We start from the raw sequence: 144,179 nt of genomic DNA on the forward strand, positions 1-144,179 counted from the left end.
TGGAAGTATAGTTAGGAGAGAGAAGAAGTTAAGATATGAGATACTGGAAAGTGGAGAACAGCAATTTATACTGGTAACTGATAGAATCAAGAGAAGATCGAAGCGAACGCAGGGTTCGGTTCGACTTATTGAAGGATACAGGTAGTGAAGCAGATTTTGATTTACTTTAGGAATAAGCACAAGAGAGAGAGAGAGAGAGAGACAGCAGAATCTGAATCCAAATCTCATCTGACATTTACATAACCTGCAGACATTTCAGTGTCTTTTTACAAAATATTTACAGCACTGTCCTAAATTGCACTCTTTCCTCTTAAGACCACACACACACACACACACACACACACACACACACACACACACACACACACACACACACACGTCTGTTAGTTTTGAAGGGTTTCTATTTTGAGATGTTCCTCAAGCTTAAATGTTTAATCCAGTTAAATTTGTAATTTGTGCTTTTCAGATGATCAAATCCACAGTGAGGAATGTCAGCTGAGTGTGTAAGGTCAGAAAAATGTACAAAGGTGATTATTCAGTGGCAGAGTCGCAGGATCTCTCTGACTTTGGCCTCAAGGAAAAGAAGCTGCCTAATGTATCCAGTTTCTTTTACTGTTCCTGTTTGAACCTGCTTTTAACAACAGTACAACAAGACTGTGCTACTTGTGTTACACATGTGGCCTGAGGCTGTAATGGGCAGCGCACTCAGGAAAACTACATTTAATTGATAAATGGAGAAAAAACTTTGCTATCCTGGGATCCAACTGGTGAAACATAAAAAAAGTGACCTTGGAAAACAGCCCTATGTTAACACAGCTCTGGTGGATGCATTGTTTAAGTTTTAATGACAGGAAATATGATCCGGAAAGTCTGGTTGGAGGAGCAGATAAGTGTTTATACCGTTCAACAAATTGTTTTACTCACAGATCGGATTTTACATCTTAGTTATCACGGTAGCGGCTATTTGATCTTTCATCACTCTGATTGTTAGGTCAAGTTATGTTCTTAATGTTACAGAGTAATATACCAGGAACATGCACTTGCATGTACTTGATTGGATGAGGCAGCGCCTTCCATAGCCGGATGATATTGTGTTGCATCAAAAGTTGAGCCTGGTTAAACTTTGTGTACTTAGACTTAGCCATGCTTTGAGTGTAATGCTAACGTGCTAACATCCTGGCATTGGAACATTAACTGCATCTAGTGTTTAGCGTGTTCAGTCCATCTGATGTTGACAGGAATTCTGAAACATTCAGGGCTCATCAAAGTCACTGGGATTCATTTATTGGGGAACACAAGTTGTCTAAACCAAATTTCATGCCCTGTAGGACTGAGTGTAGGACTCACAGATCACAATGATGGAACAACACATGATGCCATTATCATGCCATCCCATTACAAACATTGTCTTGTTTTTGAATTGGATGAATGACACATGCTGATTATTGTAAAATTATTCCTCATATCATCTTCCAGGAGTCAGGTATGTGTTCATGCAAACATTAAAGGCAATCATCACAAGGCGCATGCACGTCCATGAATTTGTGTTGCAGGTGCTGAGTAACTATGATTTGAATGAAATAAGAGCAATACACTGCTGTCTCATTACCAGGTTGTATTATTCTACACGGGCATGACAATGTTTCAACAACAAATGGTAAACGTAAGGGTGTGAGCACATATACATATATATATATATAATTAACTGTGTGGCGAGGTCCAGGGCATTTAATCCACACCTCTGAATATCTACTTGTAATTGCCTTTTTTTGTGATACTTTTTCCCTATAAATTTGAACAAGAAAGTGAGTCAGTGCACAGTTTATGATATTACATTAATTTAAATAAATTCAAATATTTAGATAATTTTAAATCATTTTAATGCAACCAAAACTATGGATAATCTAGTAGTGTTAAAGGGGCTATTTGTAAGTTTTCTCTGCCGCCAAACATGGTTTCTTGATGGGAGTGGGTGGTGGTGATTGTCGTTTGACAGGAGCTTCAGCTATCATTGCGTTTACGAGACAAGAGGTGATAATAGGCCCTCTGAGCAGTGCTATGTCTTGAGAGCAGGAAGGAAGCTACAGTGAGTCGAAAAGTGACAAGACAGACCGTAGCTAGCTGGTTAGCATGCTAACTTAAGTAGAAGATTAAATGTGATAGAAACAAGACTTAACATTGGTGTTGCTTTCCACCACTGCAGACAGCTCTTTGGGAATAAAGGAATGAAGTTTGATACTGAACGTTTCTTCTAGACTTGTTAGGTAAACAGCTGTTAATACTAATGCTTACTAAAAGCCCCTTTAAACTATTTTCAGCCATGTCCCCCGCTGCGGGCTTGTAGGTATGGCAGTGTTGGTTCAGACTGAGAGGTATTACTGGATGGAGTGCTACGAAACTTGGTCCAGACATTGATGGTCTCCAGAGGACGAATCCTAATGACCGTGGTGATCCCTTGATTTTACTCTCTACGACCACCATGAGGCTAACATTTGCAGTTTTGACTTTAATCTCAGCAGCTACTTAGCCTATTTGTCTTCTATTTGTCTTGCCCTCAAACTCTTTGTTCTGTGCACATTCATCAAATACATTTATTTTTTCCTTAACATCCCATTCTGACTTTCTAGTGTAATTAACTGCACTTCTCCGACCTAAAAGATAATATTGTATTTTGTCAGAGATCAGGAAAATTTACACAAAGCCAGTCTTTTCATCACTCAGAAATACTAAATTTGTCATAATGACGCATAAAAATTAGAACAAAGGAGAGTCTTTTCCTTCCATAGTGTCCTGGTCATGTGCTCAGACTCAGCACAGTTTGTTTTTCTTTTTTCCTATAATCATGGAAATCACATGGCATCAGCATCATGTTGAATGAATGGTTACTGGGTTGTGCAGAATCGAGGGTGGGGGAAAAAAGAAAATTCACAACAGATTCTGATGTGAAAACAACATGAAATAAGAAATAGTGACACGAGTCACATTTTGTCCAAATGAGAGACTTCCAATCAACGCATCACTTACTTAGAGTAAGAAATATACAGCAGCTACAGCTAAGAAAAGAAAGAGGAGACATGCTCTTTGTGCAGAGAGAACTGGGGGATGATGAAGCCTCACTGAAGAACTGAAAGCTGTAGGAAAAAGAATTCCTCAGAGGCTAAGTTTGTGGCAGTTTCCACCTGTTAAGGAACGTAAAGGCCATATTATTTATGCTGATTGGTCACATTTGTTGTATTTACTAATTACTATATTGTATTTACTAAATACAATTTTCTTTTGTAGTTCTACCTTTAAATATCTTCAAATATCTATTTTATCAAGGATAAATTATCTATCTTGGGCCTCAATAATTAATACATTCCAGAATTCAATTGTACAAGGAATTAATGACATTTGTCTCTTAAAAACTGTAAAACTTTTGCTACTGCATCTTTTCTACCATCTGTGATCAGTTTTGGCTCAGAGTACTGTATGAAAGAAGTTAGTGGATGTTTATTATTACAGGGTTATTGTACAGGGATTGTTTCTCATATTACATGACTGATAAAGTGTTCATTCAGAGTGATGGCATATGGGAAGGAACTGTTCCTGTGTCACATCTTGTGCTGTTTTAGTATACATCTTAGTTGAAGCAGGTTGGGTCCAAGGTGCGGGGGGTATGCAGGTATATTTCCTGCCCGCTGCCTGATGCTGGAGGTGTGCTGGTCCTGGATGGTTGGCAGGTCGGTCAGTTTATTTATTTGGAACATAATGCTAGTCACTCTGTTCTCTTTTTTTTCTCCTGTCTGCTCTGGTGGCTGGTTGGCTGCAAGCAGCCTCCTGACTGGTGCAACGACGTGTGTGGATCGATGATGTGTGATGCAGCCACCAAAACTCAGAGAGGCTGCTCCTTGCATAAGAATGCCTTATTTCACCATTTTCAAACTAAATACGTTTTGGTCACACACCTGTCTGAGCTACTGCGCTGAATGTGATTTTATCCGGACTCACCTGCTGCTTGCAGTCTGTCAACAAGTTGATGGTCCACTGACAGGTGGAGGCGGGCACAGTGAGCTGGGTGTCTCAGCTGTTTGTCTCTCTCAAACCACAGACATCAGGGCGACAGGCCTGTAGTCGCTGAGTCCTGTGATGGAGGGTTTCTTGGGGACTAGAATTAATGAGGGTCCAGTGTTTGAAACAGGAGGGGATGTCACACAGCTCCAGAGAGATGTTGAAAATGTCAGGAACAGGAGTATCATACGTTACTACTACTCTTACCGATGCTGCTTATTGATCCAGTATTTCAACGGTACTCTTATCAGTATTTTGTTATTTTTTAAGAGAAAAAAAGAAGCAAATTAAGAAATTAAAAACAGAATTAGGATTACTGTATTTTCTCATATGTACTGCAACAGCATTTAAACAATCACTGCGCAAATGTAAAATGAACAAACAATTTTTTACAGCAAAAGAACAAATCAGTATTAAAGACTGATTAAGGCTACATCCACACTGCTACATTTTCATTTTAAAGCACATCTCTAAATGATTATGAAAATGTAAAACAAATCATGAACAATTATTTACTGCAAAAGAAAATACAGTGGTATAGAGCAACATAGGTGGGGCACACATGTAGGCTGCAAAAGGCCTAGTATTTAATAGCCATTCCTCTGGAGAAAGACCTCTCCTGGCTTTTGGGTTCCCTGCAGTTGAAAATACCCTCTCCTACTCCTTCAGACTCCACCTCCTCCTGTTGATTCTGCTCTGCGTTTGTCTGGTCCGGCTCCTCCGACAGCCGTGGTGTTGCTCCTGTAACACTGGTCTCCACAGTTGTCTTCCTCAGCCTGTCACAGGTGGCGTCACTCACTGGTCTCACTTTAAATCTGGGGTCCATTGCTGTCACCTTCCATTCAGGAACGCTTGAATGCCCTTATCCTGATAGCGGTCGGAGAGGTCCCTCCACACCTTCACTTTGATGGTTGTGACCTACGTTGTATCTTCAGGCTTCACAGTGAAGTGCTCTTCTAACTTTTTGAGGATGGGTATGATCTGTCCACGGGTGGCATTCTTTTCAGATGACAAACACACAGTGTGGATACACAGAGGATTGTCATGAACAAGACAAACTCTTCAGCCTTATTTGAGTGGTCATCGTTCGAGTGTTCAGGTTGACCTTGGTCATTGCATTTCCCAGTGGTGTATCTAAGGCTGCTCCCTAGATAGCTGGATACTGCTCCGCTAATCTCTCTATAATAGGTTCAGTTCCATCTCGTCTTAATCCTGAAGGAGTGACTGTTGCAGAGGGCCTGAAACAATGACAAAAAACAACATTCATTGATTTATTACACACTTGATTATTTAATGAAATTATTAAATTTGGGAATTTAAAAAATAATACTTTTATGGGTTGAACTGGCCTCTTACCAAGGAGTTCATGCTTTTTCCTTCAAGACTTTTTTCGGTCTTCGACGACCTGTTGAACCACACGACCACTGCTCTAATTCAGGCTGCCCATTGTCAGATTTAAGGTACTCAGGACCCTCATGCAGACTCTCGGACAGGGTTGGTTCGGTTGAATGAACAAAGGAAATAAAAAACACAGTCTTACATGAAGGGATGAGGTAGGTCCAGTAAGGGGAAGCAAAAAATCTCAAAATACAAAAAAACCAAGCAAAAACACAGGAACACTACAAAACTTGACGGGAGCAAAGCAGGAGCAAAAAACAGAGAAATTGACGAAGACAACAGGACAAACTCACACAAAGAGAGCACATAACAAGACACAGTTGTAACACATTAGGGCGAGGCAGACAATCACAATGGACACACAAGGAAAACTATTTCAAAACAATGCAGGAAAGCAACTAAACAAAGTCCCTTCGGGGCAGACCACTGTAACGGTGAGATAGTGGTCTTGACTAAGGCTGATCCACCTGTCTGATGTGATAGCCGGCTTTGGCACATCCTTAAGCTCAGTGATCACACTGGCTTTTTCTGTCACCATGGTAACTCCTGGAGGGAGGGGTGTATTTGGGGTTGAGTGCCTTAGTCTTCCCCCTAGTAGTAAAGATTAAATCATGCTTCAGGTGTCGCATTACCTTTATTGAATTATTATAATTATGATTGTTGTTACGTATTGTATTATGGAGCGATGGGACTAACATATGACACTTTTATGCTAGTATATAATAAAAATTAATTCAACTCAGTATATACTTAAAGCCCTTGGTCATCTGTTGCAAAGATTTGTAGGCGTTTCACTGTTACCTTGGTTACGTCTCCTCTGTCATTCTCCCACTGGCTGCCTTCGTGAAGGGGTTTTGGGCTTGTTTTGAGCTTGGACCAGTGGTTGTAGAGGTGGGAATGGGTATGTTCATTGTAGCTGCAACTTTAACAAAAAAAAAAAAATCTTGAAGTGCAGACTTCATTAACTAAATCTGACCATTTGCTTTCAGATCAGAGAAGTCAGAGGTTCATAGATTTTATATTACAAATAAAATATGATACTTCAACTTTCCAACATTTTATAGAAATTGAAAGCCCTAACTTGAACATATGCTAAGTGTAAATGTCAGTACACTGTACATTGAGCTTGTGAAACATTTAATGCAGGACTTTTTCTTTGAGAGTATTTTTGCTGTGCAGTAGTTCTTCTGCAGCTCCCAAATCAATAAAATCCACCCCTGCTCTGAACAACAGATCACATGATGCTCTGACCATTTCAGATTGAATTTTTATGAATGCCTCCATAACAATCTGCTGGCTAATGGTTACTTTTAATCATTGTCAGCATCACCTTTCCAGTGAGATGTAGCCACATTTCTGAATGTTTAGATCTCCCCGCCATTGTCACAACTTTCTCGGTCTCTGTGTATGTGTGTGTGCTGCGCAGTGTGAGACAGGTTGCCCCGTGCCTCGCACTCAGGCTGACAGAGAAATCTCTCTTCTGGATTGGGAATAGCAAAAATGCATCATATAAACAAATGTCTTAATCAGAAACGAATTGGTGAGATAATTTCTCCAGTGCCGAAAGCAGAATCGGTAACGTCAGTGTTTAAAAATTTGATACAGGGGTTCTGCACACATCCCTAGACAGGAGGGTGGCACACCTTCTGGCCCAAGCGCCTTCCTGATCTTCTGTCTCTGAAAAAGCCGACACACATCCTCTTCGCAGATTCTCAGTGCACACGGGGAGGGGTGAGATGATTGCAGGAGGTGTTGTTGGATGTGTGATGTCAGCAGGTGAGGGGTGTGAACTAACAGAAAAACACATTGAGGTAGTCAGCCAGTTGGTGGTTCTCCACAGTGTTGGGGAATGGTTTCCTGTAGGTGGTAATGTCCTGCAGGACTCTCCACACTGACACAGGGTCGTTCGCTGAGAACCTTTTTTTTTTTAGCTTTTCTGTGTAACATCCTTTTGCTTCTCAGGTTTCCATGGTCAGTATGTTTCTGGCCTGGTTGTGCAGCACCCTGTCCCCTCTTCTGTTGGCCTCCTACATGGCCTGATTTAGCTGCCAGGGTTTAGTTGTAAACCAGGGCTTTTTGTTGTTGAAAGTGGAGGAAGTCTTAGTGGACACATATATATACTCACAAAAACTGATGCACAGTTTCACAGTATCAGTGAGTTCAACCAGGTCTGTAGTTGCACCCTCCATCTCCTCACAGTCTTGACCACAGGCGTTGCAGATTTTGGTATTTCGGCTTGTAAGTCAGGAGCAGATGAAACAGACAGTGATCAGAGAGTCCCCAAGCTGCACAAGGAACCAAGTGAAAGGTGCCCTTTAGTATTATATAGCAGTGGTCCAGTGTGCTTTTATCTCTGGAGGGACGTGTATGTACCATGCTGGTTATCTGGTCAGCCAGGTGTTATAATGCCTTACTAACACAGGCCTAGGGCGGGATGTAAATACCGACCAGAATAAAAGAGGTAAACAAGAATACAAGGATAGAAAGGTTCACAGTTTATGATGAGTTTCTAAGTTTGGACTGCACATTTTCTTAACACCGTGACATCTGTACACCAACCTTAGTTTATGTAAAAGCAGATTCCACCTGCCCTCGCTTTCCCTGAATGCTCTGTTACGCAGTCTGCTCAGTGCAGATGAAAACCAGACGGCTGTAATGAGCTGTGCGGGATGGACTCACCGAGTCAAGTTTCGGTTAAGCACAAGGCAGCCGAGCGTGACAAGTCAAAGTTTGTCCTGTTGATGATCTGCACTTCATCCATTTTGTAGGCAAGAGAACTGAGATTCGCCGGGTGGATGGACGTGATTGGTTTTCGAAAAAGCCGTGCTGTCTTTCACAGGTGCGCTTTCACCACCTTCACCCCAAGCTGATTCTCCTCTAAGCAAAATCTCAACAAAGCTCGGGTGACAGACTGTGGGGAGTGGACTGTCGGATTATCAGCAGTTCTTCTCTAGTGAAAGTAATCGTGTTGGAGCCGTAAAAGGTGAAATAGAAGAAAAACAGTGAAAGCACAAGAGCTAAAAAATTGAGGCGCCAGTTTCGTATACAGCTCTGTAACCTCTGTTACTTCACTCTGTGGTTAGCATGCTTTAGTTTAACCCCCTCTCAGAAACCTGATCTTAAAATCAATAGTGATCTTCTTTTAAGGGTTTTCTTGGACAACAATTCAGCCTTTGACACTTTTCCCGGTACAATTCTACTTCACTGCCTTAAGCACTGGCCTGTTATCACAGCTGTAGCTCTAGATTGGTTGGCTTATCTGTACTTCACTATTGCTTTCCGAAATTTGAAGGACGATGCTGGTGGTTTTGCATATTTTAGCCCACAGACTTGACATTACTACGGGCAATTTTCCAAAGAATTCCATAGTTCATGGTAATTCATCCATCACATCAATTATTCATCATTTAGTAGTCGTCGTTTTATCTTTGATGAAGCAAGTGAAAAGTGTGGACTGATTTGAGTGTGGGAAAACATCTCATATACATCACATTGTTTTACTTCAATGCATAATGTATCTCACTGTGTCTTAGGCATAAGAAAGAATCCATGAAAACACTCGAGGCTAAGATTGAGCACACATAATGATGAGATCAGTGTATTTTGAATTAGGGTTAATAAATCCATGCATTCTAAAGGCATTCACAGTGTATTGGAAAACTCAGAGTGAAAGTCTTTTAGATCTAAAACTCTGCAAATGGATTACAATTCTGTTTTATCTTTATTCTGGTTTTATCCATATGCTGTTTCCTTCCAGTATGTAAAAAAAATAACAGAGAGTATGGAGAGTCCACTACAGCTTAAGTCTGAATTTGATGAAAAGAATATTCTTATGGTGCAAAAGGGCCTTTTGGTCTGGTTACATATTAGCGTCAGCAAGGCTAGAGATTTTCTTTTAAGAGGAGCTGATTATTCTGACAGGTGTGATAAGAGGAGATCTTCTGGTCTTGGATGATGTTCAGAGGACTGAATGAGGAACATGAAATGGTAAAATTATATTCTCTGTGGTTTCAGGAATAAATCTTCAGTATGATTTAGGTCCCTGTTTAAATATTAAAGGCCAATGTTATATAGTTTTTTTTCCATTTTGTTAATTTTTTGCAGCTTCAACAGTGGCAGACTTTTACTAGGACATGCACGCTGTATATCTGGAAAAAAGCGTTGTGTTGTGATATTGTTTATTATTTGAATTCTGTCTAATCTAATCCAACACTCTGCCAGGCTGACAATCAAATTAGACTAATATCTTGTGTTATGTTATCCTGTGGATGGCTCTTTCATGAGGGAGGAGATTGGATCTTAATGCTCAAAAATGAAATTATGTATACTGGCAATGTAGCGCAATTTGGTTCAGTAAACCATACAGTCTAATAGAGCGAAGACAAGGACAGCTGCTGCATATGAATTGTTTGTTTTCAAGGAGTCTGCCCACCGGCAACAAATGCTTGACTTTGGTCTCGACAGATACACTTTCAAATTATGAGAAGTGGAAGTAGCATCAGAAAAAAAAGAGACAGATAAAATATAAAACCCAGCGTAAGACAAACATGAAGAAAAATCCATGAAACTGGGAGAAATGCTACAAGCAGTGACATGTCAGTGAATTTGGGAAATAAAATGTCTATTAAAATAAGTGATATCTCTACTACTGAAACCTTAGTAACTTTACTTCCTTGCTTTATTCATGGAAATCCAAAACATCCTGTGAATAATTTTTTTCAGCATTTCAACTGACTGTGTACACAAGGAAATTGGTATTTATCAAATGTACATATGCACAGCTGTGTTAACACGGCAAGGTCAGACATTATCTGCATCATCGGCGTATATCTTCCCTGTGAACATAAAAAAGCCAATCAAATATACTGACAATGCAAGCACTGGACGGTAGGATTAGTGTCCTTCTCCAGCTGTTGTAGTGCTGGCATTAATGAGCTCTGCTTATCAATGCCATCATGCTGAAATGACTGATGCATTTCTTTCCCTTGTAAATATATTCTAAAATGGCCCAAAATAACATGTTTACTTTCAAGTGTCAAAGGCCCAGTGCCGGAAGGAATTGTGACTGTTAAGCAAAGTAGAGTGACTTTGTCATTGAAGTCTGCATAGGGAGGGGCTTGTGGTGGATAGATGGATCAACAAAATCTCTTCCCCTTTCCAACTACAGTCTGTCTTATGGATAAAGATAGATAGATAGATAGATAGATAGATAGATAGATAGATAGATAGATAGATAGATAGATAGATAGATAGATAGATAGATAGATAGATAGATAGATCAACATTTCAGAGTGCACAGCAGAACGAAATTGTGTTGCACCTGGTTCACGAATATAAAAGTATTGCAATTATAAGAAGTTAATTTATAAATATTAATTTTGTTGTTTAGTTTGAGCTGTGTTTTACAGGGGCTATCCCTCAGCCTAGCTCTGATCCCACCATGAGTGCCGTGCTTCTGTTTTCTCTTGCACCGCTTACGTCTCTTCCACTGCTAGGTAGGCCGAGACCTCGTACAGTAACCAGGGTCAACTGTTGCTAAACTACTAGATGTACGTAGTGCTAGTGATGTTTGGCGATCATAGTCCAGTTTTGCTACGTTTGGTCAATAACGGGAGCCACCACAGCCACTGCCATATTGTTTTGCAGAATTAGTCCGAATCTGTTAATGGCACTAGACCATTGATCATCAGAATAAATATTGTATTCGCACAAGTTGTGAATGGCCACTCATGTTGTTATAAACACTAAAAAGCAGCACGTTCTTAACAGCCACCTTGAGCATCATATCTGTAACACGACCTGATGATCCTGGAGCTGTGTGCAGGAACTGATTTATTCGTTGCCAATATATGTAAATAACACTTGATGTCTGTCAGACTGCTGTAGACGAAAGTGTTTAATTTTCCTCGAGCTCTGACAGTCCGTCACTGTCAGAGCTGGTCTGGTCTGATATTTGATTTAATGGAGTCAGACAAGTAGCAGATATTAACTTCAGGTGTACAGTCGGAGCATTTACTTGTTGTCAAGACAAATAAAGTCAGTAAATTGTTAAATATAATGATATTATTTAATTAATTTATCACGTTCACATATTCTGTATATGTATCAACTGATAAATCAGATTACGTGCTTTAGAAATACGCGTTAACATCGTTTTCTGCAAAAACTGCCATCACACTCAGTTGATAAATGCAGCCCCTTTCATGTCAGTTGAAACACCAGTAAATCTTGTATGACAGTCACACAAATTCATGATTGACTTACACTTACACTTGGCTGCTGCAGTCCAGCTCACATTCACGCATAACTCCCCATCCTGAAATCCTGCTCGAATGCGGACCTGGCAGAGTGTGGGTGTGTTGGCAGATGGTTGTTCAGCAGGGGCATCTTGTTAAGGTGCAGCAGCCGGATCATGTCCATCTGTTTGCATACGCTGCCACTGCTCTCGCCTACGCTTGAATCTGCAGGGTTAATGCAATAGGCCAGGTGTGCAACAGGACAATGAAGCAGCAGCAGCAGCAGGTAGTGCTTTTCAATATGTGTTCATCGCATGAAGTGGGAGAACATCTTCTCTCTCCTAATTTTCTCGAGGTCAGAAATGTTGCTGAAATGACGTTTAAAGATTAAAACTGAGACTGTATTGCACCATAGCCTATTATGTAATGCTAATGTTTCATCTTCTTATGAGAGGTTAATGATTCCACTTCCACTCCTTTTTAATTTGTTATTTTCTTCCACACAATATGCTCACATATACATGAACATAAGGAGACAGAAGCAGCTGTGTCGAGTATAGTGTGGTTAGTAAGACTTGGCTTTCTCCATCAACAAGAAATACTCATGAATCTCGATCAATAGTCCTGTTTTGGAGATGCAGAACACTGTGACAAAACCAATTAGAGCTAAAAATCCATGTCAGCCTGCTAAGAGATTTCCCACAAAGACACTCTGTGTGTGTGTGTGTGTGTGTGTGTGTGTGTGTGTGTGTGTGTGTGTGTGTGTGTGTGTGTGTGTGTGTGTGTGTGTGTGTGTGTGTGTGTGTGTGTGTGTGTGCACACATCCAGAAAAACATGGCTAGCAACAGGGGGGGACAAGCAAACAGCAGCCACAACAGCTTACTATAGCTGACCTCCTTCTCAATGCATTCCTCTCTTTAGGCCTTCACATCTCCTCAAACTAACCATTGACACCCAAACATGCTGTTGAAAGAAATGTGTTGACTTTGTATATCAAGACAATCTTAAAGACACCCTCTGATGAAAAATCGAGAACATGTGGCTGAGTCTCTGCTAATCATATTGATTACCACTGCTGTTTCATGTGTCAGCTTAGCACAACGCCTGATCCAGATTTTTCAATGAGGAAATAAGCGTAGACGTGCTTACAGCCCTATTTTTTGATTTTATTTGACTTTTTATGTGGGGAAATCATGTTAAACAAAATATTAATCACAGCAGAGTATTTTTTACGTAGTTTAAAACATGTCTGGAGAGGAACCTTCATTACATTTAGCTTCAGCTTAGACTGCATTGTTAGAACAAATCCTTTGAGGCATTTGGCTTCAAGACTCAGCTGTGGTGTTTGCCACTTTGTTCAGTCTTGCTGATTATGGACAGAAAAAATGTTTTAGCATATATCAGATGGCAGTACTGGCCAGTCGGTCACTTCTCACCACATCTCAACGTTCACATGGATTAACATGAAATTCTCAACATTCATGGCCCCGAGAGGATGAAAAATACAAACGCTGCTGCTCCTCTGGCTTTTCCTCCTGTGCTTCTATGACTTTGACATGATGCTAGATTTATAGTTTTGTGTGTTATGGTTAGATGTTGCAGCATGGGAATGGCGGCTACTTGTGTAACGTTTGAAGCTATACTCTATCTTGTGCTTCCTCAACTATGTGGATACACATTGGGTCTATGGCGAAAACTTGCGTTGTCTATAATCCATCTTAACTTTGGTGAAGTGGTTTGTCCAATTCTTTGGTTTATGTAACAGTTAGTATTTCTTTACAATGAGCATTCCAGTCTCACAGAGCAGCCGGCATGGCTGTAAACTCTAGCTGAACTAGTGCATACTGTATCTTCATACTATAAGCTGTAACTATTAAAAACAATTGAAGAATGGAAACATAAAAGTAGTGACATTCTCATTCATGGAATCCTGAATTATATTTATTTATCTTACCATTTTATCCCAGAACACATGATATGCCCTTGGATAGATGCATTTTACACTTTTCATACAATCCTCAATATTTTTTCAACAAAAGATGTAAACATTTTTCACAGTGCATCTGAAACTTCACTGACAACAATGATAATAAATTCAATAATTATAATGTAATAATATTTTAAAAGCTTTATAGATAGATATACAAACATACATATATGTACAACACATTACATTCAGCCTTGTTTGTGTCTTAGAAACTGGGGGAGAGGGTCTGCAAAACTTCTGACGTGTGTGTGTATTTTTATTTACATATGCCAGAGTAAAACTGTGCAGTCTAAATTTGCAAATCTCCTGAGGACAGAATGTTTGCTTTTCTGAAGACAAAAGGAAAATAGGGATTCACACAAAGACTCTGCATTCCAGCTGCAGTCAGAAGATTCAGATTCTAGTTGCATCCTTCTGATCGCATTTAACTTTATTTACAGCGGATTATCACAGACATATAGAGAGCAGTGTGTATAGGATTTATCACATCATTCAGACCCAGTGTATGCTTAGAGAGTTCAGTGAGTGCATTATAAAGCATTATAAATACTGCATAAGGAATTTCTGCTGATTCAGAGTCTAATGCCTCAATTGGGATTAACAAAGTCTTTGTCTTGTTTCCCAGGCTGCATCTTGAAAGGTCAGATTCAGACAGTAAAGAGAGTTAAGATTAGCACGTTTAACAAAAGTGTTGATATGATGCCTTACACTGTACTGGTGACAACAGAGGATGTATTGATGCAAGGACGAATGATAATTGCATCCAGCTCCAGCTGTTTCATGCACACTTCCGAGATATCAGCTCTTTAATTTTTCCATAATTAAAATTGCTTGCAGTAAAGTGCTCATCCGAGCGGCTGTAATCACATCAAACACTTCTGCTACTTGGATTCCTTAACATTAATAGCTGTATATCTCCAATTCAAATTCAGCCACAAGAGCCACAGATACATTCCATGATTAATTGGGAGGTAGAAACAGTCACCTTCATAGAAGCTGCATATACAATAACCTCATAACAGATTAAATTTCCCACTTGGATTATTGTGTCTCTGTGGAGCCCAGCATCACCATAGTGGGAAATGGAGCTTAAACAATAATAGTGAAAAGTAATGGCTATTATATTATGGCTGTGTAATAGTACTGATCTTGCTATCAGGATGTAAGTTCAGCTAAGTCTCCCCTCTCCCACAGCTATTAACAGGGATAAAGGAAAATAGATTCCAGCTGCAGCGAGGGAAGCCACAAACCTGGAAGCTGTTTTCCACTAAAACCTTTTATAATAAGAAAAACATGGAAACACTTTCCTACACCACCAGTCAGAAGCTGAAATAACAACAAGAAAATCCATCACCCCCATTTCAAGACACTGCAAGGGACTTCTCCATCCCCTGTTTATACACTCAGGCTGATATTCATGATAATATATGAATTAAATTTGGCTTCTGTACATACACATAATACATGCAAACCAATGTCTACATGAAATCCCTGACATCTGAAATATATATATATATATGTGTGTGTGTGTGTGTGTGTGTGTGTGTGTATATGTATATACACACATTGTATGTACATTGTTTGAATGAGTAAAGCCAGTGGAGATGACCCAGGTGGGAATGGCTAGTGGTACAGATTATACACCCAGGTTCTTGCAGTATTTGTTCCTTGAGTTGAACTGAATAGAAAAAAGAGACATCAGAATCAGATTTTCACAGTTGTGTTTCCTGGTTTGTACGTCCATCTTTGCCCAAGAACAAAGGCTGCCCAGCACAAGACTGGAAGCCAAGTCGTTGATATGTATGTTCTTTTCATGGTAACCTGCATATTGGTAGAAAAATATGAGCATCCAAAACAACATTTTGACTTTGACAATGAATATAAAGGTGGCTTTAACTTTTGGTTCCAGCATGAAAATCCTCTTGCATTCCACTAATCCTTCAACTTTTACACCCTTTTTCTCCTAAATCTTGTAGCCAACATGAAACCAGCATCAGTCTTGACATAGCAGAGTAGTAAGTACAATTGTGCAGCTTTTTTCCAGTGAAACAACCGTACCATATGCAGTTAATAGGCTACTTATCACCTCTTGGTTCATCCTGGAGAATATAAAGCAAGAAACAGTAATGAGGTGCTACCCTGTACATCCATGAAATTGTATACAATAGTTGTTAGTTACGGAGATGAAAGAAAGATGAGGATATCATCCTGATGAAAATGATTGACTGTCTATGGCAGTAGAGAGGCTTGTTTTGTCTTTGCAATCAGTGGTTCTTTTCACAGCAGTAAAGCTTCTAACATGTTCGAATCTTGATTCGCTAAATAATTGGATCTGTTTTTGGAGTAACAGCAAAGAGTCAGGATTAACTATGCTTTGGTTTTGGGTTTAACAAATGGAGTTAAAGATTCAGTGGGGAAATCCTGGATTCGGAGTGTGAAACAGCTGCGCATTCAGACCAAAAACAGCACTGCAATACGAAAATAAATCCTTTAATACTAGTGTGTATTGATGGTGGTGTGTTGCTTCAGGCACTGGTGAGATGAAGAAATATCAAGCCAGTATCATAGTGGACGAATGTACACCTCATGATTTATGTCCAGTGCTGATGCAGGTGGTAGTGTGCAGGTCATGTAGTGAGGCGCAAAGTAACGATGTGGAGATGAGAACCTTAACTGAGGGTCTAGATTGCCTCACCCTAACCATAACTTAACAAGTTTATTTGCCATAACCACAATCTATTCCTAATCTTGACCTTTATCCTCCATCTCAATGTTGGGAAATGAACAGAATAAACGACCCAGCCTTGTTACCAGGGATGTTCATTTGTGCATATTTGACTGGCCAGTACAGTGTGAGCCCTCTGCTCCAATGTAGTGACCTTATTGAAATGAAGGAGCGGGCTATGTTTTTTTTTTTTTTCATGCAGTGCTAATATTGGTCTGAACACGGCCCAAGCCCATAGCTAACGCTTCAGTAAGCCCTGAACTAACAAGGGTCTTAGCCCAGGGCTACTTGTTTTGCGAAAACCCCAAGTGGGGTATTAGTTCAGGTGGCAGTGGTGGTTTGGTATCATTTTCTTCAACACGCAGACGTAACTACCAATGTTGGAGGAGTAATTTGAGGATTGCAGCCAAGCAGCAGAAAACATACCACGTGCTAACTTGGTTGTTTTGCATGACTTAAAGCAAATTATTTTATGATGAGGCGAGAGAACGAAATGGGAACTGCTTTTACAGTCAGGTATTGTGTTAAAACTGCAAGGAACTGCAATCCTTCCTCTCACCGTGGTAAAGAAAGGAATCATGACATAGCATGAAAGACACACCAGTCAACCACAACATGTGCTTGAGCAGAGCTAATTAATTTTGTCCATGGCAGGTTTTTTTGTACTTCCATTTGATGACCTATGCTGCCTGGGGAAAAACGCTAAAACTGCTTGATGGACAAACACTGCGGTTAAGCTCAACTATGCTCGCTGGGCATATTTTTATTGGTATAATTTTAGCAGGTGCTGAGGCACAGCCTTGTGTCTTTCATGTCTTTTTATTGAACAACTGCCCCTCTGTTTTCAGAGTCAAGAGCAGCACTAAATCCACGCATAGAGATAAAGTTAATTTCTCCTCTTTTGTTTTAATGGATTGAGGAACATGTTTAATATGCCCATTTCAGCGTTCTCTTTTTTGTTGTTGTTGTTTTTATTTTTTGTGCGTCAGACCCAAAATAATTTGCTGATACACTGTTAGTTTCTCTGAGGAACTGCACACTTGTACTTCTGCCCATGACAGCACATGCTCACAGAGGCACATTAGAAAAATACGCACACATACAGTATAAATAAATCACACAATATTTCTTTCTCTCGCTTTCATGCACACACACAAACAAGCTTCACTAAAGGTTATCTGAGCAATTTCAAAAAGATAATTCCAGTTTATTACAATTTGGCTTCTTTTAATAGGTTTGGCCCTCACTGCTGTTGGTAAAATTCAATCTACTATTGTGGCAATTGAGCTTGGAAGTAATCTGATGAAAGCTGGAATAAGGTTCGACCTCCTACAGGTTTTGAACAGAGCCCCAGAACAGTCAAACTTGTTTTAAAAGAGGAAATAAAGGCAACATTTATTTCCCCAAATGTCCTTTGTAAACATCCATCACAGTTTACTGACAGACCTTGAGGCACCTTTGACCAACTGAATTTACCTAAACCGCATGCACTCACAGTTTTCCTCTGCAATTAAGCATTGTTATCTGCTTTACACATGCACTTTGTCTTAAAAATAAAGCAGTTTAGACACAACAGTAATCTGGGTAAAATATTGGTGTGTTTACAACCTGTTAATCGTCCAAATATTCATTTCATGCCTTGTCAGACTTTGTTGTAGCCATGTTGCTGTTTACAAATCTCAGCAATTAGATTAGTGAGCACATTTTCATTGTAACCAATGAAATGCTTACTAAATAACTAGAAATATGAGATTAAGATCCAAGCTGTAAAAAAAAAAAAAAAAAAAATTCCTTCTGTTTCAGACTGCTGCAGTGGTCTTTTTTTTTTTTTCTTTTTTAAGATGACATAACTTCCTGATTGTACCTGATCAGCCTCCTTGAAAATATCAGATGTCACTATTTGAAAAGCTCTCTCCCCTTCTGATCTTCCTTGTCCAGCATGTTAATAAAAGCCACCTCTGCTTTACAAACACAGATTTTATATCATGGCCTAAAACAACCGCACAACTACAACCCTGCTGTTGTAGATAAAGATTTTGTTTCTGTTAGATAAAAATGAACAAGACATTTAATTAACATCTGATTATTACTGTTGTATTACTTTCTCGCAAAAAAAAAAAAAAAAAAAGTTGACATTTATATACTGTCTCTCCCAATGCTACAAATGTTTTGTTCAATTAGAAATGTGTGGCTTATTTCACACTGGTCTTCAGAAACTTTACATTTTGATTAGATGCTCAAACTGTTCTTCTGTTGCCATCTTCAACATTTTTGCCTTGAGGTATCCAAATAAAGTATATTGGGAGAGAAAAAGACCTTATTGAGTGTTACAAATTTGGATATACAAAGTCTTCTGCTTCTATAATTAAGTCATGCCCTTTATCCTGGACAATTAGGCAAAATTGGCATTGGCAACTCCTCTTTGCAGAGGATCAATACATCAGCCCTGCGGTAATATGTCCACATTCATTTTTACACATGCAACAAAGAGCTCACTAAGCCTCAGTGCTTTGTTCTTAACCTCACAACAGGTCTGGTTCATGAAGAGGAATGTGGAGGCTGACACACTGTAATTGGGGCTTAGTTTAAACCTTTTGTCATTTATCTTCAGGAATGAAGAGCCATTACTAATTTACTATTAAATAACAACTGCAACCCTGTGGTCCTTCAGTTTGAGACATGCATGAATAAATACGTATAACATCAAATACATCATCAAATACAGTACTTGTAATAAATACATAAAAGGTAGTTTAAGGAGTACAACATTTCAATATCAGCTCCTCCCCGTAAATCCAGCCTGAATTGATTTGCATTGATTCTCAGTCCTGTTTGCTTTATGTTGAGCAGGTAGTTATTGATGCAAGTTAACTTGACCTGATGAAATATTGATGTACACATCTGTGGTTGCATGTTGGCTGATTGGCTCACTTATCCCTCAGTTTTGGCTTCTACCTTTGTAGTCATATGTTTTTTTTGGCAGTATCACATATTTGAGGCATGAAACAAGTTCTTAGTTTTGACCTTCAGAGTTATAACATTTTTCCTTCAATCCATTCTTGATCTTTTCGTTTTTAATTACAGTTTCAGTTTTCCCTAACTTGCAATTAGTGTCTTTCAACTTTCATTTTTACCATTTAAAAAAAAATGTCCCCTCTAATTTTTTACACCTTCTCAGTCTCTTGCTGTGTTGGCTTCTCTAGAGGAAATCGCTCTGCATCTCATTGGAGAGCTGACTGACAGCCACCTCACTGTGCAGTGATCCTTTAAGTATCCTGGCAGTCTGCTGGGGGCTGTAGTCTGTAAGGTTTTCTCTGGCACCGGTGACTGTTTCAGGGCAAGGACAGTGCCTGCAGCTCCTGTGGTTATCTGGTAGCCCATTGGACAGCCTTGTAGAGTTGCATTCTTCTTTGCCATGAGACTGCCTGCAAGTTCCCTTCTGTGCAGAGCCGTGGTGAAACAGACATCCACAGAGTGTCGTTCTGCACTGGGCCACATCCCGACACAGGAACTTGCGGAAGTTGGGCTTGAAAACCAGATAGACAATAGGGTTGTAAAGGGTGGAGGACTTGGCAAAGATAGCTGCCAGAGCGAAAGCCATGGGTGGTACAGTTGCTGGGTTACCAAACGCTGCCCACATGGACACAATAGCATATGGACTCCATGCTGTCAGGAAACCGATGCAAACTGCCACGGAAAGCTGAAAAGAGGAACACCACACACGAAATATATTTTTCATGTAAACACATATTTACTATCTACTAATATATTATATAGTAATCTTGGAGAGTGAGCCTACAGTATGCATTTACCTTAATGATAAGTGCATGTGCATTGGTGATTTTGTTCTGTGGGGACATATGCTGCTGCACAGCCTGGCGGGAACCCCGGACGGTCAGCAGGATGTATGTGTAGGAAAGGAAGATGACAGTGCAGGGCACGATGTAGCAGAAGAAGAAGAGGCAGATGATGTAGCTCATAGCTGCAGGGTTTTGGCTGGGCGCATGCCAGTTGATGCAGCATGCTGTACCGTAAGGCTCTGCCCCGTACTCTCCCCAGCCCGACAGGGGACCTACAGCAAAGACTCCAGCGTAGCACCAGACGCCAGCGACCAGGAAGTAGGCGTGGCAGTATGAAAACTTGTTACCTGAGGAAGAGTGTAACCGGGCAGAGACAGAGGCAGAGGAGGGAGAGTTGGGGGAGTGATTACTGACAGATGAGGACATAGAGGAAGGATACAGAAACAGCAGCATAGCAACAATATGCTACTGAAGCATATTGAGTCTTTTTACCTGATGCTGATAACGAGCAATGAGTGAGGAGGAGAGAGAGGAAGACAGAAGGAGGAGGAATTGGAGAGATATTGTCTAATAAGAAATGAACAATTTGGTAGGAAATTTCCCTAGGATGAAGGATGAAGTAATCTTCATAAGGCCTGGGACCCAAACTAAAAACATTATTCCATGTGTAAGGAGAGTAGCTGCACGGCATGTTTATTTAGAGGCCAAAGTATGTGAGAAAAACCAACTGAGAAGGTACAAACCAGTCTGAGCACTGTGCTCACAATACCTCAAATAAGGAAACACGATATCCACAATCTGGATCTGGAACACAGGGAAAGTTTGTGTGGATCACAATGCTAGTTTTGCTATTGGTAATCATGGATGTGATCTGATCTTTTTTTTTTTTTTTTACGTGCAACTAATAACTTAGACGGTCACTTATGCAATGATAGTAGTTTTTCCAGCTTGCGTTATATTTGCATCAGGATTGCACTTGTGTATCTGGTCAAACGGGAAAAATATGTGTAACCCCCCTCTGCCACAACACTGTCTTCATGATTTACAAAACTAGCCTTTAGTGTACTATATAGTAGGTGTGGGAGACCAGCAATGTCTTGCAATGGGAGTGCATTGCTAGCTCATTGGTTACTGGGGTTTTACAGATATATATAGTTTAATTAAAAATAATTAGGTGCATCTAAATAGTGAAAAATCTATTATTCTGCACTTTCATAGTTTTACTTTCAAGAAACAAATAGACTGCAGTTTGTATAAACATAAAAAGCCACAAGAGTGTAGAAAGTAAGGTCGCTACTTCCTCTTATTTATAGTCACTGTGTTATCTCTCTTCACTCACCACTCTAGTGATGATGTGACATACGAATTTAAAGTCAACAGCAATAGTTTTCTTTGTACAAGAAGCAATTGCTGTGATAATAGTTGTACAGTTTAATCCTTGTATTCTGTTCATATTAGGACATATTAACTGTGAGTATTCTGCATTAATGATGCATTTCTGTTCATTATACTCAGAGCCTTATACTCATGTGCCAGAGTGTGAATAAGGGAATCCATGGGAAACAGTGAAACAGCCCTTAACAATCAACAGTAATTTATGTAGGCAAGAGCTTCTTCAGTGTGGAATCACAGAGGAGGAGAACACTGAGCCTTATCTATGATACCACACAGCTTCTTCAGCTGGATGTCATCCCCTATGACAGTTCAAGCTGAGGGTGGGATGGTGGTGGTGAAGAAGCCCTGTGGAAGTCACTGAACAGTGTGGTGCTCGGGAGGGGGGCTGGTTAGTTATTCCAGATAGCTTTTATCTGATGTGACGCATCCCTTCCCCAGCTATCTGAGTGGCACATGAAGGATTCAACCTGAGACCTTTTTACGCAGAGAGCTGAACTCAATTTCTAACAAAAGCCCTCAAACATGTGCTCTTACATTTTAAATAGGTATGCACCACAGTTTTTTTCTCCTGATGCTAATTCTGACACCTTAACTCATGGTATATGCCAAGATCGACTAACGACCTGATACCAGCTTTCTTTTTCTTCTGTCTGTGTACTGCTGCAGTGCAAGTGCTGTGACATGCAGAGTTCTCTAGCTGAAGGTTGAATTGTACACATTGTGGTTATGTACGCCTCCTCACCATTCAGCCACCAGGGTACCTCCAAATAATTTTCATGTGAGGTAACATGAGGGATTGCTGTGGCACTGAGTTGGATGCTTGTTGTGTGTTGCATTATTTTTTTTAAAATGACCTTGACAAAGCAACTAGTTTTTCCAGATCTCTCAAATCTTAGCTGATAACCAATCCGCTTAAATTATAAAGCTAAAGATTTTCATGAAATCAAATCCCAATTTTTGATACTATGTATAGTGTTTAGTAATTATGTAAATACCTTTCCATTTAGCAGTTCTCATTGTAACTTTCCACCTGCTTCACATTAAAAGTATTCGACATGTGATGGCTTTTAATGTTGATCCTTCATCCAAAGAGTGTCTAAGATAACAGCCATTTTTTTGCCAGCAGATAGCTTTTAACTTTTGCAAGGCTGTAATGGAACAAGAAGGAGCAGATAACAGAGACCTGTCAGATGAGGAGCTGCAGGCAATAAGATGCACATCTCCAACTTCTCGTGGTTGTAAAAACTACACGCTCTGTGCACAGCATGAAATCAGATTGCTTTTGGAATTACTTTTGACCAACTATTTTATTAAAACAATGTCAGCTTGTTTGGCTGCACTGTTAAATGACATAACAGCTGCTCTTCCATTATATTCCCATTATATCTGACACAGTAGCTGTCACCAAATGAATAATGACTGAAATCTTAAAGCAGCTATAATCAATATTTTTTATAATAACAAAGTATCAAATGACAGTAAAAACAATATTAAAGGATGAAATGTTTATAGTGATGAATCTGCAGAGAATTAAACCCCAGATCTGCAGCTCCCCTCGGCTTTACGGTGCTTTATAGCATCTTTCAGCTCCTTGTTTAGGTGTCCGGCCCACAGCTGAACTGTTCTGGTTCACTGTCATTGCGTTGTTGTTGGCCACAGCAGGCAGCTGTTTTCAGTGTAAAAACTAAAAACCCAATGCACACTATCTTCACAGCACCAGGCAGCAGACAGGCACAGTCAGTGACAGAAGTGGAGCATTTAGCGGCTGAAGAGCCAGATATTTCCCTCAGGAGTTGAGTGCACATGGTCTTTGCTGTATTGAGTGTCAAGGAATAAATTTGGTTCCTATTGTGCAGAGAGGAACCAGTCAGTCCATGAATCTGTACTGAATGTTCATGCTGACACCAGCTTTTACCCTGTAGTCCACCATGCGCACTGTATGTACCATTTCATACACTGCCAGATTATTATGAGTGATGTTGGCTTAGACTGTGATTGAGCTCTATTTAAGCTCAATGATGCCTGAGAGGCCTCCATTTTCACAGCCAATTCTACTCAGAATCAGGACAGATTGATTTTGTTGTCAGTTAACTGTAAGACAGTCCTCTTTAACTGTAAAGCAATTTCCCAGCTCCCCTTTACATTCTCTGCTATTCATGCCGCACCTCCCTCTTCTCATTACACCCACTTATTTAGTGAACCAAAGAGGGTGAGGATGAGTCCTTCTACCGAGAATTCATTCATCCTCACTCTTTTGTTTGATGGATTTCTATCCAGCGTTCACAAGTTCATCAGCGCTCATCCTCTCTAGATTAAACCAAACAAGAAGCACTAGATCCACGTGCTGCTGTTAGGTCACCAAATGCAGGGTAATTTGTCAGCAGGGGTCTATTAAGAATAGCAATATCCACGTGAGGTACTTCAGCTGTGACAAAAAACTAATAACAGAGAGGAAAGGAGAAGCACGCTCATGCTCACGCTCACCCATCTCCCCGACGCTCCATCTCTCCTGATACCGAGCTATGCGTTTCATCAGATGCACCTCGGAGCATGTCCTTTGCTGCTTTGCTCAAGGACATTTCAGCAAGAACATGACATACAGTTACAACCTGACATCCTCTATAAAATGGTTTAGGATAGCTTTACACAGGGGTTTATATGGATGGTTTTTTAAACCTGCATGTGATCAGTGTTCACCTGTGTGAGCTTTCAGACTGTCCCTGAACCATACACTAATACATAAGACTGCTCATCAGCAAGAAAATCAGGCCAGTAGATTTAAAGATTGAAAGATACTGCAGATCTTGTTTTTCTCTTTTTGTAGTTTTAATATTCAGACTCAGACAAATCCTTTGGAGTGTTTAAAAAGATGATGCAGTTTATTAACTTGGCATAGAAATCTTTGTAGAAAGAGTTTGCTATCACATCAGCTCTGTGAAGAAATGTGTGTAGACTCTCTGCACTAGATATTAATCCCAGTTAATAATCCCAGTCGGATATCTTTCAATACTTTTCCTCTTTTCACAGCAACATAGAAGCTATTTCATATTGAAAAATGTACTGATTTCACTGAGTCACAAAATTCACTCACACTTATCCAGCCCAATTAAACCAGATTTTATTGTCCCTTGACTACTGACACAGTAGCCCGTGTTCAATTCAATGTGATAATCTTTCCATAATTCCACATGTGGAATCTGAAACTGTGTCAGCAAACGATAAATATTAATACTTTTTACTCTATACCCCAAAACCCAATCCTCTGACATTATTCCATAAACCCAGTTTCTACACTGCTGGTTTCTATACTCATGTTTATACAAATCATTCCATGGAACTGGCTTGTAAATTCTTCATAAACCCACTCCACTTGTTCACATGTGGCAGACTCCTAATGGGGAAATTGCTTGGTCATTGCTAAGCTTCTTATTCATGAGATGATGAGCTCCACTTATAGAAAAAGTAGTAGCGGCAGAAGCAATTTGGCTTTCACGTGTGGGACATTTTAATGTTCCCCTCTACAGCCAAAGAAAGTAATAGCTGCTGCAGTTTTAACGCCTATGCCATCTGCAAACAGTGAGAGCTGCTACTTTTTTGGTTTTATTGTTGCTGTTTTCCTATTTTGTTGCTTGTGTGTGTTCAAGGTTTTACATTTCACAAATAAAATTCAGTTTGTGGCTAAAAACACCAATCTTTTTTTGGGGGGGCATAACATTCAGCTTTTTTCAAGTAAACTTAATGGTTAATTGTGTAAATAAATAGTTCTTTGTCTGTAGCTAACCACTTAAATCATAAAGACCATAAATAAGCTCAATGACAGTTTATAGCTTAGGTTTATAGCTCAGGCATTCACTGCAGAAGACAGATCGAGATCAGTCTGGGTTGGTGAGGGTTGATTACATATTGTGATTGGCCAGTGAGCCCAGTTCCGACACACAGCACGCAGCATGCTCTCATGTCAACCATGAATAACAGGCACACAAAGAGGGCCAGTAAGAGAGTTATAAACCGTAAGAACTTAATGGATTTTTTGATGGTCCAACGGCCTGTCGTCTCACAAAGTTAGTCATAGTTTGCAAGAGCATGAGAATAAACACAGTGAGGATGTAAAGGTGGACTGTTAACATTTTCTAGTTCGTTTGGGTTTTCTTACATGACTAAGAGTTCTGCTTAATTTGTCATGTTTTTGTTTGATTTCTGACAGCAGGACTTGAAGCTCCAGTGTGAAGTTTTACTCTTGTATGACATTTATGTGACTGAAACCTTGTCCCAATCAAAGCATTATATGCCAATTAAATGATCAAATCTCACAAACATGAACAGGTTGTATTCATCAACCTGAAATGAGTAATTTAGTTAGGAGGAGTTTGGTGAATCTGACTTGGAACACTCATACGAACAAGCGTCACTAAAAAACGTAGAAAGCAGCAGGTCAGTGGTGCAGCAGCTTCAGTTTTGACTTACACAGGGCATGTCTCCAGTCATAGTTCAATACACAGTCATGTAGTTAGGTGTGTAAAATGGCAGCAAATTTGAAGCCTAAAATTTTGCTTCAGGTCACAGTTACACTTGAAAAGTGAGTAGAAGAGAGGCGTTATGCGACCTGGGCAGAGAGCTGTATTGATTACAATAGACATTATCTGTTCTGTCAGAAGTGCATGCAGTGGACAACTGAAACAAGTGGCTGAGACGCCTCCTTTGTAGACAAGCCGTAACATAACACTGATGGTGATAATTTGAGTCTGAAAGTGCTGGTGCTGCAGGTCTTCAGTTATTTTCTGGGACAGATTCTGGGTCATTCTTTGTTTTTGAGCGAGTGCATCCGTGTGTTTGACTGGGGGAGCTGACTGTTATGTTATATAAACTAGTTTAGAAACAAGAGGACAGCATGGTTTAACAGTGTGTCTGTAAACTGTGTACATTTGTACAAGGTTCCTTGCAGGGAAGTCTCATAAAGGCATAATTATTTGTGCTTATTTGCATTTCAAACACTTTTATTTGTGAGGCTTGTAGTCTCTGGGGTTTTACACTTTGCATTATAGACTGTGTTCCCCTGGAAAACAGACAAGAAGAGCCTTTTAAAAACACAGCCTTGATTTCAGTTATAGTGTGCCTATTAGCAGCAATCGTTGAATGTACTGCTGTCTGGAATATACTTCTAATTCTAGTCAGAAGTTGCTAGCTGATGCACTAATTTTTCAAAACCTTGTGAAGTTGGATATAGACAAAGCCTGTATTAGTTCAGTTGTGACATGTACATGTGAGCGATGATCACTGTTCAGCTGTTTTTGATATATCATCCAGGCTGCCAATCAGTCTGCGACATGCTGCTGTTTTAAGTTGTGCTAATTTCTTCTACAACCAAATCTATCTCTGTCAATCTCTGTTTTCCTAATATGGTAATGATGCTTTGTCAGGGCATCTTTACTTTGTATATCGGGCATTATAAATCCAATTGATGCAGCATATGTCAGATTAGCTGTGTTCTGTGTACCCCTGCGGTGTGGATGGGCAAATTAGAGTGTGAGAAGCCTATAAATGGGAGCACCCCTGGATTCTGCACCCCTGGATCTTCACTCCAGGATACAGATTCCTGTTGTATGTGTACTGCTGAGTACAACTGTGCACCCATTCATACAATATGCAGTTGAAGAGAGTTGATGTGCTGAGAGTGTTTCTGAGTGAAATGAATTATATGCAGTTTCTCTCAACTGCAACCAGCTCATACATATTTGATGTCTCTAAATTAGTTTAAAAATTGATGATTTATGAATTATGGCTAAGTCGTGATGAGTCGCCATGACAAATGTTATAATTTTCACACAAAATAAATCTAATGATTGTTTAATGAGCAAATTACGAGAGACTGATGATTCTTGAAAAATACTCATATTCAATTAACTACCTGAAAAAACATAGCTAATGACAATGTCTGCATGAGAAGACTGGTTTAACATTTTTATTCTCATAATGTATTAAAAAAAAAAAAAAAAACAGTATGGACCCTAACTCAACTGTCTGTGCTGCTTTACAAGATTTGGCTTAGATTCAGACAATCATGTAAATAAATCCTCAATGGCTTCATTGGCTAAAAGATTAATTATGCAATTTGTATAGTTAGTAATTTGCTGCTTTAACAGCAGTTAATGCAGTGGAAGGTGCTCACATGCACAAACACTCAAACAGTTAAAGACTAGGGAGTGAATGTTGTGAAACTGCCTGATAACAGAGGTAACTGAAGTCACAGACTTCCAATACAGTTACCATGTGGTCATAAGCAAGTACAGTAATCAGTAAAAGAAATTTGTAGGAATAAGACATGTAGAGATAGAGAGAGAGCAATAGAGAGAGGGGGTGGGAGGGAGATAGAGAGAGCTAAATCCCAATATGAAAGAGAGCATTACATAAATTTAATCCAAAACAGAAAGCAATCCTAACTCAATAATTAGCTGACCCTATTAATGCCCTTGAACAGCATCAGAATTAATTTGCATGATAACTTGCATGATCTTGACTTGTCATGTCTGCTAATCACCAAGAAACCTACAAAAACAATAATGTGGAGGTATGGCTGTTTGTAGATGACATTTGAATGGCCTCATTGGAGCTTTCTTAGTTTTCTTGTAGTATTGATTGCCAGGCGTCTTTATTACTGCCAATTAGCAAACAAAACTGATTAACATTCCACCTGCATTGACCACACTTAGTTTTTAATTGTGACTAAAGAGGATTTCATTATTTCATTATTATCATTCCACCTAACTTGCAGATCTTTGGCATGTGGGAGAAATTCAGGGCAAGCTCACACAAACAGAAGGACATGGAAACCACACACAGACTTGGGTTCAAACACAGGTCCTTCCTGCTGCATAGCAACAACACTGACCACTCTGTAACCTTGCTGCATATAAGAGTGCAGACTTTTGTAACATCTCACACAGCAATTAAAACTTTTATTTTAAGCATCAAAGGTCATTAATTGAACTTGGAAAAAAGTAGTCTGACAAAACAATGTCAACTCAATGTCCACTTATTAGCTTTTTCCAGCGCTTTAAACAATATTACATGGTCTTCATCAGCGGATGGTGCTTGTTCTGTTGTGGAAATGGATCTGTCAACATGCAAGCTCAGGGGCTTTGTCCATACCGAGTAATTTACTGCACTTATTGGCCCTGTTAGCTTATAAATTAAGAATGATCAGTTTGGCCTTGCATTTCAACAGATCCATCTCCATGGAAACTGAGCAAACTCCAACTGAAGAAGACTCTGTGATGCAGTTGAAAGTTCCAGAAAAAGCAAGAAGGCAGACTAGAAAATGGACTGTGAGATGGGATTGTTTTGTCCTGCATCTTTTTTATTATTCTTCATCAAGTGTAAATGCATCCTAAAAGTATTTGAGACGGACTGGAATCAGATTGCTCCAATTACTATTCTAGATGGATGTTGAGAAGGTGTAAATGCATCTATCTCTCCAAGAATTACATCATCTTTACTGCTCCTGTGTTTTATTATGCTAGTAATAAGCAACCTGTGGAAGAAAGCTCTTTGGGGTCTGTCATCTGTGATAATGGCAGGGAAATTAGCTGCCATTCTCCCAACCTTATTAAAGGGTCAAGAAAAGGTCTCAGTGATTTCATCCCAGACAGTTACACAAAAGGTGCATTGAGCTGTTGAAGCCAATTCCTGCTCAGTCCAATCACTGAATGATCTGTATGGGTAGGAAAGTGGCATGAAGATGATTAAACTTTTGGCTAGTGTCAGTCGGTAGCTGTTCATTTGCTAGGTATTCTGTAATTGTTGTCACTAAAACTGCTTGAGTGTTCTCAAACAGCTTCAGCTGAATGACCACCACTCTCTGGATTTGAGCCCAAAAACAGGCATATGACACCTACATTTGTGATCTGATCAACAAACATGGATATATGTGGCAAGTGTAAATGACAGTTTATTTAATCTATTAATATGTATCTGGCCATGAGATATTTGAAGTGTAAATGGGGCCATAGCCATCCTCGGCATATGTTTATCTCACTGTTTTTATTCTCCTGAGCTCTGATGATGGATTTGTAAACTGAGAACAGTTTACCTTAAGCTCCACTGGATTACAATGAAAACAGAACTCTTTCACCTAGACATCGCTGTGACCCGTGTAAACAGCTGCTTTGGTGCTTTGAAAAATAATTTTCAATTGAATAGCTACATGTGTATGAATGCTCGTTGCCTGAACATGTCAGGAAAAGTGTTTCATTTGTCAGTCCTCAAGGGAGTGCTACTTCCTGTTAAATTCACACACCTTAACAACAGTACAATAGACACTTAGGCGCTGACACCAGTTTTAGGATCTCTGCCTAACAAATAATGAACCTTAAACTAAGCACTTCTTTGAAGAGTAATTAGCTAATCAGCTACACTTTAAGATCCCCTATTTAGCATTTAGCATAAGCAGTATATAAACATTTAATATATAGTTTATAACCCACTGTAATGTAGCTGTAAGTAGATACAAGACACAAGTATTAACAGGTTATGAATGAGAACATAGCAAAGCAAACACAGTTGTATTAAAATAAAATATGTCTTCATGTGACTTGTTGACAAATACTGTACACTTAAAATATCCTTATATCACAGACTGAAAGTAAATATAGATAGTCTGTAACTCTTACTTTATCACAATCTGACAAATAACATTGCACCTCATGCCTGGTAAAGTGACCTAAATCACTTTAAAAAATATGCTGAGGTTGCAGTCTTTAGTCTGAACATATTTATTGCTCTTATTCATGGTTCTCATGAAACCGGCTAAAGAAACAGACTGTTCAGTGTTCCTTCACTCTCGCCCTCTGTAAAATAAATGGCACAAATTGAAATTAATTAGTAAACACTGAATCTGAGGGGAATACATTAAAATGGGAAGGGAGTACATTAAATGACCTTGTAAACATCTCCTTATTTGCATAGCCTGCTGTTTAAAGAGGTTAAAATACAGCCTTGAACATAAACATGATTGCAGCACAACCACTTTTAATTTGGAACAAGCCCTTGAGTTGCTGGCTTTAATATTTCTTTCTTCTGATTCTATGCTTTTGGCTTGGATGGCAATGTGGCGATCAATATAGGTAAAGCAGCCTTCTACTTAATCAATATCAATGAATGAATATTCCTTTCTTACACTTTGAGTAAATTATTCAACCTAAAAATAATGTGGTGTGTTACTGTGATGATGGTAGTTTTACATGTAATACTGAATTAAGCATAAAAACTGGTTGTCTTACCATAGTTTGGGCAGCAGACTTTGAGCCAGCAGACACAGGAGAGCACTGTGAGGTTGGTTAGACTGCACAGACCAAACAAAACGCCACAGAAGGCGTAGACAGTACAGGCTGTCTTATTGAACAGCCACCTGAGCAGCGAGAGAAACAGAAGAAGACATTTGTTACAGAGTGTCTTCCTGATAATACAGCAAGATGTCTCAGCAAAATCCTTCTGGCCAATTACACAATTCAGACCCGGTAGATGAAACAGGTAATACATTTTCTGGGCTTCCCTTGGGTCATTGCTCACTGCAGTGAGCAGTGATACATTTTGACCCAATCATGGGACATATGACAGCTATTGCCCTCACATGCTCATGGGATTAAAGAAGAAAGCAGGGATGATCCAAGAGACATATGAGACACAAAGTGTCTTGAACTGCAACATTTCATTAATCATTTTTAATGCCATTTTTTTCGTTTCCCTTAGGCCCATAGCCAGGATTTTAGAAACAAAGAGATGTGCGTCCTAATTTCCCAGCACACCACCACTACCCCAAAGAAAAATGTAAAATTTTCCAATTTTATTTTTTTCTCCATTTTAAAAAATTCATTCAGTAATCAAGGGTGTAGGTTTGGTGTCTTAAGTGGGTTGAAAGAAATGAAATCAGAGGTTTTTCCAGAAAAAAAAGAAAGAAGAAGAAATGCTTTGCTTGGTTTATAACCATTCATATGGATTGGTCATTGTGCTTTCAATAATAATGGTAGTATAATAAAATATTTGAAGTGTGAGTGTTAGAGTAGTATTGTTATTTCAGTAACCCAACTTAAAATCTCATTGTGTTTCCTTTATAGCTGAGTAGAGGATGTTGTATGTATATCTTTACTACAGAGCAGGGCTGAGTAATTCACTGAAAAAGTATCAAAACCAACATGAACTGTCCCCTTAATGAAAATACTGTTCAGTCACACGCCTCCGCCCTGTCCAATTAACGTTAGTCCACATTCACTCAAAGTGAAACTGGCAATATGGATGACACAAGCACAAACACTGAGCCTCAAGGTTACGTCCACACTAATATGTTCTTTTGTAAACTATGACGTAAACAAAAATCGCCTCCTGATTAAGTGTTATCAATAACGACAATGAGTGGTGAACGCAGCATGGATAGCGACCAAAGGTAAAACCACGAATTTGTTCAATCACTTGGAAAACAATCCCATTGCCAAATATGAAGGAAAAAAGAGAGAAACCGATAAGTGCCAAAGTAATTGTTCATTAATCGTAATCAAGATAAAAGTTTGAAATTAATTGTGATATTGATTTGAAGTCATATTGCCCAGCCATTCCCACAGAGAGAACTGAACTGTCCTTCGCTGTCATCTTTGATTGATGTTCAGTCAGTAGTCACTAATGTCTTTTTAGGAGGATATTAACTGTAACATTATTGCTGTAACAGAGGAGGTGGAGGCACTTTTTTCAGGCCTGAGAGGATGCCCACAGATGGTCTCAAATAAACTTTACCTACAAAGTTGGACACACTTTATGAAGCCTGAAAGGCAAAACCTAGGGCAGAAAGTCCATAAATTACTTGCTCCCATCAGCTTTATCGTGAGTTTCAGCTCATTCTTCAGCTGTGCAGCCCACAATTTCACTGTCTGGCATTATTCTCACCACTCTCATGTCACGTGTCATTCTATACCCAGTAGTAATTACACCTTTGTGTGTGATTATAATTGTTGTTACTCTCTTTGCCTTCTTTCTTTTTCCCTCAGGAATATATTGAACAGTGATGATCATCAAAGATGACATAGCGACAGATAGACGAAAAGGGAAAGACTGGTGGAAACCTGAATGGTCACTCACATGTGAGCATAGGCTGAGGGGATAGCCAGTGGGAACAGGGTGATGGTCATGCCCAGGTCACTGATTGCCAGGTTAACCACAAAGAACTCTGCTGGCTTCAGGGAGGACTTCTTTCTATAGGCCACAAACAGCAGGATCCCATTCCCCAGCACTGACAGCACACCTGGGAGACAGAGTGGCAAGTTATATAAGGATGTGAGCACATATTCATACAGTTAAAATGTACAAAGCTAAAGGAGAAAAACAAATCACTCACCAAAAATGGTATAGATAGTTCCCATGAAGATGTCATTGTCTTTTGATATTCTGGACATGAGCAGAAATGTTTCTGAGGCATTTCCCATCTGGAACAGAAATGGAAAAACAGACAAAACAGACGGGGGAAAAAACAGGGTGAGAACAATCTTAAAAAGTGTGTTTTCGCCTTGAGGCAATTTAAAAAAAACAAGCAAAAATAACTTCTTTACAAATGTACATCCTGATAGCTTAGACAAGATGTAAACACAAAGGGACTTGTGGATCAGCTACTGTAGCAATGCCCTAAAACCAAGTTGTAACAATAAACAGTTTAGCTTCACTTCCTCAACCTCATTAGTGTTTTGAATAGGAGGCCAAACCAGATTCATACAGTCTCACAAAGCTTCTTGTGGCTCATATTTATGCTACTGCATTCACAATGCATATCCCTCACTGCCTCTTAAAATTAGATAAAACACAACACCGAACAGTATGGTTCTGAAGTTGTATTAAGTTCTTCCCTAGTTTTCTGTATAATGGTGGCATAGTTAACTATGAATGACATTTACTATGTCTCCACCTGCTTCTCTTTAATAAATTAGAACTTTCATTCAGTCTTATCAGAGTGCAGAGAAGAGAAAATGATTTTGAGGTGAAGGAAGGCGTTGAATTTGTACTTGGAAACAGAAGTCTGATCTTAGAAACCTGGCAGGCTATTTGCATATACAGCATGATCTGCTGCCAGTGCAGTATCCACTGTGGCCAAGGCAAGTTGTGGAGACAATCTTTTTTTTTTAAAGGAATTTACAAGTGGAGATAGTGGGGATTTCTATTCACTCATTGACCAGTCAATCTTAGCTGATCCTAGCCACTCTCTGTTGAAAGGAGTTCGAGGTACTTCCGTCTGGCCACAGATACAATCTGTCAACATGCTGGACAGATTGGCTTAAGATCTCATTTGTCCTAGATGCTGCTGGCCTTTTAAATAACACTATGATGTTGTATTTATTGTCCATTTATTATTGTTTGTCTGAAGGTTGTATGGTTACTCTTGACAGTTCAACAAATTGCCCTTTGTGGATAATATTTATTATCCTTGACCCTTGTCACCCTTGTGTAATAATAACCTGAACGTGTCTTGTCTTGTGATGTTATAATATGTTTTGCCTTTTCCCCTTTCAAATGTTCCCACAGATTTTGAAAGGGGTTGAGGTCTGCTGACTATGGAGCAAACAAATGGGATATGAGGATGATTTATTAAGCCCTGAGCAGAGCATAAGATGTCACATTAGCAGATGAGCACACAGATAAGTTCCACAAATGGTACACTTGTTTCAAACAAAGAATACATAGTGTACACAAGCAGTAATTAAACTGTCAATATTATGAAGAAAGCATACAGTATGTATAAAAATGCAATAACTATAGAGGATAATCAACTCATAAATTACATAAATAACAACTAGAATGGCAGTCAACAGAGCACATACCTCTGCCAAAGTAAAACAACCCTACACATCTGCAAGGTCCAGATTATTATCTGGATGTGTACAAAACTGTTCAAAGTCATAGATCTCTACATCATAAATATGTAAATATGATCCATAGGCCTACATTATTTTGCTGAGAAATTTACAAAATCGTTGAAAAATGACCTCACAATGGAAAGGAAAATGATAAGCAATTCCTGGATCCGCCACTCTCTATCCACACTTCCTGTCGCACTACCAATATTCCTGATGTCTTGTGTAGACTTGCAAGTTCATCCGACCTGTTGACCTGCAATCTCACATTCCCCATGATAAAACACAGGATGCTGAAGTCCTCTGCTTATTTTTTCACTCTTACTCACCTTCACACAGGTTTTTTGCCCTGTGTTGTTTCTCAGTAACTCCACAGGGATATCGCACATATATAAACATTTTTCACTATTTTCCTTGTCTGTTCCTAAAAGTAAAATTCAAACTCTGAAATATACAAAGATAAAAAATGTCTGTAGTTTTGATCAATGATAGAGAATTCAGACTTTTAGACTTGACCTCATGTGCAGTTCTGCGTGTCACTGTAAATATATTAATACAGACTTCACATCATGGTTGGATTATCAGCAAGTCTTTTCTAAACTTTGACAAATAAGTCACCTTCAACAGTTCTCAGTCCTGCAGCAGCACATGCTAATCTATTATGTCTTTGGACACAAATATGTGGAAATATATCTCCATGCAGATATTACAGTAAGTTTCCTTAATCCCTCCTACATGACAGCATTTTTATGTTTTTCCATGCATTTACTGATAGTGAATATAATCCATATTAAGGCCTGAGCATCATTCATGTTTTTCATTCACTTTGCAGTTCTCAGCTTTAAACATCTTAAATGAACATCTGTCAAAAACAGATACATTTAGCACCTTCAGATGATATTGTGTCTGCCTGCCTGTTTGAAGATTTACATTATTGCCCACATCCCCTTCTACTGCCTGCTCTCCTCTCAGCAGTGTCAGGAGTACAAGGGGCAAGATTGGATTAACAGTCTGTCTGAGAGGATGAAGTCAAGAGAGAGAAACTGAAAATGAGAGAAAGCTAGAAGAGGGAGGCAGGGACAGGGTAAGAGGGGAAAACCCTTGCTCTCCCCAATCAGTTTGAACAGGGAAAAAAGTGCAAAAAAGAGTGAGGAAAAGTCAAAAAGTGACTGTCAGCCTGTAGCTGAATGATGGAATTGCACCTCATCGTTGTAGAGGATGCCTATGACAACTTAAGCCTTGCTGTCATACAGCATGGAAATTACAGTCTACACACACACATACAGAAAGCAGAACACAGAAAGAGAGAGGGCAAAATTTTCAAGGAGTGCAAGGGAGGGCTGTTGTGAAAGAATGGAAGGCTGGGACGAATAAGTGAGGACAAGTGAAGGATGAGAGAAATACCATAACTGGAACTGTCAGCAGATCAGGATTGAAAGCAGAATGATGGAGATTAACTATAAGACGAATGGGACAAAGGGACAATGTCAGAATTCAGTGATTCTGAAAACGTCAACGTTGTACGTGTATACACATATCATTGAATACCCTTGTTTAATGCAAAGTGATTAAAAGCATGGGATACAATTGAGAGAGAATTTTGAATTCTGAATATATCTGGGAAACAGATTACTGTGTTATATTTACTCATACACTGATCCCTTGACTCTTCAATACTACAGTAAAAGTGTTTCCCTTAAAGATTCTAACTAGACACAACCTTCGCTGATCAAAACTACTAAAGCATTATGCATCTTCTGTATATTTTTAAGATTGGCCTGGCCACAGTCCAGTGCTACATCCCCAAATGTATGTGACTGAATTAGTGAGTGATAGAGTTGAGTGTGTGAAGAAGCTGCACCATTGGTCGGCTGAGTGTTGGACCATTGCTGTTTCAAAAATGATTTGGCATGGCCATTGTCTGTTACATCATCAGAAGGCAAATCCACGACTCACGAGTGAGACACGCTCTCTGTGTCTGCTCTGTTCAGTGAGTGGCAGAGAGGTGAAGCAGCACTTTGTTACCCAGACAGAGGCTGTGTGAGAGACAACATAAGAAAGATACTCTATTACTTCTAACTTTCTCTCTGAGCGATGATTTTACAAGTAAATATAGGCAAAAATATTTGTTTGGTGATTTTGTCAGACAATATTCAGCTTATGAATTCAGGATTTTGGCAGCAGCAGAGCAGCATCTTGGAAATGACTTGGAAGTTAACATGTAGTATTAATGGGCCGTGTTTCAGTCACTATTTCATACTTGTCCCAAAAAACACGTAAATGAGAAGAGCTTCATTGGAAATTCAGCTGTATTAAAATATTGTTTATGTGAGCAGAGAGAGGAGGAGAGAAGCAAACATATGAGAGGGGATAAGAACAGAGGTGTTCATCATAAGCCACACACCCTCCTCCAGAAAAACCATTTGATCACCTACAGATGGATTTCATTGAACTAACACCAAGTGAGGGAAAGAAATATTGCCTGGTATTTATTTTCGAAATGGATTGAAGTCTTCCCTAGGGCAAAACAAGATACTTGTGCTCTTACCACAGCCCTTGTCACTGAGATTATTCCCCAATGGAAAATTCCCGGAATAATCAGCCGTGATAACAGAACACCATTTGTCAGTATTGCTCTAAAACAAGTTGGTGAATATTTGGACATTTACATGAGACAACACTGTGCTTATCATCCAAAATGTTGTGAAGAAACAAGTTTGTCTTGGACTAAGGCACTCCCTATTGTTCTTATGCAAAGGACAGTTAGGGTCAGACCCAAATAGTCCATTTGAAATCCTGTTTGGATGACCAGCCAACACAGGAATTCAACCTGTTAAATGAGAATTACCTTCCAAAGTCCACTGTGAACATGAAATGCTTCGTTACTGTGCAAACTTATCCTCTGTTCTATCTAACATTCACAACCAGGTGAGAGAAGCACTACCAACTCCAGCTGCAGGACCTCTTCATGACCTGCAGCCTGGTGACTGGGTGGTGGTGAGAGGCTTGGGAAGAAAGACTTGGCGCTCTAAGTGGTGGACAGGCCCATTCCAGGTGCTGCTGACCACACAGACAGCAGTAAAAGTCACCTGGATCCTTGCCAGACACTGCAAAAGAGTCCCACCTCCACCAGAGACACCTACAACAGAGTAAGTCACCACAGTGCGATTGAGGATTCTACGAGAGTGTAGGCGGATCGCTGTTCTCAGGTGACCAATACAGCACAAAAACACGCATTCACAGACCAGGAAGAGAAGTAGAATTGACAGTAATGGCATACTGTCCAACAAAAGAGTGCCAAGCTCCAACTAAGGGACGTGCTGATTGAACCTCAGTGTCACCATCATGGGATCAGTGATGGAACCCGAACGACAGCCGTGGCACCAATTCCGAGGCCTAGGATGGTGTGGCCTGTAAGGATCAATTTGTTTTCTTTTGTGATCTCATTACTGGCTATGTGTCAGAAGTGTGATTGTCCGTACGGTTGACAAAACTTTCTCTTATCAGATGACTCATTTAACTACTTCTGATTGGATTCGCCCATGCCATACTCAAGATATCTCTGATCTTGATGAAGACTCTGACTCTGACATCATTGTGTAAATAATTGTAACTTTCCTACCTAAGTTGCTTGCACTTATTATGTAGGATGCTTACATCCACAAGAACAGCATCTTGCCTTTTTCAACAGTTATATTTTATGAAGTAATGTTTTAAATCTTAATTGAGGTAACATTACAGATGTTTTTATCACTCTGTTATGCTTTCTTATTATGTTACCATTTATTTCACATGAAGGTCAATTTCTTTTATGATTTTTCCTTTAAGGAGTGATCAAGAATGATAAAAGGGGGGAAATGTAATACAGAAATCATACTTTGTACTTAGGTTTATCACACTTTGTACCTTTGTACTTTGTATGACCTAGGATGTAGTTGGTTCTCCTTGACCACACAGCTATTTCTCTTTGACAGGAGATTGACACTTTTGATGGCACCCAGACTTGTTCACACATAAACATCCTAACCCTGCCTCCTTCAATCCATTCTCTATAAAATGCATGTACATCCTTTAATCAACATCAGTCTGCAAATAACCCTGTTGTGACTGTACACTGATACTTTGCAAAGCTCTGATGAAAATACACAAAGACAACTTGATTGTTTTGTCAACTTTTCATTTTCAGATTTCTACCACAATAGTAAGGCATGACAAACGTCAAAAAACGTCATAGTATAGTAAGGCATAAAATGTGCTTAAGATTGGCAATAAACCTTTGAAATCCTGAACCTTGTGACTCGTCAAATTCTTCATCTACTTTTATGTTACTTCCCTTTCTCCTAGACCAAGTTGGGGTCATGGCATAAGTCATAAAAAGTCTAATATAGTAAAGTTTAAAAAAGTTAACATAATATATTAAGGCATAAAAATCATAGGCAAAAAGGTCATAGTGTAGTAAGGCTTAAAAAAAGTGATAATATAGTAAAGCATAAAAACGTAATAGTATAGTAAGACATAAAACGTCATATTATAGAAAGGAAGAAAAAGGTGAAAAAAACAGCATAGTGCAGTATGGCAGACTATAGTAAGGCAGAAAAAGTCATAAAAACGTTATGAAATAATAAGGTATAAAAACATTTCAAAAAACACCATAAAGCATGGCATAGTATAGTAAGTCGGAAAAATGTAAAAAAAAAAAAAAGACATATTATATCATGGCATAAAAGTGTCAAAAGAAGTTCTAATATAATGAGGTATAAAAACATCACAAAATGCCATAGTATAACATGGCATAGTATAGTAAGGCATTATAACGTCTTAGTATAGTAAGGCAGAAAAATGTAAAAAAAACTACATAGTGTAATATGGCATAAAAATGTGAAAAACGTCATGGTATATAGTATGGCATAAAACGTCAAAAAAACAATGTAGTATATTAAGACATAAAAGGTGGAAGGAATAAAATGACATTGTATTGTAAGGCATAAAAATGTGAAAACCGACATGGTAATGTATGTCATAAAAATGTCAAATAATGTAAAAAAAAATTATAGTATATTAAGGCATAAAAGGCGATACAAATGTCATAGTACGGTAAGGAATAAAATGAAATAGTATAATAAGACTTGAAAATGCCAAAAAAAAACGTCATGGTATAGTTTGGCTTAGAAATGTCAAAAAACGTCATAGTATAGTATGGCATAAAACGTCGAAAAAGCAACATTGTATATTAAGGCATAAAAGGTCATAAAAAGGTCATAGTATGGTAAGGAGTAAAAGGAAACAGTATAGTAAGTCATAAAAAGGGCAAAACGACATATTATAGAATGGCATAAAAATGGAAAAAACGTCATAGTATAGTATGGCATAAAACGTCAAAAAAACATAATAGTATATGAAGGAATAAAAGGTCATAAAAAGGAAATAAAAAGGTCATAGTATGGTAAGGAATAAAAGGAAACAGTATAGTAAGTCATAAAAATGTGAAAAACGTCATAGTATAGTATGGCATAAAACGTCAAAAAAACCCAATTGTATATTAAGGCATAAAAGGTCATAAAAAGGTCATATTATGGTAAGGAATAAAAGGACACAGTATAATAAGACTTGAAAACGCCCAAAAACGCCATAGTATAGTATGGCATAAAACGTCCAAAAAAAAAAAAGTATATTAAGGCATAAAAGGTCATAAAAAGGTCATAGTATGGTAAGGAATAAAAGGAAACAGTATAGTAAGGCATAAAAGGAAACAGTATAGTAAGGCATAAAAATGTGAAAAACGTCATAGTATAGTTTGACATTAAAATGTCCAAAAACGTCAAGGTATAGTGTGGCATAAAAAGTCAAAAAAACAACATTGTATATTAAGGCATAAAAGGTCATAAAAAAGTAATAAAAAGGTCATAAAAAAGTAATAAAAAGGTCATAGTATGGTAAGGAATAAAAGGAAACAGTATAGTAAGTCATAAAAATGTGAAAAACGTCATAGTATAGTATGGCATAAAAATGTCCAAAAACGTCATAGTATAGTATCGCATAAAACGTCAAAAAAACCCCATTGTATATTAAGGCATAAAAGGTCATTAAAGGTCATATTATGGTAAGGAATAAAGGAAACAGTATAGTAAGGCTTATAAAGGTGAAAAACGTCATAGTACAGTTTGGCATAAAAACGTCGAAAAACGTCATAGTATAGTATGGTATAAAACGTCAAAAAAACAAAAGTATATTGAGGCATAAAAGGTCATAAAAAGGTCATAGTATGGTAAGGAATCAAAGGACACAGTATATTAAGTCATAAAAATGTGAGAAACGACATATTATGGAATGGCATAAAAATGGCAAAAAATGCTAAAACGTCCAAAAAAAAAAAAAAAGTATATTAAGGCATAAAAGGTCATAAAAAGGTCATAGTATGGTAAGGAATCAAAGGAAACAGTATAGTAAGGATTAAAAATGTGAAAAAAGTCATAGTATAGTTTGGCATAAAAACGTTCAAAAACGTCATAGTATAGTATGGCATAAAACGTCAAAAAAACATCATAGTATATGAAGGCATAAAAGGTCATAAAAAGGTCATATTATGGTAAGGAATCAAAGGACACAGTATATTAAGTCATAAAAATGTGAAAAACGACATATTATGGTATGGCATAAAATGTCAAAAAAAAAAAAAAAGTATATTAAGGCATAAAAGGTCATAAAAAGGTCATAGTATGGTAAGGAATAAAAGGAAACAGTATAGTAAGTCATAAAAATGTGAAAAACGTCATAGTATAGTATGGCATAAAAATGTCCAAAAACGTCATAGTATAGTATCGCATAAAACGTCAAAAAAACCCCATTGTATATTAAGGCATAAAAGGTCATTAAAGGTCATATTATGGTAAGGAATAAAAGGAAACAGTATAGTAAGTCATAAAAATGTGAAAAACGTCATAGTATAGTATGGCATAAAAATGTCCAAAAACGTCATAGTATAGTATCGCATAAAACGTCAAAAAAAACCCCATTGTATATTAAGGCATAAAAGGTCATTAAAGGTCATATTATGGTAAGGAATAAAGGAAACAGTATAGTAAGGCTTATGAAGGTGAAAAACGTCATAGTACAGTTTGGCATAAAAACGTTGAAAAACGTCATAGTATAGTATGGTATAAAACGTCAAATAAAAGGACACAGTCTAGTAAGTCATAAAAATGTGAAAAACGACATATTATAGAATGGCATAAAAATGGGAAAAACGCCATAGTATAGTATGGCATAAAACGTCAAAAAAACATCATAGTATATGAAGGCATAAAAGGTCATAAAAAGGTCATATTATGGTAAGGAATAAAAGGAAACAGTATAGTAAGGATTAAAAATGTGAAAAAAGTCATAGTATAGTTTGGCATAAAATGTCAAAAAAAAAAAAAAAAGTATATTAAGGCATAAAAGGTCATAAAAAGGTCATAGTATGGTAAGGAATAAAAGGAAACAGTATAGTAAGTCATAAAAATGTGAAAAACGTCATAGTATAGTATGGCATAAAAATGTCCAAAAACGTCATAGTATAGTATCGCATAAAACGTCAAAAAAACCCCATTGTATATTAAGGCATAAAAGGTCATTAAAGGTCATATTATGGTAAGGAATAAAAGGAAACAGTATAGTAAGTCATAAAAATGTGAAAAACGTCATAGTATAGTATGGCATAAAAATGTCCAAAAACGTCATAGTATAGTATCGCATAAAACGTCAAAAAAAACCCCATTGTATATTAAGGCATAAAAGGTCATTAAAGGTCATATTATGGTAAGGAATAAAGGAAACAGTATAGTAAGGCTTATGAAGGTGAAAAACGTCATAGTACAGTTTGGCATAAAAATGTCGAAAAACGTCATAGTATAGTATGGTATAAAACGTCAAATAAAAGGACACAGTCTAGTAAGTCATAAAAATGTGAAAAACGACATATTATAGAATGGCATAAAAATGGGAAAAACGCCATAGTATAGTATGGCATAAAACGTCAAAAAAACATCATAGTATATGAAGGCATAAAAGGTCATAAAAAGGTCATATTATGGTAAGGAATAAAAGGAAACAGTATAGTAAGGATTAAAAATGTGAAAAAAGTCATAGTATAGTTTGGCATAAAAACGTTCAAAAACGTCATAGTACAGTATGGCATAAAACGTCAAAAAAACATCATAGTATATGAAGGCATAAAAGGTCATAAAAAGGTCATATTATGGTAAGGAATCAAAGGACACAGTATATTAAGTCATAAAAATGTGAAAAACGACATATTATGGAATGGCATAAAAATGGCAAAAAACGCCATAGTATAGTATGGCATAAAATGTCAAAAAAAAAAAAAAAAAGTATATTAAGGCATAAAAGGTCATAAAAAGGTCATAGTATGGTAAGGAATCAAAGGACACAGTATATTAAGTCATAAAAATGTGAAAAACGACATATTATGGAATGGCATAAAATGTCAAAAAAAAAAAAAAAAAGTATATTAAGGCATAAAAGGTCATAAAAAGGTCATAGTATGGTAAGGAATAAAAGGAAACAGTATAGTAAGGCATAAAAATGTGAAAAATGTCATAGTATAGTTTGGCATTAAAATATCCAAAAACGTCATAGTATAGTATGGCATAAAAAGTCAAAAAAACAACATTGTATATTAAGGCATAAAAGGTCATAAAAAGGTCATAGTATGCTAAGGAATCAAAGGACATAGTATATTAAGTCCTAAAAATGTGAAAAACGACATATTATGGAATGGCATAAAAATGGCAAAAAACACCATAGTATAGTATGGCATAAAACTTCAAAAAAAAAAAAAAAAGTATATTAAGGCATAAAAGGTCATAAAAAGGTAATAGTATGGTAAGGAATAAAAGGAAACAGTATAGTAAGGCATAAAAATGTGAAAAATGTCATAGTATAGTTTGGCATTAAAATATCCAAAAACGTCATAGTATAGTATGGCATAAAAATTCAAAAAAACAATATTGTATATTAAGGCATAAAAGGTCATAAAAAGGTCATATTATGGTAAGGAATAAAAGGACACAGTATAGTAAGTCATAAAAATGCGAAAAACGACATATTATAGTATGGCATAAAACGTCAAAAAAACATCATAGTATATGAAGGCATAAAAGGTCATAAAAAGGAAATAAAAAGGTCATAGTATGGTAAGGAATAAAAGGAAATAGTATAGTAAGTCATAAAAATTTGAAAAACATCAAAGTATAGTATGGCATAAAAATGTCAAAAAACGTCATAGTATAGTATGGTATAAAACGTCAAAAAAACCTGATTGTATATTAAGGCATAAAAGGTCATAAAAAGGTCATAGTATGGTATGGAATAAAAGGAAACAGTATAGTAAGTCATAAAAATTTGAAAAACGTCAAAGTATAGTATGGCATAAAAATGTCAAAAAACGTCATAGTATAGTATGGTATAAAACGTCAAAAAAACCTGATTGTATATTAAGGCATAAAAGGTCATAAAAAGGTCATATTATGGTAAGGAATAAAAGGAAACAGTATAGTAAGGATTAAAAATGTGAAAAAAGTCATAGTATAGTTTGGCATAAAAACGTCCAAAAACGTCATAGTATAGTATGGTATAAAACGTCAAAAAAAAAAAAAAGTATATTAAGGCATAAAAGGTCATAAAAAGGTCATATTATGGTAAGGAATCAAAGGACACAGTATATTAAGTCATAAAAATGTGAAAAACGACATATTATGGGATGGCATAAAAATGGCAAAAAATGCTAAAACGTCCCAAAAAAAAAAAAAAAAGTATATTAAGGCATAAAAGGTCATAAAAAGGTCATAGTATGGTAAGGAATCAAAGGAAACAGTATAGTAAGGATTAAAAATGTGAAAAAAGTCATAGTATAGTTTGGCATAAAAACGTTCAAAAACGTCATAGTATAGTATGGCATAAAAAGTCAAAAAAATAACATTGTATATTAAGGCATAAAAAGGTCATATTATGGTAAGGAATAAAAGGAAACAGTATAGTAAGGCATAAAAATGTGAAAAATGTCATAGTATAGTTTGGCATTAAAATATCCAAAAACGTCATAGTATAGTATGGCATAAAAAGTCAAAAAAACAACATTGTATATTAAGGCATAAAAGGTCATAAAAAGGTCATATTATGGTAAGGAATAAAAGGACACAGTATAGTAAGTCATAAAAATGTGAAAAGCGACATATTATAGAATGGCATAAAAATGGGAAAAACGCCATAGTATAGTATGGCATAAAACGTCAAAAAAACATCATAGTATATGAAGGCATAAAAGGTCATAAAAAGGTCATATTATGGTAAGGAATCAAAGGACACAGTATATTAAGTCATAAAAATGTGAAAAACGACATATTATGGAATGGCATAAAAATGGCAAAAAACGCCATAGTATAGTATGGCATAAAACGTCCAAAAAAAAAAAAAAAGTATATTAAGGCATAAAAGGTCATAAAAAGGTCATAGTATGGTAAGGAATAAAAGGAAACAGTATAGTAAGGCATAAAAATGTGAAAAATGTCATAGTATAGTTTGGCATTAAAATATCCAAAAACGTCATAGTATAGTATGGCATAAAAAGTCAAAAAAACAACATTGTATATTAAGGCATAAAAGGTCATAAAAAGGTCATAGTATGCTAAGGAATCAAAGGACATAGTATATTAAGTCCTAAAAATGTGAAAAAAACGTCATGGTATAATATGGCTTAAAAATGTCAAAAAACGTCATAGTATAGTATGGTATAAAACGTCAAAAAAAAAAAAAAGTATATTAAGGCATAAAAGGTCATAAAAAGGTCATAGTATGCTAAGGAATCAAAGGACACAGTATATTAAGTCATAAAAATGTGAAAAACGACATATTATGGGATGGCATAAAAATGGCAAAAAACGCCATAGTATAGTATGGCATAAAACGTCAAAAAAAAAAAAAAAGTATATTAAGGCATAAAAGTTCATAAAAAGGTCATAGTATGGTAAGGAATAAAAGGACACAGTATATTAAGTCATAAAAATGTGAAAAACGACATATTATGGGATGGCATAAAAATGGCAAAAAATGCCATAGTATAGTATGGCATAAAAAGTCAAAAAAACAACATTGTATATTAAGGCATAAAAGGTCATAAAAAGGTCATATTATGGTAAGGAATAAAAGGAAATAGTATAGTAAGTCATAAAAATTTGAAAAACGTCAAAGTATAGTATGGCATAAAAATGTCAAAAAACGTCATAGTATAGTATGGTATAAAACATCAAAAAAACCTGATTGTATATTAAGGCATAAAAGGTCATAAAAAGGTCATAGTATGGTAAGGAATAAAAGGAAACAGTATAGTAAGTCATAAAAATTTGAAAAACGTCAAAGTATAGTATGGCATAAAAATGTCCAAAAACGTCATAGTATAGTATGGTATAAAACGTCAAAAAAACCTGATTGTATATTAAGGCATAAAAGGTCATAAAAAGGTCATATTATGGTAAGGAATAAAAGGACACAGTATATTAAGTCATAAAAATGTGAAAAACGACATATTATGGGATGGCATAAAAATGGCAAAAAACGCCATAGTATAGTATGGCATAAAAAGTCAAAAAAACAACATTGTATATTAAGGCATAAAAGGTCATAAAAAGGTCATATTATGGTAAGGAATAAAAGGACACAGTATAGTAAGTCATAAAAATGTGAAAAACGACATATTATAGAATGGCATAAAAATGGGAAAAATGCCATAGTATAGTATGGCATAAAACGTCAAAAAAACATCATAGTAAATGGAGGCATAAAAGGTCATAAAAAGGTCATATTATGGTAAGGAATCAAAGGACACAGTATATTAAGTCATAAAAATGTGAAAAACGACATATTATGGAATGGCATAAAAATGGGAAAAATGCCATAGTATAGTATGGCATAAAACGTCAAAAAAAAAAAAAAAAGTATATTAAGGCATAAAAGTTCATAAAAAGGTCATAGTATGGTAAGGAATAAAAGGACACAGTATATTAAGTCATAAAAATGTGAAAAACGACATATTATGGGATGGCATAAAAATGGCAAAAAACGCCATAGTATAGTATGGCATAAAAAGTCAAAAAAACAACATTGTATATTAAGGCATAAAAGGTCATAAAAAGGTCATATTATGGTAAGGAATAAAAGGAAATAGTGTAGTATGTCTTAAAAAAGGGCAAAACAACATAGCATAGAATGGCATAAAAATGGGAAAAAACACCATAGTATAGTATGGCATAAAACGTCAAAAAAACATCATAGTATATTAGGGCAGAAAAGGTGATACAAATGTCATAGTATGGTAAGGAATAAAAGGAAATAGTATAATAAGACTTAAAAATGTGAAAAACATCATAGTATAGTTTGGCATTAAAATGTCCAAAAACTTCATAGTATAATGTTGTAGTATTTCAGACTATTAAAGTTAAAACTGTTCAATGAGTTATGCTAGTGGATATTTAGGTGCTAAGGGTGAGTTGTTGTTTAAACATCTGCCTCAGGGAAACTATTTACAACCACTGATAAAGATCACCCTATGGGCATGTGTAGGGGGGCAGCCGGAGGTAACAGAGGTAGATAATTGGTAATTTATATGTATACATTAACTGTCCTCCTTTGAGCGTGCTGAGCTTTAGGTTACACTTGAGGTCGGAGCCAGACGGGAAGGAGGAAGCCAGCAGAGCCAATCAGAAGACGACAAAACGCCCATGCACATTTCTTTGTTTGTACTTGTATAAATACACTGGATCAGGGAAAGTTAGTTTGTCAGACTGTGGACTGACCAACACTTGTTATTGGTTAGGGAAAGGCACATGTGATCCAGAATTCTGTAATTGTTCATTGCTTGCTGAAAAGATTCACTAAACAATTTGAACTAAATTCTTTGGTGTGGACACTCACTGGTCTTTTGAGTATTTTGAACACTGCACTCACCCTGTGGGGGTGAGAGTTTTTTTCTCTAAACAGCAAAAGCTCCTTCAATAATATGGCATAAAAAGTCAAAAAAACAACATAGTATATGAAGGCATAAAAGGTCATAAAAAGGTAATAAAAAGGTCATAGTATGGTAAGGAATAAAAGGAAACAGTATAGTAAGTCATAAAAATGGGAAAAACGCCACAGTATAGTATGGCATAAAAAGTAAAAAAAACAACATTGTATATTAAGGCATAAAAGGTCATAAAAAGGTCATAGTATGGTAAGCAATAAAAGGAAACAGTATAGTACGTCATATAAAAGTGCAAAACGACATAGTATAGAATGGCATAAAACGTCAAAAAAACAACAGTGTATATTAAGGCATAAAAGGTCATAAAAAGGTCATAGTATGGTAAGGAATGAAATGAAATAGTATAATAAGACTTGAAAATGGCAAAAAACGTCATGGTATAGTATGGCTTAAAAATGGCAAAAAACGTCATAGTATAGGATGGCATAAAAAGTCAAAAATCATCATAGTATATGAAGGCATAAAAGGTCATAAAAAGGTCATAGTATGGTAAGGAATAAAAGGAAACAGTATAGTAAGTCATAAAAATGTGAAAAACGTCATAGTATAGTTTGACGTTAAAATGTCCAAAAACGTCATAGTATAGTGTGGCATAAAAAGTCAAAAAAACAACATTGTATATTAAGGCATAAAAGGTCATAAAAAGGTAATAAAAAGGTCATAGTATGGTAAGGAATAAAAGGAAACAGTATAGTAAGTCATAAAAATGTGAAAAACGTCATAGTATAGTATCGCATAAAACGTCAAAAAAAACCCCATTGTATATTAAGGCATAAAAGGTCATTGAAGGTCATATTATGGTAAGGAATAAAAGGAAACAGTATAGTAAGTCATAAAAATGTGAAAAACGTCATAGTATAGTTTGGCATAAAAACGACCAAAAACGTCATAGTATAGTATGGCATAAAAAGTCAAAAAAACAACATAGTATATGAAGGCATAAAAGGTCATAAAAAGGTAATAAAAAGGTCATAGTATGGTAAGGAATAAAAGGAAACAGTATAGTAAGTCATAAAAATGTGAAAAACGTCATAGTATAGAATGGCATAAAAATGGGAAAAACGCCATAGTATAGTATGGCATAAAAAGTCAAAAAAACAACATTGTATATTAAGGCATAAAAGGTCATAAAAAGGTCATAGTATGGTAAGGAATAAAAGGAAACAGTATAGTAAGGCATAAAAATGTGAAAAATGTCATAGTATAGTTTGGCATTAAAATATCCAAAAACGTCATAGTATAGTATGGCATAAAAAGTCAAAAAAACAACATTGTATATTAAGGCATAAAAGGTCATAAAAAGGTCATATTATGGTAAGGAATAAAAGGACACAGTATAGTAAGTCATAAAAATGCGAAAAACGACATATTATAGAATGGCATAAAAATGGGAAAAACGCCATAGTATAGTATGGCATAAAACGTCAAAAAAACATCATAGTATATGAAGGCATAAAAGGTCATAAAAAGGTCATATTATGGTAAGGAATCAAAGGACACAGTATATTAAGTCATAAAAATGTGAAAAACGACATATTATGGAATGGCATAAAAATGGCAAAAAACGCCATAGTATAGTATGGCATAAAACGTCCAAAAAAAAAAAAAAAGTATATTAAGGCATAAAAGGTCATAAAAAGGTCATAGTATGGTAAGGAATAAAAGGAAACAGTATAGTAAGTCATAAAAATGTGAAAAACGTCATAGTATAGTTTGGCATAAAAACGACCAAAAACGTCATAGTATAGTATGGCATAAAAAGTCAAAAAAACAACATAGTATATGAAGGCATAAAAGGTCATAAAAAGGTAATAAAAAGGTCATAGTATGGTAAGGAATAAAAGGAAACAGTATAGTAAGTCATAAAAATGGGAAAAACGCCACAGTATAGTATGGCATAAAAAGTAAAAAAAACAACATTGTATATTAAGGCATAAAAGGTCATAAAAAGGTCATAGTATGGTAAGCAATAAAAGGAAACAGTATAGTACGTCATATAAAAGTGCAAAACGACATAGTATAGAATGGCATAAAACGTCAAAAAAACAACAGTGTATATTAAGGCATAAAAGGTCATAAAAAGGTCATAGTATGGTAAGGAATGAAATGAAATAGTATAATAAGACTTGAAAATGGCAAAAAAACGTCATGGTATAGTATGGCTTAAAAATGGCAAAAAACGTCATAGTATAGGATGGCATAAAAAGTCAAAAATCATCATAGTATATGAAGGCATAAAAGGTCATAAAAAGGTCATAGTATGGTAAGGAATAAAAGGAAACAGTATAGTAAGTCATAAAAATGTGAAAAACGTCATAGTATAGTTTGACGTTAAAATGTCCAAAAACGTCAAGGTATAGTGTGGCATAAAAAGTCAAAAAAACAACATTGTATATTAAGGCATAAAAGGTCATAAAAAGGTAATAAAAAGGTCATAGTATGGTAAGGAATAAAAGGAAACAGTATAGTAAGTCATAAAAATGTGAAAAACGTCATAGTATAGTATCGCATAAAACGTCAAAAAAACCCCATTGTATATTAAGGCATAAAAGGTCATTGAAGGTCATATTATGGTAAGGAATAAAAGGAAACAGTATAGTAAGTCATAAAAATGTGAAAAACGTCATAGTATAGTTTGGCATAAAAACGACCAAAAACGTCATAGTATAGTATGGCATAAAAAGTCAAAAAAACAACATAGTATATGAAGGCATAAAAGGTCATAAAAAGGTAATAAAAAGGTCATAGTATGGTAAGGAATAAAAGGAAACAGTATAGTAAGTCATAAAAATGTGAAAAACGTCATAGTATAGAATGGCATAAAAATGGGAAAAACGCCATAGTATAGTATGGCATAAAAAGTCAAAAAAACAACATTGTATATTAAGGCATAAAAGGTCATAAAAAGGTCATAGTATGGTAAGGAATAAAAGGAAACAGTATAGTAAGGCATAAAAATGTGAAAAATGTCATAGTATAGTTTGGCATTAAAATATCCAAAAACGTCATAGTATAGTATGGCATAAAAAGTCAAAAAAACAACATTGTATATTAAGGCATAAAAGGTCATAAAAAGGTCATATTATGGTAAGGAATAAAAGGACACAGTATAGTAAGTCATAAAAATGCGAAAAACGACATATTATAGAATGGCATAAAAATGGGAAAAACGCCATAGTATAGTATGGCATAAAACGTCAAAAAAACATCATAGTATATGAAGGCATAAAAGGTCATAAAAAGGTCATATTATGGTAAGGAATCAAAGGACACAGTATATTAAGTCATAAAAATGTGAAAAACGACATATTATGGAATGGCATAAAACGTCAAAAAAAAAAAAAAGTATATTAAGGCATAAAAGGTCATAAAAAGGTCATAGTATGGTAAGGAATGAAAGGAAACAGTATAGTAAGGCATAAAAATGTGAAAAATGTCATAGTATAGTTTGGCATTAAAATATCCAAAAACGTCATAGTATAGTATGGCATAAAAAGTCAAAAAAACAACATTGTATATTAAGGCATAAAAGGTCATAAAAAGGTCATAGTATGGTAAGGAATGAAATGAAATAGTATAATAAGACTTGAAAATGTCAAAAAAACGTCATGGTATAATATGGCTTAAAAATTTCAAAAAACGTCATAGTATAGTATGGTATAAAACGTCAAAAAAAAAAAAAATTATATTAAGGCATAAAAGGTCATAAAAAGGTCATAGTATGCTAAGGAATAAAAGGACACAGTATATTAAGTCATAAAAATGTGAAAAACGACATATTATAGAATGGCATAAAAATGGGAAAAACGCCATAGTATAGTATGGCATAAAAAGTCAAAAAAACAACATTGTATATTAAGGCATAAAAGGTCATAAAAAGGTCATATTATGGTAAGGAATCAAAGGACACAGTATATTAAGTCATAAAAATGTGAAAAACGACATATTATGGAATGGCATAAAAAGTCAAAAAAACAACATTGTATATTAAGGCATAAAAGGTCATAAAAAGGTCATAGTATGGTAAGGAATGAAATGAAATAGTATAATAAGACTTGAAAATGTCAAAAAAACGTCATGGTATAATATGGCTTAAAAATGTCAAAAAACGTCATAGTATAGTATGGTATAAAACGTCAAAAAAAAAAAAGTATATTAAGGCATAAAAGGTCATAAAAAGGTCATATTATGGTAAGGAATCAAAGGACACAGTATATTAAGTCATAAAAATGTGAAAAACGACATATTATGGAATGGCATAAAACGTCAAAAAAAAAAAAAAGTATATTAAGGCATAAAAGGTCATAAAAAGGTCATAGTATGGTAAGGAATGAAAGGAAACAGTATAGTAAGGCATAAAAATGTGAAAAATGTCATAGTATAGTTTGGCATTAAAATATCCAAAAACGTCATAGTATAGTATGGCATAAAAAGTCAAAAAAACAACATTGTATATTAAGGCATAAAAGGTCATAAAAAGGTCATAGTATGGTAAGGAATGAAATGAAATAGTATAATAAGACTTGAAAATGTCAAAAAAACGTCATGGTATAATATGGCTTAAAAATTTCAAAAAACGTCATAGTATAGTATGGTATAAAACGTCAAAAAAAAAAAAAATTATATTAAGGCATAAAAGGTCATAAAAAGGTCATAGTATGCTAAGGAATCAAAGGACACAGTATATTAAGTCATAAAAATGTGAAAAACGACATATTATGGAATGGCATAAAACGTCAAAAAAAAAAAAAAGTATATTAAGGCATAAAAGGTCATAAAAAGGTCATAGTATGGTAAGGAATGAAAGGAAACAGTATAGTAAGGCATAAAAATGTGAAAAATGTCATAGTATAGTTTGGCATTAAAATATCCAAAAACGTCATAGTATAGTATGGCATAAAAAGTCAAAAAAACAACATTGTATATTAAGGCATAAAAGGTCATAAAAAGGTCATAGTATGGTAAGGAATGAAATGAAATAGTATAATAAGACTTGAAAATGTCAAAAAAACGTCATGGTATAATATGGCTTAAAAATTTCAAAAAACGTCATAGTATAGTATGGTATAAAACGTCAAAAAAAAAAAAAATTATATTAAGGCATAAAAGGTCATAAAAAGGTCATAGTATGCTAAGGAATCAAAGGACACAGTATATTAAGTCATAAAAATGTGAAAAACGACATATTATAGAATGGCATAAAAATGGGAAAAACGCCATAGTATAGTATGGCATAAAAAGTCAAAAAAACAACATTGTATATTAAGGCATAAAAGGTCATAAAAAGGTCATATTATGGTAAGGAATCAAAGGACACAGTATATTAAGTCATAAAAATGTGAAAAACGACATATTATGGAATGGCATAAAAAGTCAAAAAACCAACATTGTATATTAAGGCATAAAAGGTCATAAAAAGGTCATAGTATGGTAAGGAATGAAATGAAATAGTATAATAAGACTTGAAAATGTCAAAAAAACGTCATGGTATAATATGGCTTAAAAATGTCAAAAAACGTCATAGTATAGTATGGTATAAAACGTCAAAAAAAAAAAAGTATATTAAGGCATAAAAGGTCATAAAAAGGTCATATTATGGTAAGGAATCAAAGGACACAGTATATTAAGTCATAAAAATGTGAAAAACGACATATTATGGGATGGCATAAAAATGGCAAAAAACGCCATAGTATAGTATGGCATAAAACGTCAAAAAAAAAAAAAAAGTATATTAAGGCATAAAAGTTCATAAAAAGGTCATAGTATGATAAGGAATAAAAGGACACAGTATATTAAGTCATAAAAATGTGAAAAACGACATATTATGGAATGGCATAAAAATGGCAAAAAACGCCATAGTATAGTATGGCATAAAAAGTCAAAAAAACAACATTGTATATTAAGGCATAAAAGGTCATAAAAAGGTAATAAAAAGGTCATAGTATGGTAAGGAATAAAAGGAAACAGTATAGTAAGTCATAAAAATGTGAAAAACGTCATAGTATAGTTTGGCATAAAAATGGGAAAAACGCCATAGTATAGTATGGCATAAAAAGTCAAAAAAACAACATTGTATATTAAGGCATAAAAGGTCATAAAAAGGTCATATTATGGTAAGCAATAAAAGGAAACAGTATAGTACGTCATATAAAAGTGCAAAACGACATAGTATAGAATGGCATAAAACGTCAAAAAAACAACAGTGTATATTAAGGCATAAAAGGTCATAAAAAGGTCATAGTATGGTAAGGAATGAAATGAAATAGTATAATAAGACTTGAAAATGGCAAAAAAACGTCATGGTATAGTATGGCTTAAAAATGGCAAAAAACGTCATAGTATAGGATGGCATAAAAAGTCAAAAAACATCATAGTATATGAAGGCATAAAAGGTCATAAAAAGGTCATAGTATGGTAAGGAATCAAAGGACACAGTATATTAAGTCATAAAAATGTGAAAAACGACATATTATGGGATGGCATAAAAATGGCAAAAAACGCCATAGTATAGTATGGCATAAAACGTCAAAAAAAAAAAAAAAGTATATTAAGGCATAAAAGTTCATAAAAAGGTCATAGTATGATAAGGAATAAAAGGACACAGTATATTAAGTCATAAAAATGTGAAAAACGACATATTATGGAATGGCATAAAAATGGCAAAAAACGCCATAGTATAGTATGGCATAAAAAGTCAAAAAAACAACATTGTATATTAAGGCATAAAAGGTCATAAAAAGGTAATAAAAAGGTCATAGTATGGTAAGGAATAAAAGGAAACAGTATAGTAAGTCATAAAAATGTGAAAAACGTCATAGTATAGTTTGGCATAAAAATGGGAAAAACGCCATAGTATAGTATGGCATAAAAAGTCAAAAAAACAACATTGTATATTAAGGCATAAAAGGTCATAAAAAGGTCATATTATGGTAAGCAATAAAAGGAAACAGTATAGTACGTCATATAAAAGTGCAAAACGACATAGTATAGAATGGCATAAAACGTCAAAAAAACAACAGTGTATATTAAGGCATAAAAGGTCATAAAAAGGTCATAGTATGGTAAGGAATGAAATGAAATAGTATAATAAGACTTGAAAATGGCAAAAAAACGTCATGGTATAGTATGGCTTAAAAATGGCAAAAAACGTCATAGTATAGGATGGCATAAAAAGTCAAAAAACATCATAGTATATGAAGGCATAAAAGGTCATAAAAAGGTCATAGTATGGTAAGGAATCAAAGGACACAGTATATTAAGTCATAAAAATGTGAAAAACGACATATTATGGAATGGCATAAAAATGGAAAAAAACACCATAGTATAGTATGGTATAAAACGTAAAAAAAACCCCATTGTATATTAAGGCATAAAAGGTCATAAAAAGGTCATATTATGGTAAGGAATAAAAGGAAACAGTATAGTAAGGCATAAAAATGTGAAAAACGTCATAGTATAGTTTGGCATAAAAACGTCCAAAAAACGTCATAGTATAGTATGGCATAAAAAGTCAAAAAAACAACATTGTATATTAAGGAATAAAAGGTCATAAAAAGGTAATAAAAAGGTCATAGTATGGTAAGCAATAAAAGGAAACAGTATAGTACGTCATATAAAAGTACAAAACGACATAGTATAGAATGGCATAAAAAGTCAAAAAAACAACAGTGTATATTAAGGCATAAAAGGTCATAAAAGGGTCATATTATGGTAAGCAATTAAAGGAAACAGTAAAGTACGTCATATAAAAGTGCAAAACGACATAGTATAGAATGGCATAAAACGTCAAAAAAAAAAAAGTATATTAAGGCATAAAAGGTCATAAAAAGGTCATAGTATGGTAAGGAATGAAATGAAATAGTATAATAACACTTGAAAATGGCAAAAAAACGTCATGGTATAGTATGGCTTAAAAATGTAAAAAAAAGTCATAGTATAGGATGGTATAAAACGTCAAAAAAACAACATTGTATATTAAGGCATAAAAGGTCATAAAAAGGTCATAGTATGGTAAGGAATAAAAGGAAACAGTATAGTAAGGCATAAATATGTGAAAAACGTCATAGTATAGTATGGCATAAAAATGTCCAAAAACGTCATAGTATAGTATGGCATAAAACGTCAAAAAAAACCCATTTTATATTAAGGCATAAAAGGTCATAAAAAGGTCATATTATGGTAAGGAATAGAAGGAAACACTATAGTAAGTCATAAAAAAGTGCAAAACGACATAGTATAGAATGGCATAAAAATGGGAAAAAATCTCATAGGCATAAAACGTCAAAAAAAACAACATTGTACATTAAGGCATAAAAGGTCATAAAAAGGTCATATTATGGTAAGGAATAAAATGAAATAGTATAATAAGACTTGAAAATGCCAAAAAAAACGTCATGGTATAGTATGGCTTAAAAATGTCAAAAAACGTCATAGTCTAGTATGACATAAAACGTAAAAAAAAAAAAACATTGTATATTAAGGCATAAAAGGTCATAAAAAGGTCATCTTATTGTAAGGAATAAAAGGAAACGGTATAGTAAGTCATAAAAAAGTGCAAAACGACATAGTATAGAATGGCTTAAAAATGTCAAAAAACGTCATAGTATAGTATGGCATAAAACGTCATATAAAAAACATTGTATATTAACGCATAAAAGGTCATAAAAAGGTCATATTATGGTAAGGAATAGAAGGAAACAGTATAGTACGTCATAAAAAAGTGCAAAACGACATAGTATAAAATGGCATAAAAATTGAAAAAACGTCATAGTATAGTATGGTAAGGTAAAACGTCAAAAAAAAAAAACATAGTATATGAAGGCATAAAAGGTGATACAAATGTCATAGTATGGTAAGGAATAAAATGAAATAGTATAATAAGACTTGAAAATGACAAAAAAAACATCATGGTATGGTATGGCTTAAAAATGTCAAAAAACGTCATAGTATAGTATGGTATAAAACGTCAAAAAAACAACATTGTATATTAAGGCATAAAAGGTCATAAAAAGGTCATATTATGGTAAGGAATAAAAGGACACAGTATAAAAAGACTTGAAAACGCCAAAAAACGTCATAGTATAGTATGGCATAAAACATAAAAAAAAAACATAGTATATTAAGGCATAAAAGGTGATACAAATATCATAGTACGGTAAGGAATAAAATGAAATAGTATAATAAGACTTGAAAATGCCAAAAAAAACGTCATGGTATAGTATGGTATAAAACGTCAAAAAAATAACATTGTATATTAAGGCATAAAGGTCATAAAAAGGTCATAGTATGGTAAGGAATAAAAGGACACAGTACAGTAAAGCATAAAAACGTGAAAAACGCCATAGTATAGAATGGCATAAAATGTAAAAGAAAAACATTTTATATTAAGGCATAAAACATTAGACGAAGGTCATATTATGGTACGGAATAAAAGGATACAGTACAGTAAGGCATTAAAATGTGAAAAATGCCATAGTATAGTAAGGCACAAAACGCCAGACTAACGTCCCTATGCAAACCTATGCCCTTGATCTGCACCATTTGTGTTGACAACATCCCATATCTGCAGACAGCTAACCTTTAACTGTCTTTTAGGTTTTTAAGAACTGATATTGGATTATTCAAATTAAAGTCATAATTAATCAGATTTTCTTTTTTCTCTTTTTTTCCAGGATTTTGCTGATCATTTCATACATTTCCACAAGGCATCGATGGTCTGGCTGGCATAAAAGCTATCCTCTTCAGTCCAAACTCATAGCTGACCATTGCATTCTTCTCTCAACTTTCATACGTTGCTGCTTTGCATTGTGACAGGAAAGAGCAAAACTTAGGCAAATCATTTGCTTTCAAATTGCTACAAAGGCAAATGAGCAAAAAGGAGATCAGAAACAATCAAGAAAGGATGCATCTTCAAGAGCTAAGAGCTGACCAAAGTCTGGGCTCAAATAAATGATACAGTGGGAGCCAATTATAATAAATAAGCCTGATTATGGAAACAGGACTTGAGTGATTATCTTGTTTCCCCAGATATTACTGATGAGAAAGATATGAAAGACTGACAGCAATTTTCACCCTCTCCTACTACCCCTCTCACCCTTTTCTACTTTTCTCTTCCTCAGTGTTGTGTCTTTTGTTGTGTCTCTGTGATCAAAACTTACTTACCCTTTACTCCACAGCCTAGAAGAAAAAATGATGACGCATCTTTTTGCTTCCCTGTGGCATGGAGAGCAAGAGAAGCGGCCACTCAGGAATCTTTTGCAGTAAGATACACAGCGTGCTGTTTACAAGAAGTCATTAGAGTTTTAAAAGGTGATTTGAGCTCACTCTAGGCAACACATCATGACAGGAACTAAAAAAATGTGAGTATAACAAATACAATTCACAGTAAGTGACACTGTTAGTGCCAGTTTTGAACTTGTAAGGTTGCCACTTAGCATAGGCAGTTGTATTTTCAGCCTTGGCTATGATTCAGATATTGGGCTTGGTCTATATCACTTCTGGCAGACCCACTTCATCAATAAGGTGTCCAGTTTTAATGATGAAGTAGAATATAAACTGCCCCAAATGGCCTCCATTGTGGCTCACTCTCATTCCTCAACTCTGTTCCTCCTGTCACTTCCTGTGAGTCGCTACTTGGTGAGTGAGGAAATGAAATAAGGACAAAATGAAAACACTTTTAGATCCCCCCCATCTTCTTTCTTTCCTTCCACCATCTCATGTCCTCATCTTTCATCCTCATGTTCTCCCTAAGGGCATTCATCTATCTCATCTCCCTGGTCTCATTGCCTTAGCTGTGAAAGCAGAGTACACAGATTTTCCCTTATGAGGGTAAATGAAGAGCTCCAACATCTCAATTCTGCCTTTCCTGGATGAAGTCCACTGTTAACATTCACACATTGATGGTAAAACCAAACAAAAAGGTTTTTTTTTGGTTCAGTAGTTAAGCATCTGTATGTATCTCAGAGACTGTGAATCTGTTTCGGATCAACAATTTTCAGCCTTGTGTTAATATGTGCTTTTGTTATAATTCACACTTCCACCCCCATGTTCTTGTGCTTTATATACAATGTACCTAAAATTTGAAAACGACTAACTTTATTTCACCTGTAAAATGGAAAGGCTCTTTGATTATTCCTTTTTCAAATGTGTTATTGAATAAAACCTTTATTTTTATTTTTCCAGAAACACTAACCAGACAAAATATCCAAATGTCTCTGGACATTCAACGCTTCTATATGTATTTGTTGAGATGCAGACCCCAAATGAAAAACAAAGTGTTAACCTCTCTAAGCTCTCTCACTTGAGTAATTTCGGTTGTCTATATTTATTTATTTATTTATTTGTCGATTCTTGAAACACCTAAAAAATAAAAATGGACTTTTACTAGTAATGGTGGGTTTCCAGCAATAAGTTTAGTTATATGAAATGCATATTAGAGATGAGAAAATAGAGCAGTTTTGTATTTTTTCCGTATGTTATACGACATGTAAGTCTGGAGTTTTCTACCAAATTTGACCATGAACAATGGTAGAATTTAATAACTCTGAGCATAGCAACATAAATATGATTTAATACATAATATGAGTACATTCAACTACATTAAACACAAATTGATACATGCACATACTACCAAGCTTTTCTAAGTGGAAACATATCAACATTCCTCTGGAATCATTTAAAGGCTCAGATGAGTCCTGTAAGATGACCTGACAATCACCAGTTCTCTTGGACATTTAACAATTACTATGATTGACACATCTTCTGTAATTCACCTCAGGAAAAGAGGGTATACTCTGCCTGTCAATCTCATGAATAGCAATGTAGAAAAATTGAGCCTTGCCTTGGAGGTTGAACAGGTAGACAATGACAAGACAAAGTGGGTTTTAAATAATGGAAGACATGAGCAGGGTGTCACTGCAGTTCCCTCTCTGTCGACATAAAGGGAGATGAGAGTGATTTTATTACATCCTGTAAGCTGTGCATATGCCTTCAGGTCCATGAAATGTTAGCAAAGTTTCTTCAATGCATTTCATTTCAAGTTTTAAATTAATACGTAGCAACATAATAACATTTTTCCAAAGAAAAATTCTCGTTCTCTCTTATTTAGTGGCATGACAGGAAGCATCTCATGACATAAAAAATGACAGTTACAAAATACCCAAAGGTGCATTTTGTGTATTGCTTGCCACTAAACATGCATGATGCATGACATCATATTTGACTGGACATGAATTTAACTTCCTGCCAGTTGGATGGATGGTTGTGTTTTATCTTCCTCCTCTATCTTCCTTTCATTTATCCTCCATACACTCCTCTCCATCCTCCAGTCATCCATTCATTTGGCCATCATCTCCCTTTTTGATCCAAACATTTACCCAAGTTCATGCAAAGTACATGTGTCGCTGTCATGTCTTGCATTCCCCACATGCCCTGTCCCTCCATCATATATCCATCCGTCTGTTCACCTCTTCGCCTCTGACAAATGCCTCTCAAACAACAAGCAACTCCAGTCACTCACCCCTCCCTCTCCCATCTGTTCACCTCAAGTCAAGCTGCCGCCCGCTGTAAACTCAAGCCTCAGACGCTCCCATATCTCATAGACTGAAGTTGATGTGTGTGTCAAAACAAAACGCTTGACCTTGCACTTGGGCTTATTTTTTTACTTTTAAAACTTTGCAGAAAAACCAGTAACATTATTCAAGACTTGCAAGTTTTGTCATGTTTGCTAAAGAATTCCTTTCCTCTCCGTACATCAAATTCTTCATTGCTAATGTGTTTACTTTATTCTCCCTATTTATTTTCACTCTTAGGGGGGGCTTTGAGATGAGGCACGTATATTATACATATGAATAACTTCCTGTTTTCGACATTTAAATATGGCAATTTAAATATGGTATTGAGTGGAATACGGAGGAAGGGAAACATATCACTTTGATGGGCAATTCTCCAACCAGCCACTGCAACAGCATGTGTCACAAACAACAAGCAGGTGTTTGATAAATAGCAAACCTGAAACCTGAATCGTATTACACGCTGAAAGACGCACATACAGAGAATGCAAATGAGAAACAAATACATCTTACAGGTGTAGAGAGGACTCTGTCAACAAGAGAAATCTGTTTGTGTGTTTATGTCTCATAAATACATTGAGAGTTTCACAAAGCTTGTTACTGTTATCACAAACAGCATAGCGACCACGATCAATCAAGACAATCCTGTTGTTTTATCTTTATCTGAAACACTTATCATCATTGGTAAGAACCTTATTTTCTACTCTTACTCAACTCTGGGTAGTGCACTGCGCTCTTTGTACCACACATCATTTAAGAGATTGGGCTCGAGGGTAACTGCTTTTTTTCTTGAAAGCAGTGTGTCAGTTTGTTCTTGTTTCTAATTAAAATACTTAAGTTGTCATGTTTGCCACTAATCCCCAAATCTTACCTGAAATCTTCACTGCTCAGCTTTTGTGTGGTACTCAGCTCTGAAAAGCTGTAGTTGTAAAGCATGATCAGTGTCTTTGGTTTATCTGATAAGTACTGAAGATTAGCATTAAAATCAATGTCAAACTTATTCTTTAATTCCTTTTTAAAAAGATAGTTAACACACTGTTGAATAGGCTGCTATTATCTTCATATAATGTCACGAGTAACTTAACATTAAGACGAAAAGCAATGCTCTCCTCACAGGTCAAAAGTTTCAAGATACCCACGTCATGTCATGAGGTTGGTGAAAATTAAACTACTACAGTTGCTTCCAGTAAGGCCAACTTCTGTGTGCAACCTTTATTGGAAGTGTGTAAAGTCATTGTGTCAACAGGTCTGGCACTAGCTACATATTAAAGGGGAAATCTTTAGATCTAAATGGAACATCATCCAAAATTGCATATTTGTGTGGGTGCATGTGCATTGAAGGAATGAAATGTACTGCATTAACGTCATTAACGTGTATGTGTGAATCTCTAGTGAGACTGCGTCAGTGGGCGAACACGTTCATCTCTCAGTCTCTCAGTAGAAAGAAGAAAAAGAGTAACAGTTTTGAAATGGGAAGAGAAGAGCCTCTGCCTGCCTCTTTTGCACATCTCTCTACAGTAGTTGACTAATGGATAAGTGCTGACCCCATGCAGGTCCATCTGACTCCTCCATGCCCTGTCTGAGAGCTCCCACAAGGCAAACAGACAGAGAGGGTTCAGTGTTGGAAACAAGGAGATCCATTAGTTAACCCAGACCTTTACTCTCTTCACAGGACCTGCCTCCTGCACACTGCAGGTTACCTGGCAGAGACGGATGGATGCACAGATAACATGTTGGCCCTAAACCAGCTCTAATATACCGTGTGCGTATGTGCTGTATCAGTATATGTAGTACGTAATGACAGCATTGTGTTTCAGAAGTGTTTTCATTTCATTCTTGACCTGCAATGAAAATGGTACCCACTGAAGTCTGCCTCCACAAAAATTGCTTATTGAAAACCCATTTCAGACCTAAAGTATTCCAGGGTGTGACGGGGTCTTAAACTATTAAAATAGCATTGAATTCAATATTCTCAAAATAAGGCCTCAAAGGTATTGAATTTTGTTTACAAATGATTTAATGTCATGTACAAAGGTCTTCCATTTCTTTTCTTGTTCTTCCGTAGGCTCAAATAAATACCATAACATCATAAATGTATGTGTTTGTGTAATATTACAATTTACTCTGTTTGATGTGACTTTGATGTTCTGACAGTAAAGGTACTGTTTACTTCACTGTATCACTTTACGCTCTTGACCGCGAAGTGAGCACAACCTCTGTCGCAAATCAGTCAGTTGTCAGGAAAGAAAACAAAACGTTTCACTCCTTGCTACTAACAAGCTAACGTTAGCTTGTTGCCTCAGTATGACCAAGAGTCGTTTGAACCCTAAGTGACAGCAGAATCCAAAATATGAGCGTTTGTGCCAAAAATCTATCAAGCAAGGGATGATGGGACTAATGGCTTTAAACTCTCATATGAAGAGTGCGAAAAGCACGTTGCATGTGCTACAGCTTGCCTTTAGCAGGCCCAGGCGCCTATAGCACAGTTGTGTGCACAGCAAAGTTCTTTACTAATTGCAGCCTGTAAAACCAGCACTGTGCTACTACTACTACACAGTACAATACTGAAGAAATTGCATTGTCTGTAGTGCAGTCTGTGAACCTGCAAGCAAAGTGTGGTAAATAATTTTCTTAGGGTTTTAAATCCATACTGATTTTCCATTATAGTTGTTAAATTGGCATCAAATTTAATTCAAAGTGGTAATAAGAAGGTGTTCAAAAAAAAATCTTACATTTAACTCGGCGCACCTTAGGGATACCCTGTATTCAAAGAACATTATTTTTAAATTAATTAAACATTTGCGGAGTGAATAGGGAGAGTGTCTATAACTAAATGAGCATTTTTTTATCTTTCCCTCAAGTCAATGCAAATCAAATTTAATTATAAAATATTGCCACAGATTTGTCTCAGAGGCCTTTATACACCATATGATGACCTCTATCCCTGCCAGGAGGCCTATCATTTATCAGGATGCGTATGAAAGATTTTTATATCACATAAATTCTCCCAATGTTCATCCTCTTGACAAATATTAAACTTTGTAGAGAAACTGCAGTCGAGCTGAAAGAAGGAGTAGAGACTGCTGCGATTTGCTTCTGAAATGAAGGAGCTTCCACTGTCTCTATATTGTAACTGGCTGTTAGTCCCTTTCTGATTTTGTTTCTGGCCTCATATCAATTCTACCATTCTTACAACTGAAACATAGTCACGAAATCTCTGATGGATTTAGAGGCTGCATCAGCGGGACGGTCCTTGTGCATGCCAGACACCAGCCGGCAGTGGCATTGAGCCAAACCTGAGCGTTTGTTTGGGGTTTTCACTGTTTTATCTTCACTAATCCCCCGGAATTGAATTACATAAACAAATGGCCACAACATACAAACACATGTGCATGTATTCACAAAGCCAGCGAAGAGCAGCTGTTTGAACAGTGATAATTACCAAATAGGGTGGGTGTGGAGAATTAAAATGAGGCATGTCCGTAGCTCATGTGAAAAATATGACTGACGTTGGTATTGGTGATCTTAACAGTCCCACAGCACGGACAGCTGCAGACACCACTGACACATAGTTCATCTTATTGTACTACTTTCTAGTCCGATGGGAGTCCACTTTGAGGATGCATTTGCAGTTGGTGCCGTGGTCTGGAGGGTACATGGACACACACAGCCTAACATACTACCTCTGATGATGAAATCTTTGTCTCTTGGATCCTAGCGGACTCCTCTGTACTTGCATATGCGCAAAGTATGACACTATGAGACAGCAAGAAAGAAACAAAGGTTAAGAAAGGTAGTCTGTGCTCCTGTTCCTGGCATGTGGCTTACGATAGTCTGGCCAGAACTCTTACTCTCTTTGCTTGCATGCTGAGAGCTCAGTGAAAACAAAGCTTTTCGGAACTGGGTCCCACTAGAAACAGCATGTAAACAACAGTGACGCAGCAGCCTGCCAGGGCAAGATTAGCTTGGCAAGTTCAGTAGTTAGTCGAGAGTGAGTCAAATCAAGAGACACGTGCAGCACCTCGAAGCGGCTGATACACTCTCACACACACTGTCAGCTGGGGGAGGTGTACTTGCAATGTTGCAAAAGACTGAGTCACCTGTCTCCCACTGCTGTGTATAATCGATGTATCCATCAACCTCTATTTAGGAGAGATGAAAAGAACGACTTGTTACAAATCAAAAGCATGTCTCATTACTAATCAGATATGTGAACATGACTCCACACCACTTGTCATGACCCAGCTCTCTCTGCGTTTTAAAGGGGGCCTTACTACTCGTCATGCGCTTTTCACTGCTCAATGTGGATTTTCACTTTGACTTCTTGGATGACGTCTGTTCTTGTTTGCTCATTAGCTGCTTTGATAAAACAATCACAGAAAAATTGCTTCAGATTTTACATGTGTTCTCAAAGGGATCTTCAGGCTCCATATGTTGTTGGTAAATTAGCTATGGTAAACTACATTAACATGATTAGATTCATTACCATGTATAATAACATGGATGGAACTCTAATGTTATAGATAGTGAACGTATATTAAATGTCCCAAATATATTTATTTATTTAATATAAGTCATAAATCTTATGAAGATTATTATCCTGATCCTCATGGGACCAGGAGAGAACGACACCCTAGTCACAGTAGGATTAACAGCTTGTTTCAAATAATGTTATTCCACGGCTCACGTAAGACACAGACAATAAAAATCCCTGGGTCATGCAGTGGAGACCCCTTACATAGACAACTCCATGGGCGTACTATTTCCCATAAGGCAACTGTGAAGCTTGCAGGCAGCAGAAACTAATGAATTCGAGTGAGAGCTCTCTCAGTTGCTCTTTATCAAATACTAATACAGAAAGCAGCAGAAGGATATTGATCAATGTAATACAGAGGCAGAGTAAAAATGTCACTGATAATGATGCAATCCAATGTTGTAACCTACCTGTCTACTAATGTTACTTTCACACATGCACATGCAGTATATACACAGGGCTTGTGATCTTAGTAATTGTGGGCCTGATGTTTTTTGGTTGTAGCATCATTATTTTTTGTTCATGACTGCTGTATCCACACTTTTTATGAATGATGCACAAGAATATGCTCACATACTCACCCCTTCTCCTGCTGTTTTTCCTTCATTAATGAATGATTATTTCCACTACTGATTGATCTGCTGGTCATTTTATCTGTGAATTGATTAAATCTTTGGTCCATAAATTGTCAGAAAACAGTGAAAAATGGCTGTCACAATTTCCTAAAGCTGAAGGTTATGTGGTCCACTGGCTTGTTTTGTCTTTTTCAACTAACCATATAGAGCTAAATAGCCCAGTTTGGAGCGGATGTCAGTTATGTCACTGCAGCTGCATGTAGTGGCAGAAAAACAGCTGAAACAAGCTGCAGTACAGCAGCAACCCAAGCACAAAGCTGGCATTCTCAGTAGGCTATAACATAAACACGCACACAGTACAGATACACACATTTATTAACCTGGCACTGAAACTGTATTAGACTTTTCATATATCAATGTGGAACAAGAGACTTAAATATCATGTCATTCAAAACAAGCTTCTCTCTTGTAAAAGAACCGTTTGTCCTGATAATCTCTCTAAAGATAAGGCTGACCTTCACAATCATAATAAAACAACTCACTCTGCTGACATTGTAAGAGAATTATTTTATCTCTTTGTGTTAAAAAATACTTAGAGCAAGCTTTTTCTCTCAATTTCTCTAAATACTTTATGCCTTGCATCCACTGCGCTAACATTTTTAAAAGGGTCATATCCTTCTTCTCCCTTTGGTCGATACTATTACATTAGACCTACCCATTCTTTAATTATAATATCAAGACATAAATAAAGTGTAAGTGCACATGGAATTTTTCTTAGATAAAAATACCCCCCAAAAAATCATCCCAGTGAACCAAAACAGATACTTTGCGCCAGGTTTTTTTTTTTTTACCTCAGGGATTTTTCCTATCAGTTCTATAACTAATTTCTTTCGATGCTCCATTAGAAAGAAAAAAAAATTAAAACTTGAAATACAGAAATAAACCAGAGGTGAATCAGGAGGTGTAACTGATAACACTTAACACCAAACTCAAACTTCGACTATAATTTGATTTAATTTGATGTAACTTACAGCATACAATGTTACAACAACAGTGTTAATTTTTTTTCTGACTGCAGCTATTTTGTCAATAATTACGCCCACTGTAAGCACTACATTGACTTTACATTCATTACAAGATCATGTCCCTCACCCCTTGTATACAATCTTTTACAGTCTATTAAACACTGTCATACAAAGTTAAAATGCTTTTGCTGAGGGAAATAAATAAATAAATTAAATCTTGTGATCAATCTTGATAATAATTGAAACAACTCCTCCTGGAAAAAGTATGTGTATGCTTCAATGTTTTATTTTTTTATTTATTTTTATTTGATAGCACACAGTAGAGAGACAGGAAATGGGGAGGCAGAGAGAGGGGGAATGATATGCAGTAAGGGGTCGTCTGATGCGGGACTCGAACTGGGGCCAACTGCAGCGAGACCACTACGCCACACGATGCCTCATATGCTTCAGTGTTTTCATCCATGCAAAATTGGTTTGTGTGACGTAAATGCCGTCATCCACCAATATTCACGAGGGTCCATGTGGACCCCTATGCTGACATCAGCGTGCAACCAAAACAATTTTGTCCACGTGCACTGTCTGCATAGCAAGTGTGCTGACTACACATGCTCCAGATAACAAAATGGATTCTTGTTTTCAAGAGAGGTTGTGTAAGACACACAGTGTTACCCACACTTATATGATTGTCTGCTATGACAATACAAAGACAACCAAATGTCATCGAACTCGTGGCCCTATTGTCATACTCTTGTTACGCGGTCACATATTATATTTTCTCTTTTTGCCTTCTTCTTGTTCTCTTCCTCTACTTCTCCTACTTCTTTTATACTACTTTACTTTTATAGTGGTTGGCAAACAACATTGTGGTGCATTACCGCTAACTGGGCTGAAGCGTGTTAGCTCACACATTCAAGCTCCCCTCAAAAGGATTTGAAATACATTTTGTGATCTTCTCACTTTTACTCTATCCACCATCAGAAAGAGGCTAAAAGGAGTACTGAGCTTTAGAGGTGGGTGTTAATGCTCTGACATTGGCACAGCAAATAACCCAATAATGGAGTTATCTGATTATTAATATCATACATATTGACTTATGCAGGTTGAAGACAATATTTCCAGCAATGAGGTTTGTGCCGCTTTCCACCCTCCAACTCCAAGCAAAGGTCACAGTTTGCTGGGTCACTGAGATAATGTGTAGCCACAGGGGAGCTCCCAGCTTCGGCACTTCACCAAGCCTGTCAACTTTGATTAATTGTACATTTATGTGTCATTCTCCATTTACACCTCATCTCCGTTTTTCTTTATTCTTCTTCACTCTGATAACTGTTTCCCTCCTACTGTACACAGCATCTCTATATGATTCTTTTCTCGGTTGGCACACAAAGATGCTACTTTATGTGTACTGCATATGTGTGTTTGTGCATTGCTTTCTGTTGTACAGTATATGGCAATGAAAAGAGGGGGTATATGTTTATTTCTCAAATGTTCTGTACAAATTAAAGATTTAATTAATGTTCATAATATGCACAAACAGGACAAACAAAAAAATATGTCAGACTTGCAGAATCAGTTCCCCATTTTATCTCACTTCTTAAGACACACTTTTATAAAAATGCTTTTATTGTGTGATGCCTTTTAATTTAATTTGCATTTCACTTTGATTTGTTTTGATGTTTGTATTCGATTCATGTGAGGCACTTTATTTGTATTGAAAAGTGCTATACAAATAAACTATTATTATTATTATTATTATTATTATCGTCATTATTATTAGTAACCACAAAGCTGAGGCTAAAGGGTGTATTATTTGCTGCCCAATATTTGTTGAGATAATTCACTCCAGATCAAAATGACACAACTCCTTTAATGTCATGTGTAGTAGATCATAACGTTACATTCTACACTGTCGTACAATCTGAAGCTGTATCATCTAATGTAACAAAGACTGCCTTTAAATACTCATATAAAGTGTGTGTTTAACCTTTCACTGTCTTTCACGTCTGCAGAATGGACCAATTGTGCCCTGAAACACTAGGGCTTTTTTCTATAGTTCCCTAGATTTCTCTTTGCATATTTCCATGAATATAACAACCATCTATAATACTATATAATAAACCAAACATAAACAAAGTTTTTACTTTTTTATTATGAAAGTAAAATCCTGATTATATTTATGAAGTTGAGATGTTTTGAAAGATTGTGAGTTGGAGAGAAGATTACCTCTACCAATATTACTATTTTCAACAGACTTCAAAAGAACAAGTCTGTGTATGGCTGTTAGAGACATACAGTATGTTTTTTATCTTTTAGATCCATTTAAAATAATTTAGATAAGTAAATAACTACAGCAGCAGGAGCTAATCTGCCTGCACTTTGAGGGTGGAGATTAACAGGATGGCAATTAAGTGTCAGGTTAAATCCAAAGCATTTATCTTTACCCTCACTAAATGATTGTAGACAGCGTATAAAAAACTGCCAAAATTGAGACGTTTCAGTACTGAATATTGTGGGCAAAGAAAGCCGGTTGCTGATATTACACAATCCTTGCAGACTCAAAGAATCTACTGTATTACACTTGCACTTTTGCCCTTACTTGCTTTCAAAACTTGTGCATTTGCAAATCTCAACTCAGTGTTTTGCATTAACTCCGAAACGTCTTCTAAAACTTCTTTCAAAATATCAACATGCCTTTACTACTATATGCTCATCTTTGGGTTTATACTTAGTGAAAAAATCTGTAACCCTGTACAACTAAGCTCAGTTAAATTCACTTGCACTATACTATAAATGTAGTGCTCCTTTACACCACAAAGAAAGATGAGAGCAGCAGAGAGAGAAGTAGAGAGTGAGTGTGTGTGTGTGTGTGTGTGTGTGTGTGTGTGTGTGTGTGTGTGTGTGTACGCATTGGTATTGGAGGGCTGCAGATGGATCAAGGCAGCGTAAACCAAAAAGCTGCAATTTGCTTTTTCTGCACTTAAAGTCATTTGAATACTTTTAAGGTTATCAGTTGACAACAACCAGCACTCGAAGGTGCAGCAATGAATATTCACCTTTAATTCTGCTGAACAAAGGTTAGTTCACTTTTTCCCCCTGTACTGCTTTTCTTCCTATACAGACAAGAAAAAGCCTGCAGTAATACTATGGTTTTGAAGAACTTATAAATGAACAGCCAACAGAAATAAGGCAAGAAATGGTCATTTAAGTCCAATATTTTAATGAAATATCTCAGAAATCTATCTATCTATCTATCTATCTATCTATCTATCTATCTATCTATGTGATAAGACTTATCTGTCTAGGTCTTTGTTTGTGCTTTTGTGCTTTGTTTTGTTGCAGGAATTTGGGGATTTTGGGTTTCAGGTTTCTGCCATGTTACATGAAAGGAAAACAAACAATGGCATTTGGAGACTGAGAGAAGAGCGAGTCACAGGTGAAGTTTCATTCAGAGCTGTGGAACGGAGTGCTTGGGGGGGGGCAACACACAAAGATGGGGATGATGGACGGGGTTCAAGCTGTGATTCTAACCATGAGTGATGGTCAAGGTTTTCTGGGCTGTGTATGCGTTTTTGTCTGTCACCTGCTGCCAGCACCTAGCACAGATAAAGTCAGCTTCTCCTAGGTCACCATAACTTCAAAATCTCAAAACACGATTAACTCCTGAACCCACGTTTGTTAAGCTTCAGTGCTAATGAATCTCTTATGAAACTGTTTATCTCTTCTCATTCTTTTTTATTAGCAAAAGGCAATGGAAAACATTGGTGGCAGCTCCTCATTTTTACCCATCTGTTACTGGTTAAAAGGGCAGACATCATAGGTGTCAGATCAAATCATGTGTGGCTAATAACCATTATTTCCGTAGTGGCTAAAAAGAAAAGTCTCTCTTTTCTGGTTACTGTGCTCCCTGAAGCTGGTCCGCAGGCAGTATTCAAGACTGTTTATGACTGAAAAGACATATCAGTCTGTAATACCACTGTACAACCACCAGTGGACTGCATGTGACAAACAGAGTGGCCACTCTTTTAAAGAGGGCCAAGCAGTCACAAAGTCTGACATTTGATTCAATATGGGATTCAAAAAGGATTTAATATATTTGAATTGATAGAATGCTATGAAACTTCATGCCTATTGTTTACTTTCTTGCAAGGAACAATGGTATATAAAGAGTAGAAAATCAAAAACTACATAGTACAAAAGGTACGTATGACTCCCTTGCCACAAGACCTTCAGGCTATTGTGGTCACTGGCTACGGAGCAGCTTATGCGACTGCCATCCATACACATCTCTATGAGAGGAGCGCGTCACTGTATGATGAAGTCCTTATGAGTCCTTGAGGACAACAAATGCAGATTTTCTTGACTTCAAATCACACAGCAACATTTTTCTGCTGAATATGATAGCGCTTTATAACACAAAATCAACACACTTCAGCTAAGGAAAACCATCTATAAAGAAGCAAAATACAGAGCATTTCAAACACATGCATTACAGTCAAGGCATGTGACCCGAGTCCATAGAATGACAAATTCTGAGCTAACCTTCATATTATAGTGAGCCGTCAATCGCTCAGTAACTTGACATTACGGAGGATCCAAGTCCCAGGAGGCACACTGAGAGAACCATTACTCACTTGCTGCTCATGTCCCGCTTATACCATTCAATCACATTTACCCTTCAAAGTTGCTGTCTTCATATGCTACCAATAGTCAAAGGCCCAACCTTATTCTTCCAGAGCTTTCGCTCCCGGTCATCATATTTTCTTCCTCCCTTTTTGCTTTCCAGGGTCAAAGTAATAAGTAGTACAATAGGGAGAGCTGAAGATGAAAGTATACAGTTATACAACACTGTAACCAAATGCCTATTTGTCTCTTCATATGGCAGACATACTGCCGCAGGCAAGTGCTTGTGTCAATTTCACTCTGCAGATCAGAGATGATTCTTTACTTTCACTTTCCTGCAGAACTAATGAGACTATACAAATAAAAACAGGATCACAGTCACACAGTCACACAACTGTTCCCAAAAGAACAGTTAGAAAGCGTGTCCAGTATGAGAAGAAAGCTTGTACTTCATTTTTCAGTATGTCACTCAAATGACTTAATAAACCAAATTTACTTGGTTCATATAACTAGGGGGGCATTACTTGTGATAAACCATTTCATCACTGCCCTCTATGCTCTGTAGTACATGAATGAAATGGGAGTCTTTGTTTGTCAGTTAGCTTTAATATATACCACTATAGTCATACTAAATTGAAAGGTTTCCAACTTTGTACTTCATTTTCTCATTGTGGCTGACTGTAACTGAGCTTGACATGTATGGTTTAAAAAGGAATGAACAGAAAATGAAGAAAAATGGAAAAGCCAATACACTCGATTAATCTTAGAAAGAACACAAACTTACTGCCCCAAGCGGGGCCAGGGGTCTCGTCATCTGGTTAGGTGAAACAGAATTCAGATCAATGCATCTTCTAATCTCATGGAGTGCACAAGGAATTTAGCATTTGATCTGCCCCTCTACACGAGGATGTCATTGAGAGGGAGATAAAAACAATACAAACAGTGGAGCTTTTGTTCCTCTTTTAACTGTGAACAGCCAAACTGGCCAATGCTAGAGGAAAAACAAACCAATCGTATAAATGCTTTCATACAGGACACAGAGCCTTGTGTAAGACCTTTGTCTGACCATAATGAATAGGCTGTTTCACTTTAATAAAGTTCTAAACTTTGGTACTAGCATAAAACACTGATATTAGTCTTGTAATGGTTTTAGTAAAGCTTCAAACATTCTTATTAGACCTCACTGTGGCTCATATGCAGCAAGGAACTGCAGTGAAACACATTTCACTGACTCAGAAAATAAATAAAACCAAAGTTTTAGTTTTATGTTCAACAGAATGTTGAACATTTCCTTTAAGGTATCCACTTTGTGTTACCTGATGTTGAATAAGTTTTAGTTTTAGTGCAACATAAGCCTCAGATAAGGGCGTTACACTGCCTTAGTGATGCCTATTAAAGATTATTTAAGATGCAATAAATAGCCTACTTGATCCTGATTCTGCACATGTGTAAATGTAAGTTTTTGGATGGAGCACTGAAATACCGCGCAGAAATCCCTACAACATTTAGAGAGAAGAGGCTAAGAGGAACAGAGAAATACGTCATAAGCAGAACATTGCGTTCCACTTGGAGTTGACACAGGCCTTAAAAACCTGGACTCCACTCTGAGTCCTTTCTCACACACAAACTCAGTGTTGACAGCTTTGTATCGAGCGACTGAAAAGAGAGACATAGGAAACCGAGTAATGAAAGTTGTGCTTGTCTTGTACCCTGAGGTGCTCTCTCTCTCTCTCTCTCTCTCTGGGGAGCCACACTAAGAAAGTTGTACATGAAGCCTGCATATATCAAGCCTATTGTTTAACTCCCCCGTGGGAGCTAACCAATAGCCAGTTCAGCTTAAGGAAAATACTTGAAAATATGTTGTGTAAGTTTCATTCAGCTGATGACACAATAAGGACACTAATGGGATCCTCTTTTTTTAACATTGTTTTTATGCTGAATCAGATGATCTCCCCCTTAATGTGTGGGTGTTAGTGCAATAGGTTTTTGTGTCCCACCTCAGGATGTGCTGTAGCTTTATAGGCAGCGTTCAGTCGCCTTGACTTGTAGTGTAGTGTACGTTAATAAAACACCCGACAATTCACTAAAAACAATAATAATAATCATAATTTATCCTCTGAGGACCATGAATGGCTCTATAAATTTCACAGCACCCCATTAGATAAGTGTGAGTTATTTCAGTTTGGACCGAAGTGGTGGACCAACTGACCAACCACTAGCTCAATATGAAAATGTTTCTGTCGATGTTGAAAGTTTTTCTAACCATGCAAAATAGTCATTATTGTAATCTATTGTTGGATGGATGGGAAGGATGGATGAACTTTTAATAGCAAGAATGGGGAGTTTGAAAAGATTTTAGATGTTTGCGGTAATAAAATCAGTCAAAGGGATGGTAATGGTCAAGAGGTTTACAGTTAAACTAAGCTCTTATTTCCTGTACTGATTTTATCGTAAAGAAAATCATAACTGTCATCGCAGGACTCGCTTATAACGAAAAAAGTTATCGATGCTGGTCATGTCTATGAAAGCACTGAGTCTATAATAGGGTGAAAATAATGAGTAATTGAAATGCATGAGCTTGCCTTTTTTCCATTCAGTTAAGATGCACCACTTGTTTTGAGTGAACTAATGAGCTCATTAATCTGGATTTAAAAAAAGCTAATTCTTATTCATTTCAAAAGAAAAACAACTGAACTGTATTCGTGTTGGCTGTTTAAATGAACATCACATCTGTAGTAGTGAGCATGTGGTGAAGGACTGTGTTGGTGCTGAACTGCGAATTACTCAGAGCAGACCTCTGTGACTTTTCATAACATAGCCAATTTCAAGTCTGCGGTAATGAGTCTGTCAAAGTGTATCACGTCACATGGTGTGAGAGCGTGAACTCTGAACTTTCCGCAAAAACATTAATTATCAATTTCTATATGAGGCGAAGCTGTGGCAAGAGTACTGAACCGTGTTACATGTGCAGCATTATCAGATGCAATATGTTTACTCGTCACTAATTGAAGGTTTGGTGGAAGAAGTCCATAGTCTGACATTTTGGGAAAGAATAATAATGTATAATGTATGTTAAAACAATAATTTAACAAGAGTAAGTAAAGTTAACTTGTGGCTCTGTTAAGTTACATTTGAGTTAAATGCTATTAACTGCATGCTAACATACTGAGAATGCTAGTGGCAGAATATTGATATTTTATTGGTATAATTTGCAGCCTGTTAGTTATGTTACACTGGAGGCGTATTGCCTTTGAGGTCATGCAAATCAATTTTACTGTCTAAATCAAGAACGTATGGCCCAATTTTTAAAGCACAGACGGTTGAGCACATTTTAAATATTTCCCAATTTATTTGTGATCACAATACCAGGTACATTTCTTGCATCAACCATCAGTGGTGATGGTCGGAGGTGATGAATAATGCCTTTGCCGTGGACACCAGAGGTCTGAGTTCAGGTCTCATCCTCAACTATATGGACAAATAAAATCCCCCAGATGAGCACCTGGCCTGATACTGATCTTTTTAAGTGGACTGATCATCAGCCAGATAAGGCCAACCCACAATCATTGTAAAATTCAGTTTCTGCTAAGTTGCATTTATTAAATCACAGCTGGTTGTAAACTTAGTTTTATTGTCTCATGGCAGTGCTTGGCCTGATGTTATCTTCCCAATGAATGCCACTCAGTGTGGTGTACAGATATTAAATTTGGGAGGAAGATAGCTTGGTGCTGGATTAGGAATTGCTGTTGGCAGATAGCCTGAGTTTAGGTATCAAACTCACTATTGGGATCTTTTTCCTTCACTATGTTGGTTTAACTTCACTGTAGCTGCTAGAGTATGGGGATATTACAAAAAAGGTCGACTGAAAAACATTGGCAGTGAACATTCAAAAATCTAGTCACTAAACATAATCCCAGGGTTTACAGGGTCATCCAATATCAACGCTGTGTTTGTCAAGTGGGTTGCATTTTCACAGTGCTGCAGATTATTGTTTTGGCGGTGCAATTCCAGCGTGGGAGAGTCTGGAGTAAAATGAAATGGGACAGCTACATCATCCCTGTGCTGCAAAGTGAAACAATTGTTTGTGATGTTATTCAGTAACCCCATGTTCTCTGGGGAAAGCTTACTCTGAGGAACTTAAATCTAATGTTAGTTAATCAAATGTTTACAGTGAGAAAGATGAAATGCAACAGATTACATTGTGCTCCTGATATTCCTTTTTTTTTTTAAATTTCCACAAGGGGCTACACCTCATTTACTTGCGATGCCCGTTTGATGGGCTGCAGTGATGGATTGTGAGCAGAAAAACATGTGCATGCTAAAAGCCTCCAGGAGAGATTCCAGAAAGTGCTGGCAAGATGCCAGTGCTCACTAAAGCTTGGCCACTAATTTAATTTACATCCAACAGGAGTGAAGGTCAAAACACTCTAACAACATATTTCATGCATGTTCCCTCCTAGTTTCCAGCCATTGATGGTCTTTTGTCTTCGAGCATGCGGTGTGCAGCTGCAGGCTGCTCCAGATGAGGAGCAAAGGTTTTTACTCGACAATTAGTGTCAATTACTCTGCTGACAACAGGAATTGAAGTAATTGTTTAATATGGAAGGAGGAGATTAGCGAGAGTAATGGATAATTATTTTGTGGACGGATTAGACAAAAAAGGTGCAGCAAACACAATGGTGAGGCCCTGCAGCAAATAAAACATGTATTTCAATGACACCACTGTGTTGCCTGTAAAAGTAAAATACATTGTAGCATGTGTCATAATTTACTCCGCAAGTATCCAGGCCAGAGAAAAATATTACTACTGTGGTACAATTCTGCTACCTGACCTGTGCCAATATACAGCTATTATACAAAGTATTATCTTACAGGTTTGGAAACAGTTGTGTAGGTTGTGTTCACATTTTTCATATTTTGATTAATTAGGCTTAATGAAGCGCCACATTTTCAGGCTTAAGACCTGTGATGATGAGATCACACTCCCGACCCTCCTTCACATGCAGCTAGACATACTTAGCTCAGCGTTCACACAGACTGTCAGACTGTACAATGCTGGTCCAGCCTTAGAGGAATAATCACATTAGGACACAATCTTTCCATTCGGCTAACAATTGTCTCCTGCAGCCATACCAGCCTCCAGTTCCTGGATCACAGCAAACAGATTAGAGCACCCAGCAATGTCAGTGTTGGACAAAAACATTTAATTGATTTGTTCGCCTTGTTTGGAATTCATTTGCCTGCTGTGTTAGAGGTTGATGTTTCCTATTAGGGCCGAGTTTCAAAGCGCTTCCACGTCAGAGGATTTTAGGAAAGGATATTTCTGTCCTACCATCATGACAAACTTTCAACTAAGCACTTCATTTAAAGCCAGTCATTACAGTTTGAAAATCCACTCAAAAAGCAGTCAAAATTCAGTACACGCAGGTCATTAAAAATGATTTTACACTTAATAAGAATGAAGAGCAAGAGCCTGAGTAATAAATGACTTTTCGTGCACTAGAGCAGGTTCTTTAGTGAATTGCAGAGGCCAAAGGCATGAACGGATTACTAAACAGGCCTATCAGGCTCAGAGTTCAGTGGGTTGTGGCCTCTGTGAGAAGCGACTACTATTAAGAGAATTTGCCATGAATTCTGGGTAACAGTTTTTTTTTTTTTTTTAAAGTTGCCAGCAGCTGCCGGTGCCTCTTTGTGGCAATGATTTAAATTATTTTTTTCTACCTAGCTATAGTTAACTAGTAAAGATGAAAAGGCAGAAAAACATCCTCTCATTCATCATTCGCTCTTCTCATGTTTTTTTTAAATTTTTTTCATTATTCATTTCCAAAGAAATATCACAAAGCCAGCCTATTAAACTTGGACAGCTTGGGCTTCATCCATAGTGCCTGCTGGAAATTTAAGTTTGCTTGTAATATTGTCAACAAGATGAAACTATTCATAGTCAGTCAAATATTTGATCATGTGGTCAGTTATAATTGACTCGCATCATAGCTGTGCCCCGGTAGTTAAACAAATAGCATCCCCCATCCGCCCGCCCACCATCACCACCAACCCCACCGCTGCTGAAAAACAATCTTGGGTTGAAACACTGAAATTGTAAAAGTGTAAATAATAGCATTAATAAGCTCAGTGCAGTCAGGATAGTTTTCTTGCCCAAACGGATACAACTGTCAATGTCCTCACTGCTGCAGATTTCCAATGGGCTAATGTGGCCTTTACAAACTCATTCCTTCCTCATTACTCCCTCCACATTGTCAGCCAACCATGAGCAGTGTTTTCCTTTTTTTTGTCATTTATCATTGCCATTGGTCAGCAGGTGTCAATGGCTGTTACCATGGAAACATCTGTCTTAGTTATGAGTTAACCTTAGGGTAGCAGAGTCTGGTCTTCAACAGCCATATGTCTAATATAGTTAAGTTTAGTTAGTTTTTAGTTTTTTTTTCCAATATTTTCACAGCATACTAAATACAAATTTTCAGTTTGTTAAGTCACTTTGTGGTTGTACTTGAATATTCCAACTCCTCTAATGTTCACTCATTTTAAATGTTAATTTAGCCGCTCTCACAGCACAGCTGCGGTCATTACCCTGCATTTTTTGTTCATTTTGTCAGACGATATATTATGTAGTGATAATAGAATATTTTTTTCTTTTCTACAGCACACCAGCTTGGTAATGACTGCTGGTAAACACAGTAGCCTATTAATGAGCACATTTTGCACTGGGACATCTACCAACAGAAATATACAAATATGTAAAGGAGAAGAACTATAAAATCTATATATCGTGAATTTGGCCACATTGAAAGACGGCATGGGTGATTACAGAGAGCAGGAGGGGACCCAACGATACTGTCGCCCTCCCACTTTCTCCAATTTTCTTCTGTCTATCTGTCTTCGTCAGATTTATCAGACAAGGCTATGTTTTTACAGTCTTCAACTGTCCAGTTTTGTTGTATTTTTGTTCTTTGCTGACAGGAGTGGAAGCTGACATGGTCTTCTGCTGTTGTAGCTCATTTGCCTCAAGGTTGGATGTGTTGTTCAATCTCAGATGCTTTTCTGCTCACCACAGTTGTAGAGAAGGCTTATCTGAGTTACCATAGTCTTTCTGTCAGCTCCAGCCAGTCTGACCATTACCGTCTGACCTCCCTCATCAACGAGACGTTTCTATCCACAGAACTGCTGCTCACTGGATGCTTTTTGTTTTTATAGACCAGTCTAAAATACTTTGTAATAATTTGTGAAATCCCCCATGGAGTTACAAGCTTTTCACATGATAACTGATGAGCCACTGTCTGCGAGATGTGACTTTTCAAAGACCCCCCCCCCCCCCCTTTTTTTTATGAAACTGTTTTTCCTCCTCCACATGTAAATGAGCACTATCTATGCCCATTCAGAGAAATAAACTCAATTATTCAATATACAACACATAAACACCCACTTCCTGCTCAACATAATCATGCTCTATACGCTATTAAGTAAGACTTTGTACTTCAATCTGTTGCTTATGCAATTATGTTTTGTAACTGAAACTGTCTGCCATCTTATCTACACTGCTTCAATCCATTCCCTGTGACTGGGGATGATGCTCTTCACTCACCAGGCAGTTTGCTGAAGGGCACTCTATCCCTTGTCTCTATTTTGTGCTGTCAAGCCTCTCTGCACCTTTTCAGTGCTTCATTCATCATCTGCATCCAATCAACATCCTACATCTGCCCTGGAACCTTTCACCACCTTTTACAGTCAGTGGTAGCCTCCTAAATGTCTTCAACAATCTTTTACAATTCCATTATCTTTACTTATACTTTAAGGTGTCCTATAAAATTACTAATACTGCCTTGTAAATCTTTTGGTCTTTATTTATTTGGACACTAATATGGCAACATCAACAAGAACAACACAAAAACTACCATACAATAACAACAAAATGGAAAAAACGGGGGGGGGGGGGGGGGCTGCCAGTCCAACTCTGTTACGGGAGCAGTAGCCTGGATGTTCAGACCAGAAAGGCAGCATTTCTCCATGCTGGTCAAGAAGTGATTCTGCTCCTCTGCTCTTTTTTAAATCACATATAGAGCTGATCTTTATGATAACCTCATGAATTTATACCGTACAGCTTTTTATGAGCGCCCAGATAAGCAAGGTGTTGCTTCCTCTGCAACAATAAAGTTAAAATGACCATGGTTTTGTGTGATGATCTGCTGGGAGGGGCCTCTCTCCTGCCTGTGTGTGTGTGTGTGTGTGTGTGTGTGTGTGTGTGTGTGTGTGTGTGTTCTCTGTTTAGACACTCAGATTTATTCACTCTGTTCCGCATCGTTAGGGCTCACTTTAACCCTTACAATATCCAAACTGTTGCAGTTCATTCAGAGGGGGGGTACAAATGTCTATATCAAATTTCATGGAAATCCATGCAATAGTTGTTGAGACATCTTACTCAAAACCACCCTCGTCAACCTCATGATGGTGCCAGAGGAAGAGGGAATCACTGCAGTGAGAGAGATTCATCGTCTGGGGACCATGAATGTCTTTACAAAATTTCATGTCAGTCCAGCATGGCTAAAAAAAATTCCATTACTCTGTTTCAACTTTTCCAATATTATATCAGTGTAAACTTTACTGTTCCTCCACAGTACAATTTCTACATGACTGTGGTGTTTATTAACAGAAATGAAAGAGGTCCTGGCAATCTGACATTTAGAGTTTTCATAAACAAACAGCTAATTCAGAGCAGCCCAAATATCCCCAAGTGGAGTCAGAGGTAAAGAGACTGCAATAAATAACTGCTGTGCCGCCTATAATATTGTGTTTATTTCAGCAAAGCCTTACAAGATATTTACACTATATTCCTTTCCTCTTTTAAAATTAGGATTTGTGGAGAACACTGATTTTGCTGGCTGGAGATTTCCAAACAAACACTCAAACCTCCACAGAGAGGTTTGAGTGTTTGTTTCTATAAACCTCTGCAATTTATCCGTTCCTGCAAGCTCTTACAGTAATGACATTTATTACATTTTTCTTGATTATCATAATTCATTTTTGCTGCTCACATAACTGACCTGTCAAGAATTCATCATAAAACTAGGTTGATGATGTATGACTTCAGCGTACTGCAGGCAACAGTCTCGTGTTTAACCCCTACAGTTTGCCAGTTAGGCTCTTAACTACTATTCGTCAATTATATGTGAGCCTTTTAGTCTTTTGGAAAACTACAACACCTATTCCCCTTGACTTCCTGCAAGTGCTGAGCATCCTTTTTTACTGCACCTCTTTAATAACTTGCTCTCTCATCCGATTGGGTTATCTTCAGACCTGATACAATAGCATAATTGTAGGTGTTCAGAGCAGGAGGGTGGGAAACTATAGCTTAGGATCTGTGTCACACATGAGAGGAAAGTGCTGGAAGGAGACTAACACAGAGCGGGAAGCTGTGATGTAATCTTTTCAACAGACAAAGAAAAGTCATGTAAGAGATAAAGAGAAAAGACAGCAAGAGATACGGCCTTCTCTTCTAACTTCAAACCAAAATCCATAGAGATGCTTAAATGAGTCATTTTGGAGGTAATGAGATTGGAGGTCTTGTGTGCATAATACATGTTGTGGGACTGTGCAGTCTGCAGTTTATTTAAATGTGTATGAAGGTGTGAAAGTATTCGTGATTGTGTATATTTGATCTTGCAAATGCGTTTGCACTAAAGTTAGTTGTGCGACGTTTCAATGTATTGGTGGAGGATTGTTAAGGTGAACTGATTAAGGCTTTGTTGCCATGGATGCAACTTGGGAGCCTCTCTCATGACTGCAAATTGATTTGAATTAGAGTTACCTATATCTTGATGATGGCAAAGCATCTACTGATGGGGAAGCAGTTACAAAGTCATCAAAGCAGCAGAGGACTGCAGCAATCACACAGAACAAACTAGGAAAGCAAGAGTAAGTAAAATAAAGATCCAAATGCAAAAGTTCACTTTAAACGTCAAAATACATAAAAATGCATTCACAGCTGTTTCGTCCACTTTGAGGCAGTGGAACAAGCTATGTGTTATAACAACGTTTCCCAACCCTTGACCGCATCATGGAACATTTGCTATCGGATTAGTCAAAAAAGCTGAATAATAATTACATGATTATATATTACAGAGAATTATAGGTTTAAGTATATTCACTATCAACTTGTTGTAGTGTATCTGTCCTGCATCATTACTCCCTGTCATGTCCCCAAGAACAGATGAGTGATTTTGAATTAAAAGGTCATCAAATTGCAAGTTAAGTCCTTCACGACCCACTTGACTAGCTGAGAGAGAAAAAAAAAACTGAGGAAGCTTGACAAGAAGTCAGGGGAAATACAAGGCATGACAGATGCGTCATAATATCCAAACTAGAGCTGAAACGATTAGTCATTTAAATAATCACTAATTACAATCGATTGATCGTTTCAGTCATTTCTCAATCACAAATAGTGGAAAAAAAGCCAAACATTTCCTGGTTCAAGCCCCATTAGTTGCAGCCCTATTTCAAATGTCTGACTTAAACCTATATAGAATTGTTTGCTCATGATACACTGCCGTTCCTCCCTGCTTGGCTTGTCCGCAACAATGCTATACATATAATGCAAAAATAAATAAAGGAGAGAACAAGGAGAATAAAATAACAACACAACAGTTCACAAGTTAAAGAAAAAAAATACAAGACTCTACATGCCTATGCTGTCAATTAAATGCGATAATTAGTGGTTATCGATGCCAAAACCTTTGACACATGCTACTCTTTGCTGGCTGTGTGGTCTGATATTTGTATCCAACCCATCTGTAAGTTGTTGTGCGACTGACATGTCAAACCTGTGGAGAGTGTAGACACATTTTAATCTTAATCACATTAACTGCTACATGACACTCTTCACAATAACACTGTCAATAATAATGATAGTTTGTTAAGCCTTAACATAGCATGCTCTGTGCTGAGGAAAAGAAGCCATTATTCAAAGAGGAAGGGAGACAGACATTTGGCAACAGTGAACACAACCTATTAATTTGGTGGCCTTGTCCTTGCCAATGGCATTTAGTGTGTAAATGTATGTCTGTATGTTTTTATTCATTTATTAGTTTGTGTGGTGCCTCTTTGTAAGAGCATGTTCATGTTGTTCTTACAGTCTAAGCTGGGAGTGACGGACTCATACATAATGCATGCAGTACATGAGGATAAGGATAGCTGACATTTGGTTGCTTGTCATTCAGGATATATCTACCCTGGGGGAATGACCATGCTTGGAGATAATCACGCACGGGTATTTATACACACACACACACACACATACACACACTGTACACACGCAAAAGTGTATTTCTCTTCGGGGTACTGTAAATGGCAGATGTCCCTGTCAGAGTCAAAGGCTCTATTCAGCTTTGGGACAAATTACCCAATCTCTGTGTAACATCATTAAACAATTGTTCATCTTCCCATTCTCTCCCATGCATTTAAAATGTTGAATTGAGTCATATATTTCTTGATTAATCTGGGTATGATATTTCAGTGGGACAGACATGGATATTGGAATATAAATGGTTAAAATACAGTAGTGTACTGACTATAATTAGGTAGAACATTGGGTAGCATGACAACATTGTTCTGCACACAACCAGCCCATTATACACATTCATGTACAGAGACGCACACAGCATATGATAGACACATAGCACTGCCATAGAGTCATGGAAAAAGCAGTTGCTCAGCCAGGGCTTACTCTTGGAATCACACTTTTATTTTTAAACTGGTTGTTTGTCACTTCAATGAGAGGAAAAAAAATGATCAATGATGTGAACTTGTCACAAAAAGCATTAAAAGAGTTTCTTAAAAATGGTCAGTTTAGTGGTTTGAGAGTTGTGAGAGGGGTGGGGAGGGGGTTGTGGGTAGAGTTTTGTTTGGGAACAAATTGTGCTGGCAAAGATGCTGACTTGACCCAAACCTGATTTAACAAGCCAGGATTTAATGAACCGCAAAAAAACAAAATGTTTATCATGTTATTATACTGTCATATGTGGATGCAGACTTAAACATTCAGTCTAATTACACTGAGTTGGTAATTTATTTAGCTAAAACTAATGCAGTCTAACACAATAGTCTTGCAATAAATCCTGACTTCATGAAAGTTATAACGCTCAGTGTGAAAGCTGCAGTTTGTGGTCCTGTTAAACTATATTACGTTACACTCTATATATTTAATACAATACACTTCAACAGCATCACAAACTGCATCCTCCACGTTGATCATAAAAATAATAAACTGCCAACTGAGTGTATAACCACAGTTTTCCAGAGTTTTCACACTGGAACATTTAGCAGAACACATCAATGTCTTGTCACTGCTGACAATGCTAATATTGCTCCATATCCTTCAACAATTAATCTGTATCCATTTTTCTGTATTTATTATGTGTAACTATGACAATTTAAAAATCTGTTAAATGCAGGGAGGGCTGGAGGTGGGAAGGGGGAGGGTGTCTGATATACAGTGTTAACACATTCATGTGCCTTCATGTAGAGAAAGCCTGAGGAATGAAGAGAAATTTGAGCCTAGTCATGAGCTTTAGGTTGAGAGTCAAAAGCTCTAATTGGGGTGTGTGAGGCTGCGGGTGATTATGGTCATTTACAATTTTGTCATAATTGGAATAAGTTGGTACCCCTTGTCCTCAGTGAAACCTATGCCTGTGGCATCCTCTCAATCCCTGTTCAACATGTGGGAAACTGAAGAAACTGCACAATAACTGTTATGAGTTGCTATGCTGATATGAATGGACTATACTGTAATTAGTTGCGGTTGAGAAACAAGCAGACTGTGAAATTACCTCTTCATACTAGTGACAGATATGGTCTCAGCTGTTGACAATGTGATCTCAGCTCTGTGTCAGCAGCCTGTAAATTTACCCCACACTAGCCACAATACAGAGAGTATAAGCAAAATCAGGAGACACCGCAGTTTTACACAAACATTTAGTCAAACAAAAAAACTATACAAATTCAAGATTTCAATTGTTTTGTACAAACAATGTTCATGTTTTGAACAATTGAAATGCTTTTGATGTGGAATTTCCATATTTCATTAGTTATTAATGTAGTTACTTAGTTGTAAAATTTGCTGTTTCATTCATTGTGTGATTTGTAGTCTTGTAGTATTTATTGGAGATTATTACAGTTGTGCTTGCACAGTGTCCATTTTAGCCATGAAAACAATGAGAATTTTCTTTGCCCAGCTTTTAGAAAAGATTTTTTTGTTGAAATGGAACATAAATTACAATATACCGTTTATCACTTAGAGCAAAAACCATTGAAATTTCAAACCCACCTCAATAGTTTGTCACTCTCACTAACTACCGCAACAGTTACAATAACTGCCAGCTGAGCATTTTGTTAAGGTCATGTCCAGAGGCAATTATGAATAAAGGTAAGAACTGCCAGTTTGGGTATGATGTCACTCCATTTAGCTTTCCATCATTACACCTTAATGCAACAGCGACATACAGGTTTGTTACCTCCTTATGACACATAAAAGATATCTCTAGAAAAATGTATTTTAAAAAATCTGGTCAGAAAGCCCAGTCCCAGAACATGTACACAGCATGCTCTCATGTGCACCCCGACTGACAGGCACACAGAGAGGACCAGTAAAGAGACATACAAGGGCCCCCCAGGATTTGTCCCAGTATCTCCAATGGCCAGTTCACCACTGCAGAAAACACGTGGTGTTTTTCAAAAATTGTCTTGTGCTTACTATACCTGCAGCATGGCAAACATTATATACAGTAAACAGAAAGAAGTGGACAGCGCAAAGCAAAACACAAAGCATACGCCTGAAGTCACAGAATAGGACGTTAAATTACAAAGGACACTGCATAGGGTGGGAAAGACAACCACCTGATCTTTCTTCAAAAGACAGCAGATTGAGAAAGAAAAGATTAAAAAAAAAAAAAAAAAATCTTTCAATGGTTTCTTTGTGTGTTACCATTTTTCAAGAGCAAAATAGAAATTAAGAGTATGAATACTGGTATGTGCAAGGCATGCCTGATGATTAGGAATGTCAAGAATTCTATATGGTATGTATTTGTCCTGGAGGACAAATTGGTTGTCAAATGAAAAGATTCCTTTCTCAAAAACATACTATTGTTTAGTGCAGCTTTATATAAAATGGTCAATAAACAATGAAGGGTGGAAGGGTATTCTACATTCTTCTACAGCTGTGAAGAAGAAGAGAAGGAGGGAGAAGATTTTAGGTACCAACCTACCCTGGGATACTATCCCTCAAAGATAAACATTTCAGATATTACAATATAATCTATATTCTGTTATGTCTATGTTTTAATGATTCATTTCCAGTATGATCATTTTGTTTGATTTCATTATGCTGATTAAAATGTACATGTATAGTGAATAGAAAGCTGTAATACAGTCCCCACGAGCCAGAAATGCTTTGCTCACTGCTAATCTAGATGCTCTAAACTTATCTACTGGCATCTTGAAATACATCTCAAACGTTAAATAAATTTCCCACTCCTTTAAGTTGATGCTTTAGGGTTAAAGGTGCACTATGCCTTCCTGCATCACATCACCCCATGTTTGCATCGGGCTGGAAGCCCTTCTGCCAGCGGAGTTCTTGCCACCTTTGAATCAATTCCCTAATATAAATGCGGGTCTTCGTTCGGTCCTTCTCCATTTCTCTCCTCCTCGCCATATATTCATCCAAACGTCTTTTCTTTGGTCGTGTCCGTGCCTCGGCCATTTCCCAAAATATATCGTTGAGTCGTTAGACCTAGTTCACGGTGCCGTCCAGCTATCTACTCTCAGATACTTACGCTACCCCCCCAATATGTGCACGCGCACTAACCCCCACCCCCTCCCCCCACCATCTTGTCGATGATTGGCTGGAACGTGGTTTGTCATGTTTTGGGGCACAGCCCCAAACAAAGTTACATAAAGTTTAGTTGGCCTGTGTTTAATAGCTCTCATTTGGGTCACTAAACTGTACAAATTTTTTTTTTTTGCTTCACCATTGCAGCAGTGGCAAAACTGTTGCTATGAAATGGGTTAATTTTGTTTTAAAAACCGAATTGTCTCTTGTCAGAGTTATATAAGGTTAATAGTAACAACCACAATGTGTCACATACAGTCATGTTGCTTAATAAGCCTTGTAATCATTTGCAGCACAAAGTATAAAAGCGAAGCAAAAACATGGCAGTGTATGTATGTGCATATATGCATAAATCTTAAAGATACACGATATGATACATCTACGCGTACCTTCAGACAGCAATCATTGATAGATCAAAATCTTCTGAACCTGAACAAAACGGCCAAGAAACCAAACATTTCTCCAATTGTGGACTAGCTATTACTTTCCATTTGGTATCTTATTATATTTTCATAGTACAGTGTTTTTGTGAGAGACAGGCAGTATTTGGATCCAATTTGGCAGAAGAGAGGCAATAAGCTCCAGTACCCCCAGTCCTCACTTGTTTTCTTGTGCTAGTTTTCTCTCTCACTTGAGAACAACAGTGTTTCCCCCTCTAATGATTGAACCCCTAACAGCTCTTTAATCTGAGCAACACAATCTGAAACTTAGCAGCTAATATTACAGTATATGTATGCAGAGACACATGCATGCACACGCACAATATAAGGCAATGTACAAAACAATGCACACCTCAGGGATAAAGCCAAAAAGAACAGGCAATTCACTTCTTCCCAAATCATCAGAGTTCATTCAATTTGAATTGCAATTGCAGTCCATGAGGGAAAATGAACACAACCCATTTGGAAATGTGGATGAAACGTTCTTAAACGTTTGTTAACTCTGTGATCCCATCACAAGTGGACAGCTCTACATACAGGTGTGAATGCACCCAGGACAACTGAGGAAACATTGAGATCCAATCGCTCAGACCACAACCACATTCAGAGGTGGTCTGGGCTGCATATGGCCACCTCCTTTTAGCAGTGTGAACGCAGATGTGTCATGGACCACATTAAAGGACCGCCTACTCCGTTTGTCCCACCAGTTTCATAATGAACCGAAAATATTTTTACACTTGTCACAGTGTTTCCCATACATAAATTTATTTGCATCAACCCGCCACAATACTAACATGGACGGCCACATATTGATTTTCTAATTCTTTTTTTCTATTTCAAATGGGCAAGACCATTGTGGAGCTGTATGCAGCACATTGATTGCTCAGCCCCACCCTTCCTCTCTCTCTCTCCCTCTCTCTCATAAACACACTGACAATGGACCCATCCATCATTGTTGAACTGGTTAAAAACAATAACACATTTGGTCTTTGCAAACAGAAACTATGTACCTGTTTCTTTGCATATAGAGCATGGAAGTGAGATCCGATCACAAGTGGTCACTGAAGACAGATGTGGAGATGCATTTTAATGCCTATTGTGAACTGACGTGCTTAGAGCTGACAACTTGTGACTGAATTGCCCGTGGGGCATGATAATGCCAGGACTGAACAGGGCGAATGAGGACCTCTTCAGTGACTCTGGGTCTGGGCAGGGTTTTTAGATATTTTCTTTAAACATTACTTTTAACCATTACACCCAGTAACTGTCTAACTAGTGCACTAGGCATTGGGCGGTTTCCTCCTCTGTGTTTTGTTTTAACAGGTAAGATTAGAGTAGGCAGTGTTAGTTTCAGTTTTAGCAGCAAGGTAACTGTGATTCTGGGTTAATAGAAAGTAAACTTTGCATTTTTTTAATTGATTTGGCTCTGGAACTCAGATGGTGGACATCACGTAAATTAAAGTGAATGAATCAGAGCAAACTGAACCAGATTCACAGTGTGGGGAATGGTTTCATAAGTCAATAGATGAATGACTGTCCTGGCGTGGTGCTGTATATAGAGGTAACAAGTACTTGTGTGCAAATCTACCCACACTGAAACTACAATGAATGTGAAACTCCTACACACTATGTCAGTGACCTCTTCGATTCATGTCTGGCTACAAAGATGAGGATAATGAGGTGTTTTTTGACTGTGTGTTTGCGTGCATTTGTCTTGAATGGATGTACTCCTTATCCATGATCAATGATGTACCCGTAGCTGTTGCTCTAGCATATCAGCATTTCACCACTATATACAGTATGTAGATTCAGTGAATTTTTTGCAACAATACAATACATACAATACATTTTTTTCCAAACACATGACAACAGAAATTAGTCAGGGGCAAAGAAAAGAGATAGGGGTTTTATCTGGAACAGTACCATGCAAACATGATGCAACCACCACAGAGTAAGAACATACACAGCCAGCGACTGGTCTTATAAAACATCACCTTCCTAACTCAAAGCTACATAGGAGTTCTCCTTCATTTGCTCCATAAACCTGATTAATCATGGACTAAGCTTTTCACCCCCACTGGCACGTCCCTGCAAAACGCCTTCCGTCCCACACTTATGTGGAAACTGCTGCTTACAATATCACCTCCACACTGTCGCACAGTAGGACTAAGTGGGTTATATCACCTCCACATAGCAGGTCAAATGACACAAGTACACAAGTACACACAAGCACGGATTGATACACATGCACCAAACATACAGCACATTATTGATTAATCTGACGATGATTTCTGATGATTTTTGAATTAATCGTTTGGTCTTTTAAATGACAGAAGATGGCAAATAAATACTCCACGCAGTTTTTCTGAGCTATAGGTAATGCCTTCAAATGTCTTGTTTTGTCAAATCAACAGTCCATAATCCAGCTATTCAATTTGCAATGAGATACATCAGAGAAAAGCAACAAATCTTCACATTTGAGAAGATGGATCAGAAGATATTTGACATTTCTGCTCGTAAAATGACTTAAACAACTACTTGATTATCAAACTAGTTGCTGATCAATTTTCTGTCAATCGACTAATGAATATATAATTTCAGCTCTACTTCATATTGCTTGTTTTGTCTGACCAAAACCCAAAGATACTCAGTTTACAAGGACATAAAACAGAGAAAAGCAGAAAGTCCTCACATTTGAAGGGCTGGAACCAGCAAATGTTTGGCACTTTAACTTCATGATAACATAATCAAAAATTGTTTTGTGATTAAGTTTTTCCCATAAACTAATTGATTAATTAGTTTAATTAGTTGTATGTGTTTAACCCAGTGATGGGACATCGTGGGCTGGAATTTAAAAAAAAGATCAAGCAAATGTAAGATCGCCACTTAGATGATCTATTTTTACATTTCCTGATGATTTTTACTGCAAACAATCTAAAAACGGCAGAATCCAGAAATACATATTTTAACACACAGACACACACATTTACAATAAAGCACCATATGTTGCATACACAACTTTGTCCTTTGATTTAATGTCTCATTTTGCCCAGTGCGGTCTTTGCTCCCACTGATATATTATTACAGGGAGCTTTTGTTATCCTGAACATCATGTGAATCAAGAATAAATTTGGCAGAGAGCAGTGGACATTGCAGCAATGCTGGCAGCAGAGCTTGACAAAGCTCAGTCTCTCATATTGGATATTGGATGTGTGCTGCTTAATTATTATTATGGATGGCATGGCCAGTGTAGAATATCAGCAGCATACGATGTTTGGATGTCTGGCCCTCAGGCCCTCAACCTAATAGGGGAATGTATGTCCTCTCCAAATAATCACATGGCCTTGTGTGCAGTGTCAGGGAACTCTAGTCCTGAAATTCATGCTGTACCTATAAAACATCACAATCACACGTCTAAAATATATATATATATATATCGTATAAAGATTTATTCCTACTCCGATTGAATTTGCGAACAAAGAGCTTTAAAGGCAATCAGATTTGAATCAGATTTTGTAATTTGTGCACTGACAACCATGCAGCAATTCAAGTTAGCAGAATGAATCAGATAAATCAAATTAACATAAGCTAATCAGTTAGAGTGCATTTCTAAAATGCAATAATTAACCTTACAATGACTGAAAGAGCACTCAAATGTTCAAAAGCTGCTAAACACAAGTTAGCTTGATGAATTTAATGCCATTTTGAATAGCATGTTACTGTTCACGGGGTAGCACTATGCTTATGTGAACCATCCATGTTCAAAGAGCTGAACTGAGACAAAGAAGCAGATCCAGTCAGAAGACACATTGAGCATAATGTGTCTGTATGTGAAGCAGAGACACAGCTCTATAGAACACATCAAATACAGTTCACATTTCAAATGGAGACGTTTCATTTCCCATGTTTGTCTCAATTACAAAGACAACATTCATTAGAACCACCCACCCCCCTTCTTAGTGGAGGAGCAACAGGCAAAAGCAACGCACACGCACGTGGAGCAAGAATCACTTTGTTGCTTGTCGATTAACATTTCAGAGTTTATATAATTTGAAAACCACTTTCTATTATGATTTACACCTGACAATTAATGCTATATCAATATGTACTGTAGTATTGAACATACATACAATGAATGCCAGTTGAATGTAGGGGACTTTTATGTCACAGCTAACACAATTCACATGACAAATTCCAAGTAACTTTCACATAATTGAACTGTCCTGCACAACATACAGAACATACTGGTCCGACTCGGTTAACCTTCAGCACGTGTGCTCAACAGATGTTGAGGCTCACAGACTAATAAAAACTCATGATCAGAATCTGTTATAGCCATATGAAAACAATCAACCATCTGCCTTCTACTGTTGTGAGGCAAAGACAGAAAGTGGAATAACGTTATATATACAGTAATTACATCGACACAAGAGCAGGGAAGAGATAGCATCGGGATCATCACTTGATATAGGCAAGTCCATCAGGATGTTTGTACACGCAAAGCAGGTCAGACCAAACACAATAAACAGTGAAACTAGAGCCTGGGACAAATGCAGTGTGATCTACTTTGCTGTACATTTCAGTTTCATGCTTGTTTTTCTAAATTAAACAAGTCTGCCTATATAACAAAACTCTTATTGGGGTTAAGCTGGAGATATCTTTTTAATTGTTCCTCTAGAAACAAGACACCCCCTAAAACAGAGAGTGCTGTCAATAAAACACTTCATCTCCTTACCTTAATGAGAGGGTATGCCAGACTTGGCTTGGGATCATGGGTGTTGAGTCAAATCCAGAGCGAAGATGGCCAAACCTTCACCCATGTGTGGCAGTACCATTACCAGAAAAGGCTAAACACAGACTTGTGCATAGCCACTGGGAAACTCTGGTGCGTACTGCGCACTCAGGCGCTCCCTCACACAGTCACCGAGCGAGAGGATCAACTTGCAGTCGGCAGCAGCCTGGCAGCTGTGCTCAGGGAGATCCAAGAGGCGACAGATAGAGACAGACGTGCTGCCGCCTTGTGCTGCTGGTCTCTGCTCTCTCCTCCTCTCGGTCTCTATCAGTCTGCAGCTCCCACTCTCTCCCCCTCAGTCCCTGCTCTGTTGCTCTGCTCTTTCCCTCTCTACTTAAATCTCCTTCTTGTACACACATGCATTCTCCTCACTGCACTCCCCCCCTCTTCCCTCTTTCTCTCACACACACATGCAGACACACTTCTGTCAGTCTCAACCTTTTATGTGACACATTTTTATCCTTAACACATCAGGTTCTCAGGGTAATTCCCACGTACAGAATGTTGTTTAAAAGGTTTTTAATATCTCAGCCTGTCAATATTTGTTTTTTCATTTTTACATTCATCTTTCAATTGCTCATTTAACAGACCAGAGTCCTTTTATTCTCACATTTTCACCTCCACCCCTGGACAGAGACTCATGCGCTCTCTTATGTACGATCCTCAGTCGACCCTTAATATTAATTTTAAATGTTGGATTAAATACAGTGAAAGATAGAGGAACTGAAGAGGGAAAGACCAAAACGGAAAGATAACATAGAAGAGGGGCAAAGGGATAATGACATGACATAAAATGGATATCTGAATGTGGAGGGCTCTGCGAGGTGGGGTTGAGACTGGGGCACTGGGTTGGCTTTGAAGTGCAAGTGAAAGCAAAATGTCATGGTTAATTTTTGCTAGCGAGCACAGTTTGTTGCCACCAGCAAAGGCACGCTGGTGTGTGTACCCTTGCTCCCTAGTCTGTTCGAATGCCATTTCACAACTGGGATCATTATTAATAAAGGAAACAGAAACACAAGACTTTGCATTAGTCTTCATTCCTTGGTTGCACACGAAGGAAATGGATGAATGTGTAACCTTAAAGAAAAGAATATATGTATGTATGTATTATGAAAGAGGTAGCACTATTGCGTCCATTCATGTATACATTTGAATGTACACATGTGCCTTCATTCATCGCAATGCAGTGTAAGTGGAATAAATGAGAGGGAGATGGAAGAAAGGGGGGTGGGGGCAAAGCAGCAGCCAATCAGCATTGACATAACCCTATCTGATCTTAATCACACTTTGATAGCTGTAATATCAACCCCTTCATACCTATTCATATATTAGGTACGTCATGGGTAGTTTTATATTTTTACAAATCTTAGTAATATTACTTACAAGTAAAGTCTGTGTGGTCACATATAGTCATACATGTTTTACAGGTTAAATCTGAAAATAAATCAACAGTGTGACTATTAGAATATTTGTGTAGAGGAAATAGTTAAAACAATTCATTACATCCATCCTTTTCTCCGTCTGTCTGTCTGCACTGCCTTCATGTCCTTCCTTCTGTTCCAAAGTGCCATCTGCTCATTCTTGGACAGGAAGCCTTGATGTTTACCTCAATCAGCAGTAAACATGGACAGCAGTAACAAAAACCCACCTGGTGAACGGACAGACAGCTGCCTGGCACCTGGCTCCAGCAGTTGAAACAAGAGTATGGACAAGGTAACTCAAGGTGAAAAAAGATTGTGATCAAAGAACAATATCCAATTCTTTCTTTCCTTAACTGCGATAAAGAGGAAAGGTGTAGAGCCTAATGAAATGGCAACAGAGTTTGGTGTATTAAGTGATAAGGGAGATTCTGGCTCTATTATTACTACACTCTACAAACCTGGATTTGGATAAGCTAATTTGTTTAATATGGATGTCCTGATGAAGTTTTTCTGGCCCTGATCCTGATACGAGTCCTTAAATCTCAGGTATCTGCCTATTCCTATTTACCCAAATTTTGATTAAATATCTGAGACTCTGAAGACAGCTGTGGCCTACTAAATTTGGAGCACCTTTTTGTCAGACCTCAGTCACTAACGCAGGTGCACAGAAATATATTCATATTTACACAGTCTAATATATGAGCACAGTGATTCACTGTAGAGTCCCTCTGTCCTAAGAAAGAGCAACGCTGCAACATTAGCAGGCTGAGCTTTTTTTTTTTTTTTTTTTTTTGAAGTTTTCATCTATAGAATTGTGAAATGGGAAGAGCTATTTTGGGTGCCACTGATTTGTGCCACTGACTGGCCTCTCGCCCTACGGCAGCAGTGCCTGAGGCTCATGGGTACTGTAGTAATTAGACCCTTCCCCCTTGACAAAATTACAGAATTACAGACAAAACATGATTTCTACAAAACAAAGCTGAATAATTAAACATGTTGGTTATAATATAAATCTATATAATCATTACATTATAGATGGAAATACAGAATGTGGACAAACCAGCAGCAGGTCCAACTTTCCCTCCCAGATTGGCTTCAATACTGAGCCTTAGGATCAGCTTGCGACACCTCTATTGTTGACCATATTGATTTAGTTGTTACTTCTTTAATGCACACACAGTAATGTGCCAACCAGTGTGAGCAGAAGCAATGCAAGTCCATCTACATAAACTCCTCTCCAGAACGCTGTGTTCATTTCACCAAGCTCCCTACCAAATGAAAGCAATGAGGCTGAACACATATGCTTGGATCAGACCTACTAAAGATGAGTCGTGCAATTTATTCCTCAATTTATTTTAATGTATTGTTCACAGAGGGCATAATCTGATTTTCACTGAAGACCTTGACATTGTTGTGTGCCTTTTAGCACAGTAAAGAGGAATCCAGCTTAGACGGACCACCCTTCTCTCATCTCCCCCTGAATAATTCCGCTGTGTCTTGTGGCCCAGTGTGACCACTTAAAAGACACCAGTGATGTTTACAGTGGTCAGTTTGAAGTGACCATTTTGCACATTGCATGTGAGCACACACAGACTTAATGCACAAATAATAACGCATGCAAGCACACATGCAATTAAAAGTAGAGTAACCCTCAAGGCAAATCTTGAATGTGATAATGGCACACACCATTGTTGCCATTCTTTTGAATCATGTCTTTGTCTCCACTGTTTGCCTGTCTTCATATAAACAAACAGTCATGTAGATTTTCATATGTAGGAAGTAACTTGAATGCCAGAGCTGCTTTCTAAGGTTTAGTTGAAGTTGAGCAATCAGATCAACTATCGGGTCTACATGCCCCAAGCAAAGGCATAAATCATCAGAAGACTGAAAAAAGAGGAAAAAGATGTAGAACAACTATCATGTGTTTTGAGTGTATAATACACTTTTGTCTTCTTCTGGAAATGTTGTAAAGTGGAAAGTGAGTTTGTTGTTTGAGTTACTGGAACCTGTTGAGTTTATTTACGTCATGTTGCATTCTGCATTTAGATTTAATCAATACTTGTGAATGTGTTTGTTTTCCCCTAACTGGCAGCATCCTCTAAATGCAGTATCTGTTCACCACTCGGCAGCATCCCACTTTACACATTTTTGTTCAATTAATAGAGCAATAAGAGAGCAGTGCACACTCCATGTGTCTTTCCTTCTGTTTGTTAAAGGACCAGCGTGTAGGATTTAGTGCCATCTAGCAATGAAGTGGCAAATTGCAACCAAATGAATAGCCCTCTCCTCACCCCTCCATTTCCAAGCATGTAGGACAACCTACGGTGGCCTTTAGGTAATGTAAACACACGAAAAGCTCTCTCTATAGCTAGTGTTTGGCATGTCCATTCTGGGCTACCTTAGAAACATGGCAGTGCAACATGACAGGCTCCGTGGAAGATGACACGCTCCCTATGTAGATAAGGTGTCACGGTTAAGGTAAGCTGGACCCAAATGCAGACGAAACACGAGGGAGTATGTGGAATGAAATGACTTTACTTACAAACAAAACACAAGGACACAAGGAACCTGCACAGGTAGTACGAAGTAACACTGGGGAGTTAAACAGAAGGGAAAGGACTAGGAAACACAGGGACTTCACACAGGAACCAGAAGCACGAGGAAGACAAGGACTAAAACGATAACTGATGGGACAATAACAGACGAACTTACAAAGACAAAGGGGAGGACAGAGACTAAACAGACACAAGGGAGGCAATGGTGATTGATAATTAACAAGCAGGGAAACAAGACAAAGACAGGAAGTACAAGCATCAAGAGACACACAAGGAAACTAACTACTAAATAAAACAGGAAATGAAAATGACAAAAGTCCAAACAAAATCTCAAACATAAAATGTCCGCCATGGCAACCCATGACATAAGAGCTCATTCTAAGCTAATGAAAACACAGGGCTTCTAGGAGAGTATAGACGAATTAATACTATGCTCCATTTCTGCCAATAAATCACCCTAATTCCCTTAAATCCTTTGATTTCCAAGCATCTTCCTCATCATCATGCATCATCATGATGACCCTCCCTTAAATACATATGCATGCAGGGGAAAGGAACATTTCACTGATCACATGTAACCTGAGCCTCATATGATAAATTGCATTTCCAGGCTTGTGTGTCTATTTGATGAATAACACACACATCTATGGGTGCAGAATGCATGTAAATGGAGGCACCAATGGTTTGGTGAATAGTTTTTACACACTGGGCACATCTGGACTCAATGGTCCACAAAAAATGAGTGTAAATAAATTTTCTCCACAAGTTTCTCAGTAGATATTTTTATATAATTTAACTACAATATATGGACCAGGCATATTCACCCACAAATTGTAGCATCAGTGTCTTTAGTCATTAATCCCATTGAAACAACTCCAAAATGAAGTTGTTGTTTTTATTACTTTCACTTCCTTTTTCTGTCTTTTGAACACATAGTCCCATTATCTCATCATTTTATCTGTAAATTACATAAGTGTTATTTAAATGTCAAGAACATTACACAATATTCCCACCTCCAGTTCTAATATTGATATTCAACTAGAACCAGTGTTTGCTGGTTTGTGACACTCTGAAGCCACATACATCCACTATCATTCACTGTGGCCCTGAAAACATGTTAAATGACAAAGACATAAACTCAGGTCATGAACGACACTAGCCACTTTACACACATGCCTGACAAAGTGATGGAGACTGCTGGAGTAGGAAAATGAAACTATAGACAATAATACCGTGCAATCCCCAAAGAACAACATGTAGCGTGAGTCTCCTACTGAATTTAGAGTTAGCAGTAGTGATACAGTTAGTTGTTTTTTTTCTGTATAGTTTACATTTCACCATTTTTCCTAACAAGGAAAGAAAGTTTGCGCAGGTGAAGATACAACACCTCACTGGTTCTCAAAACATACGTCTCTCAGCTGGCCATTATTTCACTTCACTCTTCCCTGTTCCCAGTGCCTTCAACTAAGGCAGGTCAAATGTGTGTAAATATGTATTTTCAATGTCGCATTTAGATCCATATTCCCACAGCCCTTTTCAGACACAAAATACACTGCTGGCTTCATCTATCTGTTAAAGTAATGACTTTGACATTCAGATATGCTGTAGGTGCACCTCTATGAATCCATCACTGATGGATTTTAAAGCTTCTTTTGCTGTTGAAGCCTGAATAATAATGACCATCATTGTGAATGTGAGGAACACTTGTCCCCTCTTCTCATAGTAAATCCACTAATACATTTTCATCAGTTTCACAATTCAATGTTGCTTGAGCACAAGAGTGCAGAAAAACGAAAGTTTGCTCACATTTTATAAGTAAAGCATTTTATTTGCCCATGCAGTTAAATATTAGGAAAGACTTCTGGCTACATTATCACTGTGGCTATACGATTTTTTAATTTTGCCCTGGCTTTTTTTTTTCCAGTGTTTCACTGTTTAGTAAAGTGATATTTAATTATTTGTAGATAAGGGTTGAAGAATGAGATCATTTGTTTATTACAGTGATCCTAGACAGTGGTAACATGACAAGACGCACATTTAATCTCTTTCTCTCTCTCTCTCTCTCTCTCTCTCTCTCAATGTTTAACCTTGCGCTTCTGCACTTTTAATATGACAGCATTAGATTCGGCTGTGTATGAAAAAATGAATAGGTCCAGCTTAGTAAGATTACCATCGTTAGTTTTATGTAAAAGTGACAAGGGTGCTTATTCAGACATCGCAGCAACATATTAAAGGGACCCTGTGGCATTTTCCCATCGACTTACACAATGTTGTTTACATTCAGTGTTGCGCACCAAAACGCAGAATGCAAAGTATTTTAAATTCACTGCTAGAAGTCATTCATTGTTTTGTTTTTCATTAAATCCAGTTTCTACATAATTTCCAATTAACTGGGAATACCAACCTAAATGTTGCTCTGTAAATGAAATATCAATAGCATACCAATATGCCAGTTAAGAGGCTTCACACTGTGAGCTTCTGAATGACACTGTGTGTATGATGTCATGAGAGATAGTCTATAAAGTATAGTATACCTATACTCAGTAGTTGAATGGTTGTCTCAGCAGGGGCATAGTCAACCTCAAAGCGTATAGGGAGCCTTTAGAGAGCTCCATTAGTATTCATAGATCTATAGTTACAATACATAACTGCCACCATCATCATCATCTTCATCACCTCATTCCTGGATGTATCACATTCCTCATTCATTCTCTGTCTCTCTCTTTGTCTTATTCTTGAGTTAGTGAAAGCAACGCTCATAATATGTGGGTCAGGACTCTGTGTTTTTGTTTCATGAAAGCCAAGGGAGGGGGAAAAAAAGAAAGGACTCATAGGTATAGAGGGAGTGAGAATTGTTTTGTTGGGAGAAAAGAGAGGAGGAAAGTCACATATGTCAGTGCACATATGGCTGTAACTAATCAATCATCCTTTTTTCTTTCGTAGCTGGTCTGGCAGGAATTCATTGGGACACAATCAGGTGCACTTCCTATGACGTTGTCATGAGGAGGTTACTTAATAACCCACGTTAACCCATATGTGAGAACACAAGGATTGAATGTACTGTACATCTGCACATTTGCACAGATCAAAGCTTGTTTAAATGAATGTCCAAAGTGGCTACATTTTAAAATGCCATGTATGTATATATTGTAGGATTCAAATACTGAGAGCAAATTTTTCTGTGGTGTCAAAAAGTATGTTCTCTACAATTTCATTTTATGCAGTTACCACTCACTCAGTGACTACTTGAGATCAATGATGTTGCTTTTAAAGATGGAACAAGCTGACAGAGTAACACTAGAAAATATAACACTGCAGCTGGTTGCAGTTCTCCAGTCACAGGGAAAAAACATCAAATAGATCCCTCTTATCGATTGTCTCCTGATGGCATGCTTTAGCCCTGATAATATGCATTTCCTCTGTGCTCTTACAGCAGGGCATAGCAGCACTGACCCACGTTACTTGCACAACTTCAAGTGAACTAACCTGATTAACTTAATACATGTCGTCAAGCTGTGGACTTATGGGCATCATTTCCAAAAGGCTCATTATGTCCACATTCAGCAGTTTATCAAGAGCAATAACTTGAAAAAGAAAAAGCAGCCTGCAGATCTTTCAAGTGATACTGCTGTCATATCAAGTTATTATGTATTTATGCTGTCTAATGTTTAATAAATTGTACAATTCATTGTGTTCAACTTTCAGGAGTTTTGTAGCACCTACTACCTCCTACCTCCTCTTAGATACAGTAGGAGTCGCTGCAGTATTTTTTAATTCTCTTTTACATCTCTGACTTTCATCTAACAGACAGCAGCAACTGTCACAGCTCAGCAGGAGTCTGGGCTTTCAATGTAGGGAGGTCTCAGCATGAAGGCTCATGCAGTTTACTTTTAACGATGGTTACAAAAGTAAAAACAGCTGACAACAGAAGAGAAGCAAATCCGAAGGCCTGAGGCGGGAAATAACTGATAGGCGGAAGGCTATACACAGGTTGGCCACAAATAACACATTTCAGGCAGTAACAAGCTAATGGGTAATATCAGGAAAGCAGAATTCAATAAAGCTCTAAGTGACAAAGGCAACAAGAGCAATTATGAAAACTAGTCCTGACAACTGGCTTCAATCAGGAAAACAAGCTGACTGCATAACCAAAAAGAGACTGGACTTTACAGCAGCTTTAACAGACGGACTAGTTAGAGAATTGGTAAACAAGACAAAGAGGCTTAGCTACACTAGTGGCTCTGTGAGGCTGTACAGCTGTGATTTAAGCTAAATGCTAACATTAGAATGCTAACATGCTCAGAATGACAATGCTAACATGTTGGTGTCCAACAGGTTTGCTTACCACATTAACCGTCCTAGTTTTTATGTGTCAGCATGCTAACATCTGATAGTTAGCCTGACACACTTATTATAGCTGAGGCTAATGTCATTAAGTTTGCAGGTATTTTTCATAAACCAAAGTCCTGAGCAAATTACAATTTTGACCTTTTTTCAGGCTTCTCACTGGCCAACCTGGCTTTACGTTCAGGTTTACATCGCCATCTCTTGGTTCGGCATTCTCTTGACAGCACTTAATGTGTTTTTGGACAGAGATTTTTTTAAGAACAATGGCTGAAAACCACCATTTTAATTAATACCCCTGTACCATGAATGTCCGTATAAAACTGCCTGTTAAGATATTTCACTGGATAACTGCTGGTAGCACGATAGTCAAAGTCAAGGGATCACCAAAATCAACTGTTGAGATATTTCAGTATGGACCAAAGTGGTGGGTCGCCTGACAACATCCATCGAACCATGCAGCTACCATGGCTAAAAACATGATTTACAATCCAGAATGGCCAGGAAAAAACTAATCCGATCCGCTTTGCTGCTTGCTCTCGCCTCTACTTGCATCTTTCTACTTATATTCTACTTTTTCTGGTGTGAGAAAATAATATCGTAGGGTATTGCCATATTCAACCTTTTTTATATGCTCCTCAGTACCAGGAGTAGTCTGCACTGCAGTGAATGGATACATAGTACATACATCTTAATTAGCCATGTAGTACTATTTACTACATGGCTAATTAAGATAATTAGCAGCTAATTAGCTGATAATTAGCCAAAGCTGATTGGCAGCAAGCTGCCCCCCCTCTCCACAGATGAGAACCGCAAAATTTTACAGAAGATTTTAGTGCTGGAAACCAAAATTCACTGGTTAGAAGTAAACGTGGGGGTAAAAAAACAGACTTAAATTTTAATGGAGGGTTTCAGTTTTAAACGGAGCAGTTTTGCTAGCCTTTATGGCACTGGTCACATGACGCTACTCAGCAAATCATAGCGATTAAAGTCAGCGAGTCACACAAGACAAAAGACAGCTGAAGAGCATATGACAGCTTGCAGTAGTAGGCTACAACAGTTTTAAATTATTTTTCCAAATTTTGTCAAGTATGAAAAGTTGACACTGTAAGTGGACAACTTGATTATAAGTGAATTGAGCAGTTGATCACTGTAACTGTGATCACTGTGAGATTCTATGGCATTCATGTATTTGGTCATGTTTTACAAAGGGTTTAACCTGAGTCGTGCCATACAACAATGATAGCAATCATATCACATCCATGTACCAAGTTCAGGTATCAGCAAGGAAAAATTGGGATCAGAATATCTCTATATGGAGCTAAAGAACAGATTTCTTCCACTGCTGCAGGACCCTGGATCTCTGTCTGATGACCTGGATAACCTCTCATCCTCATAGAGAAGGGTAAGGACTGAGAGTAAATCAGAAGGTTAACGGCTAACGGCTGGACCTCAAACTCAGATTTTGTGTGACTTCACTGTGAAAGGTATGAGAAGTGAATGATGTGAGAAGTAATGCCAAAATACTTGCAATGTTGAAGCTGAACAGCTGAAACAAGGCAGCTCTCTGAATGCTGAGGTGTTTATTGGTGATCCTCTACCGCCAGTAAGAGGAGGAGCTGAGAGGTTCAGAAGATTACTGGCACTGAACACATGGAGTTCAACTGCATGTTCTGTCCATTCAGTGCACTTTATTGCTTAAAACTATTCATCTATAACCTAACCCTTTTCTTCCAGCGTCACATAAGTGTTCCCTCTGCTGCTCAGGACAAGAGAGAAGGGGAATCAAAACAGGAGGAAGACATCTCACAGCACGTCAGGCACCCTAAAGGAAAGCCACCTCAGCCCCCACCTGAAGTGATCTTCAATCATGACAGACATCAGAGCAAAGAGGAAGAGGCTGCTATGCCCCTCTCACCAGCCTCAACCTCACCAACTGCCTGTGAGGATTCACTTTCTTCACCCCCGCAACCCCCACTCAGGTCAGTTTCCCCTTCAGGTACCCATTTCCCCTCCTTCCCCCTCTTGGAGTTCACTGACTAGATGTAAAACCAGTCACTGCCGGGACCCAATTTACTCCCAGCCCTTCTCCAATTTTCTCTCCCTTAATTCTATAATTGCCATGGAATATGACTGCCTATCTATCATCCTCCGTCTCCCCAGCCTGATAAAAGCACAGCAGACTCAGTTGTTTGTGTTTCCAGTTGATGTGTTTCGGGTCCAGGCTCCTAGGCTAAGCATTCCTTAGTTCCTGTCTTGATAGGTATTATAAAAAACAGCCTTACAGGCAGTACTCAACACATCAGTAAACACATCAAGCCTAATAGCTGCTCCCCAACAGCCTACTGTGTCCCTTCACCCTGTCACTAAAACAATAAAAGCTGCACTGCTAAATGTAAGATCATTATTATCATTATCATTCAGTAAATCTTTCCTAATCAGTGACCCGATTATTAGTCTTAAATTCGATCTTGTGTTTCTTACTGAAACTTGACTGAATCAGCAACTGCAAATTTTAACTTCATTGATGCATCCAGAGTTGATAAGACAGGTGGAGGAGTAGCTGTTATGTTTCTAGATGTGTTTGACTGTAGTCAGGTATCATTTGGAGACTTTTCATTATCTAAATATCCTGCTGCTGTACTGAAAGGCTCTCCTCATGTCGGATTATACACAGACCTCCAAGGCATTCTGGTAGTTTCTTTGATGAATTTTCTGAACTGCTGTCCATAATCGCCATAGAGTAAGACTGCCTATCTATATTATGATATTTCAGCATTCATAACGCACCCCTAATGACGACACTGCCAAAGAACTTAAGAACATACTTGACACCTTTGAACTGACTCAACATGTATCCAGGCCCATGCACAACTGGAGCCATACCTTGGTTTTATTTACCACAAAGGGACTTAAGTCATCATTTGATAGGGCTATTGATGTTGCTTTGATTAGTATTAGGAGTATTATTCCTGACACACACATTCAATTAGAAACTCAAAAAGGGAAAATGGTGAAAAACTAAACTGCGACATGACATCTATAAATAGAGACTTCTTGGACATCATCAACAAAAACATTAATTATGCACACACTTGTTTGCCTCAATTTGCCACAGTTGATAGCCTGCACCCCAGCCCCTAAACTCCTTTCAACTAAATGAAAAAAGTTTGCTTCTTTGATTAGGGATAAAATTCAAAACATTATACAAACTATCAGTACTTCCACATTAAACAAATATGGGTCACCACTACTTCCACATAAAAGAAATTTGATAAACATGACTCAGTTCAATGCTTATGACAAAACTTTAGAGAATCATACAGTATCATAAGCCGTCAATTTGTTACTTGCAAATGGTCAGAGCTCCCTCCTATCAGGCATTTTCCCAAAAGGCTTAAAAACTGCAGTTATCAAGCCTCTACTAAAACAGAGTATCCTGGGTGCCTCTGTAATTAGCAATAGACCCATATCAAATCTAAATTTAAGAAGTAAAATAAATGAAAAATTTGTAACAACTTCACAACTTTTTAACATCAAATGGTCTTTTAGACAAATTCCAATCGTGTTATTGACCCCATCACAGCACCAAAACTACTCTTATTAAGGTGTTAAATTCACATGCCAAGTGATTCAGGCAAATTTTCATTCTTGTGTTACTGGTTCTCAGTGCTGCTTTTGACACTGGTCAACATTCAACATTACAAGACAGACTGGAAAACTCTGTTGGACTCTCTGACACAGTCTTAGAATGGTTTAGGTCCTATCTGCAAAACAGGTATTATTTTATTTCCATTTGCTTCTACATATCTGAGCGAGCTAGCATGACATGTGGAGTACATCAAGGTTCAATTCTAAGAACTCTCCTTTTGAACCTCTACATGCTCCCACTAGGCTGAACGCTGAACGCTGCTGCTAGAGCTCCAACCAAGACCAAGAAAGCTGAACAGGCGTAAGTACACCTCTGATTTACTTCCACACTATGAACCCTCTATACCTGGTCATCAGGGGCCGGTCTGCTTAGTATTCCTAGGATTAAAACCAACACAGGGTGAAGCTGCAATCACTTTTGCACTTATGCTACACATAGCTGAAATTAACATCTGGAAGATTTTAGATGTGCCCCAAATCTGGCTACTTTTAAGAGCAAGCTTCAAACTTTTATGTTTATCTCTGCTTTTAATTGCTGACTCTTAAACACACTGTGACTTTTTATATGTATTATGTATTGTTTTTATTCTTTTTTTATGCATTTATGCTTCTTAATCTTATTATTTTTCTATGCATTTATGCTTCTTAATCTTATTATTTTTCCATCCTCTGTTCTTTTAATCTATTTAAGATAAAGCTCTTTGAACTGCCTCTGTGTATGAAACTTGTCATGCCTTAAAAGTAAAAGCAGCGGAGCAGAATTGACATAAAGGAAATATCAATAATGCCGTAAACCGGTTGTGAAAACTTGCCTTTACTTTAATGATAAAATTCATTGACCTGCACCAACTCACAAGCATCGACTGGAAAACCTCCAGCAGATGCTCGAGAGCTCTGAAAAAATGCAGAGTCCAGCTTTAACATCAACTTGAAATCAAGACTTCCCTCCATGAGCCGCACACTCTAGTCATTAAGGTTATCAGTTTGAAAGTCAGTCAAATCCCACTTACCCAGAATGAGTAAGTGGTCAGACTTTTGGACACCACTGTATATATTATCACATACATGCACACCCACAGTTTTTCTCGCTTGGCAGGACACTATATTGTGCTCTGATAGACAATCCCATAAAGTGTGTGCTGTCTCTTTACACATAAATTCCATCAACCCTGCAAGCCTCAGGGCCATACTGTGTTTGTACACATCCTGCATATTCGCTGGATCGTCTAACAGCTTTCAACACTGAAAAATGTTTAAGCTGCTTTCTATATCTATCGCTTTTGCTTTTTTCTTCACACTACTTTTACAAATTACTGCTGGCTTAGGTTTTAGTAGCCTACTGTTGACAGCACTACAGTTCGTGTTCCTACTGTATGCCAAAGTGTTACCTATACAGAGAGTGATGTCTAAGCTGTGATTTAGTTAAGACCTTTGGAGGTGTGGGCCAGAAGTATTTGTTTTTATCTTAATCAGGCTTTTATTAATAATTTGCTTTAATGTTGCAACTGCAGACAAAACATCAGGAAAAAAAACAGAAGGGAGGGATTCACATTTTTTCTTCGGTGAAAGTGCTTGTGTGTAAGGCTCTGTGGCAAAAGGCAACCTAGTCTGTGATAAATCAGTTTTGCAGCTGACCAACTTTAATCTTCTCTTATTGTCTTTGTGTCATTTAATTTGACCCCCTCTCATTTTGTATTGACCACATTTGATTTTTCAAGCCTGCTGCTGACATTATTCTTGGCTTGTCTTGCCCCTCAGGCAGAGAGAACTGCATCATGTCTTCCACAGCTTGCTTGCTCAACATATTAGTCCTCTCTCCTCTCCCCCACATGGTAGCATCTCATGTATCATGTCACTCTTTCATATGACCTGGGTCTTCCTTTAGTTTTTGCTTAAGTTCATTCAAACACTCAATCCTTACTTGTTCAAAATTACTTGATTTTGCAAATTCTTACCTCCCTGTCTCAATTCCTATTCCAGTGTCTCTGAGAAACACTTTAAGAAGCTATAGACCAAGTGCCAGAAGGTTTAGAGAATACCTCACCATTTCCATCATGGGATGACTTAATCCGTGTGTTGACATAAAAGAGCTTCCATCATCTTTTGTGTACACTGAAGTGTAAATATGAAAGAAAATCAAAATTGCCATGGTTTCTCAAAAGAAAATGGATGGTTGGCTGCGAGCACAACATGCCTCAATGTCATCCTCAAAATGTCTAGGCTGGTTGGCTGAATAAGGCTGATGCCCACCATCAGTCGCATCTGTCAAACATGATTTACAACTTGAAACTAATATTGAATAAGTAAATTAAAAAAAAAAAAAAGAGAGAAAAGTTGATTGTGTAGAGCGAGACAGACCGTTCATGAGGGATGGTGAGTGACAAGGAAAAATTAAACAGGGGTGACTTACTGAAGGCATCCTGATGAAAGCAAGACAGCCAAAAACATTTGGTGAGGTGAATTAAACATGGAGTATTGAAGAAGAGTTGTATGTCATGTTTTACTTTTGATAAGATAAAGAGCAGATAAAATTCATGTAGTGGGTATACACAACCTGCTTAGAGTCAGGAATTTTGTATCGGACATTGTTTGATATAGATCTATATAAATTGCTACCTTGGAACAATGAACATTTGAGCAGGGCTGCACAATTAATTAAAATATCTTTGAAATAGTAATATGGCCAAGTGCAATATCCAAATTGCAGGAGCTGCAATTTTTTTGATAAAGGTAAAATGTGTGATTGTTGTGCAATGGGGCGGCACGGTGGTGCAGTGGGTAGCACTGTCTGTGTTGAAAATGAAAAGCAAAAACGACCATTCAAACTGAAATTGTGACTCATATCGCAATTGCAATATCTGCCAAAAATAATCATATCCATACTGTTTATCAATGAGCCACTACAACATTTCTCAGAGGGAAATGTAAATATGTTTTTGAATTCAAAGTAGTATTTTTTAGCTTGCAGCACAGTTTGATACATTTCCTCTAATCATATATTTTTTTCCCACTTTAGCAGCTTAAAAGTTTTGTCAGCCCTGTAGGTTATCAAGTTCCCACTGAAGTGAGACGTTAGCAATATATGTAACTGCAGGTACAGTACTGCAAGAGAACACATATCGAGCTCTTTATAGAGTCGTACAGCTTGCAAGTCAAATATTCTGGATTTACAGAGCAGTATGCCATGATGAAGGTCGTCAATGTGTTTACTGGTCAATATCTATAGATTTAGCTACAAATAACAAAATAATGGACTGTAAGTATATTTTCAGATAGCAATATAATGGAATAGTTTTTCCTGTTTAAAAAGGGTAATTGTAAGTTTGTGTGACTCCAAGGTTTTCCTGAGATTACCTAGAGCTGAAGTCAAAGTTTAAAAAAGTTTATGTAGGATGTCACAATGTGCAATACAGTAACTTCTATATATGTATGAATTACTGTTACTGTTGCCTACTCACAGGTTCACAAATCACCCACTCTGTCACATTTAATTGCACAACCTGTGGCCTCTGCATTCAAAAGTTAATGGACTCCTGTCTTCCAGTTGTTATTCTCTGCCTGTCTGGGTCCCAACAAGCTAGTCTCTGTTTCTTAGTTCTCCATCCCACTGACTCAGCTCTCTGTACCTGTGTAGCTCACCTCCAGCATCTTTGTCAGATAGTTCCTGTACTTGTTGATGAATCAGTTTTCTTTCTGCCTCTCAGTATATTATTTCTCTCTCACTGCCTCTTTGACTATATCTCTCGCTCATCTGTTAACCGCCTTTCTTTCTTACTTTCAAGCAATTAGCTCTTCTCCTGAATGCCAACCTTTTAATTTCCTCCAGTTTTCAAGCAGTCCGGGTTCCCCAGGTTGTGGGGGTCTTCCTAGTTGCTTGAACCTAGACTGCAAATTTTTTAAGCTTCCTGCTTCCAGACCCGCAAACACAACCTTCCCTCTCTGTCCTGGCCTTTCAAGACTCTCCACTCATGTCTGCAGAGTTTGGCTGCTGTCTGTATTTGTGAACAGTCTTTCAATTCCATGAAATGACTTTCAACAGTTTGTGCAGCATTCCTTGTACACTGTCCCACTTTCACACAAAGTCCTGCTCTACAGAAATATCTGTCATCACCATGATCCACTCCATTAACCCTGTAAGTATCAGCTGTTGTCATGTCATGAAAGGAACAGGGCATGTGGTGAAAATTGTGGGCGTACAATGAGCAGCCCGGGCTGGTCTTTCATTTCTTCTGGTTTGACCTGTTCTACTTCAGTCCTTGTTATATGTGATGGGGATGGCAAAGTGGGGTGTGTGTGTGTATGTTTACTGCTTAACTTCACTGTTGGAAGGTTAACATGTTAGCAATGATTGTGAATATCTGCAGTGATGGAAATTTCCACTTGAATACTATTGAGAGGAGGATGATTGATAAGTCTCATACTTGTTCATCTTGTTATCAACAGAAACGACTGTCTATTGAAGGAAACCTGATCACTTTGCTGGCCAGGAGGATTGCCTGACTTCATCACTGCTGAACATGTGTGATACCTCGGATAGCATCAAAATACGCAGCAAAGGATAATAGATTCCACCACACCATACCATAGAAAACTTCTAACTCCAGATTTATTTATTTCCACACTTTTGAAGTCAATGTAAGCTCAAAATCTCTCTTTCCACTCTTATCTTTTCCATTAGTCCCCCTGTCTGTAGTCTCCATGATATGGATTAGGACTACCAGGGGCCAATTCATCATTTCTAAATAGCACTGCACTCCTCCTCAGCACAGCAATGCTGTTTTTCCTGCTGTCACTGCCCCTCTGTCCTCATGTTTTATCATCTATCTTTCACTCTAAGCGTTACTTCCTATGTTTAATATCATATACTTTCCATTGAGCATACATTTATGTCCACTATATTATATACATAGATATAAAACCATTTAATACATAAGCAGTTGCACAAACTGACAGAATAGGCTCTGCCTCTGATTTGGCTCTCCAATGACTAAGCAGCAACACTGAATTCTGGGATATAGAGCAGAACCCAATAGACACATCATGGAGAAATGTGATACACAAACTGCACAAGGCAGGGATGCCATCACCAAGTGTGATAGCATGAAACCTGAACAGGAAAAGTGTGGTGTGATGGAGGGACATACACCATTACTACAAGCAGAGGCTTACACAGTTAAGTGACTAAAAGCTTATTACATTACAAAGACTGCCTGATCGTTTTAATTAACATGATGAGTGACTTATTTATTTCATGATTTATGATTGTAAAAGTCAGCTGACAATTGGGGCAAGCCTACATCCCAAATCCTACACCTGTTACTAGCTGAAGATTAAATCTTGTTGGCAGCTCCCAGTCTCACATTGGCTGCTGAGCTAATGTTAGCAAATGTTATAATTTCTGGACATCCGCATTAAATTGACTTCAATATTGATCTTATATGCTTAAAAATATAACTAAGTGATTCGGACTAGTATCTACTGTCCACAAACGTTGGCTGTTGGTCAGCACTCATCTGCTCTCTATAGCCTACCACAACATATTGAAAATGTCATGTGCAGTCAGCCAACACTAGATTGTTTATTGACCAACAGATTTATCACTCTGTTGGTCTTTTTTTAATGGTGCAGAGATGCCAGCCATCTTTGGAGATCGTACAGACACCAGTTTGTAATACACGTTTACTCACAAAATGAATGTGACATAGCTTATAAATTGGGCTCAGGGAGGTTGTGTAGTGACGGGACTTATGATATTTTAAGACTGTCATTGTTTCAGTGGTGCACTCTGGCGCAAACCCTGAATTAATTAACCAGCCAAATAATTGATGCATGCTTGAATAAATTAACAGCTGAGATAGGGATTAGAAATCTGGCAGCTGTATTCATGTGTGTTTTGAGACAGACAATCATAGTCCAGAGTCTGAATCCAGCAAATCTCGAGGCCAAGTTTTAACAATGTCTCACTCTCTTTCAGCACAAACATATGCTTTTTACATTTTAGCAGTCCTTTAATTAGTAGTACTAGAGTCTATTTAAAAAACAAAATGGTTTGTTTGTTTGCATTTGTGTGGCCAAAAACTGTGGTTTTCATTGATCAAAATGTAGAAATAGAGGTGGGGGCACATTTACCTGTACCAAATGAATACCTGGGGGGGTCAGGAGCTCCACTATTCCTATGGAGTAGACCCCTATGGAAACATATCTGCAGTGTCTGCTGGAAGGGGATGACTTAGACACAATTCTGATGAAGTATCCCCAAGGGACTACTTAATGTTAGTTAACCTGCTATTTACTCTGTTTACTGTATGTGACAATTCCTGCACCTCCATCTTTCTCACTCTGAACTGAAATATTGAGGGAAAATGAACAAGGACCAAGATAAATAATGTTTTGCTCTGCGGTAAATGGCGCATGAATAACACTGAAAACACAGAATCAGTGAAACGTATAAGGGAGCCACGAAATAGAAAAATATCACAGTAATAATCCTCTGTTACTGAGCTAGCACTTCTCTTCAAGTCATCCCTCAACCCCTAATTTGTTTTCCATCCTGTCATCACAGTGAAACAATCGCTGTCCCAAACTGTAGGTGGCCTGCCAGACTCGAAAGTAAGTGAACCAACAGCAATGTACAGTATGCTTTAATGGGGCTCTGAGTTTAAGTAAATATTGTCTTGTTTATCAATCTCATGGTCATTTCTACACAAGCAAGCAATACCAGCATTGTTCAATGTTGACTACCATGGTTACAAGACACAGAAAACGTACACATCTGGATCAGTTCTCAGCAGCGGTGGAATGTAATTAAGGACATTCACACGAGTACAGAACGTAAGAACTAAATACTGGTACTTCACTTGAGTGGTTCCATTTTATACTGTTAAGTATAAAGAGGGCAATATTGTACTGTTATTGTTACATTGTACGTACATCGACACTTTTACGTAAGAGCTACTTTCGATGCAAACATATTGATACTTTTTTGTGAGTAAAGAATCTCAATACCTCTTCAACCACTGGCTGTTTGCTTTAACTGCTCTTCAGTGTCTTTTGTTGAGGTTTGTGTTTACGTAGATGTGCTATCCAAACAATAAAAGGCACACACACATGACTATACACATTGTGAAGCATTAATGTATGTCCCATCCAATCAATTGTTCAACAGAGCAAACAAGCCTGTATTCACACCTTTCACAGATAGATCAAATATATGTATTTCACATGATTAGACAACTATATAGTTTACTCTATGTGCTAGCCATAAATCAATCGTCCTTGCTAATAGGCTGTTTCATTCAAGTTACAGAATGGTCAGTGGCTTTTGTTGGTAGAGGTCAGTGTGTAATTACAATTCACTGTAACGTCACAGGACAATGTCACTCATCATAGAAAAGATGAAAGTGGGTTTGTACCTATTTGCTCCTAAAATGAATTCACAACCACTTTGTACTATATTGCAAATAAGGACTCAGTATTTGCAAGTATTTTTTGCCTATCCTCTTCCATGGAATACGAATAATATTACTTACTATTACTTCAGTCTTTGACATCATGATGTCTGAACAATCATTGATAGCAGTAGATTTAGTCCCCATAGATTTAAAGTAGAAATTATTATTCAACACACCAGGATCAGAATAATTCAAAAACTTTCATGATCCCCGCAGGGAAATTGCTTTGTTACAATTGTTCAACACACAAAGAGGAAGTAAATAAATAAAACGTAAAACTAATATAAAAAAGTAGCCTACAATTAAATAGTAACAACAATAAATACACAGTAAGTGAACAGAAAAATTTACAAATGCAAATATGCAAAAGTAACAGACTCATAAAACATCCGCAGCTTGGTGCCACATTTGTTGAAGGACCAGAGACGCAGAGTTCCTGGTCCACACCATTTTGCTCTGTCAAGTGGACACCCAGGTATTTGTACCGCTGCACCATCTCCACTATCTCTCCCCTATAATGGAAAGAGGAGTAGCAGGAGTCCTGGATCTCATTAAGTCCCCCACCAGCTCTTTTGTTGAGCTGCAGGTGGTTTAGCTCACACCAATCCACAAAACTATTCACCACCCTCTGGTTCTCTGATGCATCAAACAGCATGTGGCTTACGGCTGGGCCTGGAAAAATCTGAATGAGTTCTTTTAAGCTTAGATACTATGCAAATGATATGGGGTGAAAAAAAACTGGTAGAGCAGTAGTGAATTTTATAGAGAATATAAGATTAGATTTCAGACTGGATAGCACAGCAGTAAATACAATAACACACATATTTCCTTATCAGCTTTTATCCCTTTATTAGATCCTTCTGTAATAGAATTCTGTAGATCTGAGCTGATCACACAGACTTTGAGTACTTTCATTTCACATATTACATTTTCTAATGAAGCTACAGCAGAAGACGAGGCTGTACAACACTGACATGCTGAATAAACTCAAGACTAGATTCCTGTTGTGTTCTGCCTACCTCTTATAATGTAAAACTGGACTCACTGGGAACTGTACTGGGAGCTGTGGTCCTGACCTCACTCTGCTGCTCTGCTCCTCCTGTCTGACGTCTGAGTTACTGCTGATAGATGCAAGACTATTTCAATCATTTGGATCTTTCTGGATTTTAACTTCTTTTTCTCAGAGATTTTAAGGCACAGGTTTTTTTTTTGTTTTTTTTAAATGTTGTTATTCATGCAAGACAAGTCAGCAACAGTCGACAACTGTCTGCCTTTGTGTTTAAACAATGATAAATACACAAACACACCATAACTGGGTGGACAGAGCACTCGCTCTCCACCTCTTTCGCTCTTCCTCTCTTTATTATTTTTTTCACATTGAGCCACCGGCCCAATGGCCTTCTGCTAAAAGATGTTGTGTGAAGTTGATGTTGAACAAATCATAAAAACTAACTTGCAACAGTTGGCCAGTCATGAGTTTCTTTAAAGATGTGACAGCCTACATGATGTATTTATAAGATTATTGTGTTTACCAACCCTATCACTGGCCGAACAACCAGCCCAGCCCAGCGTAATGTTTTACCATGAATGAAAGTGAGTTTGAAATATCACATAAAAAGACAGAGATAAATAGATGAGGAATGCAAACCGTATGTTAACCCATTTTTTGCAAAAAACAACACAAAGAAAAACAGCTATTTGATTGGCTGGACCTAAGTAAGAAGGCCAGGCAGCCACATCCACTTATTCTATATTAAACCTACAGCAAGAATTACATTTTGTATTGGCACTGGTATTGTCTATCATCCGAATCTTTCTTGATCATGAACACGGGTAAATAGAATCATGCATCTGTAAAATACGAGTAGGCTGCAAATGAATCTTTTGGTCTGTAAAACACCACAATCACAATGTCCACAAGGGTCCTATGTGACATCATGACATGTCTTGTTTTGTCCAATTAATCGATTTTCAATAGTTGCTGATTATCATTTTTGATTGATTAATTTATTAATTGACTAATTGTTGCAGCTCTAATAAAATAAAAAGCATAAGCTCCTATTGAAATAATCACTCAATGTAGTGTAAATACTAACAATGTTATTCAAATGCTTCAGAGTTCAAATTGCTGTGACTGTCTCTTTTTCTTTCAGCTACAACATTGAGAAAACCTGTCATATCCCTGATAAAACTGATTTATCACATGTTCAGACAGACATTTGGCAGGTCTTAAACTTGTATAATGTCCTGGTGTCATCATTTTCACCTTTCTGTGTGATAGAGAAGAATAGACTAGCTGATCTTTTTAGACAATTTGATCTCAAAATACTTATTACTACAGTAGAAATAATAGATAACACTCCTGGATGCTTTCCCCCCGTTTCACGGTATGTATAATATTGAGACATAAATACAGTATATCTACAGTATCTCTTCCTCACACCCATACAGTGCAAAGGCTGCCCAATCCCCTTGAGCACCACACCTTCAAATAGGGTAGAAATTGAATCCAAGGGTTCATGTGCAAAAGAAAGATTATCTGGGATTACAGCAACACAAAAACACTGCATTGCTGTGCAGCCAGTAGAGGGGTGCTGTATATCTGTACTATGAAAGGAAAAAAATGTACAAATGAATACGAATCAAAAATACTGAGGAAGTACTGTTTCCACCTTCCTGCAGATCAGAATGCAGACTTGGGTAAGAACAGGCAGGAATGGATGTGTTATGTCATATGAAACAGAGGAAAAGAAACATTTGCTGTGCTGGGAAATCAAAATGACACCAGAGACACCATAGAAGTGGACATGTTGATCTCACACCCTCAACTTGACAACTTGTCCTCTTGTGTCTTCCTTCATAAAGATAGAACCTCTTCCTCTCTTGCTGTATATTCTCCTTCTATCCAGAACAGTTTCTTGGGAGTTTTGAATGTCCTTTTTATTCCAACCCAACATTTTGTTGTTCTACGGATCAGAATTAGGTCTTAAGTATCTTACACAGTCTTTATAGAGTAGACCCTCATCTTTATCGTGACATCAGGTGGAGGACTGTGTGTGGCCTTGTTTCTGTCCTGCTTATGTAATGAAGGTCAACCCATGAAACTGGATTCACTGGCCGTGGAGGGTTTTTTTAATTTTTTTATTGATCTCTGTTGTGACAGCTGAGCAACGCCCCTGCCCCCTAGTCCCAATATATTCCTGCATACCCCTGTGAAGGTTAATCACTCCACACACTAATATCCCTTTGCACTGAGACAGCATCCTGTCATTTATATATTTCATCCTCAAATCATTGGCTTGAAGGATTATGCAAGACAAGAATCAGACAAAAAGATCTGCACACTGTGCTAATAGCTCCCAGCAATTTTAATAAAGCAACATTTCGATCTCCCAGAGATCTCACTGTCTTTTGACAGTGCCTGACGAAGAAGATGGGAGATCAAAATGTTGCTTTATTAAAATTGCTGGGAGCTATTAGCACAGTGTGCAGATCTTTTGTCTGATTCTTGCCTTAAGTTTGATTTTTGATCGAGCCTGTGAATTTTTTTTTTTGGGATGTGCGTGCTCTACACTCTGTATTCTGTGAAGCTGTGCCACCTCTTTTCTCCATATTCTGCCATCCTGTTGTCGCTGCTGTATTGAGGACATGTATCAGGACAAGCTGCTAAATTTAAATTCAGGGCCTTGCAATAATCTTGGCAGATTTTGCATACAGACATATCTATGACACAAAAATCAATACCTGAAAAAAGCACTTCCCACAACCCATAAAGAGTATTTTGATATGTACAGTCAAACTGGAGTTCCCCTATAAGCCCAATAAATAATATGGATCATGGGAAGATGTGCAGATATGCATCTTTACAATAAACTTAAGGCTCACTGTTGCTAGTTCTCACAGAAAATACCTATGTTTTAGAAAGAGCAGATTCTTATCTTTATTTTATGTCTCTAGACAACAAAGAGGAGTTGTGTTTCCTTCTGCAAAAATATGCTGACTACCATATAGTCTACAGTAACATAGTCTCAGTGTGTGATTCAGCTGTTTACTACATCTTTGAGAAAAATGGACAACACTAAAACATATCTTTTCATGCAGTATATTATGAGCAAACATTTTAAATTGAGGGCCTTTCTTGTCTCATGATTTTGTGCTGCCTTGTCTTTCCTGTAACCGTACAGTATAGAGGAAACTTATATGCTAATCTTCAAAATATTTATAATTATCTGACAATGACGCACTCCACGGATAATGCAGGAAACTGTATTTTCCTGTCTCAAACTTCTCAAACTTACTGCATATCTTTCACAGAGAACCCAACACCCATGATTAACAGAAAGGAAAAGATGTCAGTGTTGACCAAGGGGATTAGGAAGACCAGGGTCAGTCCTGACCTCCCTGGGGCAATAAGCAAAATTCTGCTAAGGGGCCCTCCTATTTGCTATTACCACACATATTAACATTGTTAATATTAACAATAACATATATGAAAAAATGTAGAAAATATAAAATATAACACTGAGCTTGGACTCTTCTGCCTGGCAGGGTTGGGCAATATGATGGTATATGCCATCCAACTGTAGAAATGCGTCGACTGGTAGAGATTTGGCAAAAGTGTTTCCACTGTGGTGCCTATCCCTTTGTGTCTTCGCAATACATTCGTGACAGGCAGTGATCTTGCATATCCAGCTGCCTCACAAGATAACGTGATTTGGGCAGCAGGACTGCCTACCATGTTCTAATGAAAGCTGGTGGAGGAAGTGAGTGACAAGAAAAATAGAGGAGAAGAATAAAATTGTAAGCAGAAGGCATCCCAAACAACCCAACAGAGAAGAACTTGCTACTTAAAGGGATGCGACCTCTGTCATGTGGACAGAATGGTTTGGTTACTTTAAACAATTTCTTAAGTGAATTTACAGAACAATAACTGTATTGTGATATATATACCATTACCAAGATATAAAATTATGTAAACTGTGATAGAACATTTTGGCCATATCAATTACCCCTACTGCCTGTTAATTAGTCCACTCCCCACAGTAGTTTAAAATATATACAAGCTATAAACATAAGCCCATATGCCATGGCTGCCCCTTTATGCCTCAAAATAGTAAAGTAAAACCTATACAATTGTGTGAATAGTTTTGGTTATACAATATAAATATATAAATTTAATTTCATGCTTGCCCATATGAAAACAAATAAACACATATGAAGGCAAGCTTCAGTTTATTAACACCATTTTCTAATGCATCTGTACATGTGTATAATAATGTCAATATAATAACTGATCTCAGAACAAGGGAAGCTGACTCGAGGGCAGCTTGACAAGCACACTTGTCCATAGCTAGCTATTTTATTCAAGCCAGTGGCATGCCAGTGGGTAAACTAAGGAGGAACGGTTGCAATCCAAATAATGTAAAATCCCAAATGTTTTACACCCTAAAGAGACTGTGGAATTGATGGAGGTGCTCATTACCATTCAAAACACACCAAAGCTCATATTCTATGTCCGCTTTTGCTCTTTGCTCTCTCACATAAATACAAATTAAAATACATCAGAAGCTTAAATAAATGACATCTTTATAGAGCATTAAACCTATCAAATCAAATGGCAACGGTTCATAAATTGCGAGTTGCAAGTGTAAGTTGACCATAGCTGCATGTGTACGCGCATACACCTACATATGTATTGGCCAGAGAGAGTCGTGACTGTGAGGAAAAGATTTCAATCTCCAGCGTAATACGACTCCATTTGAGTCCTTTGTGCCAGTGTGATTGCCGACCTGCTGAATTTGATACCCCTCGCCATTTACATCAGGGCGGGTGTGGGCAATCTCTATTAACTGTTAAATAAAATGTATATTTCAATGGCTGCAACCAAAACACCTCTCCATCTGCCATTCTTGCAGATGCACACATTTCCACACACTATAAAGAGGTTTGCAGGATTCTTTCAGCAATAGCAGAACCAATTCACAAGCTGCCAAAGGTTGTTAGAATACATCACTCATCCAATGCAGCCATCAAGCCTATTTATATCATATTCATCCCAGTAACAGGCACAAAAGCTGACCCCACTGACACACTGCACTGTATAATGCAATTGAAATCCATCTCCAAGTGAAGCAGAAAATACAAACATATAATGGAACACAAGCCAAAGTATACACTCGCGCACACACACGAGCACGAACATTTGATCTATATCCCGCAAGCAGTGCAACACCAGCTTGGTGTGGCAGGAGATAAGTGATTGAGGGAGTTGAGAACGAGCTTACTACACCTTACTCTCCAGAGAAGTTTAGCTTGCATGTTGATTACAGTCCCACAGTCCATCTGTTGGTTATAGTGTGACTGCTGTACTGGCATTAAAGGTCATCACATCCTTTGAGTGACGACTGAGTCACTGTGCAGCATATAACAAAACTGAGTACACTAGTCAATGTCACTGAATTGTTAATTACAAATCCTGTCCATTTAATACAATTGTATTTGTTCATAGCCAATTCTGAAGAAGAATGAAGCCAATTTGTTTGAAAAACAAAAATGTTTAATTAGTTAATAAATCTAGAACCACCTGTTTTTCTCTTCAAGGTTGACCTAATGCTTCACACTGATCAGTCACTGAAACACCAGTTTCCACAGATGATCCTTGTGCCAAATCAGAAGCACACACCCTTCTGGTTTTCAATGCAAAGTTACATAAATAGCCATAACCTCTCCCATCTTTGTGAGGCCTCACAATCTTTTTTCTTATGTGCTCAGGCAGTTGATTGTTATGTGAAGCCATGTTACATCAGACACAACCCAGGCCAAATCTGAGAAGCCTGTGGGGTTCAACTAAAACTTAATACAATTACTGTAAGATGGTACAATTTTGAATCATTTTAGTTATATTGCACACAGGTGCACTCAGTTTTGTTGTATACTCCATGTACAGAGCTGGTGGGTTAGTACAGGCACGTTTCCTATTATGAAGGATTATAATAGAGAATGTGCCATAATTAAATTGGGTGATCTATGAAACGGTTCTGTGAGCTATAAGAGGGGTGTGGTGCAATTCCAACAAGCTTTTAATATGTTTTGCTTTCAGCAGCTGGTGCTTTACAGCTATTAGCCACCAAGCAGCGTCTCCCTGACAGGATTCATAGTCAGATGCATATGATAAACATGCATACTGAATCTGTATGCATGTTTTTAGTGTGAAGGAGTAATCGGGATCAGGAATGAAAAAGCCAGTGAAATATATCCATGTCACACACAGATGCATTCCCCAGCTGACACCTATACGGTTGCATGATTGATTAAGTTTCTCCTCTCAGCAAATACCTTTCAAAGACTGCTAAAAATGCATCACAGCTTTTGGCCCAACACCAATCACTACGATGTCGCTTTATCTTCACTTCTGAAATTAAATCCGCAGCTCATTACACACAAGGTTTGGAGTTAGGCTCAAAATTGAAAAATATAAAATAACTAACCTCCTCGCATGAACAGCGGACTCAGCTGACATTCAGTTTGAACTATACCCCTTCTTCATTTGTTCCATACAGGCCTGTATCTCACTTTGATTCACCACTGAACTACGTAAAGAAGCGTTCACCATCTCTTTGATTGAACTGTATTAATTCAGTTACATTATGGTCCATTCTGAGGCTGAGGACAGGATGTTTTATAATAGTAGTAGATCATGATGGTTGCTGGTGCAAAGCTCTACTATATGCGCAATTGTAAGAGGCACAAAGATTTTGTGAGTATGATATGAGATGCAATCTGTTAGCCAACACAAACGCACAAACTAAAAGAGTAGCATAAAATAAATACTGCAAGTATCAGTACCACTTGAAAGAGTACTCCATTGATTTAACACTGCACTCATCAAATAATACAATATTACTTGTGTGTACTATACTATACTACTACTTGCCACAATTCACACCACAAGCATTTCTCTTGCCAGTCTGTGAGGTTTAATAAAGAAAGTTACATCACCACATTTATTAAACATATAACATCTAACAGTCAAAGCACAAGAGGATGGATCACTGCATCGGTTAAACTGATTCTGCCACAATGATGCCTTCAGTCACAGCACTGCACATTACTCCTTATGAAACTGACTGTATAAAATATTATATGGCACTGTTATTATATATTATATGGACAGTATTGACTATGAATAGATACAAACAGACCATGTGCAGTATATGCAGCCCCTGTTGGGTCGTATGACTTGATGTCAGTTCATATCTGCCGCTGTCATATGGATCATCCTAATGATGGCATTAAATAGAAGATGACAAACAGCATGTGGCAGGACTGTGGGATTGCATAGTCTTTTCCGTGTATGCGTGTGACTGACAAATAACATCATCAAAGTGACAGTAAATAATTAGGAGTTGATAATGTCATTGACAGCTGTTAGAATGGTGCTCAGTCATGCACAGACAAGCAGGGGACTGCACAGGAGAAAATAATAAAATTTGAAGTTGGAGCAGGGTTGGGGTTTGTTGGGGGCCTGTCGTTTCACAGACATTTAAATATGAAGGAATGTAAAGTGGTGTTTTACCACTTAATGCAAGAAACTCACAACAGCATATTCACAATTTACTCTAACAGTGTATCAAACTATCATCCAACCAGTAATGGAATGTAACTAAGTACATTTACTTTTGAGGTACTTAACTTAAGTAATTGCTTTTCATGTCACTCCACATTTATTTAACAGCTATAGTTACTTGTTTGTTTTCAGATTAAGATTACATTAGCTAAAAGTGGCTAAAAGCTGTGTAAAACTGTTGGTTGTTGATTTTCAATAACAACCCTGCAGCACTAAAGGGAGTCATTTGATTCAATCTAAAAATCATACATCTCCTGAATATTTAAATGACATTTCATCCCTACACTCTGAGGCATCCTGCTCTTCTGAGGTCAAAAGTCGAGCCACACTCTTAGTGTGAAGAACAACTTTAGTACGAGACCAGTGCGTTTTGGATTTTGGTTTTGGACTCTGCTTCCATTTACGATCAACTCTCCTTACCTTCCATAGTAGGAGCTTCTTTATCCATTACTATCATGTTCAGTTACAAATCCTTGTATCTCAAAAAATCTGTACAATATGTGATGACTTTTAATGGTTTTTCATCTTTTATGTGTTAGAAAAATACAGTCCAAGCTGGTTCTAAAGCTTGATGTATTAATGTGTAAGTTAAAAATGTAAATTTCTTAATTGAAATGTATTTTTTTTTCCTGTTAAAATAGGTCACAATAATGTCACCTATTGGCTTGGTGCAAAGAACGCAAGCCTAGCCTGCAGGTTTACACCAACAAAAAAACAAACCAAAAAAAGAACATCATTTTATTAATTAAAATAGGACATTCTTGCTCTGCATCAACACCTCCGCACTATGAATCAAAACACTATGCTGTAGATTCTGTTGAAGTGAAGTCAACTCACAGTATCATATCAGATTATAAAAGAAAAATATTTTAGAAGTGCATAGATGTTTGAGTGTCTTTGTTGGCATCTCATAGATGACCTAAAACCAATTTTCACACAGTGAAAGAAAGTATGCTTGTAATTGTAACTTTGTAAAACAGTGATGAACACCTGATGTACTGCGGAGCTTCTGTTGCTCCTGATAGTGCTGTCAGCTGAGCAAAGCAGTGGAAGAAGCAGTAGCTGAATTAAAGTAAAAGTACGGAAGAGTGTTTCACACTCCCTCCCTTGTGATCCTCTCCCCCTCCTCAGGTACTCCTGATCTGTAGTGAGTGAAAGGCCCTGCCAACAATTTTAGCCTATTTAATGGAGGCTGGATGATAGGGAGATCTCTCTCTCTCAGACGAAGCAGTCCTCCCACTACCTGCTTTTGTGTTTTGGGGGTCTGACATCCCTCTGCATGGCTGGCCCAGACTGCATCCATCCCTTTTTAGACCTGGTGTTTGCAAATGAATCTATACTGCTTTTACCAAATGACAGTTGATAATCTTTGAGCCATTGCTCATTTCATCAGACAAACCACACACAGAACAACTTGTTCGGGCGATACAAAGGAATTCTGAACACGTCAACAAATGATTATGAACCCACTATGCTAAAGCATGGCCAGCCAATAAGTAGCTTCCAAATAACAATCCATCAGTGAGCCCATCAGAGCGGAGGGAGGACTAATGAGTGAGGAGAGAGAGGGAAGTTGAAAATACCATGACCTAACAGCGATATACCTTATATTTTTGTTCAACATGTAAACACTATCAAAGCTGGCAAGATCTCTTCTGTGCATTCCTGCAACATCCACCCCATCAGAGCGAATCTTCTCTGCAGGGGGGAATATCTGTTCTCAGAAGCGAGCAAACCTCACACGAGACCATGTTGAGATGCTGACTTTCCTCAGTTTGAATAAACTGTAATTGACATATAACCTTATGAGGTTGGAACTTGCAACAGACACTGTTGACCACAGAATTCTGTGCACAAAATGCACAGCAAATGCACTTCTATTTTCTTTTTAATAAGGGAAAAGTTTTGAAAAGTTTTTGTTGTTGTTGATTTCAGGTGATATCAGTTTCAAATGTCACAATTCACAACTGTAGCATTGATTTCCTGAATAAACTGAGCCACAGTGGTCTGTATAGCTGAGTGAAGGAAGTAGTTTTGTTTATTTTTTTTTATTTTATTTTATTTTTTTATTGCTGCTAATTTGCCTGTCCTTGGTTTAAAGAAAAAATGTATACTTGATTTTTTTCATTTTTATATCAGCACTTTGCCAGTCCTTGGTTTTAAATGGATAAAAATTTAAATAACGATTTCTATTCATCTTTTGTGTCAGTAGTAGCCTGTAGCAGTAAATTTTATTAAAAGACATATTTTTGAATGAATTATCTTTATTGTCTGTATTGTTAGTTAGCACATGCCTAAAACAACCTCAAGCCAAATATAACAGCTGGTAGCTAAATAGTGCCATTGAGTAATGGTGTGATTTATTATCCGATTAGTCGATTAATCATTTCAATAATCAATGACTAGTTGACTATCAAAATAGTCATTAGTTGCAGCCCTAGAGTACAGTGGAAACCATTAAGTGATTGCAGTTACAGTGATCAACTACTTATATTAACTGCATGTTGTAGCCTGTTACTCCAAGCTGTCAGGCTCCCCTTCGGTGTGTAACGACTGGTAACAACCATCCCCTGTCTTCTCTCCCAATAGGTTCACTGTGTGTGTACAAGGACTTGCTGTGCACACTTGTGCTCCATGTGATATCCTCACTGCTGTGGCTCAGTGAGTTATTTTACCCTCCTGTTCCTGCTCTGCCCGTGTTTTGGGACTTGGCGTGAGTGGAGTGTAATGCTTTCACCCTGACCATTCAGACTATAGGCTTGGAGCAGGAGAGGGACACGGGCCAGTGTATGTTACTTTATCTTTAAATCAGTAAATAGCCAAGCTGTCTGTTTCATTATTTTATATTCATGTAATAAATATAAAAAAATGTTAATTAGATGTAAATCTGCATGAGAAATAAACAATTGGTTATAATAACAAATGTATTACATTTCAACAAGAAGTATTCAGGAGGGATTTACAGTTCCTGATGTTTCCAATTATCACAACGATGATTTACATCCATACACAACCAAATGCATTATCCTCACCTCCACACACACACACACACACACACACAGTCTCACTCACTCACTCACAATCCATTCAGCCCTCGCCCAAAGTGTGAGTGAGGATTTCACCCTTGAAATTAGGCAGCTAATGATCTCATTTCTCAGACAGAGGAAACAAATGATGATGCTCTATTCAAGAATGGCGATGTGCATGTGGCTTAATGACGTCAGAGCATAACTGAGTGAATATTCTGAATCGTTCATTTAATCTTGTGTTTGGTCTAGCTGGTAGCACATACTCTCCTCATCACCACTTAATTACGGCTGTATTATGCTGGCAGGGTTTTTCCTGCATAGAGAATTACGAGGCAGCCGCCTCAGTCAGATTTTGTGCTTCCTCCAGATCTCAACATACTGACGAGTGTCATCATGGGAAACACTATTTTCTAACTACGGCTGAATATAGATGTTGAATATGTCATTTGCACCTGCAATTGCAACGTCCTCCAAAAAGCATCCGTTTAATCCTGAAGCAGGATTGTTTCTTTTGCCTGCAAACACGTCAAGTTCCTTAAAAAGGTTTCCTAAAAAAACGTTACATCCCAATCAATGATTATTTTAGGGCAAATTCACAAGGAGAACAATCGCATGGACAGGCAAAACAGTGCAGACAACATCTGATTATTACAGGCAATTAATAAGTAACAATTTATGTTACTGATGAGATAAGGTAAATTTGTTGGGTCTGAAAGTAGAGAGTCAGAGTGCAAGACAAGCCGAGGAGTCAAGGCGAGGGTATTCAGATACCAATTTGTAAATTTGACACAGTCTTTGAAATGCAGTGATATTGTGAACAATGCACAAGGTGACATTTCTTAAGTCGTTTTAGTTTATTATTGTCTTTTTGGAAATTCCTCCAGAGTCACTAGAACTCCTAAAATATGTTGCTTGTAGAAAGTGTTTGCTCGAGCCAGTTGACGGTGCGGTACACATGCCACTTTACTTGTTTGTAGTGCCTTATGACACTCTCATACTTCCTCTAACTTTCCTCATTCTCCAAAGATTAATAACTCTACCAAGTTTCCCCTGTCTGAGTGGGAAATAGATTAGGTGAAGAAATATTTGGCTATCTGGATATTTCCCCATGCTGCTAAATATCTATCGTGAAGGAAGCATATGTGACCCAGACCCTGACTGATAACTCAAATAGATAAACCATCTTGGCAAAATCCCTATTGACAAACGGTCACCTCTAAAATACATGCTGACCCTTCTGTCTCTCCAAGCCAGCCACGTGCTATTATGTGCCCATGCAGGGGGGCCCAATTTGTCAACACAAACTCTGTGCCAAAGGCTCCCATTGATTTGTAACAATATTTGCTATATACCTTTCAGGAACAATATATCAGCGCTAACCAGGCGATTATAATGTAACAATTCAGAGCACCTGAAGGACAAAGCACGCAAATGGCAGCTCAATATGCTGCCCAACAAAACAAAAATCAACATACAGACATTAAGGGTTCACTACGTCCTTTCACTTTGTACCAGATCATGACACAAAGTGACTTTTCATTCATCTTGTTTTTCTGAGTAGGGAGGCGAAAAGACGGACGCTACATTGGAAACATGGAGAGTACAGTCCGGAGAAAGCTGTTGTGGAGGTGATTAATAAATTAGTCCATCCAGTTTTCAAGAATGAATATTTTCGGGTTTCCACAACAAAATAGCAATTACAGCAAACTGAGGTCTCTGGGAAATTGTGGTGGGCATTTTTACTAACATTTTATATACTAAATGATTCGAGAAAGTAATCTGTAGATTTATCAACAACGAAAATAGTCATTTGTTACAGTCCTAATATAATGAAATTTAGGATGGGGAAATTATATATATATATTATATATATATATATATATATATATATATATACACACATATTATTGTATTTATTTATTTTTAAATGTATCATCCTTATCTGAACATATTGCATGAATGGCATGACATATACTGTGTAAGGTTATAATCCAAAGATGGATGGAAAGAAAGATGGAAGATGCCATTTGTGTCTGGACACTAACACACTCTAGATTTCTTTCTAGATGAAGATTTCAGTGGCTCCGGATGTTGCCAAGATGGAGACATTTGCTTTCCTAAATTCACGGTGGAACAATTACTCATGTACTGTACGTGAGCAAAATTAAGAGATACTTGTATTTCCATTTCATGCCACTTTATACTTACTTACGCATTTCAGGGAATATAGTGTACATTTAACTCCACTACTCCAGGGGACTTATAGTTACTGAAAACCTACAACTACTAGGTAGTGCTACTTTTTTTATGCAATCAATACAGGAGCTGTATTTGCATTTATTTAAAAGAAACAATAAAATGCGCCTTGTTGTATTGGTACTTTTACTTTTAAGCAGAAGATCTCAGAACTCCTTCCACCACTGGTAACTGCTAAGACTATTTATGCAAATGTTTGTGTGTATTATGTGTGTGGGTTTCTGCACTCTATATGCATGCTAGCATGTTTGTTTTTGTGGGACTGTCCTCAGCAGGATGTCAGCTCTGACCCTGTGGGGGGTCTAAAATTGGATCAAAGATTAGTCAAAGATCACAAGAAGAGCCTTTGTAACTCTTTCACGCTGAAGAAATGAAAAAGACTCAAAAAAGAAGACTTCACAAAGCTTCTCAGATCAGAGTCATCAATGGCAACCTTTGACAACTTTTAAAATGTTGAAAGATTAGGGAACAAATGAGCGTCTTTTTGAGCAGCATGTGAAAAGAATGTACCCCATGTGACACCAGACAGACATTTTGAGTCATTATTTATCCTTTGATGACCCCAGCACCATAAATGGATAACACACAACAGGAATACAAACTAATCTGATCTGAGAGATGGTACTGAATTACAGAAGCTACCCAGACACTGGCTAGTTAGATTACTGACATCACATAAACTTCAGTAACTTTATATTTTGTACAAAATTTTTACAAATTTAAACAAGTCTATGGTCAACCTAGTATTTTGCTGGACTCTGTTTGGTCAATGTGTGAAATTGAGGATGTAGTTGAAAATTGTTGTGGAATCACTGTAATAATCTATGTTCAATAGAAAGTAACTAAAGTCTACTGGAAAAAGTCTTTAAATGTCACTAGAATGTGCTAATAAGCACAATTCATCATGGCGTTGTATTTGCTTTCTGCCTAATGTCAGTCGGTTTGAGCCCTTTATTTGTTTGTTTTTCTCTCTCCTATAGTATTTGTGTTCACATATAGTATTTTAAACAGTCGAATTCCCACCAAAGCAAACAGAACAAAGTAGCTGGGTTTGCTGAAAATGTCTTAAGATTTGACGTTAGTGGCTTTTTTTTTTTTTTTTTAAAGGCAGTAAAAGGGTCTGAAATACGGATGCGTACCATGAGTTGAAACAATTAAAAGCTGCTATTCTCGCTAGTCAGCAAAAGTAAAAACTAGTCCTCTGTTGCGTCTCAGATGTTATACAGCCCCCCTCTCGCTGCACTTATCCCCAGATATTATAAACAAGCAAGTTGGACAGTGGGGCAGATAACATCTTGTAACCCAGGACGGTTTGGCAGTATTTTGATCTACAAAATAAAAATGAGGTCAGAATAGACCAGCATCTAACTGGAAACTGGACCAGAGCAATGCATAACCACATTCAGTACAGGCATGTGGACATTAATCTGCAAAGTAAGAAGGTTGTTGGTGCCAACACTGCTAATGTTAGCCACACTCTGCAAACCAATATGACAGTGTTTATCCGCAAACATTGGCATTTTGACTGTTTTCTGAGTGTTTTCTTACTTATACACTAGTTGACTAGTCTAAATTTAAAGTCCCATTTAATCAACAGGGAAATAAGTCATTAGGAAGATCTCCCGTCTGGAAAGTTGGCTAATGTAGTGATAAGGGGCGGTGAGTAAGCAAAACTGCTTGTAAATGCTTATGACGTAACAGAAACCGTTCACACCGATTCATTTTGAAAGAGAAACTGCCAATGAGGAAACTCCAATACACGTCCGGCCAACCATTAGTGTAGCTTCATCATTCAGTCAGTCATTCACAGATATTTGCATTTTTTGGCTGTCCTTGCTGTTGCAGGCCGGCCACTACACTGTGTGCAGAAAGAGTTTCAAGATGCATGTTGAAGGAAACACTAACTTCTGAGTTGTGTTCAAAATTCTTGTTAGTCTGGTCAGGCGAGGAGGAGTGTGTCCTGCCTGGGGAGGTGACCTCTTTGGAAAATAACCCATGACTAGATGTACGTTTGCATCTAAGGCCTGCTTATCAGAGCATGCACCCCTCAATTTATCCATATTCTCTGTCTATCCCTCTTTGCTTCACTCCCCCGCTTCCCAAAGGCACGTGTTATTCATGTCTTTCCCTTCTTATTTTCAAACTCATTTAATTTTTCATAATTTCACTCCAGTATCAGACTGTCATAGATCCATCTGCACATTACCACAATAGATAAGGCGGAAATTTGGTTTAACACTAACCTTATAATTATAATCTAAAGTTGAATACTTTCAACATATTACTGTAATTTTGTTGTTCAGAGTGATAAGGAAATATAGATAAGCTTATCATGTGCCACAGGGGATAGTAGGGCAACTGAACCATAAGTCAGTCCGAACAGAATTCAAACAGAAAAAAATCCTTGCCTTAAAATTAAAATAAAATTCAAGCTGCATGAACAAACAACAGTAAAGTGTTTGTTTTCATATGGCAAAGCTGAGGAAATTATTTAGAGGACACTTGACATTTCACTACAATAAACAAGACAGATTCTCAGCAGTTTGTGTGAGAATTTGTGTGTCTGTGTACAATGTGCACACACTGCATCTGACCACATGTATATGTGTGTGCACTTTCTTGCATATGTGTGTCTGTCACTGTAAGTCATATCTCTGTCTGTGTTCCTGTGAACAGAGTTACATAATCCAAACACCAACAGAGAGGAAGAAAAAGAGGGGAAAAAACATAACAGAAGTCATTATGAGAAGAGGCCCGTTCTCCTCCTGGCTCACATGCTATGAGTTACTTAAAATAGCCCCCCGTGTTGTTATCCAATCAGCAGCACGATCCCAGCTAGAGAACTCTTTGTGTGTGTGTGTGTGTGTGTGTGTGTGTGTGTGTGTGTGTGTGTGGCTGTGTGTGTGTGTGTGTGTGTGTGTGTGTGTGTGTGTGTGTGTGTGTGTGTGTGTGTGTGTGTGTGTGTGCATGAATGCATGTGTCTGTGTGTGTCACTGTGTGTGTGAAAGAGAGACAGAGGAAGCTTTACTATGAATAGCTTTGTTTGGTACCAATCTATCATGATCCTGATTTCATTAACCACTTTGAGAGTTTATGACTATATTTGAAAAAGGCAAACTTCTTTTGTGTCAGTGTTTTGGGAAATACCCTTATTAGCCTTCTGTCTGAGAGTCTGATCAGAAAATTTATATCACCATTAGCTTTGCATAAAGACTGTCCCAAGTTTAAAAATACTCTTACCAAGTATTTAGAAATTTTTGTAGAAAAGTTTTTAAAAATTGTATCTAAAATAAACAAAACATTTTCATGAGGACCACCTAAATTTGGTTATTAAAACAATTTTGATGCAGATTTTATTTTATAGTTGGAAAGTAAACTCTGGTGAACACACTGTTTCACATACAGTATCTTTAAGGTTTCACTGCAGGCTAGCTGTTTTTATTCTAAGCTAGGCTTAACACATCCTGACTTCAGCCCCTGTACTTAATGCACAGACTGTCCTCTTTTAATAATTACATATTACATTTTGTTTTAATTAAAAATCACTCCTCATGTCCTTAAAATGGCTTGGATGTAACATTACACCTTTGCCTCATTTATAGCAATGAATATGCAAATTAAATTATCCCCTCTTCTATCTCCTCACACCCCTCAGCTACTCATCATTTTTTCATTGGAGGACGTCTTTAAGCAAGACAACAGTTCTACAGTCATGCTGTCTATACAACTAGGATTTTTATTTAGGCAACATCAGAATGCCAACATGCTCACAGTGACAATGCTAACATGGCAATGCTTGTAACATTACAATGATTGCAAACTTTATTTTGTGTGTTAGCATGCTAACTTTTCTATTAAGCACGAAACACAAAGTTTAGTTTTCCAAATATTTAGTCATAAACAAAAAAATTTTGACCTGATCTCCAAAGTTAGTAAAATTCATCTTCTGAGAGCCATCAATGGATGTACACAATTTCATGGCAATCCGTCCAATAGCTATTCAGATATTTCACTCTAGACCAAAGTGGCATGGTAAAAATGGTTAAATATCTTTAAAAAAAAAAAAAAAAAAAAGTATCATTTGGTATTGCTTCCCTTAACTTGAGGTATCACCTACCCCTGAATATGAATGGGATGAAAAAAAATCAGTAAATCATGCCAGTGATAATTATAGCAATGCCAGCACTGCAGGGGCCCAGGAATAAAACAGAGGCGTGGGGAGGTGAAGCCACAGAGAGGAGAGAGGAATCACAGAGCAGAGCAGTCCTTGTTCTGCCTGATATCCTCCTCTGTGACACCTTCTCCCTCAGGGTATTGTGACATCCAGAGGACATGTCTAAGCAACTCTTATCAGCCTTTGCAACACACACAAACACACACACACACACACACACACACACACACACACACACACACACACACACACACACACAGGATGATCCCTACTCAGGTCCCAGCTTGAGAGTGTGTACCGTGTAGGTGTGCAATGACAAAACTGTTCTGGGAGATTTATTTGACATCTAACCCTTTCAGCACTGATCCATTACTGTTATGGTCTTTGACACAAGCTCATGGTCCCTCTTCAATTCCAACAGACAATTAAGTAAGAAAGATAATGACTTTGATGTGAGCTCCATACGATCAGAGCACACGTGCATTTGTGCACTGAATCATTAGGAGGCCTCTGTATCTTCAGACCCCCAGTACGCCGGGCACTGTTCATGGTTCATTTAAAGAGGGACTATTTCTGTCCTGCACATCATGCGGAAAGCCCTTCAGTAACATGTATGAGGGGACACTTCACACGTGTGGCCATCATGTGCTCCGTCCATATGACACTTACAGTACATGGCACTATGGGGACTATAAGAGGCTGAAGCTGTAGCGCAGATAAACGTCAGTGCAGTTTTAGGCAGCTGGCCATGTGGGCATGCAAGACAAGGTCATAAGTAAAAGGGGTGAGGTATTTGTTGTTTTTGTAATGCGCACGCACATGTTGAAGTGCTTGTGGTCAGAGGAGGGAGGGTGATTAAAGACCATATATAGCAGCACGTTGTGTGCATGAGTCATTGCCCCATTCAGAATTTTAAGAAAGTTGCATTTGGAAGTGCTAATCTGTGAAATCTTTAGTGATGAGTGGTTATTGCAGAGTTGTGAAAGAGAAGAATGCATTCTTCAGTTGTGGAGGAAGCATTCATATCCTTCACTTAAAGCTGCTATTATCAATATTTTTATGTTGACAATGGATCCCAAGCGTGAAAGGGGTCGCTTGTAGTGACAAACCCACAGAAGAAAGGGTACATGTGTAAATGATATTAATGATGCTGAATTCCATTCAGCTTGCTTCAGTTTAAGGGCCCTGGTATTGTGCATGTTAGCTCACTCTCATGGCTTACTGGGGTACTTGAGTAAAACTGAGCCATTGTTAATGTTATTCGTTTTCATCTCATTGCTTTGGTTTTCGGGCCCTCAGCATTACTGTCATGGTTCATTCTCATCAGCATTATTTATCATTTGTTTTCGGCCAAAAAAAACTTGAAATGCCACTCACACTTCCTGAGCGGAAGGAAATTACAGACAGACAATATTAGCACCTCGCTAGTGAACATAGTGAAGCATTTAGCCACTGATAAGCCAGATATTTTCCTCAGGAGTTGGTGGAGAACAACACAGAGCAAAAAGGAGGGTGAACATTGGACTTACAAGGCCATTGCCTCTTGTACTGTAAAATTATTATTCAATAATTGAATTATTATTTTCAGTGCATTAACAGGAAGAAGTACTTTTAAAAGGACATCTTAACTAAATGTACCAGTTACTTTACATTACTAATTGGAGGCAGCATTCTTCTTTCAGGGTTTGGTTCTTGAGCAGTGACAAGTAAAATATACAAATAAAAAAAAGACAATTATCTCTATCTAAAACAAGATTTATTTACTTTGCTATGAGTAGTTTACTTTGCATCTGCATTCACCCATATTCTGCACACACAGCTGCATTTGCAAGTCGAACACTGCCAGACCTTCTACTGTGTGTGTGTTAGTGAGAGTACAACAGCTGGGGGGAGCAGATGTTACATGGTGTCCCAGGGGTAACAGAAGGCCCCGCACCATCTCGCCCTGTCCCAGTGCTTACACAGACAGGCTGGCTTAGGGTGAGGACTAGACAGGCTAGAAGCTGCAGGGGGCCAGGGCAGAGAAACCCACTCATCACTGACGCTAATTAATACTGAGAGAAGTACTGCTGCATACTTTAACTCCGACTTAACTCATAAAAAATGGACCCATGTCCTGTCTTGCTCCCTTCTTCTTGGTATCGTTGATTTCTTCCTCTCCCTTCTAATTATCCACCTCTCGTCCTTTCATAAATATTGGTCCAAATTATCCTTCTCTTCATAGATGCCATGCTACATTTCAATACATTAATCAATTTGTCTCATCATCCATTGGAAATTCCCTCTTTTTCAGAGCTGCACATCTGTGTTTCCCTCCACTTCCAGGAATATACTGTAAATCTAAGAATATCTTACAAATATAATTCCATGAAATATTGATATATAACCATGTTTTTACCATCAAGTACATAAATGCATCATACTTTGGACAACAAAGCTTTTACTCAGTTTGTGTCTTCATAGTTTTCAAAATAGACACAACATTAACATCCACATTAAAAGAGGAAGCAGTAAATGTCACTGAGGAGGCTGTTGCTTCAGTGTTCCCACGAATGTACTTCTCAGAACTCCGGTACTTACTGTCTCTTGAGCTATTTAAGTGTCTCTTTTTTCTCCGCCAGTGCTCTGTTGTGTACCGTCCATCCATCTGTCTAGACTGTTTTGGGGGGGGGGGGGGCTTTCCATGACTAGAGGAATTTTCAACAGACAATTGATTTCTCTCATGCACACAACTTATAACATGCACTTTTTGTAAAACATATGTAGCTGGGCAGCCGTCTGCACCCACTATGAACACGCCATATTTCTAATCCATCACATACACAAAAACATATGAATCTCCAAAATCCATCAGGAACAGCCCAAACTATGTCTGCTGAAGCTTAAGCAGACAAAAAAATTAGTAAGTCCAAACACGTTGCACCGATAAATCACAGCCAACTCCTTAATACAGTTAAGGTTCAAATATCTATTGTGTGAAGCATTGATGCACACTATATGCCCATTCCATACATTTTCATTAGACTGGGTGAATAGCACACAACCCAACCTTGTAATATATGAGCAATGGCTCATTTCACGCCAATTTTCCATGGGTGCTGCATTTCAATTCAAGAGTGGGGATGGACAAGAGTGCTGTTAACAAATGTCTTTGCAAGTCCGTGCATTATCTCATGGTGCAGCCATGAAAGAGGGGGTGCAGCCACCTGACTTTCTGTTCACCTGAGTTTTCACTCATTGTAAGTCACATCACACCTCAGAGTACTTTGGCAAGCCAGCACCCTGCACTCATGGTCAATTACGATTCCTCTGTTGCTTTATGGGCTGCTGTTTGTTAGAAATGCAAGGTGTGTTTATGTTCAAGGGCAAGTCCCTGTAGAGTAAACGCCAACAATACCCACCCACCCCCCACTCCACCCTGCTTCAATGCCCTCCCCTCTTCCCTATTCATTGATCCAGAGTGGAGACAGTAAACAGCCCTACCGATTTCTCAGTGTGGAGTGAGAACTTCCAAGTATAATAAATCCTGTGGAGAATAATCTGACTTCAATGCACACATAAGCCTAAAGCTATAATGGTCTTTATAGGTGATCCTTTTCATTTCCTCAAAGAGGCCTTGTTATGGAAAATGTTTCAGCCCTAAACTGTTATGGTTGTTCATCATACATTCTTTTTATGTGAAACTGTTTGACCACACCATCAAGAAATTTTGAAATGGGGTTAGATGATTATGTATATGTAAATACTGTCGCTTTCCTAAAGAGATGACAAAAGCATCACTTCATGAATGCTGCACATAAGCTGTGATAAATATTGTTTGTGTACCTTATCATGAAAAACCTGCAGATACTCTACAGCACTGTTTGATAAGCACAAATGCAGTCAAGCTTCCTTCATGCATCATTTGCATATAACTTTGTTTTGTGCAGTTCGATCTCCAAGAAATGGCAACCACAACTCTACCATCTTTTCCTTCATTGAGATGTTTTTCTTGTTACTCATAATTTTTGCCTTTCTATGAGATCATAAAACTGCAGTGCATATCATAGAAATCTAGATGACCTTGGGCGGAAGCTGGCCTTGTTACACAGAAAAGTTTTAGTCCAGTGCCATTAACTTCTGTGTGTCCTTTCAGAGGGTCCTTCAATAAGACATTTAATCTTTTCCTGCTCAAGAACATCAATTAGAAACATAAATTCTACATTGAGTCTAGAGTTGTTTCTCTCAGACTTAGATGAAAACATTTTAATTTTATTTTAAATTTCAGTAGATTAGACATTTCACAACTTTAACCAAGTAATACATTTTGCTCTCCATCCCAGACAGGTCACTACTTACACCTTAGGACAGTTAATTTCCACTGCTTTGGGAGTGTAAGATTATGAAAAGCAATCCCACAACATGGCAGTGAGAGCAACAATATTCTTGCTGCACACTCTCAGTTTCATTTAATAAAATCAGGAAGTGTCCTCTGCATTCTAATTTAAGTTTGTGTCCTGCTCATAAAAGTGAGAAGAAAGAAAGAAAAATATAATGTCACTGAGAGGCATATTGAGCCTAGCTATCCAGTAAAAAGTGGGCTAGTTTGAGCATTTGCATGTTTTGATAGAATTGATCCTATGTTCTGACCATGTGTACTTCTGTAAACGGGGCGAGAAACTCATTTGGACAAAAAAACGACTTGGACCAACCACATTGTTCAATTTCAGCTTTTAATGGGCCATCTTAAATCCAACTACCTTTTTTTAACTGAACTGTTGCCTTGCAGCCGAGGAAAAGTGGTGAATTATTACATCTGTCTATCTACAGATATAGGGAAATTGCAATAAGATTGAAGCCGTGAGCTTGTTAAGATGTCTCAGTACTTCCCGCTAAAGAACAATCAGAACATAATTAAGGATGGTGCAATATTTCTGACACAACTGCACAGCTCATCAGGCAAGAGACCATAGCTATAGTTTTTCAATAAAGGTTCCCTAGAGGAAGACAGAGAGGCAGAACATATGCTAGGTTAAATCTCTATAAACATTGAACAGAGCCTGAGTGAATTTCTATAAATCACTAGATTTGACTAGCTTATTATTGATAGGGTACAGAAAATGTAGTTTATAGTAAAGGCATCTTGTGATGCTGAATGAAAATGCTTCCAGTGACGATCAAGTAAAGAGAAAGCAGGAATGAGCTGAACAGAAAACAATATATAGGCCCCATATTGTTGTTGTGTTAACACAAGTATACATCAATAAATTTCCCTTCTGCAATTAAGCCACTTTAACTTTAACTTTTCAACCATATAATCCAGTCAAGCAATGTAGACCTAAACTGTTGCATGTATACTGTGGCCAAAAGATTTGGGGTCCTATTTTTGTGCAAAAGCATAGCACAAGGTGCAAAATGACAATTCCCTGAGGCCATGTTGGGTTTTCAGTAATTAGCGTACTAGTTCTCTACAGAGGATTTCCTTTGTAGACAAGCAAACTACAAACTATGCCACGAAGACCAAAATAACTAAGAATAACTATGGAAAAAGGAAAAGTAAACGGTAAGTAAGTAAAACATTGGTGCAAAGCATTCAGTGACTAGAAATACCTTCTGTTCTGGCTAAACCATGCTGAGTTAAATCAAGGGAAGAAGATGGCATTGTCTCCAAAAGGCTCCTGTCAATACTCACTAACCCACAGACACATCACACACAGTATGTACAATGAAAACAGGGGTTGTCTATAATAAGTAAACAAGAAAGTAAAAAACAGAATGTGCTCAATATCCCTCTGTGGGATAACAAGCAATGGGAAAGACACGGTGAATTTGCTTCTGGACTTAAAGTCAGATCAGCACCATGGACAGCAACCACAGAAGACCAACAATTATAGGTTTTCTGCCACATCTGTACACCAAACTACAAAAGACATGTGGAGCAGGGAGTGCATCATTGGAAATCCAAAAATTTCTAGGAGCCAGAGTTGCCTAAACAGGGGTTGCCTAAACTGACATGCCCAAAATCTTTTTTTTTTTTTTTTTTTGAGGGGACGGGGACTACTCTGCTCTGTCTGTGAATGAAAGGATGTTTTCTGTCTTTTCATCTTTACTAATTAACAATTTAATTCAGCGAGCAGCTCAGAGGCTACCGGCAGCTACCGTCATCTTTTAAGGTGGTACTCAATGCATGCTTGACATTTGGAAATCAATCAATACACCTTAAATGTCAATATGACAACTTTGATCATTCGAACGATCAACAATCAACAACATCATTGTCTATTGGCACATCCCTAAGATCCTAAATATAGTAAAGCATTTGCTCTTTATTATGAAATGTTTAAATGGTGACACAGCACAAAGTTTATGAAGGCTGCAGTGGTGGTTCTGGTTCAATTATTTTTTTTAAAGCAAATATGGCAATCATTCACTAGTTCCAGCTTCTCAAATGTGAACATTGGCTGCTTGTTGTCTTCTTATGTGATTGCAATCAAATATCTTTGGGCTTCTGACTGTTCTGATAAACAACACATTTAAAGACATCACCTGGGGTTTCAGGAAAAAAGTTCTTGATTTCTAACCATTTTATGTTTTTTATATTTTGTAGATCAAATTATTAATCAATAAATAATTACCAAATTAATGAATAGTGGAAACAACTGTAACAATAATTTACACACAAAAAGAGACACTGCACATATCATAGATACATGACTTACTCTCTTATGCATCCTCAAAGAAAACACTGTATAAAAACTACTACAAAGCATACATATAGTCTGATACAGGCACAGATCAATGCTGGCTGCTGAAAATATCAATGCGTGACTTACACACTTATCTAACTGCATGGCATACAAGAAATTGCCCACGAGTCTCGCTGGTTATTAAAGAGAATGACTCTCAAACAGTTATTAACTGGTGCAAGCAGGTAAGAGGGCTTCTGCAGGCTCAAGTTATCCTTGCAACTCTGTCACAGCATGTACACAGAACAGCACAACTTCAGAGAGCTAGCCACATGACATAATATAACCTCCACTACACCACCAACAACAGCAAAAATATGTACGCACATGCGACATTTAGGCTAACCATCAGGAAAGAAACCAGCGAGCAAAGAGTCAAACAGACAAAGGGACAGACAAACAAACACGCTGGCTGCATGTGACTCACGTTGTTTGACGTCGAACCGCATTTCTTTCATGGAGTTGAAGCATCTTTGTCATATAATGCCAGGCGCCTCTTGCTGTGATGGTTACCTTGTTTTCTTTGTTAACAGAACCGATAATCAGCTCCCTCAACCTACTACCTAACCACTTTAGCCGTTACCATTAGCAACACTGCGAACTCTCTCGTTTGTTGTTCCACTTGTGTTTATTGTGAAGACAAAGAATTAACTTCTCAATTCACGGAAGAGTTCTTGTTTGTTTGCTTGTTTGTTTTGTACATAAACATATCTCGTCACAATTTCACAGTGGCATAGCGGTATTTACTAATTTTAAGGCCGTTTACTTCACCTGTTTTCTGTCTAGTGAACTACACCGTAGGGGTGTAGTAAGCTACCTTTGACCTCACACACCGGCTGTCATTTAACCATGCCGTTACAACACGGAGAGGCGCTATTAACCGGAAAGGGCAACACAGTAAGTGTCTGTTTGCACTGCTGGAAAGTGAGCCGGATTCATTTACTCAAATGCTCTACTAAGTCTTTTTTTTTACTTAGCCTACCTGTCCTTTGCTTGAGTATTTCATGATAGCCTACTCTATGCTTCTACTTCACAAGATTGCACTTTTTGTTCCACATTTATTTGACTTTTGTAGTTACTATTTACGTTTAAGAGTACAGTTTAACATGAAAAATAAAAAGGTGATGATGAATTTGGCGGCCAGTGGCATTGGTGAACAATGCACTATTAAAAATTAAACTAGTGGTTCCCAGCCTTTTTGGCTTATGACATACAAAAAAGCAATATGGATGCCTTGCCACATTTCAGATATATGTGTTGTTCCTGTCGGCAGTTCCATTAAAAAGATGAAGGAAGATTTTAAATGGAGGACCTTCATTGTAATGGAGTATTTTTACATTCTGATATTGGTTTAAGCAAAGAATCTGAGTACTACTTCCACTATTGTTTGTGTGACAAGAAAAAAAAACTGAAACTTGGGCTGCAACCACCATAGGTGTCATCTCCCTCTTTCAAAAGCATCTGGCAAAGCAGAAGAAAAGTACACAATTGTTTGTGTACAGACATGTTAAAACGTATTATTGTCCAGCAGGGGGTGTTTCATGTGTCCTTGTAACACGATAACATACAGCACAACACTTAGGTGAATTATAAAAGACGAGGGGCCATGACCTCAATCTCGTCTTAAATGCCTGTTTTTTAGCAGCGGGATGATGGGGATTATGATTTATTACTAATGTGCACTTCACTGTATGCCACATGACAGTAAAAGAATACACTGGCTGCAAAGGTGGATTCCTGATTTATTCTGAAAAAGAAAAGCTTCATCTCAATAATGTCAGTTGTGAATATGACCATGAAGGTATGTGACACTGCGGCCTTCAGAGGAAGAGCAAATCTTTCACACTCTGTTCCTCTCTCTCTCTGTCTCATTGTGTTTTTCTTTATTCCTCATTCTGTCACTCTTTGTATTCCTCTCTTCACCACCTCAGCCTCCCACTGACTCAAATAGCTCTGCTGTGATGCACACCATAGCACTTTGTCATCATGTTAGGTAAGGGCAATTTGTTGATGATGCAAATTCCAAGGCTACTTTACCTCTCTGGATGCTTGTCAGAGGACATTTTAAACATTCAGCTGGGACACAGTTCTGGGAAAACGCCAGGAATGCACATATCTCTTAATTTATTTACATTCCAGTAATGCTGCATATTTACACACACATCTCGCTTTATGCTGTGGAAATGAAGGTCGACATGCAATCCCCAGCATTGTGAAAAACTATCTCGGGGGTGATGAAAGTTTAACATGTATTGTAAATGTGTGTATGCGTGATTATAAGTCCGCACACAACCACACACACGGGGAGTTGCTGAAATCATGTTGCTTTATTTATGTGCAACCATGTAAGCTTTGCAGCTTATAGTCACAGATAGGGGTCACTGACCTTAGGAACAACTATGCATGCCAATCATGGATAAAATTGCTGCCTAATCAATATCCTATGTGTTGCGCTCTATGCTCACAGAGGGACACAATAAAGGAATTACTGGAGGCCAGAGATTAAGCGGGAGCTGGATTTCAAAATAGAGGACCGATGAACGTTTTCTGTCTGCCTTTATTGTTGATATCTGAGTCCACCATGGTCCCACCCCATCCTCAACACTTCACACCTTCTACTGCTGACATGTAAGGTTTGTATCTGTTATGTTCCTTAACCAGGAAATTGCTAATATAAACATTGTTAAACATTATACAGTGGATGGAGATGCACTAAGTATGTTCTGATTGACGGAGTCTGTTGTATTTGTTGTGTTTGTATTTTCATGCACTAAAATCAGCAGAATGTAGTTTCTCAAAGTAAGTCTTAGTAGCCATGAGAAGGTAGTCTCATGTATTCAGTGTTCATAATTGTTTGATCTAATATGAATTAAACAGGATCATTTCTATAGAACCCTGGAGTTCTTCTCCAATCATGCCAAAATGGATTATAAACGTATATCTTAAAATAAGGTCATGGGCCACAAAAAGTTCAGAAAAGATTTTGAAGCTCTGGGACATTTTCTTAACTTTGCACTAGCTGTTTTCAAATTAACTGCAGAGCTGTCTTCCAGCGGTCTTCCACTGTCACTAAAAAAATGTTCTTCAAAATACCAGCAGGCATAATAAAATTGCATTTTTTAAATGTGGTGTTAATGAACTCTTTCCTGTGTGCAACACACAATATAAATGGAGGAAATAGTCATTGCTGTAGCATTATTTCCCAACAGTTTCCTGTAAACGCACAATATTCGTGGGAATTAATTTGTTTAACTGCCACTTGTGCAGTGTATAAATGTGCAATACGTATATGCCTGCTGACAGCTGAATCACAGCTGGCCAGTAGTGCTTTTGAAGTTTGGGGATATTTGAGATGTCTGGCAATAAATCTCTGTCTGTTTTCCTTCATTATCATACCCCTACCTTGTTTTTGTAAAAAACATATGACAATGATTTCTTTTAGTATTTAACAAAGAGCACTGAAAAAATGAGCACGCTCTCAGAACCTGATGAGAGCTGTAGTAAACTCTGGACACACTTCAGCTCTTTTTACTGATACATGAACAGGGAACTGTGTGATGTGTGTCACCTGCTGGTTAGTGTTGTACTCATGTTGCTGTAAACAATATACAGTGAGGCAGGCATAGACCCCATTGTCATCAAATCCACATAAGCTATTGATTGAAGAGCAGATTTATCCATGGTTGGCATGCATAGTTGTTCCTGGGGTCTGTGACCCCTATTTGTGAATATACAGTTAGGAGCTGAGCATCACATGCAATTATGAGACCTACCGCTGACCTTGATGCCACGGAGCAATTGTTGGATGTCTGCAGTTATTAGATGTCCTATGTAGTTATCACAAGATGTCTGGCAGCATTTGCATTGGTTGGCTGTTCAGCTAATTGAGCGTGTTGAATTGGTGATGAAAATGAGGGAGAGCTACTTGAATGGCTGTTAACCCAATTTATTGCAGAGTTCCTTATTTTTTGCCTCTCAGTTTTCTTTTTTCTTTCACAAGTAAAAGCCAGTGCAAAGCAAAGCTAAGTTGTTTTGTTTTTTTTAAGTGCTTTGTGGTTTAACCAACCAAAAACAGACAAAAATGTCTTTTGTGCATTTCTGATGCTTAATTAACTATACAGACCTCACCCCAGGGCTCCTGAGAGGCACACTGGAGCTTGTTCATATATATCACTCTGCCATTCAAAGTGAATTAATTTATACGTTAATGCTGCTGCCTGCTGCTCTGTTGCTGCTGGGGAATGAATGAGCAGCAATCTGCCAGACAAGCAGCACCTACTTAGCTTGTTTTTGAGAGCTAATGTGGCTTAAAATGTTCCTGTTAACTCAGCTCTATGGGCTGTCTTTTTTGATAATAATACACCTTTTTTGATAATAATCCTCCATTTGTAACTGGAGGATCTCCAGCTACAAAAACAGACTAGTCAATGTATCAATATCGCTACCAGTAAATATCTCACACTACCTCATGTCAGATAATCTGATCATTGTTTTTAGTCATGTTAGCGGTATGGATTTAAGGATGGAAATGTCGGTCTGTAGGTCAGTTGGTCCCGATTGAAATATCTCAACAACTACTTCATGGATTGCCATGCAATTTGGTACACATAACCATAGTGCTCACAGGATCAATCCTAATGACGTTGGTGTTGCTCTGACTTTTTCCTCTCGTTCCCTGTTTACCTCAACAGGTCAAAGTGTTCACTTATTCTGTTAAATATCTCAGCATCTACCTCGTGGATTGCCACAAAATCTTATAAAGTCATTCATGGTTCTTGTTGAATCTTAAAGACTTTGGTGATCCTCTGACATTTCCATTCGTACCACAATGAGGTTCACATTTGTATTTTAAGCCATGAAATTTAGTACAAAAATCATGGGGATGAGCAACTTTGGTCATTCTTCTAGTGCAATCAGTGGGTCCAAATTTTCACTTATCCAGTGAAATATTTCAACATCTATACATCTCTTTATAAAGTGATATATAGCTGCTTCGATCCAGTATGCAATACACAGGGTGCAGCTATCGATAGTCCAGGTGGACGGAGATCCAAGGAAATGCCATTGTGGTTAGCCACTATAAGCTGCTTAATCCTTTCATCTAATTACCAGCAAAATGTTAACCATCAGTCTGTATTGGGCATTATTGATTGCTCTCATTGCCTCCATTGACTTTATGCCACTTTCTGCTGAGTGGTCGGTTCGACCCACTCACACCCAATCTCCCCACTGTACATCAGTTTATCAAGTGGGCATGTTCTCACATACACATGCATGAGGACATGTGCTAACATGCTCACAGTTACACACATTACACACTATGGGATGCATTGGAAAAGTGGCTGGCTAACTTAGCAAATACACATTCACAAATTTGTCATCTCCAAGCCCAGGACAATTACAGTCTCACTCTTCACTTCTCACAGTTTGTGGGAGACCCCTGTCTGTCTTACGATGATGCAATATGTGCGTGTAACGCTACATACACACAACTTGCAGTCCACAACTTGGTATAAACATAAAGTGAAAAGTGCAAGTAGCAGCCAAAAAGCTTTGGCAGTGTGTCAGTTGCTTTCTGATCACTCAATTATGCTTGTCAGGTTGTCCCAAAGGGACATAGCAACATTAATATGGAGAACACATATAAGAAGCAAGAGCTGGAAGATCCTCCCGCTGACCATGTCTGTGTTAACTAGCCAAAACCAGTTAGTTACCTTCAGCAAGTTACAATAGCAACCAAATGCCCAAAAGTAAAATTAACAGTAACACTGTGATATTAGTGAAAAAAAAATGTATACAGGGTCTTTTAATACAAAACGTTTCCTTACAACCTTTCAGTGATCTAGTCCCTTGATGTCCTGACACCCTCCCATTCCTACTCACCGAGTTTGCATGGTCTAAAGCGCAACTTGGGTGTCCCCAGTTAAAGTTTGCATGACATTTTTACACTTCAGATATTATGTTAGTGAGACAACCACTGCTTATCTTTGGAAAGATGTTAAAAAATTTAAAGCTGCTTTGTTTATTATTTCAACAGTCATCCCCAGCTGATGCCATAAAATGTCTCATAAGATATTCACATTCTGTGAGCATAATTAACATAAAATAAATTATATATAAATTCACTTTAATTCACCATGTTTATATAACACGAATAAGCATTAATTGGTGAACTAAAATGAGGAACACAGTTGGATCAAGAAATGTTTCCACCATAATGAATAGAGATTTATAGAGAATGCAAATTCATAACCAGCAAAAAATATATAGCATGTATTGTGCAAATTACAATGTCCAATAACAAACTCCTGACATGTAAGCCAGTAAATATCTTATCAGCAAATACACACTTTAAGTGCCCTTTTCAGTGAAATAACTAGGTAACAACTATGTTAAGAATCACGTATGAGTGCATGATTCAGGTTTTCTGATTTATCTGGATAACTTAGCTGAGTCATTTGCAGAACAGGAGTCTTTTTTTTCGTTCACGTTTTGCAGAGGTTCCAGGTTTTACTCAACAAAATTGTAAGAATAACTTTGTAATCCTGTTTCTTGGAAAAGAAATCGGTTCAAAATATACAGAACACTCTCAGCAGAAAATACACACTGATTTTGTTGTATAAATAGATTTTTAGAAAATTTAAGTAGAAGAAATATGAAATGTTTGAAGCAAGCAGATAGAGGCTTCGGGCTGAGTGAATTCCCAGGATTGTGCCATTGAGTTGAACACAAAGCACACCAGGTGGACAGCTCCTCTATTAAAATGAGCATTAAATAGCCTTTCACTGACACCAACTTTGTGTATATTATATTGAAATCTTCCTGTGCCTCAAGAGCATGTCATTGCTGTCAACAATATCCAGCTGAAAAAACTTATCAGTGACCTGAAGTCAGTTCCCATGGTAACTCAGTGGCTTTAAATCAGAAGAAGTGAAGTCTTTCACATCCCCAGACTAGCTGTCTGCTAGATATATAACTGCCTGCATCTGTCTGCAGGCATGGTGAGTTCAGCACAGGGCTCTCTCAGACACAGACCAGTCAGATATGCATCTGCTCAAGTGCTATGTCACTACTGTCAGTTGACGACGGATATGATAAGTTTTATGTTTACAAGATTACCGCCTGAGAACTGAGACACAGTGTTGTTGGTTCTTGTTTGTTTCACTTTAATTTATGGAAGTACAAGAAAAAACTCTTTAGTCCGTAGAGATGTCACATGCTCATTCATTTATAGTAAGATGTTCAATTGCAACAATGATAACTTTAGTTTGAGATTGTGTAAACATGTCTATTCTGTCAACAGGTATGACAATTAAAGAAAGAAAACAACAACATATTAAAGGGAAAGGAATCAACAGCAAGTTGTGATGTTTAACTGACTATTTGTGCTGTTTTTAAGTAAATGTTCTTATTGTTGTTCTCAGATGACCCCCAAACAGTGTACACATGAAACAGATAAAACTTGCAGCATTTTCTTTAAAGGATATAAGTTCAACATTTTGGGAAATAGGCTTATGTAAGAGTTAGATTCATGTACGCTAAATATGAAGCTACCAGCAATGAGTTAGCTTAGCATGGAGACTACAAAATGGGGGAAACAGCTGGCCTGGCTCTGTACAGCAGTAACAAAAAAATAAGTGAGCGTAGAGGTGCTGGTAGGTGGATTTTGTGAGTTGGACAGAGCTGGGGTCGCTGTTTGCCCCTGTTTCTAGTTTTTACACTAAGTTAAGCTAACAGGCTGCATGTGGTAACTTCATGCTTACAGTGCAGGCCCGGTTAGAGTTGAGGTTGACAATACTTTATTAAGGACTAAATTGCAAATGTTTGCTCTGCTTTACTTGGCATTCAGTTATTCTATTTGTTTTCTCTACAGCTTAACTCCCACCGTTCTCACTTATTGAGACATAGGACTCATGAGAACATCAGTGGAGTGATTCAAAGAGTCAGTCGCTGAGAACAGAGCATTTGGGGAGAGAGACCAAGATCTGAGAATAAAGAAACTGCACAAGGAGGCACATGACTGAGCTTTGGCTGACCATACTGAGGGAGTCAAACCATGACCTCAAAAAAAAAAAAAAAAAAAAAACCCCACTGAAAAACACATTTAAAGTTTATCTTTTGATCGACTGTGTCTCTCTGTGTGCTTTCGTTGCTTTAGTTAAGGTATAGTCATGTGTGGTAGTTTTCTGTTGACCCTCCAAGCTCCCCTGGAGTGTCCAGAGAGCTGGAACATGCTGTGCTTTTCCTTTATTCCTCTCCTCAGTCAGGCTGCCATCAAAACATAAATGTGGAAAGGCTGAGGTGCAGTGCTGCTGCAGTAAGTCTCTGCAGTTTGTAAATGATGACAAACAGCTAAATCAAATTAATGCTCACCTTAAGGAATGGAGACTGATATGCCATAGAGGGAAAAGAGTCTACAGCTGTTCACTTCCACTGACCAACCATGTCTGTTTCCTATCTCTGATTCAAGGCATGCTTATCACACACGCACGTTTGCATACAAATACATGTATATAACCAGTGTGAAATATTAATTCATCAACTGTGCAAACCAGGATTATAATTACATTTATTACATCTATTCCAACTGGATTCACTCACCATGTGCTTCTCAGTCTTTCATCTAATCTCTTAAAGAAAATTCTAAGTTGTAAAACAAACATTGATATCTTGAGTGATGATACTCGTTTCCGACAAATTTTGGCTCAGGTGAACGACAGTGGATAAATCATAGTTTATGATTTGGGGACTGGAAGAATCATCAGAACTTCTAATATCCCCAAAGCATCATAAAAGGTTTTTACTGCTGAAGGGCTCTTGGCAATGATGTGTCTGTGATTCAACAGATAAAGAAAAATCCTGGAACTGTGTGCCATTGAAACGCAGGGAAGACAAAAGAGCAAATAAAAGGAGGATAACAAAAAAAATAGAAAAGGTGTCATGTAACCCAGAGTAAAA

General features: G+C 37.6%; 1 protein-coding gene and 1 long non-coding RNA gene across 2 annotated transcripts; both read right to left on the reverse strand.

Moving 5' to 3' along the window:
- Nucleotides 1–4,493: 4,493 nt before the first annotated feature.
- Nucleotides 4,494–6,288, reverse strand: LOC130175239 (uncharacterized). The gene is made up of 3 exons (XR_008828715.1): nt 6,250–6,288; nt 5,407–6,039; nt 4,494–5,288 (listed from the first exon to the last, which is right to left on the reverse strand). It is a non-coding gene; the product is annotated as an uncharacterized LOC130175239 (long non-coding RNA).
- A 7,315-nt stretch (nt 6,289–13,603) lies between these two features.
- Nucleotides 13,604–91,268, reverse strand: opn7b (opsin 7, group member b). The gene is made up of 6 exons (XM_056383816.1): nt 90,933–91,268; nt 32,969–33,056; nt 32,713–32,875; nt 30,867–30,994; nt 20,209–20,543; nt 13,604–20,096 (listed from the first exon to the last, which is right to left on the reverse strand). The coding sequence occupies exons 2-6, from the start codon at nt 33,054–33,056 to the stop codon at nt 19,596–19,598; spliced, it is 1,215 nt and encodes a 404-aa protein (XP_056239791.1). The 5' UTR covers nt 90,933–91,268; the 3' UTR covers nt 13,604–19,595.
- Between the last annotated feature and the right edge of the window lie 52,911 nt (nt 91,269–144,179).

The sequence above is a fragment of the Seriola aureovittata genome, chromosome 9 (assembly GCF_021018895.1).
Source record: "Seriola aureovittata isolate HTS-2021-v1 ecotype China chromosome 9, ASM2101889v1, whole genome shotgun sequence".
In the NCBI taxonomy this organism is placed as follows: domain Eukaryota; kingdom Metazoa; phylum Chordata; class Actinopteri; order Carangiformes; family Carangidae; genus Seriola; species Seriola aureovittata.

Coding starts and splice junctions, on each gene's coding strand:
- opn7b (XM_056383816.1), bottom strand. CDS start 33,056: ATGGGAAATGCCTCAGAAACATTTCTGCTCATGTCCAGAATATCAAAA. Junction 32,876..32,968: donor AACTATCTATACCATTTTTG/GTGAGTGATTTG, acceptor TCTGTCTCCCAG/GTGTGCTGTCAGTGCTGGGG. Junction 30,995..32,712: donor CCCTCAGCCTATGCTCACAT/GTGAGTGACCAT, acceptor CTCGCTGCTCAG/GTGGCTGTTCAATAAGACAG.